The sequence below is a fragment of the Mesoplodon mirus genome, assembly GCF_964341445.2.
Source record: "Mesoplodon mirus genome assembly, chromosome: 15".
Taxonomy (NCBI): domain Eukaryota; kingdom Metazoa; phylum Chordata; class Mammalia; order Artiodactyla; family Ziphiidae; genus Mesoplodon; species Mesoplodon mirus.
The window spans coordinates 85,297,281-85,434,680 of record NC_138991.1 but is presented as its reverse complement, the minus strand read 5'-3'; the positions used below and the strand labels follow the sequence as shown (position 1 = coordinate 85,434,680).

Below are 137,400 nucleotides of genomic sequence, written 5' to 3'. Positions count from 1 at the left end.
CTGGGGGCCTGAGAAAGGAGGGGGAGGCCTGGCCAGCCCGGCCTGAGTCTCTGATGGGCGCCTATGGCCCCTCCTTGGGATCTATGGGGGACGCAGCCTTCTCAAGTTCCCGGCCCCCCGCCCTTTGCCAGCTGTGTGCAGCTGAGGCCTCGCCCGGAGAAAGCCAACGCTGGTGGTGGGGCGGGGGACCCAGGGCTGCACACGGGCTTCCCCACCAGGGCCTCGGGCCATTTGTGACCTATTGTGTCTGTCATCAGTAAAAGGGGTGACCTGTGAGCCAAGCCCAGGGCTGAGGCTTGGGTCCAGCAGAGCAAGGCCCTGAGCCTCAGTTTCCCCGCGATTGTACCTCCAGCTCCTTTCCCCCCCCGAGGGCACCTCACCACCTCCCTGAGGGGACAGGGCGAAGCCCTCGACCCTCTCCCCATGCTGGGATGCGGGGCTGAGGCTTGGGACACACCCAGTGCTGGGGAAGCGGGCTTTGCCTGCAGAGGCCAATGCAGAGAGCCGGACTTTTCCTGAGCCCCGCCCTCAGGCTCCCCACACCCCCAGTGCCCTTGCCCACCACCAGCCCACTTTGCAGACAGGGAGACTGAGGCCCCAAGGCGCCTGCTGCCCAGAGCCACCCTGCCCCAGTGCCCTGGGTCCTGCCCAGAGCCTGGAGGGAGGGGGCCGAGAGGGGACGGGCCGCCAGATGCCTGTACTCCCCCGTCGACAGGGGCTTAGACACCTGTCCAGCCCCCGCCCCGCTCCGCGCGGGCCGCCCCAGCATTTCTGCACATCTCCACGTGCAAGGGGCTTTCCCCGCTCAGTGAGTGGGGGGAGGGCGGTTTCTCCCCCGCCCCCCACATGGTTCCCGCCAGATTTCCTCCAGTCCAACCTCATAGACGGTCTCCGCACTGCCGAGGGCTGTCCTGGGAACAGGCTGGGGGCCGTGGCAGGTCACTCGAGTGCATTTTCTGGACTGGCTCAGGGCTGGAGATGCCCTGGTGTTTGGAGCCGGCAGCCTGGGATAGGGTACGGGAGAGTCTGGGAGACAGAGGACAGAGCCCTGCCAAGGGGCCAGGGCAGAGGTGCCCCAGGGGAAAGGGCCAGGGTGACGGGAGGGCACAGTGCTCCCAGTGGCCAAGGCCAGCCCTGAGACGGCCTCCCAGCGAGGGGACAGGTCACTTCTGAGCTAGAGGCAGAGCTGGGATGAGGGCTGGCCCAGGGTGGGGGTCAGGCGGCCATGGCCCACACCTGTCCCCACTGCTCCGTCCGGTGTCCCCTTCAGCCCCAAAGTCTGCGGCTCAGGCCAGCACCTCAGACCTCGTGGCCCCCTCTGACTCCCATCAGCCAAGGCCCAACAGGCCCTGTCCAGAGGGTGTCTGGCTAGGGAACTCTTAGCCCTCCCAAGCCCGGGCGTTCCTGCCAGGACTGTGCACACGTCAGGGCTCAGCTGTGGAGGAAGCAGGGCAGGAAGGTGGGAGCTCATCCTTGCGCTGGCCCAGCACCTGCCCCCGCCTGCCCACCCCACCAGCTCAGGGGGCCCCCCTCCTCCCTGGCTGCCTCCTTTAAGGGTCCGACAGGCCTTTTCAGGGCTGACTGATAGCAGGTCTGGATTTCCATGTCAATGGGCTGCCTGGTAAGCTGGTTAACAAGCCCCCAGCCCCATTGAGGAGTCTGCGGGGAGGTGTTAACACAAGCTCCATTCTCCGGGGCTCCGTGGCCCTGTGGTTGCCATGGCGCCCTGCGTGGCCTTTTGGGCCACGCTAATCCTTTCTCTGGGCCTTTCATCCTGGCCGTCCCACCCCCAGGCTGGTCGCTGGTGACTCGGCCATGCCCAACAAGGCTGGTTTCTCTGCCGGGGTCAGAGGAGGCCATAAATCCAGCCCCCTGGCCCCGTCCCTGTGTCCCTGGCATTGTCTCTAAGTCCCCAGCCCTCCCCCTCTGGGAACTCCAGTGGCGGGAAGGGAGTGTGTGCCAAGTGGTCAGCTCCTGTCTGGGGGAGTGGAGGGTCCCCAGGCCCATCCTTGGCCCTGTCCTCTGCTTGTCCAGCCTCTCCCCAGCATCCTCATCTCTGTGTTCCCTTCCCCTGGGTTCCCTCACCTTCAGCCTGGCCTCCGTGCTGTTCCTGCCTCAGGCCCTTTGCTCCGGCTGTTTGTTTTCTTGTCTGGAACGTCCTTCCGTAGATGTCTGCGATGCTCCCTCTGCCCGCTCACCTTCTCCGTGAGGCCACAGGCCCTGCCTCTCCCGATTCCCGCACCAGCTCTGTTTTTCCTGGAGCCTCGTCCCTTCCAACAGACCTTGAGCAGCACTGGGTCCTCCCCCTTCCAGAATGCCAGCCCCGTGAGGGCAGCAACCCAGCACCACGGACGTGCCTGGCTCATGGCAGGGGGTGGATGCTCTGCATGAAAGGATGGGGAGCTCTCAGCTCAGAGAGGGGGAGTCTGAGCCCCAGGGATGCACAGCTCAGGAGGTGGATGAGGTCCCAAGTCTGGGCTGGTCTGACGGCACACTGGAGGTCTTCATTGTCCCATCTACCTCCTGGATGCAGAATCTCTCCACAGAGACCTCCCTGCAGCATCCTCTGTCCCCAGCAGACAGAATCCTGGAGTCCTGCAATTCCAGGATTCAATTAGCCTGGCCGCCAGCCCCTTGCTTGTCTCCTCACGGCCCCTCTCCTGCCTAGCTTCTGCTTGCATGCATCCAGCGATGGGAAGCTCACCACCTGGACGGTGCAGCTGGGGAGAAGGTGCCTCTTTGCACAGGTATGCTTCCAGTTCTGGGTTCCAGCTCAGATGGCAGGGAAGCTCATCTTGGATGGACCTTGCCAGGGGCTCCTGTCTTGTGGCACATGGGTGACCGCTCCCTGGCTGGGCCGTGGCTGAGTGGCTATCAGCAAGGATTCAGGCCTGATAGGTCCTGAGCATCCGCTGAAATTGGCCCATGTCTCGTCACCCTTCCTTCCGCAGCCGGGCCCTGGGCCTGTCGCTCTCTGAACCTCACGACAATCACGTGAGGCAGGAAGGACTGGAAATGGCTCCATTTGACAGTTGAGAAAACTGAGTCTTAGGAGGAAAGGTCTGGAGCCTCCTGTGGGGAGGCAGAGCCGGCCTTCTGACCCCAGGGCCTCTCCCTAGGTCATGTGGCAAAAGGGGGCGACAGCCCAGTCTCAGCGTCTCTTGCTGAGGGACCTCACGGGACAAGACCGCTTCCTGATCCCCTGCGTACTGACTGAGTGTGAGATGCGTGCGACCCAGGCCTGGGCCCTACTCCCACTCCCACCCCTGCAGGGCTCTCGGCTCACAGGGGCCACAGAGCTGACTAGGGGGCTGCCTTCCCAGATTCCTGCCCTGCACCAGCCTGGCTGGGGGCAGCCGCAAAGGTGGAAGCCGTCCGTAGGAGGCCCAGGCGGCGCTGGGGCTGAGAGGACCGCTGTGCAAAGGCGGGGGTGAGGGTGTCAGCTGGGCAGGGCCCCCAGGAAGACGGGCAGTAGCGACAGAGGCCGAAGCTCGGAGCGTGTAGTTGGTCAAGGGGTTCAGTGAGGAAAGCCAGCTGCTGGAAGGCTTGGGGGCCTCGGGAGCCTCTGGCCCACGTGAGAGATGCCCCGTCTGACTCAGTTTCCTCACCTGTCGCAGGGACTGCAGAGGGGAAAACTCCCCCCCCTCCCCCAAAGGTGGGAGCGGGGGTCGGGGCCCCAAGAGAAGGAGGGGGGAGCACGGGCTGGGGAGCCTCTGTCTTCAGCGTGTAGGCGGGAGCCGGATTCCAGAACTCCCCAGGGAGACTGAGGAAGCTCCAGCTCTGCGGCAGCCATTGGCCGTGCTGCCGGGGCCGGGGCTGTCCCCACGCTGCACTTCCTGCCCCGCACTCCTCCCGGAGGCCCTCGGCGGACAGGTCGTGGGGGTCAGCACCTCTAGCCGTGCGGGAGACGTCTCAGCCCGGAGAGGACCAGAGGCTCACAGGCGAGAACCGGGACTGTCCGGGGGACACATGAGTGAACGAAGGTCCCAGCGGGGTGCAGGGCAGAGGGATAGCCCTGGAGAAGGCACGGGGCGCGGGCTTGGGCTGCACCTGGGGGCAAACTCCAGCTTCAGTGGCCTCTCCCCACCCCCCCGCCACATCCAGCCTTGGCGTGGAGGTGGCAGAGCCAGCAGCCCTCACCGGCAGCCCCCCTGGACGCTGGCGCTCACACAGGATGTCACAGGCCCCGGTGGGGGGCACGGGGGCACATGGGTCTTCTGCTGTGTGGGCGCCCGCAGCCTGGAGCAGTGCTGGTCGGCAAGCCGGAGCAGGCCCAGCCGCCTGGGAACCCGCCCAGCTTTGTGCCTGCAGGGGCCCGAGACCCCCACCCGCCAGCTCTGCTTTCCTCCATCCCCCCAACCCCAGGCCAAGCCCCCAGCTCAGGCCACCCAGCGGATCCTCGGCACCATCCAAAACTGGGGTGCCCTGGTTGAGAGGGTCCGCCTTCTCTGGCCTCAGTCTCCTGACTTGCAGCACGTACGTAAAGGCAGCCGCTGTGCAGGGCCCAGAGAAACCCCACGAGGGCTCAGGCAGAGGGGGTCTCCTTGGAGAGCCAGGCGGAACAGGGGAGGCCGCGGTCTCTGGAGTGAGGCGGATTGGGGGTCACATTGCTGCTCGCAGCTTAAAAACATTTCCTGAGCATAACCTCTGGCCTGGGCCCAGCGATTCCACAGTGACCAAGACAAGACCAGGCTCTGAAGTTCACGGTGCAGCAGGGCCGGCCTGACCAATGACCATGGTGACAGTGGCAATAGCAACATGGGCCTGTTCCTGCCCTCACCGTGTGCCAGGCCTTGTGGTCAGCTCACGGGATCCTCACAACACCCTTTGAAGCGGGCTTCCTCACTGCTCCCATTTTACAAGCTGAAGAAACTGAGGCACGGAGAAGTTGAGGGACTCGCCTGAGGTCACCCAGCTAATAATTAGCAGAGCCAAGATTTAAAGCCCATCAGCGTGACTCCAAGAGACAGGTAAGCTGGGTGACCTGGCGCAGACCACCTAGTCCCCCCTCAGCCTCAGTTTTCCCAAACTCCCTGGCTTGAGGTGAGGTCCCACCCATCAAACCCAGGGCAGGTCTGGCACAGTCAGAAGTAGGAAGTGGTGGGCAGGGCGTCCTGGACGCAGGCTCGGATGGCTCTCAGGCTGTGGGACCCCCTCCGCCCCGAGCCTCCCTTTCAGTACCTATCAGATGAGATCGTGACCCTGACCCCCCAGGAAGGACCAGGCGGCTGAGGAGTGCAAGCCCTTCATCAGGGGAGGTTTCCAGCGCTCCATCTGGCCATCTGTAGCTGGCAGCCCACCCCACTCCCCTGAGCCGCTGAACCCCAGATGGGCCCTGCACCTCCAACCAGAGCAGGCTAGGGCTGCAGAGCCAGCAGCGGGCATGGACTATGCCCTGGGGGACGGCACAGAGGTCGTGGGAAGGGGCGGCGAGGGAGGTCCCTGTGGACACACCTGGGAGGCCCAGCCTCCGGGGGGACATGGAAGATGGCATCAGAGCCGGCCTGGCCCCCCCGAAGCCAGACGGCCCCCCTGCCCGCCGTCCTTGCTGGCGCCCCTGGGGAGTGACCCTCCCCCTGGCTCCACAGAGGCGAGGATGGGACGAGGCAGAGGAACCGGCTGTGCGGGACACCTGAGCCCGTTGACCAGGCCTCCCAGGGGGCGGCCGCCAGGGGGCTGGGAGGCTGAGACGTGGCCCGTTCCCACCGCCTGCCCCCAGAGCGCCTGGGAGGAAGCAGGTCAGCAGGTGGTGGGCCAGCTGGGACCTAGGCCTGCCTCGACCCACTTCTGCGGGTCAGGAGAGACCAGGCCAGGCCCCTCCTGGCCTCAGTTTCTGTATCTGTGACCAGGGACATTGTCCTGTCCCTCCCAGGTCCCTGGGAGCAATACAGATGTGCAGGATCCTTACCCCGTGTTACACTTGGGAGGCTGAGACCGGAGCAGGGCGTCTCCAGGGGAGCCCCGTGGAGCTCCCAGCTCTGCTGCTGCAGGGCCAGCGCCCAGGGCCAAGGAAGCCACCCTCGGCATGGGGGCCCACAGACCCAGCTTCAGTCCCGGCTGGGTGAGCTCAGAGCCAAGCGTCCACTTGTTGTAAAAGGCACATTGGAAGATCAGCTGAGCCTGTGTCTCGGCATGGTGGTTACAGGTGGAAGGCGCCTTCCGCTGGTGGGGCAATCGCAGGGGGCAAGCTCTGGGCCTCGGTGGCCCAGGGCCTGGTGGCCACTCACCCAGCGCTCATGCCCAGAACTGAGGCTGAAAGAGAAACGTCCTGCTAGGGGGAGGCCCAGCAGAGCGCCGGCTGTTAAGGAGTTGTTGGCCCATCTGCATGTGCCCCTCTGTCCTTATGTGGGGCAGGTGCCCGGGCCCCCCAGAACCAGCCGGGGGCACAGGGGCAAGGCACCTGTCTGTCCACCGATCCTGTGTGGAGGTGGGGACCGCAGGCCACATTGCCGGTGGGCAGGCCTGGCACTGCCCACTCTCCAAGCCACCATCCCCGCTTCTGTCAGCTGGGATCTCTGTCCCTACTGACTCACACATGTCCAAGGGTGCCCTCCATGGCCCCAAGGCTGCCGTGAAGAAGTGCAGGGGCACTGGCGTGGCAGTGAGGGAAGATGCAGCCTCCCAGATCCTCGGCATTTAAGGGTATACGGGGTTGAATGGTAGCCCCTCAAAAAGATAGGTCCGACTGCTAACCCGCGGAACCTGTGAAGGTGACCTTACTTGGAGAAAGGGTCTTTGCAGATGTAATGAAGTGAAGGACATTGGGACGAGGTCATCCTGGATTTAGTGGGTCCTAAATCCAATGACAAGCATCGTTCAAAGAAGAGGAGAGAACACAGAAACACAGAGGGAAGACGGCCCGCGTGATGACAGAGGCAGAGACCGGAGCGAGGCAGCCACAAGCCGCGGGACGCCAAGGCCCGTGAGCATGCCCCGTAGCGGGAGAGAGGCCCGGAGCAGAGCCCGCTCTGAGCCTCCAGAGGGAACCAACCCTGCCACACCTTGACCTCGGACTTCTGGCCTCCAGAACTGGGAGACAATAAGTACTTGTTGTTTTAAGCCAAGTTCATGGTCATTTATTACAGCAGCCCTAGGACACTAATACAGGAGAAAGGGGGGTCTGAAAAGGCTTATCTCCCAGAACCTGGGTGGGCGCGGACAGTGGTAAGGGCCTGGGAGAAGGCCCGGCCGGGGGACTGCTTGGGCAAGCCCTCCCTGACACCTTCCATGGACATGAAGGGCTGCTCCACAGACCCCTGAACCCTGGCTTGGGTTTTCAGCTCAGGTGAGCTGGAGGGTGATCTGGGGTCAGCCGTCCAGGTACAAGTGTGACTGCCACCGTCCCAAGGGTCCTGAGCTGGGAGGTGGGCTCCCCAGGGTCCAGCTGCATCCTTCCAGAGCTTCTGTGTGCCCGTAAGCAAATTCTGCCCATCTCGGGGTCCCCAACCACTCCTTAGGGCACTAAAAACTCGGGGAGTATGTCTCCTGGGGTCCCCGGGCTCTCAGGGAAGCAGCGGTTCAGCCCAGGAGGTGGTGGGGGGACGCCGAGAGGGCCGAGTGTCCGCCTGCCCTGAGGTAGCGCACTCAGGCACCCAGGGCAGATGAAGGAGTCTCCCCACTCACCCTGGGGATAAGGCAGCTGGGTGACAGCCTGGAGGAAGAAATGGTAGAGGATTAGGATGAACTCTGTGGGAAGCTGACTCAGCCTCCAGAAGCCCCACTTCTCCAGGCAGCGCCTTCCTGGTGGGGGCCAACCTTCCATCCAAAGCCATCGCCACCGGCAGGACAGGAAGCACGTGGCACAGGCCACACCCTAGCCTCGGCCCCTGCCCGGCACTCTGGCCTGGCCTCGGCCTCCCACCTTGGCCTGGCCACCTCTCTGGGGAACACGGCTGAGGCCGGCCCAGCCCGTCTCCTCCTTCCCGAGTCTGCAGCTGTGCCGGAGGAAGGAGGCCACGCAGGCTGCCGGGGCCAGCTCTGGGTGCGTGTACACGCGGACACACGTGTCCCCCGTGCCTGGCCATACACTGGCCAGCTGGCACGTGCAAACCTGGAGCCTCCACGGCCCCCACCCCCGGCCAGTGCACATAGGCCCACCGCACGTGTGAAGGCACGCACACATCGGCTCACGTGTGTCTGGGACACTCAGAGGAGAACAGCTGGGCCTCTCCTCTCTCTGCCAAACTGTGCACCGTGACCCTGAAAAGCAGGTCCTCAGGACCACAGCTGGGGAAGGGTGACGGTGACGGAGATGGGGCGTGTTTGGGCCCCGCAGCTGAGGCATCCCACTCGTTTCGGCCCGACTCATTCCCACACTGGATTCCTCAAGGAGGAAACACGAGACCTTGCAGTTAGGACCTGAAGTTGTCAGCCTGTGGTCCCCTGCTTCCTCCTCACCACCAGCAGGGACTGACCTGTGACTGTGTCAGCCACGGATGAGCCTTGCAGTCTGAGCAGGGGGCTGGGGGAGGACATCGGGTGAGAAGAGGCTGAAGAAAGCCTTGGGAGAGGTAGGGAGGGCCTGGGGACGTGCCACGGCTGCTGTGCACATGTGTGCAGGTCGTGCACTGAGCAAGGATAAACGACTGAAATCCAGCTCATGCTCTGCTCACCAAGCTGCAGAGAAGAAGCACCTTTCCCCATTCAGTGGCCCTAAGGTTCTAAGGACCCAGTGTGTACACATCTCAGCCTGCATGGCCGGGTCCGTGTTCCCCCAAGACCCCGTGTTGACGCAGGGCTGTGTGTACATGTGTATATGTGCCGGCATGTGCTCCTACCCCGGAGGATGCCCAATCAGCCCCCAGGCCAGGCTCCCATGGGCAGGGCGGCACATCCCTGTCTGGCCCAGGATGCTGCAGTTCCCACGCTGTCACAATGGCCACACAACCAGGTACCCACCCCCCAGGGGACGGAACCTAATCTCAGCCTATTGAAGACCTGAAAGCCGTGGCCCCTGCCCTGAGCCAGCAGACAGCCCCGCCCGGGACACCTGATCCACCGCTGCCCTCGTCTCAAAGGGGGACACTGCCCCCCCCAGTGTCCCCCGCCCCACCGGGATAGACGGGGAGGAAAACTGGGTCGCTGGGATAGAGTGACAGCAATGGCAGGCAGGGACAGGGCGGGGGGGGGGTCCGCCACCCCCAGGCGCAGCCAGTCCCTGAGGATGCTCCAGGCCTGAAGAATATCTGCCCCAGGGCACCCAGCCCTGCCGGGGCAGGGGACTGGCCTCAGATCACCAAGGAGGGGTTCAAGTTCGGCAGCCAGCTGAGAAGAGAGAGAAGCCACCTGCCTAAGACTCCACATTGGGTTGGGGACAGAGCCAAGGCTGGGGACCCTCCCTTGTCCCACCTAGAGGGGTGCCCCTAGGCTATGCTGCAGGCCGGGCGTCTGGGGCCTGGGTCTGGGCATAGCTCAGGCCATACCCCCGCACCTCCTGGGCCAGGCCAGCCAGCAGTGCAGGTCTGGGTATGTCCACCTCCTATTGGGTTTCCTGGCAGGACAGAACTACCCAGGGGCAGCCAGGGAGAGTCAGGCCTGGCCAGGAGCTCCTTCTGGGAGCAGCGTCTCAAACCGTCTCTGACCAAGGTCTGTTCACCACTGCCACCCTGTCTGCGCTCTGAGTACTGGGCCCTCTTGGAGACCCGTGCAGGGGAGGGGGTCCTGGAGCCTCAGCCCCCCAGGACTGCAGGATTTCCTGGGGTGCAGGAGACACACAGGAAGGGAAGCCCACAGATGCTCACTCTAAGGGTGGCTGCAGGTGCGAGCTGACTGCTCTGTGACTCTCAGGGCCTCCGTCTCCCCACCTGTGAAAGGAGACTTAGCTCTTTCAGGCTCTTCTAGCTCCTGGTGCACCCAGCAAACCTGTCAGTTCACTGCCCAGGCCAGCTCTGTTGGCTTGGCGTTGTCACGTACTCTGTGGGTGCCAGGATGTGTGCTGGGGCTGGAGGGGACCCAGGATCGACAAGAAGGGAGTAAACCTGGAAGACTTCCCCGAGGAGGGGGCAGCGGAGCAGGGAGGTTGAGCGGGAGGTGGGGGGGGACACAGGCAGAGGTGCCGGCTGGGAAGGCGGGAGGAACGTGGGTTGGCTGAGCCCCGGGGTGTGTAGGGGGCAGGCAGAGATGCCGGGATGGGGGCAGGCCGGCCCTCCCGAGAGGGTAGTGAATGGGGAACCAAGGAGGGTGTCGGGCCAGAACGCCATTTCTAGGGTTCAGGGGCCATCCAAGACCACACTGCCAGCTCCGCACTCTGCTCCAGCTCCGGGCAAGGACTCAAGCATCTGGGGCTTGGAACTGGCCTGGAATTATGATCCACCTCCCACCCCAGGTGGCCAGGGAAACTGGGCCAGAGAGGTGTGTGGGCTCTGCAACATGGTCCACAGGGCGGGCTGGCTTCAGCCCTGACCCCGAACCTTGGTCCAACCGAGTCAGGTGCTTGAGAGGAGAAAGGGGCCACGGGGCCTTTGCAGGGCTGACATCACTGTCAAGCTAAGTGGCCCTCCAACAGACCCCAGAGGTTGCCCGTGGGCCACCTACGGGCTCGCTCCCTCCTGCAGCTTCCTCTGGCAGTGGGGAGAGTCCTGAGGTTCGCAGTGGTTGCTTGGCAAACATTCATGGTCACTGCAGCCGTGCCAAGCCGGGAGCCAGACCCTCCTCTCCGGGTGCACCAGGGAGGGGGTGTCGGACAGGAGGGCGCTCCAGGGCGCTGATCGGGCCCTGCTTTCCTGCTTGTCAGATGGCAGTGGTACACAGCACCACACCCGAGCGTGTTCTAGAACTGGGGTGGGGGCCCCGGGGCAGACCACCGCACCCCAGCACTGTGTGACGCAGGTCAGCTCACTTCCCTCTCTGAGCCTCAGCTTCCTCATTTGCAAAATGAGACCGGGAGACACGCCCTACTAAGCCTGTGACCCTGCGGCCCCTCCACTTTCCTGCCTGCCCCCCTCCGCCGGCTCCCACCCCTGCTGCAGCTGGCAGAGTGGACCAAGGTGCCCTCTCCTCAGGGCCTGGTTGGCAGCAAGCGGCACAGCCGAGGGGCTGTGGGAGGGGGTGGGAGCACTTGCATTTGAGGGCAGGGTCCCTGAGAACCCCCGGGCGGCCTGGAGGCAGGAGCCGGGGCCCCAGGAGCTTAACCTGGCAGACACATCAGCAGTTCCGCCTGCTGCTTCTGTCAATACGAGCCTTCCTGTTTTGGAGATTAAACCTCGGCTGAGCAAACAGCTTGCAAGGAGGCCCCTCCAGGCCAGCTCCCCATAGGGGAGGCTGGAGCCACCTGGAGGCTGTGAGGGGTGGCAAGGCTGGGAGGGAGCCCCCTTCCCCGCGCCAGGCCCTGCACCACAGCCCAGGCCGCCCCCCGCCCCCACTGACCCCTGCCCAGGCCTCCACCGGAAGCCCCCTGTGTGATCCTTCCGCTCCGGGGCGGGCGCACTGTCCCAGCGGCCTGCCTGCCGCACCCTCTGCCCTCGTATAACCTCCTGCAGGCAAAGGGGGAGCAAGCCGCTCCTTGAAGCCTCACTGCCCGGCACATGCCCACCTGGGGCGGACCCCGGGCCTGGCAGGAGAGCCAGCCCCGAGCGCCCCACGGAGGCCCGAGCCTGGAGGGAGACCTGTCATTTCACCGGTGATCGCTCCCCCTCAGCCTCTTGGCACTGTGGGTTGGAAAATTCTTTGTTTAGGGCCTGTCTGGCATGTAGTAGGACATTTAGTGTCATCCCTGGCTTCGACTGACGAGATCCCCTAGCACTGCCTGAGCCCCGAGGTGTGACAACCAGAAATGTCTCCAGGCATTGTCAACTGCCCCCGGCGGCCAAAATCACCCCGAGTTGAGAACCCAGGGGCAAGCCCTGCAGACAGTGTACAGACAGCTAAACTGGGGTTGCAGAGGGAGGGCAGAGCCATAGAGGCCTGGGCCTCCCTCTGATGCTGGCCTCAGCCCAGTCTTTGTCCAGTCCCCCCAGCCTCCCGCCTCCCTTCCCACCAGGGTCCACCCACCTCCGAGCAACCTGGCCCTGCCCTCTTCCGAAAATCCTCCCCAGACTCAGCTTTACTGTTGGCACAGGCTCCCAAGGAAGGGAGGAGGGAGCACAAAGGCCGACGTTGCCCCCAGACCCCTCCCGGCTTCCTCCCTCTCTGGCCGCAAGGACACAAGGCCTGGAGGGACGGACAGACAGATAGGGAGGCTCAGGGTTGACTCCTGGTGTCTGAGCTGAACCGCGATTGCTTCTCCTCCTTTGATAAAGCAACCTAGACCACACCCCTCTTGCTCACAAAACTTCTGAGGCTCCCCAGCCCCTCCCCAATGACTCCCCAGCCCCTCCCCAGCGACTCCCCAGCTCCTCCCCAGCCCGACCTCCTGAGCCTGGGTCCTGAGGCTCCTGCTCACCCCTCTCCAGCCTCATCTCCCACTACTGCTCTCCCCACACCCCCATGGAAACACTCCAGTCACCCCCGACTGCCTTCCCATCCACCTCTGCCTGCCCAAACCTTCAAGCTACAGGGGGACAGTCACCATCTTTTCCTGGAAGGCTCTCCTGAAGTCTTGTACCCCCAGCCCTGGCACAAGGTGGATTCTCCCTTGCCCAGGCCCCTGGCACACTTGGACTTGACCCATCTTCCAGCCCCTACCACCCTCTGCCTGTTTGGGGAACATCTGGGTGCTGGAAGAATCCTCCCCAGGAGACTGTGAGCCCCCTGGAACCAGGGGCTGTGTCTGAGTCACCTCCTACACTCCCCTGGAGCCAGAGCTGGGAATGGAGAAAGCGCCCAGGGATGCTACTGGATGGGTGGGTGAACGGACAGCTGGATGGACAGACAGACAGACGGGTGGATGGGTCCATGGTGGCGGCTTATCTCTCTGGGACTGTGACTGCCGCTCCTGGGCGCGTACCCCACCGCAAGCTTCCAGGGCAGCCCAGAATATCAAGGGATGCCACGTGCTCCCCCATGCCGGTGAGCAAGAGGGAGGACAACGCCATCCCGTGTTCCAGACGGAGGAGGGGCCTGAGGTCAGGGAGAGGCAGGCAAGTTCAGGATCACGCAGGAAGCAGGGCTCCCTGGGAGCCAAGACCCTGAGCCCAGCCACCCCATCCGGCCCAGAGCCCCTCCTCCCACTGTTCCTGGGGTCTGGTCCCATCCACTTGGGCACAGGGTCATGACTGGGGCAGGGGATCATGCCTGGAGCCTGGCAGGCACCAGCACAGCCACGGCTCACCCCTGCCCAGCACAAGCTAGCCATTCTTGGGAAGACAAAGGCCAGCTGGGGCAGAGGGGCTCTGGTGTCTCCCTGGTGGGAGTCTGGCCCCTGCAGGACGTCAGTAATGGGTTCTGGCGGTGGGGCTCTGCCACTGGGGGCTCCAAATCAGATTAGCTCCATCCAGCCCCACGGCCCAGATGGCCCCAGCATAGCCACCAGGAAGAAACACAGCTGCCAGCTCTAGGCCCGCCGCCCTCACTGTGTGCGCAAACCCTGGTCCCAGGGCTGAGACACCCTGACTTTCCCGTGGGGTCAAGGGCATCCTTTTTCCCCTTTCTGGACCCCTGTGTCCCACGTGTAGGACCAATGGTTTGAGTGGGACCTTTTGAGGCCTTCCTGAGGCGGCACAGTGGGAAATGCCCATTTCCCAGTGCAGGGCAGACACATAGCATGCGGTCATTTTCATGGGGGTCAGCTCTGCCCTGAGGCCCCATCCCCACTGCCAGCTCAGAGTTCAGTGGGCAGCCCTGCCAGGCCTCCTTTTACCCTGAGACCCATGTTCCCCTGAGCGGGAGGGGGCTGGAGGGGAACTGCTCCCTTGAATCTCTGTATGTCCTCATCCATCCATCCATCCATCCATCCATCCACACTCCCCGAAGCCTTGTTCAGCCATCCAGGCCAAGTCGGCCTGGCTGCTCTGACCACACCAGGCCCCAAGGTTCAGGCCAAAGGGCCAGGCCACCAGTGCTCATTGGTGCTTTACATCTGCAGAGTACCAGCCCCTAGCCAGCCCAGGGTTGGCAGGACGGGGCAGGTACCAGCTATATCCTTATTACAGATATCTCAGGATTGTGAAATCCTGAGACCTACAGAGAGAAGGGAACTGGCCCAAGACCACACAGAGCGTGGGCCGGGGGTGAGGGGCTCCAGGCAGAGCGAGCCGGCAGGCAGGCGGAACTGGGCCGGGGGCTCATTTGCAGCTGTAGGCTGTCTGTTCTCACGGGTGTACTGCCACCCAGACCATCAGTAATGCGGATCAGCTGCCGTCGCCTGCTGTGCCCCCTCCCTTCTGCACCGAGCTTCTAAGCCAAACCCTCTCCATTACCTCCCCTCCTGCCAGCACTGACTCTTCGTCCAGAAGCTTCTGGGCCACCGCGGGCATGCCACTCACTGCCCCTCAGGAAGCCTGTGGGCACCCTGGCATCTGGGGCTCCCACGCTGTCACTTTTCCTCACACGCCCTGACGGCAGCCTTGAGGACAGGCTTCTCATGTCTGTGTCAGATGGGGCTCCACCTGCCGGCCCCCACCTCGTGGAGGTGGGGACCGTGCCTTCCTTCCCTCTCTGGGCTCTGCTGCTGGGTTGGGAAAGGCTGTTCCCGGGACACCGAGCAGGACTGCCTTGGATGACCCCCTTCAAGTTAATGGGTCACCCATTACGTCTCCTGGATCTTCCCGGGAAAGAGACACTCAGGGGAGGCCAGCCCCAAGGCTCCAGGAGCTGGTGGGGAAGGGGCTTCTAGAACCCGCTGGGGCTGATTCCATTTGCAGGAGGCCCCAGGATGAGCCCCAGCCCAGAAAGGGGGCCTGAGCTCAGATGGGCACACAACACCTCCTCTGAGCTGACAGGGAGGCAAGGAGAGTCCCCTGGGGCCTCGCTGGTCATGTGGGCCTCCTGTCCTCGGCCACCTCTCCACTCAGCCTCGTTCGGCAGTTCTCAAGCCATTCTGCCACCCGGCTGCCCAGGAGCCCCACTCGGGGGCTGGTGGAGGGGCCGTGCCATGCTGAGCGGAGGTCAGCCGCCCAAGAGGCGCACACACCCATGTCCCTGAGCCAGAGGGCCAGTCCACCTGCTCGTCTGACTTACTGCCCATCGGCACCTTATAAGATGAACAACAATGGCATCCTCGTGTTATGGTGGCGAAACTGAGACTCAGAGGAGGAATGTCCCAGGTCCAAGGTCATAAAGCTGAGAAGTGGCCCCTCTGGGATTGGAAAGCAAGTAGTCTGGCTCCAGAAGGCCCCAGCCCCGGGGCTGTGTCCCATACCTGGGGAGGACCCTGACACAGCCTCTCCCCCATCCCCCTTCCCAAGGACCCTAAGGCCTCAAGGGGTTTCCTGGCAACCTGGTCAGCCCTCCCCATCCCTTCCCTGGGTCCCCATTTCCTGTCCTGGGCCCAGCACCTCCTTCTCTCACCACCCCCCAATCAGAGCTGTTTGGCCCAGGGGGTCCCTGGAGGGAGCCTTTGGGCCTAGGGTGAGGGCAGGGGAGGGGACTGCCTCAGGCTGGAGCTGAGCCTAGGGAAGGGGGTGGGGGTGGCTAGGCCACCCCCCCTACAGTTTTCAGACCTCAAGGAGTCACCACGAAATTCCATTCTCCTGACAGCAAAGAAATTGAATCACTCTTGCCAAAGCCCGTGGCCCCCACAAGAATGCTGCAAAGCTTTGTCCTGCTGTTCCCAGACAGGAACTCACACCCAGGTCCCCCCACTCTCACCAAGCTTGGCTGCAGAGAGGTGCAGAAAACCCCCTGCTGGCCTCTACACCGTGCCCCTGCCAGGCTGGGCCACTGCCCCTCTCTACAGTTGCTCCTCCTCCTCGCTCCCCGAGTAAAATGCAGCAGTGCTTCTTGAGCCTCAACTTTCTTTCTGTACAATGGGCACATCACGCCTGCTGTCTGGTGCGTCAAAGGCACAGCAGCCAGGACTATGTAGCACGAACCGGGGAGCATGAGTCGGAGGAAGCAGGGATGCTCTGGGGTGCGGAGCAGGGGGTCCTGCCCCTTGGGTAGGGGCCACGGAGGGGTTGGCTCACAGGACCTCATCAGGTGGGGGTATGGGGTGGCATGGCTTCACGCTGCTGTCCCTCCTACCTCTTGCAGGACACTCAGCACCTAGTGGGTGCCACTTAATGTGGGTGCCACTGACGGAATCCCAGGTAAAGGGCACAGTTCATGCAAAGATTTGGGGGCTTGATGGTTTGGGGGCTGTTAGAGAATGGGGAGGCATTGCAGGGAGTAGCAAGAAATGGAGCTGAGACCCATTTGGGAGGTACGTGGACACGAGGCTAGGACTTGAACTCAGGGGCCATGGGAAACCATCAAAGATTTTGACCTGTGAGTGTGTGTGTGTGTGTGTGTGTGTGTGAGGGGCGTGTGGGTCTGATTAAGCTGTGTGGTTTCTGAGTGGAGAACCAATAGAGCAGGTAGACTGGGGGCAGGGAGACCAGGGTGGAGGCTGCTCAAGAGGTCCAGCGGGGAGAAGAAGGTCGTGGAGGAGGCCCCCTCTCAAAATAGCCCAGAAATGGGATAGATAAGCATCGGTGGTGGGGCGAGGGAAATGGGGTACAGAGACCCTTCAGACAGGAGGCTGGAGCTGTGCTGGGACTCAGCTGACTGTTTGGGGGTGGCCACCCCGCCATGGGGTCCATTTCCCCCCTGCCCACCCCCACCTCTCCAGCTGACTAGAGGCTCCAAGGCTGGGCTCTGGCTGATGGGGGAGGGGTTTATGGCAGGAGGTGACTCTATGGGAGTCTTGTCACTTGGGCACGGCTAGCACCATCTGCTCAGGCATCTGCCTGCCTGAGGTGGCGCCTGCTAATTACCTTGGGGGTGGGTACAGGAAGAGGCCTGGGAACTCCCATCCTCCGCCGCGCCCCATCCCAGAGGGGCAAGGGGTAGGGCCCCAGGGCCCTGAGAACAAATGCGCCGGGCGACATTTACACAGTAAATCTTTATAGAGCACCTACTACGTTCCAGGCCCTGTTCTCCGCAGTTGACATTCAAGTGGAGGGAAAGGGACCACAAAGGGGTGCCATCGGGCAGAGGTAAGCGCTATGAAGAAAACGGGCCAGCGGGCAGAGTGAGCGCTAAGGGGGGACCAGTTATCCGCGGTGGTTGCCTAGGGCCTCCTTAGGGGGGGATGCGGAGGAGCTGAGGGCGGAGGGGAAGGAGGCAGCCGAGCGCAGAGCCGCCCCCAGCCGCGCTTCCGGAAGATGCTGCGGGCGGGAGACTCAGACTTGGATTTCGCCACGGGGAGCCCTTGGCCACTTCCTCGCCCCTCGTCCCTAACCCTCAACCCAGGCTGTCGGCGCACATTCCTGCCGCCCCTGCTCGTGCGGTGGGCTGGCCCAGCCCGTGGGAAGGGCCGGGGGTGGGAGCCGCCGTGTGCCGGGGAGGCGGGGCGGGGGCACAGCTGGGCCACATCTGGCCCGAGAGCAGAGGGACCAAATGGGACAGAAGGCGGCCTTTCATCCCGCGCGGGGAGGGGCGATCTCGATTTCTTCTCGGGGCTCCACGGGGCGCCTGAGGATTTCGGGGAACCAATCCTCTGCCCTCCGACGTTGGGCAGAGACGAGGACATTAGCTCGGGGGCTAGGGATGGAATTTGGTAAGGTGCTTTCTCGCTGGAACCTCGTGTCCCTACCTGTGGCTCAGGTGGCTAAGCACCTCCTCGATATTAATAAAGGGTACTCTGGACCGAGCGGTCAGGTCCACCCAGGCACCAGCCCTGTTACAAGGCCTGCGCCGTCCCTAGGGCAGGAAGCCGGGCTCGGGGAGGGGAAGTGTGGAGCGAGGAAGGAAGGACGTCCCCCGCGGGACGATTGAGCCCGAAGTCCCTGTCCCAGAATCCCCCTCACAGCGCCGAGAGCGCGCCCCTCCGCGTGTCAGACGCCGGGTATAGCTCCAGCCGGCGCTGGTCAGCCTGGGTTTCCCCTTCAGGGCCACTGGGGCGGGGCGGACCTACATCCCCACGCCGCCCCGCTGCCCGGGGGGGCGATCCGGGCGGGGCGGGGCGGGGCGGGGCGTGCACGTGCGGACCGGGGGCGGGAGCCCACGACGCCCGCTCGGCAGTTCCCAGACCCCCGCCGCGGCCCCACGTGGGCTCTGCAGAGCATCTGGGGCAACCTGGAGAGGCCCCGCCCCAGGGCCCGGGAGCCAGTGAGCTCGTGCTGAAGGCGGGGCCTCACGGAGGGCCCCGCCCTCTGGGGGGCGGAGCCATGCTGGGGAGGTTTAAGAGCGCAGGGCGCGGGCGGTGCACTGCTGGACCTGCCGCGGGACCCCAGATCCTCGGCGCCGGAGTGAGGGGCAGGGCGCACCGGGCAGGGCGCGTGGGGCTGGGCGCACCGCGCGGCCGCCACCCCACCATGCTCAAGCGCTGCGGCCGCCGCCTGCTGCTGGCGCTGGCGGGCGCGCTGCTCGCCTGCCTGTTGGTGCTCACGGCCGACCCGCCGCCGCCCCCGGTGCCCGCTGAGCGCGGTCGGCGCGCGCTGCGCAGCCTGGCGGGCCCCTCGGGGGCGGCCCCAGCTCCCGGGCTGGAGGCGGCGGCGGCACCCGGGGTGCTAGTCCGCGAGGTGCACAGTCTGTCCGAGTACTTCAGCCTGCTGACCCGCTCTCGTAGAGACGCGGGCCCACCTCCCGGCAGCGTCCCCCGCCCCGCAGACGGCCATCCGCGGCCCCCGGCTGAGCCACTCACGCCGCACGACGTCTTCATCGCGGTCAAGACCACCAAAAAGTTTCACCGTGCGCGCCTCGACTTGCTGCTGGAGACGTGGATCTCGCGCCACAAGGAGATGGTGAGCCCCCGCAGCCTGGGCAAGTGGGCAGGGGAGAAGGTGCCCTCTTGTCCAGCTGGTGGCAGCATCCGATGGGCGCCAGGCTGCATCTCTGTACAGCCACTGGGAATACCAGGGGGTAGTGATGCCAGTCCACCCCCTTCCAGCCCAGTTTTCCTGGTGGGGCCACTCTCCCCATACGGTTGTGGAATTGCGTGCTGGGGACCCATCCCCAGCCAACTTCCAGGGCCCTGGGTGGCCTGCACTGACCCTACACCAGCCACCAGTGCCTGGGGTTGGTGCCCTGTGATGCTTCTTGCCCCTCAAACACTGGAACTCATTAACGGGGCATTACTGTCCCCAAACCTCCCCAAGGCAAATTCTGCATGGGGCGTCACCCTGGGCTCATTCCCTCCCTGGGAAGAAGACTCTTTCCTTAGAGGTGGAGTGGGGGGTTAGGACCCCTGGGCACAGAGCCAGTCCCATCCCCATCCCAGTCTTTGCAATGGGACAAGTCACTGTAGAAAATATTCTGAAGTTGGGGGTGGGCGTTAGTGGGCCCTGGGGAGTCCGTCTCAAAAGAAAGAGAGCACTGGGTCTCAGAGTCTGTTCGGCGGTCCTCTCTCCACAGTGCAGAAACCTCTGGAGCCTGGAGCCTTGTGCTCAGTGCATCCCAGCTGAGCATCGACTTCCTCCACACACATAATAAAGACACACCCCACTTTGAAAATCTCCCTCCAGGCTGCAGCAGGACGGCTGGGTTGGGGCAGGACGAGGGCAGAATGTGAGCCCTGCGGGGGTGGGGGTGGATATCCCTGAGCTGGGAAACTCAAGGGACAAACTGGGTATCTGGGATGAGGGTGAAGGACCCTGGACCGGGCTGGGGGCTCAGAGAAGAGCCCACACTGCTTCCTCCCTGTTTCAGCCCTCGAGGTCTGGGGGCCTTCTGGCCTGGCTGAGCCCTGTTTGGGGGCAGGTCCATGGTGGGGTCCTGATGGGGCCTGGGGGGGCAGGGTCCTATCTGGTCCTAGCATGGGGAGGGGGCCCTGGGAACCCCATGGCAGCCTCCTGGGAACACAGCGTCCCTTTCCCAGGGGCTCAGCAGGCCGGCAGGAGGGGGCAGTGGGGGCTGCGGGTTTTGTTTGGCTGCTGGGCCGTTAGGATTCCCAGCGCCGGGCGGCTCTCACGCCGGCCGCTTGGGCAAGGTAACAAAGCCCCTTTCTCCAGTGGAGAAAGGCGTCCGGCCTCTTGTGTGCAGCTATGTGCTCCATGGGAACCGCCGCCGGCATGCTGGCCACTCAGGTTGCCTGGCGATGAGGGCCTGTGGGGTCCCCCACGTCCCTGAGTGACAGCCCTTGTGGGGCACCATCCCTGAGCCGGACACCATCCCCCAGGACTCTGCTCCCTGCTGTGTGACCTTTGGCAGGGTTCAGCCCCCTCTGGGCTGCCACCAGCTCTGAGCACCCCTCGTCTTGGACTTTGGGGGCTTTCTCCAGCAGAGGGAATAGCGTCAGGGGGGTCTCAGGTACCAGTCCCAGCCAAGCTAGGTGACCTTGGGCAAGACCAAGGGCCTCTCTGACCCTCAGTCTCCTCATCTCTGAAACAGGGAAAGCATTGCCCTTCCAGTAGGTTGTCGTAAAAGAGGACTGGTAAAGCCTAGAGATGTAGGGAACGAGCCCGGGGAGTACTAGAGTCGGGGCGGAGGCCATCCCTCCCCTGGACCCTTTGCTCCCCCCCCATTGAGGGGCCACTTGGGTTTCCTTCTCACCCCAGGGCCCCCACCCAGGAGAGGCCGAATCTGTCCCCAACAATGGGTTCATGTGTCACAGCAAGCAGGAACCCCTCTTACGGTGTCCTGTGGGGGAGGGGTCCTTGAAACTGTTTCAGCAGAGAGACCTCCTCTCCCAGCCCTGTGAGGGGTGATTCAGACCCAGTCTGATGGGGGAGACTCAAGGAAGTCAGGGCCGCAGCGGGGGAAACCCAGAGAGGCTGTGTGAGCTGAAAGTGGGCATCTGACCCGTGTTGGGGAGGGAGGGACTTCCTGGAGGAGGTGCCATGTGAGCTAGACTGAGAGAAGAAAATGCCCCGAAAGGGCAATTGGGCATCTTGAGCACAAACATGGGGGTGTGTGCAAGAAACTTCCAGCAATTGGAGTGACTTGGGTGGGGGTGGTCAGTAGAGACCACACTGTGACGGGCCTTGGAGTCCAGGATGAGGGGCTGAGCCTTTGGCCCGCACTTTCCTCCCCCATCCCTCCCGGAGTGGGCCAGGCTGCAGCGGCTGCCACCGCGGCAGCCACAATTGTTGGGGGGGGAGCTTGGCATCCTGTGTTTCTTTGAATCGCAGCTCCAGGAACAATGCCGCTTCCTGTGGGTGTCCCCCCCGCCCACCCACAGCCAGCCCTGCGGCCTTGCTGCCCTGCTCTTCCTCCTCCAGCCCTGTCGTTTTTGGGGAAGTGGGGAGGGGTCTGGGCGGGGCGGGGGAGGGATGTGTGTGTCTTGGTCCCTGGAAGGCATGGCTGGGGTGGACCAGCACCACCTCTGCCCCGGGGTGTGACTGCAGACTTGGGGGGGGCTGCCCCTCTCTGGGCCTCAGTTTCCCCACTTGTATACTCGGGTCGTAATGGTGCTCTCCTCCCAGGGCCATTAGGGAGATGAAAGAAGAGAAGGCGTCGGAGCACTCTGCTCTGGGCACCCGTGAGCTCTGGTTCCACCCATTGCACAGAGGGCGGAAACTGAGGCTCTGAGCAGTGGGTGAGGCCCGCGGCCGGGCAGCCTGTCCCCTCCCCTCCCCTCCTGATTGCTCTGATATGGGGAGACCGGAGGCCCGGCACCCGCACACCCCACACCCCACGCCTCCAAGCACTCCCCTCTGAACAAAGGTGACTTTAATCTCCGTAGCCTTGGGCTGGGTTTTTAGGGCACCACCAAGCGCGCGGGAGAACAGGCCTCCCTTGATCTCATTAAGAAAGCATTTTCCTTTTAATCCAGCGGCGGCAACGGCGCGTCTGCACGGGCCGGCCTCGTCCTCCCACGGCATTCCTGGGCTGAGATGATGGCGGGGCGGGGGCACTGGATGCGAGTCTGTGCGTGCGGGCTGCCCTGGGGTGTCTGCTCTGGAAGGGGGGTGCGTGCGTGGAGAGGGTGTAGAAGGAGCCTGCCACCCCCCTTAGCTCTCTCTAGGCCCCGCCAGCTTGTGACCTCACTGAGAGTGTGCTCGGGTCTGGGCTCAGGCTGGGCAAGGAGCTGGGGCTGCCAGTTGAGGGTGGGCACCGCAGGTGAGTCCTCCCAGGTCGCTGGGTTTGTGCTGTATGCCAGGCCTGCACACGCCGGCCCCTCCCTTCCACCCGTTTGTACACAGAAGGAAACCGAGGTCTGGTGGGCACGGAAGTGGGGGGTCTCCGGCTGCCTGTGCTCCCAGCACCCTCCACCGGGCCTGGGCTTTGCACTCAGCCACGCCTGGGTGTGCTGGGCGGCACGCGCTGGGCGGGCCAGGCAGAGGAAAAGGAACATTCCTCCCCGTGTGCCGACGGGCCCAGGCGGGCGCTGGCAGCTCCTGGCCCCTCCCCGTTGGTCCCCCCCACCCCCGTCTTCCGCGGAGCGATCCTGGCAGGGGTGGCCCTGTGCTGGCACAGGTGGAGCCCTGATGTGGCCTTGAGCAAGGCGAGCAGCAGGCGGGGCTGCTAGGCTGCGTGGATGCTGGGGGCACTGATTCCTGCGCTGGGGCACGAGAGGTTTCCCGCCTCAAAACCCTGCGGACCAAAAAAAAAAAAAAAAAAACACCCTGCGGACCGTGTCTCCTCAGGACCCTGGAGGCTGCTTTGGCTCAGAGAAGGTGACCGCTGCACTGGCTGGTCACGCAGCCCGGGGTGCGAGGGAGGCCCCGGTGTTGAGGGCCCAGCCCGGAGGACTGCAGGGCTGTGGCCACACCCCAGCCCGCCGGACCTTGTGCCCAGCCCGGCCCAGTTAACCAGGCCAGCTGTATGGTAATGGGCTTTGCGGCCACTCCCGCTTAACGCGGCCGAGTTCCCCTCACAGCGCGGCCCAGGACAAAGCTGGCGGACGATGCCTGGTGATTCATCCTCCCTCCGGGCCTTTTGTCCGCCAGTGCTTGGCGGCCGCCCAGCAGAGGCCTTTGTCCCCGACTGATTGAGACTTGGCTTCCCAAAGCGGACCTCCTCCGCCTGCCCCCCCCACCCTCCGCCCCTCCCGTAGGCTGGGCACTGTGTCAATAAGGGTGTGTGCCCCACCAGGTGTGCAGGACGGGCCGGAGCCGGTTACCTGGTGGGTGGGCGGGGCACTGCACCTGGCTCGTGCCGGTGCAGCTGCCGGCTGACCTTGGGCCCAGCTGTCGAGGTAGGGGGTGGGTGGTAGGGGGTGGGGTCTTCCTGGGCCCCCAGCCCACTTCCACTCAGGGTAGGCACTTGAGCCCCACTCTGCATATGGGGAAGTTGAGGCTCAAAGGTGGGGCATGGGTGTGACTGAAGGATCCCTGTGAAGCCGCAGGGTGCCCAGCCCTGGACCCCACGGTGGCTGGGGGCCGGGGCACAGAGTTGCCTGTTCAAGGCCGTATTTCTCCCTGCAGACGTATATTTTCACGGACGGGGAAGATGAAGCCCTGGCCAGGCGCACGGGTGAGCCCTGGACGTGGGGAGGCATGGGGAGGCAAGGGGGGGCTCCCGCCCAGAGGAAACTCTCCCCTCTGGAGAGGTCACCGAGGCCACGGGCCTGGGAGGGCAGTTTACTCAAGGGGTTTGCTCAACGCTCCGCCCCACCACTCGCCCCCCCCGCCCAATTCTCATGCAAATGAGGCCCTTTCAGCACCCGGGGCCCTTTGAGCTGGTGTGGCGGCAACAGGTGGCTGGTGCTGGGAAAAAGCCGCCTGAATGGGCAGGGGCGGGGCGGGGCGGGGCGGGGCCCCCAGGAGGGGGTTGGGCTGGGGGGTGAGATCGCAGGGCCTGGGTCCTGCTCGAGGGAGGGGTTGAGGGGGAGGCCGCTGTGGGCACGGCTTGAACCCAGGGCGCCCCGAGACAGACTGCCCCCCACCCTCTCTCGCTCTGCTCTCGCGGGGCCTGCTGTGTGACCCCGGGCCAGGCCGCCCTCGCTGAACCATCTTGGACCCACTCACAGCCCCTCCCCTTGTCCGCAGGCAACGTGGTCAATACTAACTGCTCAGCTGCCCACAGCCGCCAGGCGCTGTCCTGCAAGATGGCCGTGGAGTATGACCGCTTCATCGAGTCGGGGAGGAAGTGAGTGCCGGCCTTTGGCTGGGGCCCGGGGGCGTCCCCCCTCAGGCTCCGGCCCTGGCAGTGCCCCCCCCCCCACACGCCCCCCTGACGGCCCTGCCTCGCCCCAGGTGGTTCTGCCACGTGGATGACGACAACTACGTGAACGTGCGGGCCTTGCTGAGGCTGCTGGCCAGCTACCCGCACACGCAGGACATCTACCTCGGCAAGCCCAGCCTGGACAGGCCCATCCAGGCCACAGAGAGGGTCAGCCAGAGCAAGGTGGTGAGTGTCCCGCCTACACAGGTCTGCGCCGAGCGGGGCGGAGGCTGGAGGTGTCCCTGCGGCCAGGGGGGAGGGTCTGGGAGTCTCACCGTGTGCCCCTCCCGCAGCGTCCCGTCCACTTCTGGTTTGCCACCGGCGGGGCTGGCTTCTGCATCAGCCGAGGGCTGGCCCTGAAGATGAGCCCTTGGGCCAGGTGAGTGAGTGCCTTGGGGCACAGGCGAGGCTGCCCCAGATCCCAAGGTCCCCCCACTGGGAGCCTGGCTTGACTCATCTTCCCAGCACCAGTGTCCCCAACCTCACGTGTACTGGCAGGGTGAGTCGTCCCACCACTGCCCACGGCCACCAGGGTGGTCAGCACCCAGGTTGGGCAGGACCCCTTCCTGCGTCCGGTAACCCCCAACTCAGAGAATCATCTGGCTGGTATGGAGGAGGGGGCTGTCCTGGGGCTCAGGGAGGTGGGGAGCTGCCAGCGTGAGAGCCCATGAGGGACACAGGCCGGGCTGCGCCCTGCTCCACCGGGCATGTGCACCTCCTCCTTGGGCCCGGCCAGGTTGACGCTCTGCCTGGTGGGCTCCTGCCCAGCTCCCGCCTCGGCTCACTCCGGCCCTCCGGCCCTCCCACAGCGGAGGCCACTTCATGAGCACGGCCGAGCGGATCCGGCTGCCGGACGACTGCACCATCGGCTACATCGTGGAGGCTCTGCTGGGCGTGCCCCTCATCCGCAGCGGCCTCTTCCACTCCCACCTGGAGAACCTGCAGCAGGTCCCCACCTCCGAGCTCCATGAGCAGGTGAGCTGCCTAGCAGCCCAGGAAAGGATGGGGATGGAGGAGAGCAGCTGGGAGAGGAGGGAAGGGGCAGGGTGGGGTGGCATTGGCACCCCTCCCAGCGTCACTGTCCCTCCCCCTGCAGGTGACCTTGAGCTACGGCATGTTTGAAAACAAGCGGAATGCTGTCCACATTAAGGGCCCCTTCTCAGTGGAGGCCGACCCATCCAGGTGAGGAAACTGAGGCCCAGATGGGGGCGGGGCTCACCTAGGGTCCCTTGGGGTCTGCTGCAGCTAAGCAGCATGACGAAAGAGTACCCCCAGGAGCCTGCTTGGGTGGAAGAGGGCCCCCGGTGCTGTGAGCTCAGTACCCGCACCCCACACGGACGAGCCCCCCACTCTGTCCCCACAGGTTCCGCTCCATCCACTGCCACCTGTACCCGGACACACCCTGGTGTCCCCACACTGCCATCTTCTAGCAGCTACGGCTGAAACCCTGTCCCCGGGCACCCCTGGTATCCAAAGGGCCCGGGGACCCCTGTTGTGCCGCCCTGGCCTTGGCATTCGAGGCTCCCCCCAGGGCTGTGCGCGTGTGTGTACTGTGTGCCCATCCGTGTAGCAGACTGCTGGGCAGCTCTGCTCTGCCGAGGAGCAGGCAAGGCACCGCCTGTCTGTCTTTCCATGCTCCACCCCAGAAGGATTTGTAAGTCAGAGGTCACTCTGAGGGCAGGTTTATTATTATTCTGGGGTCTTTGGGCTGCATGGGGACCAGGGGCTGCTCTGCAGCGATGTGCAGGTGCCTTTACATTCCTGCTGAGCGCAGGCCCAGCGCTGCAGGCGCCTGCCCCCTGGGATCCCGGCTCCTCCTCAGAGCCCCCAGGACAACTCACCATGCTCAGTGTTGTGAGGAAGCTGGGTTTGGGGGGTGTGGCCCGAGTCCGCTCCTCCCACTGAGCTCTGGCCTGGGTACCCGGGTAGCAGCAGCACCATCCCGGGCAGGGGTCTCCCCCGCTCTCTTAGCCATCTTCCCTGTGTGACGGGGAGTCAGCTGAGGATCTTACCTCCTCTCCAAAGTAGAGAGAAAGTCGCCCATAGTGGGTGTGTCTGTAAATATTGTGACAGTATTTTTTACTGTGCTTGTTTTTCGAAAGGGGGTGGGTACAAAGTAGGGTGTTTTTGTCTGTGTTTTCGGGGGGTCGGGGAGGGTGCTATTTTATCTTTTCTGTGGATCAGAAAAAGCAGAAGCCAAACTTGGGGTAATCTTTGTTGTTAAAGCTGATGGAAATGTCTAACACTCTATGTATTTATATGTCGTGGTATCTGGCCTCTCCCTGCCCACCTTCTGCATAGAACCTGTCTCCTACCAGCCCAGCTCGGCGCACCTGACCAGTGAGGTGTGGTTTGTCTTCTGTTCTTCCTTCTGCAAAGACATAGCTAGGAAAGTGAATGATAAGGGAAAAGTTCTCAGGGAATTGAAGTGTGTTGCTATGGTGACGTCCTTTGCTGCGAATAAAGATGCTCTTTGGGGCAACCTGGGCATCCTGGTCTCGGCTGGAAGTTGGGCCTGAGCTGCAGGTTCATGGAAGCTGCACCAGGGGGGCTGGGGGCTTGTTTGCACTCGTGTGGGGGAGGTGTGTAGAGACCTCCAAGCCAACTATTGTGGGAAGGGAACTTGGGATCTAAATAGCAACTTCCAGGTACCTGAGAGGCGTGACCAGCCCAGGGCACCCTCGGACATAGGGGAGACCTCTGGATGTACAGTCTCACTCCGACAAGCAGCTCTAAGACTCTGTAGCCCTGGTCTGTGCTGGCCTGCCCCTGGACAGCTGCCAGAGGGTCCAGCCCTCCCTTCAGGAGGACAGGGGCTGGCTGTGGCTTGACCTGGGACCTCCTTACCCAGCTTCATCTCTGTCACAAGCCCACAGAGGCCACATTCTTGCCCCATTTTGCAGATGGGGAAACTGAGGCTTGGAGCAGGTTATGTGATGCCCAAGGTCAGGCAGCTGGGCTGGTGAAGAGCTCACACTCCGAGATCAGGCTGACCTTGGATCCTGGCCTCACCGCCCCCCCATGCTGTGGACCCTAGACGGGTCCCAGGAGCCTGTAGACCCTGGACGGGTCCCTGCCCTGTTTTCTACACAAAGCAGCTCCTCCGGCCCTTCCTCAAATCAAGGCTTTGTGATGGCAGGAGCGGGGAGGGGCTGCTCGGGCCTCAGCTGGGGAATCCCCTCCTCCCACCTTCCCAGGCAGCCTGGGGCAGCCCTCAGTTCCTCTTCCTCAAACTCAGCCTGGACACACACACCCCTCCCCCCCTCCCCCTCCCCGTACCTCCCCTCCCCCCCCCCCCCCGCACCTCCTGGCCTCCAGCTGCCCCAGCCCCACCCCCGTGGGGACTTGCTAGGACCTGGGGCTCCTTGTTCCCTATGACCTCCTCGCTCCCTTCTGCTCCACGCTTAGCCCTGTCAACACATCAGAAAGCAGACAGAGGGGTTTGAAAAGCACCTCACTTCCCACCCCTGAGCTGGGGGCAGAATGCCAGCCCCTCCCGGTCCAGTCACATACTCAGCGCCCCCAACAGGCCGGAGAGGACCCCTTCCTCACAGCCCTTGCTGGTGCCTGCCCTGTCCTGGGGAGCAGCTGGCCAGGGCCTGACCCCAGCTGGACCTTGCGTGGCCCTGAGTCAGCAGCATGGTTTCCAGAGCAGCTGCCCTGGGGGTGTGGCAGTGACTGGGACAGTGGGAGGGAGAGAGGGCCCCTCACCATCACACTGACCCCTGTCTGGGGGACGCCCCCGACTCCCCTCAGCACCCACTGTGCCAGGCTGGGTTGGGGTGTGGCCGGGGAGCGGGCGTCACAGCAGCACTGCTGCCAACTGTGGGCAGAGGCCGTGGGCCTCTTTCCTGCCAGCGTGAGTCACAGGAGCGGCTGCCCTGGCAGAGTGTGGAGCCCGGGCCCCAGCGCCCCTCCTCCAGCAGCTGGCATTGCCTCTGCACAGAGCTGGCGGGACCCCGGGGCAGAGATGTGACCGGGACAGGTGGAGTCTGCCTCAGAGTTGGGGCCATCGGTAGGTCACAGCTGGTCCAAGCTGTCCCCGCGTGGGTTGGGGGCACCGAGCAGGGGGACAGCAGAGCAGGAGCGCAGGATTGGGGGGCAAGCCCCGCCCCTCCTGGAGCCTTGACCTCCACCTGAGAAAGGGGGATAAATGTGAGCGCCGCTGAGTCCCCGGTGCTCTGGGCCTGCAGGGGTCGCAGAGGGGCACAGACGAGCAGCACCTTGCCCTTTCCTCTTACACAAGAAGCTGAGGGAGGAGGGAAGTTCTCCCTCCTCAGAAGGGGAAGCAGGTCCATGAGGCCTTACAGGAACCGGGCAGCCTGATGTCTTCCATCCGCCGCCCTCAGGGGTGTGCAGGGGGGGGCTCTCCCCCCGCCCCGAAGATGAGTCATGGAGCAGAAGAGGTGACCTCCCTTCTCCTGCAGGCACGACTGGGGGCAGCCATGCCCCACTCTCTGGTGGCATCAGCGCCCCTCAACCACATGCTGGGCTAGTGGCTGGTTGGAGAGGGTCCTGGCTGGCTTGAGGGGCTCCATATCCCCCACTCTGGCCCTCCCAAACTGCCCATCACTTGTGGGCTTTCAAAAATAAAAAGTAAAACCACAACCACTGGGGCTGCTGGGTGCTCCCCCCCCGCCCCCCAGCTTCCCTGCTGCCGGCGGGTGAGTGCCGGGGTAGCTGGCCAGAGCAGAGGCTGAGCCAGGTCTTGGAGGGGCTGAGAAGGGTGCCAGGGTGGGGCCCGGTGGGGCCCCTCCCTGCTCAGTTTAAACAAACTTCCCTTCAGCTAGGCCATCACAGCCAACTTCCCCCGAAGAGGCACATCTGAGCTGGAGTGGGAAGCAGAGTGGGGAGAGGAAGATGTTCCAGGTCTTGGCACAGCCTGGGCAAAGGTGCAGAGGTGGGACCTGTCAGGATGCCTGGGGGGCTGGGAGACAGGACGGCCTACAGACTTCGGTCTCCACGACCCTCCTCCACCTGTTCCAACTACCGTGGAGCTTTCCATAGGCTCCATCCATGGTTCGAGAGGCCTGACCTGCTGGAGGCTTCAGCCAGTCCTGCCCTCTCTGGGTCTGGGGTCAGAGCGGAAGGGGGGCGGGGAACCAGTGCCAGCCCCATCTGTCCGTCGGCCAGACCAACTGGCAGGTCCTGCCGCCACCCCAGGCCCAACCCTGCCAAATGTTCTTGGAGGTGACCCCTTCCCCAAGTCCTTTCTGAGCCTAGTGCTGGGCACACAGGAGGCACTTAAGTGGTCCAGCGCTAGGAGGGGCCCAGGGACTGGAGGGCTCCTCGTCTTGGCCCCTGGAGGTTGCTGAATTTGGGGGCTCAGAGCTGTGGCTGCTTCCGCCCGCATATGCCCCCTACTGCCCCTGCCCAGGCCTCTGGGGCCCACCCCCCCATGTATAACCCACCATAGTCCCTGGGCGCCGCCTGGTGGCCAGAGCTGGTGGTTCCGCTCCCAGCCCGATTCCACCTTTCCCGGGACCCCCACACGGATCTAGGGGTGCAGCCCCCGAGTGACAGGGAGGGGAGACCGTCTCTGCAGCCCCTTGCTTGCTCTTAAAAGTTCACATCATGAATCTGGTTATTACCAATAGTTGGTATATTACCAATATTTGGAATCTACTGGTTATTACCAGTATTTTGTTGGTGCGGTATGTGTGATGTCAAGAGGCAAGCCTGAGCCGGCTGCTGCAGGCCACCCCAGGCCACCCATGTCACTGTCTTGTCCCCTGGCTCTGATGCAGGGCTGGCCACATCTCCTCCTGGCTCATCCCAGTGAAATCCCCAGATCCTTGCCAAGTGAGCGCTCACTTCCCGTTTGAACGTGGTAGTCACAGCTGAGCCCCAGATCAGCAGCCGGCGGTCACTGAGAACTTGCTGGAATGCAGATTCCTGGGCCGCCCCAGCCCATCTAGGACTCCAGGTGGGTCTTCCAACAGGGTCCGTCCGGCCCTGCCCTTAGCCTCTCGTCCTCCGAGGACTCAGCGCCCCCTGCCGGGCATCTGCCGTCCTCGCGCCTCACTCCTGGAGGTGCTCCCGCGGCCACTTGCAGACCCTTCTCCCCGGCCCCCTGCCCCTCCCCCAACAGGATCACAACATCTGCTGCCCCTTCCCCCATGTGGGTATCCCACATGCTTTCTCCCACACTGCTCCTGGTGACTTGGTGTCAGTGACCCTTCCCACACCCTTGGCATCCCCTCAACCCGCCTCCCAACAACCTGCCCTGCCCCCGCCTTGGTCGCCCCTCCACAGTCACTCCTCACGCTTTGCCTACCCCATGGCATCCCACTCTGCCTCCACCTCCTATCTTTCCAGCTCACTCCCTCCGATTTCCTGACCCCCCTGGACCCCAGATCCCTCACCCCTCAAGGGCTTGTCCTCCCCTGGCTGAAATCCCAGGGTCTGGTCATGCCCTCGAAGTCGCCTTCACCTCCCTTGGCCTCTCTCGCTTCCACATCTTCTCTTGGCCAAGCCTGTAGTCTCTGACCTGTTGCATCCGGCCCTCTGCCTGCTCACCACCCACACCTGGGTGGCTGGAGGGACTGCCTTCCCACCTGGTGAGTCTCACCTGAGTTCCAGACCAAGAGCCTCAGGGGCCCTTGGGGAGGCCCACTGCCCCGCCCCTGGCTCTCCCACGGCACCCCTACTTCATAAGACCTTCTGCCACCCCAGCCCCAAGCTGCCCATATGCTCTCATCACCGGGCCAGCAGGAGGGACCGCAGTCCTGTTTATGGCCAGCCCCTCCACTGGGACCTAGGTCCCAGCCCCTCCTGGTGATTCAGGAACATCACTCCCTCAACGAACTCTTCATCTTCCCTGCTGCAGCCATTTCCTCTGCCTACGGGACCATTACCATCAGCCTTCACAGCATGCTGTTATTTCCCCATCTTAAACACACACACACACACACACACACACACACACACACACTTCTCTGGGCCACGCCCCCTCCAGCTATAGCACGATTTTTCTGCTTGGCAGCTAAACCTGAGAGACAATTCTTGCTGTCCCCAAATGGCATCGCAGAAGCACGGAGCCCCAGATGCCTCCACTCCTGGGTGCTTAGCATCGCCCCATCAGGGCTTATGTATCCTGGGCCCCCTTCCCCAGAAGCCAGTCAAAACAGAAACCAGGGCTTGCCTGGTGGCGCAGTGGTTGAGAGTCCTCCTGCCGATGCAGGGGACACGGGTTCCTGCCCTGGTCCGGGAGGATCCCACATGCCGCGGAGCGGCTGGGCCCGTGAGCCATGGCTGCTGAGCCTGCGCGTCCGGAGCCTGTGCTCCACAGCGGGAGAGGCCACAACAGTGAGAGGCCCGTTTACCGCAAAAAAAAAAAAAAACAAAAAACACAGAAACCACTGGACCAGGCTGCTGGTGTGTGCTGGAGGCAGAAGCTCCGCCCTGTGCCCCCGCCAACCCAGGCACCATGGTGCTGAGAGCCAGGAACCTCGGCGCCAGCAATGCCACGGGAGCCTGCTGTCTTCCACCGGGCCTCGCAGCTCCCTCGCCCACCTGTGCACCTGGCATGCGAGACAAACACTCTCCTGGGCAAACGTGCCTCCCCCAATTCCACGGGTCCTAAGGGTTCCCTGCGAGGTGGGCAGTATGTCTCCTGCCACCCAAGGTGATGTGCTGGGGTTATGTGGCCTCCGACGACACGGCGCCTTCCCCAGCCCGCTTCTCAAATGAGAACAAGAGGGCTTCCCTGGTGGCGCAGTGGTTGAGAGTCCGCCTGCCGATGCAGGGGACACGGGTTCGTGCCCCGGTCCGGGAAGATCCCACATGCCGCGGAGCGGCTGGGCCCGTGAGCCATGGCCGCTGAGCCTGCGCGTCCGGAGCCTGTGCTCCGCAACGGGAGAGGCCACAGCAGTGAGAGGCCCGCGTACCGGAAAAAAAAAAAAATGAGAACAAGAATGATCCTTCCTACCTCGGCGGGCGGGGATTGGGTTGCTGCTCAGACCACTGGTAAGGACTCCAGCGAGGCCAGTGGGCGGCGAGGCGCCCGGGGAAGCACCGGGAACCCCGCCTCAGGTTCCAGTGGGGACTCAGGAGATGCTCCTCCTGGAGACACACCATCCTCCCATTTGGCCTCTCTGACCCGCTCCAACAGCCCTGCCCAGGGCCAGGTCTGTCATCTCTCCTGCTGGCCGGAGCCTGGGCCCTCCTCACCGCAATCCGCGTCTCCTCAGGCCCCTCCAGCGCAAGCCCAGATTGCAAATGAGGCTTTCAAGCCTTCGAGACCACCGCTCCCAGCGTCAGCCGCTCTGCACACCTGACGCCCCGCCCCGCCCCCAGGCCCCGCCCCCCAGGCCCCGCCCCGTCAGGCACCCTCTCCCGCGAGACTCCGCCCACCAGGCTCTAGTGGCTCCCGGCACGTGGCCGCCCTGCCCACAGACTTGGGCGGGAGCCAAAACAACTCAGGAAAAGAGGCCTGTTGTTTAAAATTTGTTTATTTTAAAACATGAAACCCAAGCTGAATAGAAACCACAGAAATTACATTGACGAGATTTTTAGTATTTGCCAAGAAAAATAAAGCCCCCAGAGAAATAAAAATCAAACCCCAAACCCAGTTAAAAAAACAAAAACAAAAAAACCCAGAAACACAGCGACAGCACATACAGCCATGGCCCTACCTAAGTTGGAGAATACCAAGCGGTTCAGGCCTCAGTTCCCCGCTCAGGACGCTAAATCACCTTGTGGGTGGGATGCAAGGGCCAGGAGAGAAACCTGGGAGGGGGAGTCCTAACAAAATTACTTCGAGAGATATATTATATGTAACAAATATAAAGTGGTGCGGCACACAACCATTATGGTTATAAAAAAAAAAAAAAGCCCGCACAAGAGGCCCTGGTCCCCGCTCGTCCCCCCATTTGGGGCTGTCACCCACGAACCCCTCCCGGGCTGGGCGGGGGTCTTGGGGTAGGGAGGGAATGGAGCTTGGACTGGGATTGCATAGTGAGATGGGGTGGGCGTGGAGGGGCATATAGGATCAGGGCTTCCGATCAGGCCCTACCACACCAGGCCAGGGGAGCTGGGGGGAGCGCGGGCCTGCACAAGGAGCCCCATCGGCGAGCGGCCGGACTGGAGCCCCTCCTGCCCGCCTAGCCCGTCAGGGGCCTCGGGGCGTCTCCCTCCCATCCACGTGGAAGAGGACCACCGCCCAAGATGCTGCAGGGCCTGCGAGGGGCAAGAACCACAGGTGCAGGGGTGGGAGCGGATGCGGGTAAGTCACCGGGACGGGACTGGTTAGGAAACGGCCTGAAAACTTAAACAGCAAAAAGAAAACCAAGGGCGGGACGCGCTCCCCGTCCAGGACCAAGGCTTGGTCTTGCACCCCTTTTAACCTCCCCCGTTTTCCTTTCTTCCGCCTCGGAACTGGGCGGAGTCACAGATGGGCGGGCAGACACGCACAAGACGCACGCACGGAGGTGCTCCGAGCGGCGAGGGTGCGCGGCGTCCGGCCCTCACGCTATGTACATTCACATTTCGGCCTCGCGGGCCGGGCGGCCGTTTGTGCTTCCGAGCGGCGCCCCAGGCAGCACAGCCGGCGCCTCCCCTCTGATCCGAGGCCGAGTAGGAATGCTCCGCCCAGGCGGCGGAGCCCAGAGAAAAACTTGTCGGTTGGGCTGTGGCACCGCCGCGCGCGCGCCCGCGCGTGTGTGTGTGTGTGTGTGGTGCCTTTCAGTGAGGTTTGGCCGTGTGCAAGGGCTCAGATGCAAGGCTGCGGGCCCTCAGGCCCACCTGGGGCACCCCCGTGTGTGCCTGCTCACTCCCCCAACCCCGTCCAGGGCAGAAGCTGCCCCAGGAGCGGGGGAGACATGACCTAGTCCCAGGCCCACCCATGCTTTTGGTCCCAGATAACCAGCACAAAGAAGGGATCACAGAGGAAGGTGGCCTCTTCCAGGCCACCCTGGGGAAGGGGTGCCCTGCCGCTCTGGGAGAAAGAGCCCACCATGTCTGTAAACTGCCCGGCCGGCTGCTGTCTGCCCCGGCCTGGGCCCTCGTGTGGGTGCCAAGTGGCTCTCTGCTGCCCCTGGACTGACACAGGGCAGAGCCTGCACCTGGCCTCTCTTGCTTCAGGCTGGCTGGGCAGGGCTGGGACTGGCAGGGGACTTCCCAACTTGATCTGGGGGTAGCACCCCCATCTGCGGCAGGAAACACAGCAAACATTGTACACTAAGCCAAAAGCACCTTAGGGAAGCCTTGTTCCCACTTCACAGGTAGGGAGACTGAGGCCACAGGGACCTCAGTCCTACAGCCCAAGGGACATTCATTCCTGAGGACACAGTCCCCTGGTGCAGCGCCTGCCCAGGGAGGGGTCTCCGGGCCCTTGGGCTGCCTCGCAGTCTTCGACACCCCCAGCAGCACCACGAGGAGAAACGCCTTCCCCAGCCCGACTCCCAGCCGGCTACCCTGGGACTCAACTCTGGCCTGGACTCGGCATCACACTCGCGGGCTTCGGGTTGGCCAGGGGTGCTCGCTCTCGGAGGCTGGAGTGAGGTCAGTGGTTAGTCCCAAGAGGGGCGGCAGGGGCCGAGGGCACATTCACAGCCAGCTTGGGTCCAGCCCCCCAGCCGGCTCTGGGACGCTGTGCCTGTCCTGGATGGAAAAGGAACCGAAAAGGGGGTGCCACTCGGCCCGCCACCCCACCTGCCCTAGAGATGACAAATATGGTTAGTGCAAAAAATGAACCGGATGAAGCTGTCAAGTCTCTGGGGTGGGGGAGGGGTCTTGGCACCAAGAGGGCGGCCAGCACTCGATGAGCAGCCTGGGCTCCGCATGGCACCTGCTGTCTCCTGCCGCCGGGGAGGGCTGGGTGCCACAAGCGGGGTGGGTGCTGAGGGAGAGAGCGCTGCTAGGAGGGAAGCAGAGAAAGTGGGGACCTGATGTAGAGAGCCTGGGGTGGGGTGGGGGGCGAGGGAAGGAAGGAGTTACAGATGCTGCAGAGGCATGTGAAGGCGCCACAAGAGGGTCTCCACGCATGGGAGACAAGCAGGCGGGTGGGTCCACACGGCCGTCTCTCCAGATGCCCAGCACACGGGAGCACCGTGCTGCCTATGAACTAAGAGGTGAGGCACAGAAGCATCCAAGGAGCAGGAGAAGCGTCAGAGCTGTGGGAGGGATGGGTCGGGGCAGCTGCCAGCCGAGGAGACGGCAGGGGTCCGCAGGGGCAGCACCAGCACGACACGTCTGGCCCAGCGCAGGGCTCTGCAAATCCCCGAATCCTCGGAGGAAGAGGGGCATGGGGCTGGGGGCCAGGAGGGCCCGGGCGTCGCTAGCAGCAACCCCAGGTGTCCAGGTGTGTGACCCAAGGAGAGGGTGTGGGCCCAGAGCCCCTGCGTCACCACCAGCAGGAGCCTGCCGGGCATCTCCACGCCCCTGCAGGAAGGGGAGGAGAGGGGCGAGTGGCCACAGAGGCACCGGCAGCAGGCGCGGGGTGGGCGCGGAGGGTGCGGCAGGCAGCCGCGGGTGTAAGCAGCAAGGCCGGCCCGGGGAGGAGCAGGGCGGTTGGCACGTGGGGCGGGTGGCTGTCGGGCGGTCTAGTGCCCGCTGCTGCTGGAGTTGGGGCGAGGCTGGCTCGTGGCGAGGTACTTGGCTCTCATGCTGGAAGTGTACTGCGGGGAGACAAGGGGAGGGGGCAGGTGGTCAGCGGGCACTGGGCACAGCAGGGCAGGGCCTCCATGGGGTGAGCCGGAGCACCCCGGGGTGGGATGGGGCAGGACCACACAGTGGCACAGCTGACAGAGCCCTGGGAGAAGGGGCTCCGGGAGGGGCCAGCTGGTCCAGGGCCTGGACTCCTGAGCCCTGGCCGGGGCTGGGGGCAGTGACAGCCCCGGGGGTCAGAGGTCTGGCCGGCCACTCCCCAGGCTCCGGACAGGGACCAGCGTCCTCTCCCAGGGAGATGAGCAGAGCAGCCCCTGCTCCCGACTTGGGCATGTGGCATGAGGCCGGGCAGCGCTCTGCCCCGGTGAGAACCAGAGCTTGGAGGCTCCGCGCTGCACCCGGCATGCCGCCTCCTCCCGCTGCGGGATCCTGGCTGGGCGGCCAGAAGGAGTGTGTGGGCTCAGGCTGTGTCCAAGGCACAGACAGTCCCCAGCGGCCCAGAGTGGCAGGCACCACAGGTCACGGGAGTGAGAAGGCTCCACAGCAGCTCTGCCCCGTCGCCCCAGGGAAGGGGGACCCTGAAGCCACCCAGGCCCCTCAGGCTGGGGTGATGGTGCCACCCACTCAGATGGGAACCAAACTGGGGTTCCTTGTGGGTCACGGACGCAGGGACAAAGGCAGCTGGGGACGGGGACAGCCAGCACATCTCGGCCACCCTTGTCCAACCTGAAGCATGAAGGCCTCACTTGATACACATGCATGTGCACGTGTGCTCACAACGAACACACGTGGAAGAGACGTGTGCTAAAACCAAGCAGTGTGCAAGGGGCCACACGCCCATCTGGGGGACAAAAGCCAAGGCACGTGCCAAGGGTTGCCAGTGGGAAGGAGCCTGGCAGGCTGACCCCGCAGCCACATGCCCCCAGCAATCCCTGGGGGCTCCGAACCCGAGGCCACACACCACAGTGTGCAGATCAGGACAGGCGATCTCCCCTAGGCCCCGAGAGCCCTCCCAGGACTCCTGGAAGGGAGAAGGTTGTGAGCGCCCGTCAGCGGCCACAAAGGCGAGCTGGGAGGAGGATGAGCGGGCACTGGGAGCCATGTCATTCCAGGGACATGCAGCACGGGGTGGGGCACGGTGGGCAGCAGCCCAGACCGCTGACGAGCCCGAGCAGGCGTGCGGCGCCGTGTGAGGAGGGCCGCAGTGGCTCGCGTGCCCCTCTGCACGCACCTGCGTGCACTTCCGGACACGTGGGGCGGCCCTTCGAGGGCCGGGCCTGCTGGCCGCACCCCAGGGCGCCAGGCACAGGCGTGCACGCACACACGGGTTTGGGTGGCCGACTCGCTGGGAGGTGACAGATGGGCAGTGGCCAGCTGCAGCTGGGCCAGGGGTGAAGAGGGGGCTCTGTGCAGGGGCTCACTGCCCCTGACGTGAGGGTGACAGCCCAGGGCCAGGGTCCCTGTGGCTGGGCTAGGGGCCACAAAGCCCACCCACCTGCACTGCCCCAAGCTGGCCCCGTGGGCGCTGAGCCGAGACAGCGCTGGGACCTGTCTGATGAGCCAGCACCGGCGATCAGCTAGCAGTGAGCAGAGGGTGTGAGGCACGGAGGTGTGGGTGCACAGGCGGTGCAGGGCAGGGGACCCAGGTGGGTCAGTACCTGTCACTCTGAGGACACAGCCACCACAGCGTTCAGGCACTGTTCATGGGCTTAAACTGCCAGCCCGTGTGGCCGCCAGAGTCCAGGGCAGCCAGATAGCGCTAGGAGGGCCCGGGGTGGGAGGAGTGCAGGAAAAAGAGAGAGAGAGGGTGGCCTCAACGCCAGGGTGGGGGCCGGCCCACAGCAGGCCTTGGGTGCAGACCAGAGTGCCGACAGGAGGGTGCCCCGAGCATGACACGGCCTGAGAACCCGCACAGCCTGGGCCAGGGCCAGGTCCGAGGCCAGGGCACCCCAGGCCTGCTCTGTGCTGCAGGGCATGACGGGGCCGCCCCACGTGCAGGCGGGTATTTCTGAAGCAAGGTGGCTCTCAGCCTCTCTAGCCCTGTTCCTTGAGGCCCACCACCTCCAGGAAGCCCTCCAGGGGCCCCGGCCTCTCTACAAGCTCCTTTCCCACCCTGTCCCCTTTTCTGTGTCTCCTTCCCAAGACCAGAGGGGACACCAGGCACAGATGGAAGAGCCAGGAGACGAGACCTGGGTTGAGTCCAGGAAGTTGAAGAAGGAAAAGAAGAGGAAGCAGGGCTGGGGTGGGAAGAGATGCAAGGGCCCTCGCAGGGGCTTGTGAGCTCACCCAGCCCCGTCTACACAGGCCAGATGCCTGCCTGAGAGCCCTGGCTGGGATCCACCCTCAGCCCTGGCACTGAAGGCTCGGAGCCGCCTGCAGGGCCTGCACTGCCTGTGAAGGCCACAACGGACACAAGGCGGCGGGGCGGGGCCCCTACCCACCCTCCGGCCCCAAGACTTACTGAAGGCGGCGGGGACTCGCGCCCAATGAGAGGGGTGTTCTCACAGCGGGGATTCTGGAAATTGGCATTCTGGCTCCTGAGGTGAGAGTAAGAGGGGGCTGTGAGTGACCACTGGCCACGGCAGTCCCAGCCCTGGGCCAACAGGGCCCGTTCTGGAGCTAGGACGACTCCATGCATCTTCCCCACCACTCTGCATACTGCCCGCCAGCAAGGGCCTGGGGTCCCGGGAACCTGGCACACAGTGAAGGGCTCCGAGCAGGTCCGTGGTGGCCACCTGCCAGCCTCAGCCCGGCCCCGTTGGCTGCCTGCCCACCACGCGGCCAGGCCCAGGGCCCTTGGCAACGTCATTCCCTGCATGAAACGCAGACCCTCCATCTGACAGAGTGGCCTCCCTGTGGCCTCGACCCAGGCATGTGGGAGCAGCAGGCCAAGCCCACCCAGAGCCCGGACAGCCCCCGGGGAGGCCCCTCCGCCATCCAAGGCCCCACCTCTCCCCGCTGCAGCAGCTCAAGTCCCTGCTCGCTGCCGTGGGGCTGCATCCCCACTCCAAGCCCCGGCAGCCGTGCATGCCGGCCACACTGAGTCCCAGGCGGCCTATCCCAGGGCTCGGGTCTGCCGTCCCAACCTGGGCCACCCCACCCGCCCCCAGCATGACTCACTCACATGTACTCAGTGACCGGGGCGTTGCTGACAGTGTGAGCTGCGGCCGGGATGCTGGTCTCGCTGCCATAGCTGCTGCCGCAGCTGTACAAGCTGGGCATGTGGACGCGGTAGAGGCTGTCGTGTGCCGGCCTCGGCCCTGGGGCGGCCTCCTCGCCCCCATCCTCCTCAGGGCCCCTGCAGGGAGGGACCCAGCACAGCTTCAGGCCCTGGCGTGAGGCAGCCAGCCACAAGACCCACAGGGGCTCAGCTCTTGTGCAGACGTAGCTGGTTCCAATCCTGGTTCTGTCACCTACCCACAATGGGGCTGTGGGTAAGTCACCCGGGGACACCAAGGAACCTGCACCTCAGCCTGCACACACGGACATCGACTGTCTATTAAAAAAAAGGGACAGGACCCCTCCTAGGGGAGCACAGAGGGCCAGGTGCCTGGAAGGCAGGGTGCTCTTTGGGCTCTGCTGTTGCAGCCCGCCCCGGGAGGCCTGAGCCCAGCCCTCCAGACTCCGCTGCCCTCTGGCTCCCGCCCGCCACTCCGGCCAGGCCGCTGCAGGGCGAGGCGAGGGAGCTGCGGGCCAGGCCTCTGGTGCTCTGGTGTGTGGTGCCCCACGCGCTGCCTGGTCCGGACGGGACTTGGGACTGGGCTGCCTGGTGGTGAGGGTACAGGCCAGCCAGGCCTGGGCTCACGTCCCACCTCCCCACCACCGGCTGGGCGGCCTTGAGCAGAGGGTCCCTCCGCCGTGCCCCTCGTGGTGAGACAAGTGGGCTCGCAGCAGCAACTGGCCAAGTGCCAATCCCCAGCCAAGCCCAGGGCCGAGCGCTTGCATGCAGTGGTTCATCTAGTGCTCACGTCACGCTAAGAGGATGTACTCTTCCAACCCCCATCCTACAGGCAGGGAGACTGAGGCCCAGAGTGGTTAAGTGACTTGCCTATGGTCACCCAACAAGCAAAGGTTCAGCTGGGATCTGAATCCAGGCCATGAGGTTCCAGGGACGTGCTCTTAGCCGCTCCCCTGCGGCCGCCATCTCTACTACCGCCCGCATCACCACGGCCATGAGGACCGCTGCCATCACCGTTCTCACCCTCTTCAGCATCACAATCACCACACCTCCACCGCCACCGTGACTAGCATCACGTCACCATTACTGCCACCGCTAGCAGGAACACCACCCCAACAGAAAATAATAGAGTAGAAATCCAGACGAAAGGAAGGGGTCTGAGCTGGGCTACTTGCCAAACAAGCTGGGCCCCCAAGAAACAGCCACAGCCCAAATGGGAGACACACCACAGGGGCTCAAGGACGGCGGGCCTGGCATACCCACGTACCATTCAATCCAGTACTGACAGGGGAGACTGAGGCAGGGGCCACCAGGACCACTACCTCAAAGATAAAGACACAGTGGCCCATGGGAGGTAGCTGCCCTCCTGGTCACCCAGCTGAGGGGGCCACGGAGGCCAGGGCCACGTGGGGCGCTTCCTGCAGAAGCTCTGAGTTCCCCAGGCAGCTGGTCTCCCCCCTCAACGGCACTGCACACCTGCACCCAGGGGTGGGGGGATGGATGAGACATCCTGAGCCCAGCCAGTCAGAAGTGGGGAGGGCTGTGGGCACAGAGCCAGCAGCAGCAGGCAGGGGACCCCGGTTCTCCCTGTCTACTCCGGACTCGAGTGTCGCCCGGACCAGGAGCGCCTCTGGGCTGTTGCTACAGAGGCCCCGGGAGGGTCAAGAGGTGAGGAGGCCTTCCTCCTTGTCTCTTGGCTACGACATGGGGTGTCCAGAAGGCATGGCCCCAGGTGCTGGGTGGCCTGGGGCAGGTTCCAGGACCTCCCTGAGCCCCTCACCTCTTCTGCTGCCAGGTGTGTGGGACACTGCAGACGATGGAGCTGAACATGAGGGCTGTGACAAAGGAGAAGAGGGCCAGGTAGATGAGGCCCTCGACGCCGTCATAGCAGAAGCCTGTGAGGGCCTGCACGTAGTCCTGAGGGCAGGCGGGAATGGGGACGGGGACACGGACACCGAGAGAGAGAGAGACAGAGACAGAGAGACAGAGACAGAGAGAGAGGGGGAGACGGGGAAGCACAGGGTGAGATGGAGTGTGCACAGGGAGCCCCCAGCAGCCTGCACCGCCCCCAACTCGAGGCTGGGCAGAGGCCCTGTGACTGCTCCCCTCCCCCACCCCTCCCCTAGCCACCCCCCTCCCCCTCCTCTGCCCCTAGCTGCTCCCCACTGCTCCCTGCCGCTCCCCGCGCTGGGCCGGCTCCAGGAGATGGCTCTCACCAGGTGCAGGCTGCGGCAGTCCACCAAGGCGGTGAGGTGTTGCAGGTTCACCTCCGTGCCGTTCAGCACCTCCTGGACTCGGAGCAGGGGGTCCTGGAGGGCGTGGACCACGCAAGGTCGGCACAACGTTCCGGAAAGGGTCCTGAACCAGCCACAGGCCTCCCTCCGCCCCACACTCTGCCGTCGAGACCCCCTTGACCCCCACAGTCCCGGCAAAGGCCCTGAGGACCCTTGGCTTTGAGAAAGGGGGACCCCCAAGTCTGTGCCCTGGTCTCAGGGGGCTGTTGAAGATGTGAGGAGGACAGTGAGGAGAGTGGGACGCACAGCACCTGCCCAACGCGGCCACCAGGGCGGGGCCTTCGTTGTAACGGGAGAAACAGCAAACGCCCGCGTGTCCCCTGACACGGGCCTGGTTCTTTTAAAGATCACGTTTTAAGGAACAGTTTAAGACAATGGAAATTTTCAGAATATCTTAAGGGACAAAACGCTGTCCAAGATACTCTGTGCAGAGTGAGACTGGTCCTATAGTGTATGTGTGTGTGTGCATGTTTGTGAGTGCGTGTGCGCGCATGTGTGTGTGTATGTGCCTGCATTGTAAAACCTACCAAAAATCCTCGGGGATGTGAAGGGAAGGATGGCAGGTGGGAGAGAAGGCCAGACCCCCCAGCAGGGCCCCCCGGGAGGCAGCCTGAGCAGTGTCCGCACCCCACCTCCCTTTCGTGACGAGAAGAGGAATCCCACTGGCTCCACTGACCACACCCACACCCCCTCACCTTGGTGGCCGGGTGCTCCCGCGGGACGGTCTTCAGGAGCTCAGCCACCACGTCCTGCATCTCCACCAGAGCCTTGTGGCTGCCCGACAGCTTCTGCTCCACAGAGAGGCCGGCTGATTCCAGCGGGGGTGGGGGCAGCCATCTCTCCCTCCCCGAGGTCCCCACCCACACACGGCGCAGGCCAGCTCCAGTGCCTTTGGCTTCTGCTGGCCCAAGGGGCGTCCAGCCTGTGAGGCCACGAGCTCATGGGGTGGGATGGCTGTGCCCGGCAGTCTGCTCTGTGGGCCTGTGGGACACCTTTCCTTGGCCCCCCAGATGACCACACACCCCAGAGGCAACACAGTGAAAATACAGCGTCTTTAGAGCAGATAAACAGTGCTGAGGACCCCGGAGGGCCACACAGTTACGTGGAATGACAGGCAGTGGGCTACATGGCTTCCCTTCAAATTCCATCGTGACAACATCCATCCAGTTATTCCACAGAGCAGGCACAGGACCCCTGCTTCCATGGGGCATCCCTGGGCTCCTCCCACACCCGCCAGGCAATCGGCTTTGCCCTACAGGGATGGCTGGGGCAGCCTGAGAAATGAAAGGAGTCCCAGGGATTTGCGGGCATTAAGCAGGCCACCCCACAAGGCTTGTGCTGAGGCTGTCAGGGTGGTAACCCCGGGCGCAGGTAGCAATGTCAACGTGGCGTTCGCCCACCTGCCTCCCGACAGCTCCTGGGGCCCCAGGGGCCTGACGAGGTGTGAGAGTGGGCACCTGGGGGCGGGGGCCAGGGGACCAGATGCTCTGCGGGGCCGGAGCAGCCGAGCTCTCACCTGCTGGAAGGGGTTGGCGGCACGGGGCGAGCAGGCCAGGTAGTACTGAAGGATGTCTGTGGAGAGAGGTCAGGGCGGCTGAGCCACTCCAGCCGTCCGCGTGTGCCTGTGTGCGCCTGCATGTGATCTATATCTACACATGCGTGTCTGCATATACGTGTATATGGGTGTCTCCACACCTGCGTGTATGCTGAACATACGTGTGCTTGCTTGTATATATTTTTTACGTGTATGCACGTATCTGCACGCGTGCACATATACGTGTGCCCACACCTATCTGCAGGTATGGCTGTGTCTGCATGTCATGTATGTAGGTATATCTGTGAACACCTGTACGTTTGCACACACGGGTGTCTATGCGCACGTCTGCATATGTACGTGTGCACCTGTCTGTATCTGTGAGCGTGCAGGTGTGAGGGGGGACATGGTCTCCAGGGAGCCTGGGGCCAGGGCCGAGGCCCTTCTGCTCTGAGCCATGTCCCTGAAATGTGCACAATTCTCTCTTGGGGGGGCAGCCTCATATCTCCCCTCCCTGGGGAGCAGCAGACAGGGCACTGGGGGTGGGCAAGGAGTCAGAGGTCACCTGGGCAGGCATCTGCTCCCAGGCCAGTTGGGCAGAACAGTTCTTAGGCCAGAATGTCACCCCAAAGAGGGGACACGAAGCCGGAGCGTGCAGGTGGCCTGCTCATCCCCATTAAAACAGCTGTTGATTCAGTGTCTAACGTTCAGAGATGGGGATTCACTTATAATTCTGATTTTGAAAACCTAAGAGATTTCAAGCCCAGCCAGAGCTGGGGAAGAAGCCTTGGACCCCAACTGCCTAACACCTGCCCCCCGCCCTGTGCTCTCTGGTCCCTTCTTGGTGGCTCTCTGGGATCCAGTGCATGACGGTAGCCAGGAGTAAGGTCCATCACGGCCCAGGGCAGCCTCTCCGCGCCGCACCCATACTTGGCCGCCAAGATCTGGGCTCCTACGGAACTTATGTCGGAAACATAAGAAAGTCCCACACTTGACTTTCGCCACCTGTCAGCGGAGCCAGCGCAAGGCCCGACCCAGATGGCCCGTGGCCCCACAGGCAGGAGCTGGCACTCACGTGTGGCTGGGACACAACTACAGACTCACCCCCGCTCAGCACCGAGCGCTCCTCCACCATCCTGGTCACGTAGGTGTCAGGGTCCACGCAGAAGTCGCTGGAGCCCTGGGGTGGGTGCAGGCAAGGAGGATGGGATGACTGAGCTGGGCGTCCCCCCGCCCCAGACCCCTCAGCTCTCAGGGGTGGAGCCTGGTCCCCCAGGGTCTGCGTTTGGCTCAGGAAGGTGGTGTGAGTCTGCGGGCGGCGGGGACTGACGTGCTATGTGCCCGTGACGGGTCCCCAGGGGAAGAGGGGAGGGGCGATGAGTGTGGCGTCCCCCAACCCCAACCCCCGTGCTCGGCCAGCAGACGGGGATCACCTGTCCTCTCCATCACCTACCACAGACACGGCCAGCTCCAAGCCCAGTGCGCCCCAGCTGATGATCAGGGCCAGGACCCCCAGCAGGCAGACCCTTGGGGCAAAGAGAGTCAGTCAGCACCCTCCAGGCCGGGGTGAGGGCTGCACCCCACGCCAGGCTGGACCCGCAGACAGGAGGGTGGGACAGGGCTGACTCGGGACATGGCGCTGCAGGTACCCCACCCCCTCCCCCTGCCCCGAGGGCCCACAGACTCACCCGACCAGGATCCCCTTGGAGCTGCGGATGAGGCCGACCAGTACCAGGAGGCAGATAGCCACGTCGAGCAGCAGCAGGCCCAAGTAGCCCAGCCACCTGGGGGCACAGCGTACACATGGGCCGGGCACAGGGGGCCCAATCCCAGGGCAGCAGAAAGGGGGAGCTGGGGCAGAGCCAGGCAAACAGCCCAGAGGAGCGTCCACAGGCAGTTCTGGGATATGGAGACTGCCCTCATTCTTGTAACGTATGTCCCCATGGGGGACTCCTGCTAGTGACCACCAGTGGACCCAGCCCCTCGCCCCCAAAGACCTCAGGCGCTGGGAGCTGGGCGCCGACTGCCCCACAGAGACTAGTGGTAGCCGAGCGGGGTAGGCAGGAAAGAGGGCCGCACCTGTACCAGTCATAGAGGTCCACTTGCTCGGCCAGCGCCTCCAGAGACACGGCTGGGTTCCTCCAAAATGGGATGGCAGCCGTGTAGCCCAGCAGCGTTCCGAGCAGGCCCTGCAGCCGCTGGACCGCCCGCAGGGGCTCTGGCCGGGCGGCCAGCTGCCGCTCCAGGCTCTGCAGGCTGGGCTCCGCCGAGCGGTTCAGGGCAGCTGCGGTGTCCCACACCTGCGCCAGGTTCGGGGTGGTGTGAGCTGGGGCACCGGCCGGCTCCCACACACGCCCACGCCTCGCTCCCAAACACTGGGGCACACGCGCACACACGCGGTTTAGGAGCAGGAAAAGAAGCCCGTCCCATGCGGCCACTCACGCGGTCCTGGACCCCCGCCACCGTGCGGTTGGCATGGCGGAGCGAGTAGGTGGCCCGATGGATGCCGTCACTGGTCTCCCCGTTGCCGTAGAACCCCACGGCGATACCGGCGCTGGGACAGGGCGGGGCCGCATGAAGGCACAGGCCCGGGAGCCCCGGCAGCCCCGGCCCGCTCCACCCCCAGTTGCCCCGCCCCGGCCCCGGCCGGTCGACCCGGCCCCTCTCCTCTCGGCCCAGTCGCCCCTCCGTCCTGCCGCCCCGCCCACTCTGGCCACGCCCCGCGCTGGCCACGCCCCTACCCGGCCCGCCCCGCGCGCTCACCTGCAGACCAGAGTGGCGATGATGACGCACCAGGCGGTGCAGCAGCAGTCGGCGTCCAGGTGCTCCTCGCTCTTGCGCCGCCGGCAGCACAGCCAGAAGGAGTAGACGAGCAGGAAGAGGAGGTCCAGGGCGAGGCAGGCCAGCGCGGCCGCCCCCAGCAGCAGCAGCGCCTGAGGGAGGTTGGGAAGTGGTGCTGGAGGTGGGGCCCCTGCCCTGGCTCTGCCCCCAGCTGCAGTACCAGCGAGTCCCACCTGCGCCTGGGCCAAGGAACCAGCACGCTCTCCCACTGAGCCCTCCCCCAGCCCTGGGGATAGAGGCTCCCAGCACCTGGGTGATGTGCCTGTGGTCACCCAGACTCGGGACCCCAGACTCACGTGTTCATTCCTAGACACCAAGACTCTTAAGCCCCACTTGGAGGGCCCGGGTGGGCAAGACCATGGGATCCCCTCTCCTAACCCTGCCCAGGCCCCGTGTGCTCCCTCCTGGCCCCAGAGCCCAAGGCACGTATCTTTGAACAGGGGTTCCGGCCCAGGCGCTGTGAGGAGGTGCTAGCGGGGGCCCCTGGGCAGGGCCAGCACAGTTGCTAACTGGCCACGTGGCCAGGGAAGGCCCTCACTCTCCGAGCCTCAGTTTCCTCTTTTGTAAACGGGTTGATGCTGCCTTCCCCCAAGAGGCAGGCACAGAGTCTCGGGGAAGGCCACCCACGCCTGCTGCAGGGCCCTGGGTGTGGGGCCGGTAGCACCGTCACCATCCTCACCCTGCGTGCCGAGACTGCTCTGGATCTGACCGCCTCCGTGAGCCCCTGAGCCTCGGGCAGCCCAAAGGGCCAGCCCTCTCCAACCACATCCCAGAGGCACCAGGGGACGAGGAAGTGCCCCCCGGCACCCTTCTGTCACTGAGGCCAGCGTCCCCCACGGAAAGCAACTGACTGGATCCAGCGGTGACACGCGCTGTGGGCTCAGTCCTGGGCTGGGGCCTCAGGTGGACAGAGTAACAGGGACACAGCCCAGAGCCTTCATCTGTCACAACAGGCACCAGCCCGGCCTGGCCTGGGCACCACGCTCTTCAGTTTGCCTGGCCCAGTGCTTCACCACCATTTCACCAATTAAAAAACCAGCTTCAGAGGAGGTAAGGAGGAAGAACTCATGTGCCCACATCACAGCCTTTCTGCCCACACGTGCTTTGCTGGGTTGAGAGTGGTAGCTGACACAGGGCTGCAGGGCAGCAGGCTGGCCCGGACCATGTACACCTCATGGGGGGGTGGTCCAAGTAAGTACCACAGAGAGGTGCCCACCCCACGGTGGTGTGACCATGGACACCCCTTAGCTGCCCCTGCTGGCACTACTACACAAGCAGGCCTCAGGGGGACCTGGAAACACGCTCTTTGCGTCTTGACATCCAGCGATGTGGCCGTGAGCCTAGGGAGCCACCGGGGGGTGGAATGCCCCAGGCCTGCCTGCCCCCTGCGGGGCCCCCTTGGGACCAGAGGCTCAGCCACAGAGGCACTGAGACCGTTGGATCACAGCCCTGGTGCCCAGCGGCTGTCTCCCAGGAGACAGCTGCCAGGCAGCAGATGCAGGATGGCACCCCCTGCCCTCCCAGCAGCCAGCCTGCCCAGCCCTCCATCCCTGGCTGACTCCCACACCCAAGGCGGGGCTCTCCCACCTTCCCCCTGACCGGGGCCTGCACCTCCAGCCATGATCCAAAGCCACGCGGGTGCCCTGGGAGCACATGTTATGTTTGGAGGCTGCGCCTCTGCCCTCCGGTGTGAGGCCCAGGGTGGGGCACCCTCTTGGGAAAGGCCGGGGCACCGCCACGAAGCTGCAGCACAGGCAGGAGGGTCTGACAGGACCTGGCCACCCTGGCCCACCAGCTGGGTGGGGGAAGGGAGCGGGCCCAGGGTGCTCGCGTCACAGAGGGGACTCCGAGGCCAGTGGCGGGGGGGCGGGGGAGGGAGGTGGTCCAAGTTCACACAGGGACACCAGCCAGGCCACAGCAGGGGGTCTCCGGTGGAAATTAAGGGCCGTCAGAGGGACAGGCGCCAGTCATGGGGGAGTGGACTCACCTTAAGGGACCTAGTGTCAGCCACAAGCCCCGCCCCACCCCACAGCAAACATCAGGGTGCGAGGAACAGCATGGCCTCCTGGGCTGTCTTCACACGCACAAGCTAGAGACTAAGCACAGCGGCCGCAGGCCCTGCCGCTCCCTTCCGCACAGGTCAGAGGCAAAGGGCAGATGAGCCCCTGCCGCCCCTACCTGCAGGCTGCTCCCCTAAATCCTCAGTCAGACCACGCCACACGCCTGCCTAAACATCTCCACCAGCAACGAGCCCTGATTCACCAGCCTGGCCCCCGAGGCTCTGCAAGCCGGTCCGCCAGCCCCAGCTCGGCCCCTCCTGCCCCAGCCGGAGCCCACCTACCACGGTCCTCAGGCCGGCAGGCCCACCCCCCACCTCGCGCCACCTCCTCTCCCGCCTGATCCCCTCACCCGCCCCACGTGCGGAACACAGCTCGCTTGGAGCTGATGCTGAAATCAGTGCACCTACACACACTCCCTCAAGGAAACCCCTCTTGGGGTGAGGAAGCCAGGGAATTGGGCCCAGGGCAGGCGGCACCCCCGCTGGGGCCCCGAGTCCACCCAGCCTGGCAGCGCGTGAGGCCAGGGCTCACACAGTCATCGGGGCTTGTCAAAGAGCTCGCGGGCCTAGACCACCGCCCGGGGGGCGCCAGGACCCCCACTCCAGTTTGCCAAATGAGAAAACTAAGGTAAGATAAGCGTCACTGGCCAAGCAGGATCCTAGCACCTGGGGCAAGGCCGGGGTGGGGCACAGCTGAGCTCACCGCTTTTCTGGGAAACGTGTCAGGTGCCAGGGCCTGGTAGGCACCCAACAGGCATAGCCCCCGTCCTCGGGGCTGCCTGGCTGCTGCAGGAGGCAGGGGCTGGGGCCTGCTGGATGTGAGCCAGGCCATGAAAAACAGAAAAAGCAGAACAGGCAGGAGTAGCAGGGCAAGTCTGCAAGGGCACATCCTCATCCAGCAGGTCAGGGAAGTGCACTCTGGGCAGAGGCCACCACAGCTGACAGTGCCCAGAAGGCGCTGTGCCAGGCCTGGGCACCCGGGAGGCGCATTTGGATCTCCTACAGCTTTGATTTGGTTTGTTTTTTGTTGTTAGGTTCTTATTTTTTCTTTTCTCCTTTTTTGGTTATCTTTTTTTTTTTTTCTAAACCACGAACCGTACTACCTTTATAATTAAAACACAAACCCAGAAACCTGTCAGTAGCTCTTCTCAGCCAGCCGTGGGAGGCCCCTGGCCTGCTCCCAGCTCTGCCACGTGAGAGCCAGTGCATCTCCCGCAGGCCCTGCTTCCTCTTCTGGGAATGTGACATTTCCCAGTCCCTCCCAGCTGTCACGTGGGAGAAGGGCCGGCTTATGGTGATGCTGCGGTCCCTGCTGGTGCCCAGTCCCCCAGGAGCAGAGGTCGAGGGGAGGGACACCCCGGGTGTCGCCACCAGGAGGCAGAACCGCCTGCTGCTGGACAGAGGTGTGGGGGAGTGGCTCCTGCCCAGCCCAGACGGGCGGCTGGTCTCGAGGGGAACCAGAGGGCTGGGGTTCGAATGCTGCTTTGCCTGGTTCTAGAATGTGACCGTGAGTCAGTGGCCCTGTGCCTCAGTTTTCCCGCGTATAGAACAGGGACAGTGGCGTCACTCCCTTACCTAGCGGGGCTGCTATGAGATGAAATGAGCTAATACCCATAAAGACTTAGAACAGTGCCTCCGTGGGGAGCCCTCAGGGTGCTGCTCCCAGGCCAGCTCTACCCACGCAGCCGGGGGGGCTGGGGACAGGGAGCCGGTGTCCCAGCTGCTGGAGGGGAGTCCAGGCTGCTCACGGACAAAGTGAGCGTGTGCACTTTCACGCCCACCCACGCGCGTTCATGCCCACACGTGTGCACTCACACACACATCCTGACACACACGCACGTGACGCTGCCGCCCCTGAGCTCCCGGCAGCAGTGCCAACAGCAGCCTGTGGCTGGAAGCTCTGTGGTCTTGGGGGGCAGGCGGGGGGGGTCCCCAAGCACCTGGGCATAGGGCCCCTGCCAGCGGCGGGGAGCGGCGAGAGGCGTCAGCCAGCCGAGGGCAGCCTAACGCACAGGCACAGCCACCCACCTGGGGGCCCTAAAAGTCACAGCCCTGGGGGAGAAGCCTCCTGTCCCACCCCTGCCTCACGGGCTGAACAAGTGACAGGCGGGGCAAGGCAGGCCCAGCGTCGGGGAGCCCCAGGTCCAGGGCCTTGAGGGTGAGAGTGTGTCCCGGGGCTCCGGGAGGGGTACCTGAGGGCAGGGGAGTGACTTCCAGAGGCTTCCCTGAAGGCAAGGACAGGCAGAGACCCAGGTGCTGTATGTCACCTCTTTAGCCCAACACACAGGAAGCCAGGCGTCCGGGCAGCTGGGGTTCCGCCCCCTGCCCTCCTGTTCTGTCTGCCCAGCTCCAGAAAGCCCTTCCTGACTGTGAGGACAGGGCCCCGTTTCCACCATTTAAGCGCTGGGTCTGTCTGCCCACACCTCCCCTAGGGGGTGCTGGAAAGGCCTCGCTAAGCTCATCAATTTAGCTGGGGTGGTGCCCCCTCTGGCCCTGAGGCCTGGCCCACAGTGGACACTCAGAAACACGGGGCCCCTGCCCCCTACCCCAAGCTCTGACAGGCTGGGGCAGTTTTCTCTCTGACAGGACGTCTTCCTCCGGGACGAGGCCAACCTTAAACCTGGACCCCACCGGGCTGCTTGTGGGCCCCTGGCACAGCCCCAGAAGGCAGGCTGTGGGGCCTCCACCAGGACAGCCTCACTCAGCCCTGTGGAGAGGTCACAGCACCCTCTTCCTGGATGACACAGGGTCCCAGCCCACTGCTGCAGACCAGCAGGGCCCACGTGGGTGCAGGAGCCAGCCCTGGGGCGAACGGCAGCGGGCAGCTGCTTCCTCCCGCCCAGGGGCCCAGGGGGCCTGGCCTGACCTCTGCCCTCGTCCAGAGAACAGCCTTCCCCTGGCATTCCCGTGGTGGCCCCGCCTTCCCTTTCAACAGCTTGGCGTCCCCTCTGAATGGGAAATGTTTGATCAGCATCTGGGCTCTGACCAAATGGAATTTTCCGTCTGTGATGGAAGTGATGTCAGCACTCAGTCAGGCGAGACAAGGCGCTGGGGCCCGTATCCCAACCGCGGGCCACAGCGCTGGCCGCCCGCCACCTGAGCGCGCCTCAAGCACTGCACTGTGAGGACTTGGCGTGGACACACGTGCACTGGGCTGGGGGGGCCCTGTCCACCCACCCCTCCCGGCCCTCCGGCTGCTGTTTCTCAGCCCTAGACCACCCCACCGTTCCCAAGGCCCTGCAGCCCCTGCCGTGGAATGTATCCACCGAGGAGGCCCCTGCCCGGCCCTGTGTCCAGGCGCTCCCCCCAGGCCCTAAGGCCCCGAAAGTCCCCACCGGCTCTGGAAACACCTGATGAACCAGAGCTCAGGGTCTGAAGCCTCACTCCATCCCAGTTCAGGCCCAGGCCCACATCTGAGGCCTATCAGGGGACCCAACAAGTCCCTGGCCTCCAGCAGGTCCTCCCAGCCCCGGCGAGGGGACAAGGGACAGGGGCCCGAGGGCAGAGGTGGTCCCTGTGAGGCTCAGCGGGCTCCCTGGGCAGGTGGGTGGTCCCAACAGGGTGAGCGGACCCCCAGCTCAGCCTCAGACTTGCTGGCAGTCGGGCTACAAGGGGGCTATCCAGCCGGCCCTGTAAGGGGAGGGCCATGGTGTGTCGCCAAATCTTACTAATAAAAGCCCGTGCAGCAGAGGCTGAGCCCCATCGCAGCCGGGAGGCCACGGCGTGAGAGAGCACAAGGCTGCAGGCCTGTCCCCGCCACGACCTGCTGCTGCACACCCCCCCACCCGCTCTGCTCGTGGGCACAGCCCAGATGTGGGTTGTCAGCGCATGGGTACGTGCACCACACAGCGCTGGCTCAGGCTGCACCAGGAGGCCCCAGGCCACCAGGGCGGCAGGGCCACGCGTGACCCTGGGGCAGCACCTCCACGTGTCACCTGCACAGGCAGCTCAGCTAGGCGTCCTGGCAGCACGTGGCATGGAAGCCTGCGAGGGAGCACGCCACACGCGGGGAGCACATCAGCAGCACGGACACACTGCCTGCTGAACACGCACCCCGGCCGTGCCACTAGCAACTGACCCCGAGAGCTGGCCTGTCCACTCAGCCCCTCTGCAGGCCACCACGAGCCCGCAGCCAGGCTGGGGAGACACCGCCCCACGGGGAGACCCTCACGGAGGTTCTGATGGGAAGTATGGGCCTATGGCTGCCCCAAGCACAGCACCAGAGGCCGCTTCCCCGCCACCCTGCCGTCCCAGTGGCAGGGCCTCCTTGTGGGAAATCACGTGCACCCAGGCGCCGGCGCTGGCAGGGAGACTTGGGACCAGCAGTCCAGGGGTGACTCGGGTAGGCTCCGGGACATCAGGCTCTTCCTTCAGGTCATGTGCTAGTGGGGTGGGGCCGGAATCCCAGCCCGGGGGCGTGACCGCAGGCTGAGGTCCCACCGCTGCCGGCGGATGAGAGGGACTCGAGGGACTCGGGAGGGCTGTGTGCCTGCCAGAGCGGGAGCCCCTGGAGAAGGGCTGCCCCCCCGCCGCTCGGGCCCTGCCTCCCTCCCCCTGTACCAACTCTCTGGGAGAGGTGGCCTGGCCAGCTGGTAAAGAGCAAGGCTCCAAGAGGAGGCAAGTCCAAATTCCACCAGGGACCTGGGACTTCACCAGCCCGCACTCCTGTGTCCTCACGTTGGTCACACCGGCCTCTCTGGAGTAGCAGGCCGGACTCACCACGCACAGGGCCTCCGGCCCGGAGCTGGCCCCAGACTGAGGACCATTAGCACACATGGTGTCCATACTCAGTGCCAGGCCTGGCCCTGGGAATGGGGGGCATGGGACCCGCAGACACAGCTCCTGGTGGGCTGGCATCTCCCAAGACCCCAGCAGTGCAGGCGTGGAAGCACAGACTGTGGGAACCAGGGAGATCGGGGGAGGGGTGCAGAAGCTTCAGGGGGTGCCCTAAACTGCCATTACAGGGTCAGCGGGTGCCAGCAGGGCACGGTGAGGTGTGGGGTGAGCACTCCCAGAGAGGGACAGTGTGAGTGAGGGCCCAGCACCAGGTCCAGGCTGCAGACCTACGTCCTGGGGGGCCCTGGCAGCTGTGACCAAGGCAGGGGTCAGGCCTGAGCCTGCAGCCCCTGACAGCGGAGCGGCAGCTCCAGTAGATAGGGGTGGAGTGGGAAGGGGGAGCCATGGACCCCTCCAGTGCCTCTGGGGCTTGTCCACCCCAGCCCTGGGGCTGCCAAAGGCCCTTCTCCAGAGGAAGAGACCAGGTCAGGGCATCCAGGAGGCTGGCAGCGTCCCACACCCCAAGGCACCCTCTAGGAACCCAGAGATGTCCTGGCTGGAGCCCTGGGCCTGGGAGAGGAAAGGGGAGGGGCACCAGGCTGAGCTGCTGCTACAGCTCCTACGTCTGGGGTCTCCCGCTGGGAAGGACGCACCCCACATGGCACTGCCCCCTCCCCTAGCGCTGGCCCTCTGCCTCAGCACCCACTGGAGCCAAGCTACACACACGGCCTTGTTGGTCCCCAGACCACCCAGGGCAGGGGTGGCCCCCATCCCCCAGGCCAGGGGTGGCCCCCATCCCCCAGGCCAGGGGTGGCCCCCATCCCCCAGGCCAGGGGTGGCCCCCATCCCCCAGGCCAGGGGTGGCCCCCATCCCCCAGGCCAGGGGTGGCACCCATCCTCCAGGCCAGGGGCCTGGGGCCAGAAGGGACACCCAGGGCCCCCACACTTGAGTAATGGAGACAGGGTGTGAGCCAGCACAGGCCTCCTGAGGAAAGTTCCAGAAGAGGCCCCCTCAACCCCTGGGCCAGGCTGGCTGGGTGCTGAGGGCCGTGGAGCTGAGCCGGGTGTGCAGCCCGCTGCTCCCCAGCCCGAACACACTTGGCTGTGGCTCCCAGATGCCGGCCAGAAATTAGAAACAGATTTTCCACTGAGCCAGGCTTGGGTTTCACGAATTCCATGATGGTGAGCTCGTGGCCATGCCTGGAGAAAGCACAGCCAGCGGCCAGCACGCAGCAGCCCGGGAAGGGTCCAGCTCTCTGTCTAAGTCCCCTCACCCTGAGGTCCTAGGTCCAGGCCACCAGGCTGCACACAGACACACTCCAGCTGCACCTCCCATCCTCACGGGCACACACCACCCTGCCCCGCCAGGAATCACCGGGACACAGGCCCAGCGAGGCGGGACTTGGGTGAAGCCCCAGAGAGAAGCTCTGGTCGGTCACCCCCCAGGCCCAGCACTCCCTGCTGCCCTCCAGGCCTGTGGGCCACGTGGAAGGACACCGAGGCCCCCTCTCCTGCCGCCCACGCCCCGCCTGCTGGCGGAGGGAACAGACACCAGAGAACACGGCGCCGGCGCGGCCTTCGAAGCCGCGAGCGTGTCTATTTCGGTCCCGGCGCCCTAACACGTCCCCCAGCCTGACACCCAGAAAACTCTGCTCTTCACCAGCCCGTCTGCAAGCGCCTCTCCACCCGCCACCCCTGGGGGCGCACGCGACAGGCCTCAGATGTAGCCAGGAGCTACCAGACGGGCAGTCACATCCATCACCCAGACCAGAGCCCAGCCCAGGGCTCGTCTCCACCCGGGGGCACAGCCCAACCCGACTCGGGGGTCAGCAGTCTGGAGGGCCCCTCACAACGGTCACGAACCCAGCCCAGGGCGCACGGGGCCAGAGCGGGGGAGCAGGGGAGCCGGGCAGAGTGGCACCACGCCTGGCACTCTTCTCAGAGGCAGAAGCAAGGGGCCACTCAGGCTTTGGGCAGCCCGGCCTCACCCCATGCCCTCGGCCAACACAGGACACGCCTGGCCCTAGAGGGTGCTGTGGACAAAACCAAGCGCCCTTGGCACACCTACCGTCCAGAGCCCACCTGCCCCTCTGAGGGGACCCAGCCTCAGCCAGCCACCTCCCAGGAGGGGGAGGGGCGCACCAAGCGGGGGCTGCAGCCTGCGTGTGTGCACAAGCCCAGCGGCACATGAAGAGCCCAGGCCCTGAGTGGGGGGCAGTGTGAAGGGAGGTGGCGCCCCCCCGGCAGCCTGCCCAGCCCACGTGCAGACCCTGGCACCCCTCAGCTCCGCCAGGCCCAGCCCAGGAAGTCACTTAACCCTCCCCTGGCCCTGCTCCCTGAGGGCACACCGGGCGCCTGCCCTGACTCTGGACAAGAACCAGAGCAGCCTCAGGGCCAGCTGGCACCAGGCGCAGGCCCTGTCCTGCCCGACACTGGGCTGGAGGCCTGGAGGCCCACTGCAGCCTCCAGCAGCCCCGTCCGTGGCATGCGCTGCCTCAGCAGGTGTCCGCGGCGCACGGGCCCCTCGGGAGTCCAGCAGGGCAGGTGCAGACCCAGTTCTGGGGCATCTGCATCCCCTCTGCAGCAGGGACCCCCGGGCAGGCCTGGGACCTTAGCCACAGGTGTCCTCTGCAAAGTACCGCCCACCTCTGGCAGTGTGCGGCTCCCTGCTCTGGGCGACGGTGCCTGGTGTGTGCCATGAGAGCCTCGCCACGCTGAGCTGCAGCAACCCGACCGTGGGTCTGGGTCCTCACCCTCCCCAAGATCCTGGGAAGCCCCTGAGAGCCGCCTGGGGGCCATGTGTGTGTCCCGGCCCAGCACAGGGCTTAGGGTGGGCTCCCCGCAGATCCCAGGAGGCAGCAATGGGCGCAGCCAAGCACTCCTGGGTCCTGCTGCACCCGCCCTCTGTCACGTGCCCCAGTTCCTCGGGGGCCACATGGGGCACTTTCTCTCTCTGTGATCCAGTCCCTGGGCTGGATCAGATTCGGTTCTTCCTCTCCAGCCAAGGACTCAGCAGAGCTACCTTGGCCAGTGGGGGTCTGGTCCCAACACCCTCTGAGCCTTCCTGGACTAGCACCTGCTGGGGGGACCAGACTCGGAAAGCGCACAGGGGCTGTGGCCGCAGGCAGGGCAGCGCTGGGCTGGAGCTGAAGCCTGTCCGTGTCTCCCAGCCCACTGATGCTGGCTGGGCAGGGGCCTCAGTTTAACTTCTGTAGTGTTGCTGTTTGGCTTCCCAGAAACAAACAGCGTACTAAACAAACGCCATGAGCCTCTTCGGTAGAGCAGCTGTAGCTTGGGGGTCAGAGCCACAGAGCACCCAGCCCAGAGCCTGACCAAGAGTCCCTGGTCAGAGCCAAAACAGGCGCCCTCCCAGCTGTTTTGTCCCCCAGGCAGGGCAGTACAGTGCTGGGGACAGAGCTGGTCATCGCATCTTCAGACCCGAGAAAACCAGGAGACCCAGAAAGGCCCAAAGATGGGGCCTGGCCGCGCAGAGCCCACACCAGCACCAGGCAAGAGTTTGGCCCCAACCCCTACCCCTCAGCAGGTGTAGACCTGGTGGCAGAGGCAGCCAGCAGCCTCACCTCCCAGCCAAAGGGCCACGTGACAGTCGGTTCTCCCCAGCGCCGGGGCACTGGCTAAGAGCGAAACAGACAAAGTTGATTTTGCCTGGCAGGGGCTTCCCTGCCCCCCCACCAATGCATAGGCCCTGCACCCTCACAGCTGCTGTCCACGCAGGGCGTGCTCTAGAAGCTTCCACGCAGCCCCTCAATGTGCTCTGTTACATTTGGCACGTTTCTGTCACTTGCAGCCTCAGAATCCTGACTGGTGTCGTGGGATGCTGGGCAAGCACCAAGAACCATGGACCAAGGATATGGTCCAAAAGACATGATGTTTAAAAGCAGGTGACAAATTCTAGTCTTAGATGGCACCCCTCCCCAGGTACAAGCGCATGGACAGATTCCAGCTAGAGGGACTTTTTTTCCTGTCTCCACACTCTTTCCTATTTTCCAAGTGTTCCACGAATGTGTCTTACTTTCATAAACAAGAAGAGAGGCGATAAATGCTGTTTTTAACCAGAGTGAATTTCCTCCTGATTGTGGAGATGGTGCCAACGGAGCCAGCCTCACTCACAGGCACACGCTGACCCTGCTTGAGTCACAGCATTACACCAGGGTGCTGTGGTCTCTGCTAGGAGACTAGTGGCTCCTGTGGGTCCTGCCTAAGTGGCCTTCCAGGCTAGCCTCACACAACCCCGGGCACAGACCACTCACCAGCTCTGAAGCAGCATGTTCAGATCAGAGGGACTCCCTTATTTTGGGCTGAGGGCCAGGCTTCTCTCTGCCTCAGGGCCTTTGCACAGGCAGTTCCCACCGCCTAGAACGCTCTTCCCCAAGGTCTCTGCACAACCACCTAGGTCTTATCTTTAGGGTCTCGATGGGAACATCCAAGCACTCAGGGCTTTAATGGGAAACGGGCCCCACACACTGGGCCGATGTGGAAGGTGAGCTGGTGTGCCCACTGCATGCCAAGCTCCAGGCAGGTCCTCGCCTTCTGGTCGTTCACAGGCTGGCTCACTGCCTCCATGGCAGGCAAAGCAGCGCCTCCTACAAGAAGCCTTCCCTGACTGTTGGACTTCCACAGGCCTAGTCCTGCCTGACCTGATCACGGCACCACCATACCAGGCTGCACTGTTCTCCGGCTCACAGCTTCCAGTCTCCCCTTAACTGGTGGAGACAGTGAGTGACAACGAGAGGGACTGAGGGCGGAGAGTGCGTGTGACCTCTGCCTCCGGACACCAGAGGTGTGGGAGGCTTGGGAGGGGGGAGTCGGAAAGGGCTGGTAGGAGTTAAGGGGGCAGATCCCCACCAGGTGAAGCCCAGAGAGGTGGATGGACCCACCCAAGGTCACACAGGTGGGAAGCTACAGAACTCGAGCCCAGGCTGGGCACCCCGCAGCCAGGCGCCCACAGCCGGTCTGCAGAGAGGGCTCTGAGACTCTCCCCCCACCCCCCGCCTGCAGCCATGACAGCCCTGACCTTCACCATGGAGGACAGATTGGCCTCAAGCCACATCAGGTCACAGGCTATGCAACCACCAGGGAGTCTCCTGCCTCCTCTGGGCCTGCGACCCCTCCACTGTAAGACGAACGTCCCGCCCATCAGCTGCCCCAGGTTTGGGGAGCTCCTGGCATGCTGGCAATAGCCCAGTCCCAGGGGAGCCGGACCGGCAGCCAAGCAGGCAGGTGCGGGGGTGGGGCGGCACCGAGCAGACCCCAGAAGCCGCCTGCCCCTTCCAGCACCTGCCAGCCCGCAGATCCCATCAGGCCCCACAGGACGCGCAGCAGCACCCTCCTGCAGTCTGTCCATTCAGCAAACAGCACGAGCCCCCAGGAGACAGAAGTCACGGCCAGGGAGCCCCTCCTCTCCAGGGTGGGGTCCTCAGGAATACGGAGCCAAGAGAAATCACAAGCCTTTAGGATGCAAAACCCGATCCTTGCTCTTGCAGAGGCTCCAAGCCCCTAGCCTAGGGCCAGCCAGGGCTCTGAGAGCCCGCAGAACAGTCTCAATCAGCACCTAACCCCCCAGTCACATCCCCTGCAGGGGGCCAGCCGTTGGGGACTCAGGAAGCCCCTGTCCCCCAAGGCTGACTCTGGCTCCTAGCAGGGGCAGGGGCAAGGGGCCTGAAGCAGGATTCCGGCCCTACCACCCACTCGCTATGTGATTCTCAGCCAATCTTCTCTTTAAGCCTCAGTTTGCTAATCTGTACAATGGAGACGACTGTCCTCATCTTCCAGATTTGTGTGAAAAAAGGCTAGCGATAGCCCCAAACAGGGTCTGGCCCACGGGGTTCCCAGTGGGTTTCACCGGGCTCCCAGCAGTGGATGGTGTGGGCAGGAAACAGCGAAGGTCAACAGCTGGTCTCCCCAGGCCATACCACCCCTCTACTCCGGCGTCAGGCCCCCCCTTTCCCCGGGGCGGCCTGAAAAGCAGAAGCCCCTCCCCAGCTGGCCCAGCCCACATGTGGGGAGAAGACTGCCAGGCCCCTGCAGCCCAGGTGGGTGCCAGACACAGACAGGCTCCCAGGCCAAGAGGGGTGCCCCAAGTCAGGAGGATACGGGGCCCACCACCCACCATCGGGATGAGGGCGGCCATCCCCCCACAGCTAGGAATGCTCCCCCAGGGGAGGCAGGAAGAGGCCCTAGGCCAGGGCCCACGCCAAATCATCGCCCACCCACCCAGAAAGGGAGCTCTTTAGGCTGCACACCCAACACAGAGCAGGAGCACGGGGCCCTCACTTCCCTACCAGCCCTGCGAAGAAGGCGCACCAGCCCAGATTCAGGAATGAGACAGTGAAGGCTCAGAGAGGTCAAGTGCTTGCCCAAAAGCACTAACACAGGAGGGCAGGAGCAGGGCGACTCCCAGGTCCTCCCGGGTCCGGCTAGCTCCACAGCCCTGAGCCAGCAGCGAGGTGGCGGGGGACGGAGCCAGGCTGCTTTCCACACCGTGAATTATTCAGCAGCTAATTCTGCTCAGCGGGGAGAGGAGGAGAGAGTGAGTCAGAACCTCCCCCGCGGCGGAAACCAGGGCCCTCTCAGGAGCAAAGGGCCCTGCGGGAGGCCGGGCTGAGCGCAGAGGGGCCTGGAGGCCGCAGGCATCGGCCCATCGCTCACTTCCCACCGCATGTCCGGGCGCCTCGGAGGGCAGGAGGGATGGCAGTCAGTTCAACCGTGGTGGGCAGCATGGGCAGGTGGCAGCCCACGGGCCAGCAGGAAAGCTCCACGTGGGTCACAGACACCCCGGGTACCCCTGGAGCTTCAGAACTGACAAGTGGCAGAGAACTTGCTAAAGTAAGGTACATTGTCCTGTTCTGTGGAAGCAGGGCCCTGGGGACAGGTGTGGCAGAGCCGCCCCAGGTGAAGTTCCTGGGGTGCACAGAGGAGTGGTGTTGCCCTCACACTGGTCAGCCCCCCAGGGCTGGGCTTCTAGAACACGGGCGTCCAGTTTTATAAGAATCCTGCTGTCCCTGGGTGTGCATGGGCTAATCCCTAGCCCCCTTTCTAGTCTGCTTAGAGACAGATGAGCAGGGCTGGGGGACCGGGCACCATGTGAGCACTGAGGCTGGGGCGGCAGGCTCCCCTGCAGAGCTGGGGTGCTTCCGGTTCTCCACCTCTGGACAAGGGAGACCAAAGAGGAAAGAGCTCTGAACTGGAGAGGGGTGACACAGTCCACGGATACCGGACTCCCAGGCCATCTTACGAGCAAAGTCGTTCCCACCCCACCCTGGGGCTCTGCATTCATCACCAAAGAGGAACTCAGAGGCGTTCTGGGTGACCAGGCACCCCAGTCACTGGGTGTGTGGAATCTGGATCCCCAGGCAGGAAGGAAATGTCCACAGCCAGGTCCCTTGCCCTGCACTCAAACAGCAGTGGCTCAGTGGCAGGGGTGGCGCTTGGGCTTGGCATGACCCCAGACCTAGGGCTCCACTGGTACAGCCTGGTTACTCGGGGAGAGGGCTGCGAAGGGTCCGTGCCACTCCCCAGCTCTGCCCAGGCGCAGCCCCTTTTCCAGCTTTCCAGACTGAGGCCAATCTGGCGTCCCTGTGGCCAGGCCTCCCTCCCTCAGGGCTACAGGCAGCCAGGTCTCTGGGCAGGCACTGTGTGTACATCCCACAGCTTGGCCGCCCAGCACGGGGTCATTACCAGCCAGGGAGGGCTGGCACCTACCCAGACCACTCACCCACCAAACGCTTGGCAGTGAGTGGGATTCCCCAGCTGGGGGTGAGGGGTAAGGAATCCCCACCTGGCTTCACCCAATGTTCTCAGGCATTGGCTGTGGTCTCAGGGCCCTGGGTCCTCTGGGTAGGGAGCTCTGCCTGGAAACACCCCCAAGCCATCCCTGGTCAGGAGCCTTAGCAGGCACTGACAGCTGGCAGAGGGGTCTCCGTGGAGGGCAAGGAGGTGGCTCCTCCCAACCCCAGAAAGGAGGCTCTTAGTGGCTCCAGAAGAGAAGGCTAGAATCTGCAGGGCTGTGGACCCTCTATGGGGAATTGGGCCGGGGGGGGTGTCCTTAGACTCTCAAGCAGGGGAGACCTGTGACCCAGGAGGAGGCTCTCCAGAAGAACGGGTGCTGTGACCCACGAGAAGGAGTGGGCCATAATCCTCCATGGAGGGTGGGGAGCCTTTAGGCCCTCAAGGAGGAGGGAACCATGACCCTCAGGGAGGAAGGCTCAGGACCCACGGAGGAGGAGGAGGCCGTGACCGTCGGTGGGGGATAGGGAGTCTTTAGACCTTGAAGAAAGAAGGGGCCGTGACCCTGGGAAGGGAGATCGTGACCCGCAGGGAGGGGGGCCGTGACCCTCGTAATGGAGGGGCCGTGACCCGAGATCTGACCCCCGACCCAGGGGGCCCGCGTCACCTGCTGGTAGTCGGTGTCCTCGGGCCGGAACTGGCTGCTGGTGGTCTCCCAGTGCAGGTCAAAGTGGGGCAGCCGGTGCAGGAGGCTCACCCACCAGGGCGCCGCGTAGCTGACCCCGGCCATGGCGGGCCGGCGGCTGGAGCGCGCGGCCGCCGCGGGGCTCCCTGGCTGGCCTGGGGCGCAGGGATCAGGGGCCCGCCGACCCCGGCCTGGCCTCCCGCATCGCCCGCGCGCTCCTGGGTCCGGCCCGGCCCGGCTCGGCCCGGCTCGGCCCGGCTCGGCTGCACTCGGCTCCGGTCGGCCGCCCGCGCCCGCCGCCTCTTTGTTCGCCGCCGCTGCCGCCGCCGCCGCCGCCTCCGCGCGCCCCCGCCCACCGCCCGCCGCCCGGCCCCCGCGCCGCCATTGGCCTGTCGCCCGCCGGCCCCGCCTCCCGCACCCCCGGCCCGGGCGCCCCGCCCCTCCCTGCTCCCGCCCCGCCATTGGCACGCTGGACGAGGCTCCGCCCACTAGGGTCCCTGCCCCAGGCCGAGGGGCGCCTGGCGGGGAAGGTGCTGAGGACCCGCAATCCCGGCAACGGGCTCTCCGTCCGCTGCACGTGGAGCTGCGCTTCACCCGGGCGCTCGCTCGTTGGTTGGACCTTTGCACGTTCACTGAGCTTCTGCAGGGACTGCCTGGAGGGGCTGGGCTGGCTCCTCAGCAAGCAGCCGTGGCTCACACGCAGACTGCGGCGCCGGGCAAGGGACCCAGTGGCCTGTCTGTAAAATACGGATGATTTGGAGGCAAAGCCTGGCTTGGTGACCTAGAGCTGTGTGATCTTGGGCAAGTCACTTAACCTCTCTGTGCATCAATATCCTCGACTGTAAATAGGGAATACAATGACTGTAAAATGCTCAGAGCATCAGAGTGTGACCCAGTCCCAGTAAGTGGCCGGTGTGAGGGGTGGGCATAAACTCAGTTCCCTTTGGGGAAGGTTGGGTCTTTTATCAAGACCTAGAAGAAAGACAGTGCCCTGTCCTGGCATCCTTGAGCCTAGAAATTCAGGCAGCTGCCAGGGAGGGCTGAATATGGACCTGGAAGCCACACAGCCACACTTCCTAATGGGGCGTCTTCATGTGTGTGACTGAGATGGGGACCCCATGAACAGACAGAGGAGGCTGGAAACGCTCTAGGTGCTTGGCCCAGCACACCCCTCTCTGTGTACCCCAGGGGCAATGGGTGCATCCTCTTGGCTCTGGCTCGTCACCACCTGGGGGCATCATTTCTGGACCTCCTGCATTCTGAGAAACAGGTCTCCACACCCGGGACTCTGCCGTCTGCCATGCTTGGGCTCGACCAGCTCTGTGGCTGGGCTGGGTTCCTGCAGGCAAGGACAGCTCTGGGCAGTGGCTTCCCAAGAGGCCCGTCGGTCTGCTCACCTGACTGCCCTGACTTGCCCGTTTTCCTGTGATAAGTCTGGGAAGCCCCAGTGGGCCTCCTGCAGACAGGCAAGCACGGGACAGGTGGGGAAAGAGGCCTTTGCAAGGCTATGGTTTCCACTCTGCGATGGGTCACAGACACCACCTGGCTGGGGACTAACAGCCCTGAGCTCCTTTCCACGTTCCAAGAAGCTTCACAAAATTGTGCGTTTTCCTCTGGTAGGGCCAGAAAACCAGACCCAAACATTATATGAAATGGTAACTTGGGTGTACGGGGTTGAATTATGTCCCCACATAAAATATGTACAAGTCCCAACTCTTGGTGCCTGTGACTGCGATCTTATTTTGAAATAGGGTCATCGCAGGTGTGATCAAGGTACGATGAAGTCATAGGAGATTATGGAGGGCCCTAATCCAATGGATTCTCTCCTTACAAGAGAGAAATTTGAACATGCGTTGCAGAGATACAGAGACACGAAGAAAACACCATATGAAGGCAGAGGCAGAGATGGGAGTGATGTGTCAAGAAGCCAAGGAACCCCAAGGATTGCCACCAGGAGCTGGGAAAGAGGCCTGGAGCAGACCCTCCCTCACAGCCTCAGAAGGAACCAACACTGCTGACACCTTGATCTCAGACTTCAGTCTCCAGAATTGAGAGACGAGACACTTCTGTTGATTAAGCTGCCCAGTGTGTGGTCCTGTTATAGCAGCCACAGGAAACTCATACATCAGGCTGTTCAGAGCTTCCGGTTGGCAGGCATTCTGTGTCTCTGATTGCACAAAATGGCAAAGGAGCTTGTCACTGATTAATATTTGCAATGTGTTTGGTGGGTGAGACATTTTCCCACAGGGATCCATGGAGAAAGAATAATAAAGGAGGTCCAGGGTGGAGAAAAGGAGGGACCCACAACATGCAGTTCTGGAAAAGCACCGCCAAAGCCTCTACTGGTGGAGCCTGAGCCTGAAACCTACTGCTGCTTGAGGTCCAGTGTTGGTGAGAAAATCCCCGTGGAACTGAAAAGCCCCTGGAGAATTGTGCTTTCCTGTGGGTCAATAGGATCCAGGGGGGCCCTGGGGTCTGACGCTTGCAGCGTGCGATCTCTGCATCTTTACTCCTGTCCTTGATCTGCAAAACAGGGTTCCTGCGGCCAGGCACCAGGAGGTCGAGGGTTAGAGAATGCCAGGTGGCAGGGGTGGGGCACAAGGAAGGCCTGCCGCCACCCCACGCCCCCCTCCTTTTGCCTGGCACTCACTGGCTGGAGCTGCAGTGGTTCTTCCTGCCTGTCCTGGGTCCCCTGCAGCTGGAAACTGACTTTAGCCCCACTCTACAGATGGGGCAGCCGAAGCCCGGGTCCCACTGTTGCTCAGGGGGTACAAGAATCACCACCCAGTCAGGGAACCAGGATTCAGCCTCATGCTGTTGCCCGCAGACTACATGACCTGAAATAGGGCTCCAGTGGCTGGAGAAGTCGGAGAGGACTTGGTCTGCAGTGCTGGCCACTGACCAGCACGCCAAGGGACATGCCTTCAATGACCTTGCAGTGTGACTCGGGGAGGTGGCCGATGGAGAAACGGCTAATCTTCCCCCAGCTAAGGAAGCAGCCCAGGCAGCGATAAGGAGCCACAGCCTCTCATCGCCTCCACCATGGGGACCCGGAGCCGGGGAGCCCAGAAGGCCCAGCAGGGCCAGGCCTGCGTGGGCAGGAAGGCCCAGCTGAGTCACCCTCAGTGCCCACACCCACGCTCTCCTCCGGCCTCAGCCAGGTTCCCACATCACAGAGCGGGTGATGAGGGTGTTTTCGAGGCTCAGAAGTGAAGAAACTTGCCCCCAATGGACACATTCAAGCAGCAGGCAGATGGGCCTTGGTTTCCTTTATTTGAAATGGGACTAAAAATAGTCCCACCTCCTGGGGAGGTCATGCGGTCCAGGCCATGTGCGGAAAGCCAGGCCGTATGCCCAGCTCCCGGGATGCTCCATCTTTGGACACTGTTCTTTTCTTGCTCTCACCCAGGTCTTCTCAGCTCCAAAGCCCAGGTCTTTTCCTTTCTTTTCTTTTTAAATTAACTATCTCCTACTCCAAGTCACAGGGCCTCTGAGCCCCAGCCTTTTCATGGCTAAAATGGGTAGAGTCCTGCTTAGCTCATAGCAACGCGAGCGTTATGTAAACTGACATGACACCGCAGCACTCTTCACAACAGCCAAAAGGTGAGAACACCCCAAATGTCCATCAGCTGGTGAACGGGTCAACAGAATGCAGCACCGTCACTCGGTGGAATATTATTCAGCCATAGAGAGCAATGAAGCACCGACACCTGGTACAACATGGATGGACCTTGAAAACACAACACTCAGTGAAAGGAGCCAGACACGAAACCCCACAAATGATCCATTGAAATATCCAGAGTAGGCAGACCCATAGAGACAGGAAATGGATTAGTTGTTGCCAGGGTCTGGGAGAGGGGAAAGAGGAGGGGCTGCTTAATGGGTGAGGGGTTTCTTTTGGGGGGGGATGAAAAGTTTTGGAAGTACGTAGTGAAGGTTGTACCACATTGTGAACAAAGTTAATGCCGCTGAATTGTCCACGTTGAAATGGTTATGCGCATTGTGTCACAGGTACAAACGATTACATGTGCAAGGGCCTCACTCAGTATCTCCCTGACCACCTTCCTTCTTCTTTCTTCCCTCCCTCCCCTCCCTCCCTCCCCTCTCCTCCCTCCCCTCCTCCCTCCCCTCCCCTCCCCTCCCTCCCCTCCCCTCCCTCTCCTCCCCTCCTCCCTTCCCTCCCTCCCTCCCCTCCTCCCTCCCCTCCCCTCCTCCCTCCCCTCCCCTCCCCTCCTCCCTCCCCTCCCCTCCTCCCTCCCCTCCCCTCCCCTCCCCTCCCTTCCCTCCCTCCCCTCCCTCCTGTGAAGTACAGTCTGTGAGCGAAGGACAGGGATGAAAAAGTCTGCAAGGAGTGAGCACTGAGGACTGAGCTGCTTGGAAGCATCTGGTAGAAGCATCTGGAACAAAGGAGGAGGCAAGCCAGGCCAGGACCTCCCCAGGGTCTGTTCTCCAGGCCAGGAAGGTGGCTGGGTTGAGGCTCTTGAATGGTTTGTCCCAAGACCTGTAGGCGCTGGGAGAAAGGCCAGGCAGGGGATGGGTGCCAGACCGTGGGTCGGAAGCCAGAACAATGGAATCCCCTGCGTTTGGACCCTGGCCAGCGAGATTCACATTTTCCATGGAGACAGAGCTCTCGTGAGAACCGGCAGGGAGAAGGCAGAGCCGGATGCTGGCTTTCCCCAGCTCCCGCTGAGACGCACAGCCAGCCTAGCGCCCGGTCCCCACAGACACCTGGCCACAGGAAAGCCACAGGAGCGCTGCTTTCAAGCTGGCCGTGGTGGAACTGCCCCATGGCTCTGGAGGCTGGGAGAGATGCCAGCCAGTGTGGTCCCTGAGCAGGCCATGGGAGCCAGCCTAACAGACCCAGCCAGAATGGCGTGCACACCTCTGGCTTGCCTAGCATCACCTATCCAGCTGCCTCGCTTATCCAGAGAGCGCCCCCCAACCCTGGGAACCAGGAAATCAGTAGGGATGGCCTCTGGCCTGCCAAGGATGCTGTGCCGAGTACCAGCACGCACCCGTGGTCTCTCTCAGAGCTTCCTTACCCTTACTTCACACTCAGTACTGACAAGGCTGGTCCCTGCATCCCAAGCCCAAGGCAGATCCAAAGCAGCGCCCCAGAGGAGGTAGCCCCAAAGTTACATGAAGGGAGACTGGCACCGGATGAAAAGGAGTCGCAGAGACACCCTCCCCGGGTGGGTTCCTCATCCCTGCCCACCTGCCCTGCCCAACCTGGCATCTGTGATGAGTATTGTGCCAAGCTGTGGGACCTGGGCTCATCTCAGGTTTTGCCACCAACCATGAGCCCTGTGGGGACCTATGTCGCCCTCAGGGTCCTCAGTGCTCTCCAAGCCCGGCTTCCCCATCTTACAGCAGGGGAAGCTCAGGCTCCAAACCACAGCCTTGACTTGTGAAGAGAGCAGGAGCTGTGTTCAGGAGGCCGTCTTACTCCAGGGGAGAGGGTGACTGTGCGTGCACACCGACATTTGCACAAACACCTTTCGTGCCCAGAGTCTCACTTAATTCTTGCGCAAGGCGGGCAACCACAGTCCCTGTTTTAAGAGAAGGAAACAGAGGCTCAGAGAACTGGGTGCAGAGACAAGATGGAAACCCCTGTCTTTTCTTATTTCTGGTTTAACTCTCTCCCCAGTGCAACCCGCTAAGTGATGTATTTTTAAAAGGCTGATGTGTTGGTTATCTACTGCTGCATAATGAACCGCCTCAAACCTTGGTGGTTTCAAGCAACCACCACTGTTGTCTGTTGGCAGCTCCGGGGGTCAGCAGCTTGGGCCCAGCTGGGTGGTTCTTACTCTGTCACCCAGAGTCACACATGCACCTGCAGCCATGTGGCAGCTCCACCGGGGCTGGGTGGTCTCAGCCGGCCTCATTCATGGCCGGTGGTTGGTGCTGACTCAACGGACCACGTGGCTCCAGCCAGCTACCTCGGGCTTCTTTAGCCGGCATCTCAGAGAGGCCAAGCCAGAGGCTTGTGTCCCCTTTAATAATGCTCCGTCGGCCAAAGCCAGTCACAGCCGAGCCCAGGGATAAGGGGCAGTCAGGACAGAGCGGGGTGTGGCCGGGGCCGTGGCTGCAACCACCTTGATTCAGTGGACTCCCCAAAGCGGGAAAGGTTTCTTCAAGCTGTGGTGCTCTGGGGGCTGTTCTTTGGTCAGCCAGTAAGTTCCCTTCCACCCTGGTGGGCTCGGGGAAGGGCTGGGTGTGGGCAGCTGGGAGAGGAGGGTCCTGGAGGCTGAGGTGCGTATGGGCTCCTCCTGGCAGCCTCACGAACCTCCACTCCATCTCCGGGAGCTGTGGGTCTCTGGCCCTCCGTGGGCTGGGGTCTGTGTCGGTGACCAAGGCTAGCTGGGAAGGGTAGACCAAGCATTGCACTACTCCTGTGCTTGGGGAGAGGGGACGCCTTTCCGGGACTTTGGAAGCAGCCCAGTAGGGCCAGGAGGAATTGGAGTCCCCCCATCCCACCCCCTGCCTGGGGCCGTGGGAGGGACAGACGCACACTTCCCTCTCCGGAGCACACCCCCCACCCCCGCCAGCTGCTCCCATGTTTGGGCTGCCTGGTGACATTGTTTCCCCTCCAAGAGACCCTTCTACCAGGCAGCTTTCCAAGCCTCGGTCTCCGCGTCTGCAAAAGGAGGACAGTCCTACCTCCCTGCCCGGTGGTCCCAGGGTCACGCTGGAAAGGGGGTGCTCACAGCTGTAGCCCAGCTTCCTTCCTCCACTGTCACCTGTCCCCCAGTGACCAGCTCAAGTCACTCACCCCACAGCCGGGAAGTCTTTGCCTTGCCTGCTAGAGGCCGGCCACTGGCTCCCATGTGGGGGACACTGGGTCCCCAGATTCAAAGCCGGGCCTGGACAGACCTCGTTCTTGCACGCGGGGAGGCCTGTTGCACACTCAGGGGGGCGTCCGGGGAGTCAGGGTGAGCCAGGGTTGTCTCTCCTGGGGAGCCCGGAGGCCTCCCGCTCCCCAGAGAGATGTGATCCCTGCCTGGGCTCCGAAAAGGAAGCCCCTCGTCCAGGCCACCAGGAGCTCGGACTGGAAGGGCTGTGCCCTTGGTCCTGAGCTTCTCCCCCGCGCCTGCGTCTCTGTGAAGGACTCTGACCGTGCCGTGCTCCTGCTGGCCTCTCCCTGGCTCCCAGGGCCTCAGGACCAAGTCCAAGGGCACCCACATCTGTCCCTGCTGCCCCACTCTGCCCCATCTCTCCCGGAGGTACAGGGTGGGCGGCGGTCAGGTGAGAAGCAAGGCAGAGGCTTCCGGAAGCAAAGCCATGGTGACGACCCATCACAGCTGGGCCCTAACACATGCTCCACGCGTGTTTCCAGAACAGACACCATCGTGGTCTTAGCAACGCTGGCCGGCATAGGCCCGCCCAGGCCACCCGGAGACACGGCCATAGTCACTCCCTTTTTACAGATGGCTAACAGGCTCACCCCAGGTCACCAGCCAGGATGGTTTGGACCCTCAGCCCGGATTCTTCTGCCTGTGGGCCCAGGGACCGTTTCCTCCGCAGACGTCCCAGCTGGGTCTGCAGAGTGGGCATGGGGCTTGTGGGGAGCAGGTGGTCCCAGGCTCGCCCCCTCGTCTGCCCAAGGCTGAGGCCCAGCTCTGGGGGCGCACTCTGCTATGCAGCCGCCTCCACCTTCCTCCCCACTGAGAATCCCAGAGGAGGGATGGCTGCGCCCCGCCTGCCGGGCCTGCTCCCCCTCCGGGGGCCTGGGCTGCCCTGAGCGCTCTCCTCTCTGGGTGGGTGGCGGGGAGGGGGCTGGCTTCACTGGGCTCCGCTGGGCCCTGGGTGGGGGGGTTCCTCACCAGCCCTTGGGCCATTGTGCTGCCCTCCCGGCTGCCAGCCAGCCTTCCACCTTCTGAAATGCAAATCCGACTCCGCCATTCTCCTGCCAGCAGCCCTTCCCTGTTCCCACGGCTCCTGGGGTGAAGGCCAAACTCCTCGGCAGAATGTGCAATAGTCCCCCGCCCCCGCCCACCCCGGCCTCCGCTTCCCTCCTGAACTCCGTGGTCCCCGGGCCCCAGCTGCCCCGGTGCCGTTTCCGGCTCTGGTGGGGGAGGTGACGGCTGCTGTTTCCCTCGCAGGAAGAGCTGCCTCCCCACGGGCTCAGCCTCAGCCCCTCATTCCTTTTTCTGGGCGTGTGGGGGGAACAGCCTGTTCCTGACCCTGTGGCCACCGCCCCCCACACACCATGCCCCTGGGCCTCTCCCGCGTGGGCCCTCGCCACCCTGGTGAGGGGTGCTCGGCTAGACTTCTGCCCACTTGGGGCCCAGCACCTGGGCAGGTGGGTATTGGGCAGGGAAGGAATTTCCTCCAGTCCCACAGAGCTCAGCCTAGCTGAGAGACAGACTCGCAAGCAGATGAAATACCCCTTGATGCTGTGCACAAAGTGCCTTCCTCCCTCAGTGCCGGGCACGAGGCAAACGTGCAGGAAATCTTAAAGCACACGAAATGAGCTCGCGTTGTGAGAACACAGAGAAAGGAGGGGCTGACTGCAAAGAGCCTCTCAGCAGCGGGGGCCGTGGGGGCTGGCTCGGTGGAAAGGACATTCCTGGCTGGGAAGCAGCTCATGCAAGGGGCCAGCTGGAGGTGGGGAAGGGCCTCGTGTTTCTTGAAAGGCCGGGGGATGGGGGCCGAGCTGGGGCATGGAGGGAATCCAGGGTGCCCCGTGGAATCTAAATGAATCTGTTGAGCAAGGGGAGAAGGTGTGTGTTTACGGAGGTGGGGAGGAGGACCCAAGGGCCTGACGCTGGAGGGAGACGAGGAACAGGAAGGAGAGTGCTGGCCATCCCACGGGATCTATCCTTCTCTTCTTCCCTAGTAACAGGCCCTCTCACTTTTATTGAGCATACTGCCATCTAGAATAAAAGACAACATTTCCAGGCTCCCTTGTAGCTGGATGTGCAACTATGTTCTGACCAATAGGATATGAGTGACGTCCTCAAGTGAGGGGATGGCCCTTCCTTCCTTCCTTCCTGCTTGCTGGAATGCATATGTTGTGGCTGGAGCTTAAGCAGCCACTTTGGACCATGAAGCCTTGTGTTCAGGAGAGGGGAGCAACAATAAGAGCACAGGTCTTTGAAAATCATGCAGCTACCATATCTCACCTGTACTGCTTTCCTTGGGGCTTTGGAAACTTCTAACTTGTTTGCGTTACTGTTATTTGGGGTGTTATACTCCAGCCCGACCTAAGTCTAACAAATGGAAGGATGGCTCGGATTCTGAAGAATCCACTGAGACAGAATGCACAGAGCTTGGCTGCTAATTTGATGGGGGGACAGGGGAGTGAGAAGGAGAGTCAAGACTCCCTCTGAGATCCTATCTTGGGAGGCCGGTAGAATCCTTCACTCAACATGCATTAAGCACTTCTTTGTGTGCTGGGTACTGTGTTTGCTGTGCGAATATACAGGTGAATCCCATGATCACCGTCTTCACGAATCTCTCGGTCCAGTGGGGGACGGAGGATACAACGGAAGAGCACCGATGGAGGGAGGTAAGCACCTCAGCCAAGAGCGCTGGGCCCCTCATTTATCCATTCTGCACGGTTATTGAGCACCTACTGTGTACCACACACTGTGTTAGGCCTTGGGAACAGCAGTAAGCATCACAAACTCAGTGCGGAGTTTATCTTAGAGAGTCTGATAGGGGAGTCAGACAACAATCAAATAATCTTGGCTTTACACAGAGAAGCAGAACTCTGCTTAGTGAATCCCTGCCGCGAGCGATTATGCCAGGGGCCGCAGGAGGCCCTGAGGGGATTCGTGATGCACCAGCCACATCCGGGTTGGGCATCTCCAGGGAGCAAGGTCTGCTGGCTCTCGTAGGGCAAGGCACCGTCCCCAGCACATCCGCCACGTTCCTGCCCCCTAACCCCAGGCAGCAGTGGACAGCAGATGGGGCCTGGCCAGGGTGAGTCTGAGCCGACTGGTTATGGGGGCGCAGCTATTCAGGGGAGGCTGAGGTGGTGGTTTGGGCTGTTGTGGGCAGGGATGGACATGGAGAGGAGTGGACAGACGTGAGCCGTACTTAGGAGGTTAAGTCAATAGGATTTTTTGTTGAAGGATTGGAGATGGTGGCAAGGGGGTCACGGATGACACTCCGCACCCAGGTGTCCGGCCTGTGCACATGATGATGGGGTGGATGAGGAGGGCTGTGGGTGAGCCTGCTTGGGAGGGGAGAATTGTGTCATTTAAAACACTTTTTTAAATTGGGGTAAAATACCTATAACAAAAAATTCTCATTTTAACCGTTTTAAAGTGTCCAGTTCAGGGGCATCAAGTACAGTCACACTGTCGTGCTACCATCACCACCGTCCATTTCCAGAACTCTTTCATCTTCCCAAACTGAGGCTCTGCCCCCGTTACGCACTAACCCCCCTCCCCCTCCCCCAGCCCCGGGCCCCCACCCTCTACTTTCTGTCTCTATGGACCTGGCTCCTCCAGGGCCCTCCTAGGAGTGGAGTCACACAGTATCTGTCCTTCTGTGTCTGGCTTATTTCACTGAGCATCCTGCCCTCAAGGTCTGTCCACGTTGCAGCAGGCGTCAGGATCTCCTTCCTTTCTGAGGCTGAGTGATATTCCACTGAATGGATGGACCACATTGTGTTTGTCTATTCATCCATCAATGGACATGGGCTGCTTCCACCTTTTGGCTGCTGTGAATAATGCTATGATCTGTTTGAGTCCGTGTTTTCAACTCTTTGGGGGTGTAGGCCCAGATGTGGAATTGCTGGATCATATGGTAAGTCTATATTTAATTTTTCGAGGAATCGCCATACCGTTTTCCACTGTGGCTACGCCATCTTAAATTCAGACCGTCAGGACATGGGATTCCAGTTTCTCCATATCCTCACCAACAAACACCACTGATTTTTTTGTTTGTTTATTTTTATAGTAGCCATCCTAATGGGTGTGAGGCCGGTGAGTGTAGTCCTGGACAAGGTGAGGTGAGATGTCGAGACATCCAGAAGGAGATGGTAAGGAGGCGGCTGGAGAGCCAGGCATGGAGCGCAGAAGACAGTTGGGCGAGTGAGCTACATGCGGATTCTGCAGCCATCCGCAGGGTGGGAATGACCGAGGCCAGGGGTGTGACGCTGCTGTGAACTCAAGAAACCAAAGGATGTCTCATTTTACATGATTTTTAAATACGTACGACCAAATTAATGAATCACGAACAAGTTGGCATTTGATAGTTTCATCCACACCTATGAAAAGTGTGGGAACTTTCAAGTTGGTCTTTTTTTGTGGTCTCCTTTTTGGAAAGATGGAAGAGCCTCATATAGCTTATGGTGGCTTGAGTTGAGAGGGGGTGTGTGTGTGCACGTGCGTGTGTGCGCATGCCTGTGCGTGTATGCATGTTTGTATGTTTGCATCGTGTGCGTGTTGTGACTGCGCACAGGGGGCACGGCGTGTTCAGGAGTTGGGCTTCGTCCTGGGGTCCGTGGGGCACCCGGTGGGGTCACCCAGCCTCGCTGCAGGTGTCGGGGTCTCTGAGCAGGAGCCGCTGGGGCCTGGTGACCGTGGAGGGCGAGGAGGATGGAGGGACAGGGGGATGACGCCTGGTTCCAGCTCTGACAACTGAGAGGCTGTGATCCCCTGGGGTGGGACCGCTGGCCGGGGGCAGGTCAGGGGGCAAAGGTAACTCAGAGCTGGGCTAGGCCTAGTTTGAGGCACCTGAGGCACATGTGTGCAGACGTCCACGTCGACATTTCGGGTCTGGGTGGGGTCTGCTTGGGGTCAGAGCCTTGGGGACGCCCACGTCTAAGAGACAGCAGGGGAAGGGCTGGTACAGGCCGGGAGAAAAACCTTGTCAACGGGGAGGGGGTGGGGAAGGGGCCACTGCGTCCCCAGCTGCAGAGAGAGTGGTCGTCACAGAGCTGAGCGGGGTTGTGGGGGGGGCCCTATGAGACCGGCTGACAGTGGATGAGGCTGCTATTAGCAGGGACAGTGGCTCTCCGCCGCTTCCACGAGCTGCACCCACGGCCCACCTACCCCCGGGGTTCCTGGCTTTCACTCCCTCAAAGCCGGGCCAGAGGGGAGGGCTGGGGGGCTGCCTGAATGGCCGCCCCGGGAGCTCTGGCACACATGGGGCCCTCTGCTTTGAATCCCAGGCTGTTCTGGGCTTAATTAACGAATAGCTCAGGGCCCCCCCCCGCCGCCCTGTTCAGGAAGGACACGGCACCATGGAAACGGCCCCCAGCTCCCCCAGGCAGGCCCTGTCTAGCGGGGCCGCCTCCTGGGTTGTTGCTGCCCGGTGGGGCTCCCAGGATAACGGAAGGCGCTGGCCAAAGGCCTTTGGCTGGCGTCCAAGCAAAGAAACACGGACCCGTTCCTCATCCCCACGTTCATTCTCTGAACCCAACAGCAGCTAAGAGAAACCAGGGATTTGCATTCTGACATTTTCTCCCCTTAGCCTGCGATTTTGAGGAACCTCATGTTTAGAATCATCTGCGCGGAGGCCTGGGGGTCACTCTCGGCTACCAGCCTTTAAGGAGGCTCACGTGCAGACCAAGCTGGGCTCCACCTTTGAAGTGAAGAGCTGCCAAGAGCAAGGAAGGCCAGTGGCAGGAGTGGGGAGAGGGATCCCATGTGTTTGTGCACAAGTACGTGTCCCACGTTTACACCTTCCTGCCGGCTCTCCTCCTGCTGGGTGAAGACTGTGCTCCATTCTCCTCTCACCAGCTCCCGCTGAGACCCCCACCCCACCCCCCTTGAGGCTGCCTCTCTGCTGCCAGACCCCAGCCTCACGGGAGAGCAGGTGGCAGCAAGCTTGTGGCCTGGCTAAGGGTTTGATGGACCCTGCTGTCCTCTGTCACAACCTCTCCAAGGGCCAACCAGCACCTCTGAAAGCGCCAAGTCTTCCAAGTGACCCATTTGCCTGTAAGACACACGGTGATCCGCTCGGGCCAGTGCTGGAGCCAACAGACCAGTCCCTGTAAGGGCTTCAGACAAATTCGAGGGCCCAGCAAGCAGCCGCATGCAAACAAAGCCACGGGTGCACCTCGTGCTGCAATTTTCCAACAAAATATTGGAAAACAATTCTTCTTCCAGAAGTCAACTTTTTTGGGGCTCATTCACATCTGTTTGATTCCTCAGTAAATTATTCCTTCCCTGTTCCTAAAACAAAAAATAGAATTGGGGGAAATCCTCCCTCATTTTCATTTCTTGATGCTCAAGTCCTCACTGATGAACAAGGAAGAGAAATTCAAAGACGGATGCATGAGTTCCCGCACGGCAGGGAGCTGGCTGTGGGACCCTTCCCTCCGGCTGGCTGTACGCTCCCAGGGCTGTGCTGTGACCAAAGCAAAAGCCAGGAGCCCAGAAGCACGGGGTTTGTGCAGCATGAGCTACGGCAATGGCACACCCAGAGGTCATGAAAAGTCACGGGTTTATAGGGCAATCAAGACAAAGACCCTGCAAAACAGCTTTTATTTACAATTACAAAGGCCAGTGATGAGTAGCACAGAGGGAAAACCTTATGCCTTCCAAGAGACTTGTGTACAAATTACGCGTAGGTCAGAGTGCTCCTAAATACAGAGGTCGAAGACCAGCGTGTCCACCACTTCCCCCTGGAGCCACCTGATGGCTTCACATTTCAACTCCCAGGTGTGGGTTCTCTTGCTTCAAAGGATGCTTACCCAGCGTGATCAGCTGCTAACAGGCCCTTGGGAGCTCGGGGAGGTCCTCACCTGGAGCAGCAGCCGGCCGGCCCCAGGCAGGTTTGAGTGTCCACTCTCCAGTCCTCAGAATTTCTGAACCACATGAGAGAAAACACTGCTTCCCAAACCACAGGGAGGGGTGTTGAATTGGCTTAGATGGCTTCTCGTGGAATTTAAATTCTATTCAGCTCTTGAAGGTGAACGGGGCTTTCTGCAGAGGGTATTTATTACTTAAAAACGAAGCAAAGCTCTGCAGCTCTCACGCTGGTTGCTCTGAGCTAGGTGGCCCTCCTTTTCCTAATGCCTTCGGTCTTTTTACTGGGACGAGGGTTCTGGTCTGTCTGCAGGGCGGACGGGCCCGTCCAGTGGGGCAGCACAGAGGCAGGCAAGCAGAAGGCAGGCCCTCTAGGCCCCAGGCCCCTGTCCCGCCCAGCCCTGTGCTGCTCCTGCAGCCCTAGAACCCCAGCCCCGAGCCGTGGGCCCTGCAAGCACACTGGGCACCCGGCATTCTCCAGGGAACAGATCCACAGTGTCAGAGGGTCATAGCCTTGAGTTAAGTCATTTACTGAGGTGGCTTCAAGACTGCTTACTTTTACTAGATCAACATTGCTGGGCCCAAGGAGCACAGGCAGACAAATGTACATATCTGCAATTCTCAGGAGCATTTTCTTGGAAAACTCAGGTCCCGGGGCTGACCTTGCCCATCCCAGCTCTGCCGACGGCCAGCCCGCTGCACACACGGCCTTTTCCTCCAGGACCAGGCGAGGACGTCCTGACACTGACCCATCTGTCATAGGTCCCCAGTGCCTTGGGCTCCTCAGAGCAAGGAGTAATGCAGAAATGCCCATTTTTGAATGGGGTGGGGGGGAGAATGACCCCCTGGGGACCTGCAGGCCGCGGGCATCGCCTTCATCACCCTCTGGGTACCTGACTGGTGGACTGGCTCCTACAGGCCTTTAGCTGAGCTGGCACCCAGAGGAGGAACAGACCCAGTGGATGAAACAAGGCAAAGGTCAGCAGCGAGTTCACTCGAGTTAGCCATCAGTCCAGCGGCGGAAACAGAAGAAAAAACGGACTTGGCAGCTCACGGGCCGAGTAAAGAAAACATGACGCAAGCCTGGCCCCCTGGCTGAACTTTTTTCAACCGACTGTATGACCGGCACCTAAGTGGTGAAAGGGGCTGGCGGGTCCCCCGCCTGACTCCGAGTGGGCGGGTCTGGGAGATCCGTCCACCTCTCTCACGGGACAGGGCAGCACAGATCCTCCTGGCCACACGCCTCGCCTGTGCTGGAGCCGGGAGCCTCTGACCTCTGTAAGGAGGGCCCAGGAGTTTCTGAAAGAAGGACAAGTCTGAGCCGGAGCCCCTGAGGTGCAACACGAGAAGGGCTGCCGTGCCGTCGGGGCGCCGGGGAGGTGGAGGGGTGGCCCGGGATTAAGCTCTCCCCGGTGCGCAGGGCCCTCCGTTCGGGCTGAGAGCAAGGGTTCTGAGGCGCGCTGCCTGTCTTGGAGGCGGTGGCCGTGCGGCGTCAGCGCCAATGAAGAAGCCCTCGCCTGCACGGCCGCAGGTGGCCAGAGGTCCCCCGAGAGGACGTGTCTCGGCCGGGCCCCCTGCTGCCCTCCAGCCTGGGCAGGTGTGTCTGTCCGGCATGAAGACCACCGGGGGGGGGGCCTGCAGCCGAGGGTGCGGAACGTAGGCGACCCCTTCCCAGAGATAAAATAAAGAGAGGCATTAGGGGTTCCCTGAACAAACAAGCAGACTGGCAAAACGAAAGAGAAAAACCGGGGACGGAGGTGAGGTGTCAAGTAGGTACGGTTCTCCTCCTCCTCACAAGATAAATTCCTTTCCTGTCTGAGTGCTTCTGTCCTCTGAACCTAACCTTGCCCGGACAGGGCATCGCCACGTGCCGGGCGACCGCAGGGGCCTAGGGCGGGGAGGCGATTTTCTTCGTGGGCAGAGGCGGAGCTAAGACGATCTCGTCGGAGTCGTCGGAGTTCACGTCCTCCGCGGGCGGAGTCGCGGCGCGCTGCGGCCCCGAAGGACAGGGCTCCGCTGAAACAGAGAAGGGACGGCGGTCACAGCCACGCTCAGGGACGGCGGGGCGGACACGCGAGGAACGGCGGCGCAGGCCTGACGGACGCCACCCTCGTTAGAGCCTACTCGCACCCTCTGCGCCCAGCTCCCGAGCGTCGGCCAGTTTCCCCAAAGCAAAACAGACACGAAAGGTGAAGGCTGGCGGCACGGGGGAGGCTCAAGTCGGCGGCGGCGGGGATTCTCTGCACGTTGCCCTCACGGCAGCGTCCGGGAGTCTGCGGCCCGGGTGGCCGGCTGTGACTCGTGGGCAGATGCAGCCGGTGGCCCCCGGCTTCCTGGGGAGGACACGCCCCCCGCAGGAGGAGGGGGCGGGCCAGGCCAGGCCAACACCCAGGGACCACCCGCGAGCTCTAGCGCCTTTCTTCACGCACATCTAAACTCTTCACATCCCATAATCGTAATCGACCCTAGGTTGGGATGCGCCTGCCGACCACCCTGCAGACCCCCTCCGCCCTCAGTGGCCATCTGGATGGGATGTGAGGAAGGGTCAGGTTCCCCTGGGGCCTGGGGCCGGTGCTCCCAGCCCCAGAAGACGGCCTCTGCTCCGACTGCTTCACAAAGTAAAGTGCCAATAAAAAAGGAACCAATCCCTGACTTGAGATAAAAGAGGGAAGGAAATCACCACCCCGCGTGCTGCAGATACTGTAACTGTGTCAGCTTTTTTTCTGTCACTGTCAAGAAAACTATGAGAGTGGAAAAACTTATAAAATTAAAAACATCAGTTTTCAAGGTTAGCTTCAGTTTTTCTTTCCCTTTAAAAACACTTTCACAATAGATCAAACAAGGGCTCCATGTGCAGTTTTCACAGAGACCGTTTCCTCGTGTAAACAAGGGCCCGAACGAGGCCGGCGGTGGCACTTTTCAGGCAGGAGGATGAGCTGCCACTTTGAAAGGACACGCATTTAACAAGAGGAGAAAAGGGCGGCATACACAGACACTGTAGCCCTGATCGAAGAATCTAAAGGTCGCCAAACGTAGGGTCTGGTGAAATCAGACTGAAACTGGTTTTTGGAGAATAATATGCAGGCTTTGGGGAGCTTTACAGACGGAGATTTTGGAGAGAACCTCAAAGTTCAAAGTTCGCTCTGACAAAGCCAGACAAGATGACCAAACGGGACAGAGTGCGATTTCTCACACGTGGCGGTTTCCAGGTCAGGCAAGCCCCAGAAGGGCCCCCGCGACCCGACACTCACCAGAGCAGGGCGGCGGGGCTGCCGGCGCCCCTGGCCCCCATGGCCTCGGCGCTCCGTCCCCGGGAGCCGGAGCCTCCGCGGTCTCCCCGCTGCTCCCCTCGCTGTCTTCCTGCCCTGAAACGACAGGCACGCGGGAGGCTCCCATCCTCACAGGCTCGTCGCACCCACCCGTCTTCCGAGGCTCACACTTCTGTTCAGAAAAACTGGGCTTTCTGCAGTTCTCCCTCCTTCTGAAGCACCACGGCCTGCCTGCGCCTGCCCTCCGACTGCACCACTGCGACCTCAGAACTCAGCCTGCGCGCCACGCTCGCAAACGAGACTCAAGACTACGCTCTGGGGCTTCCCTGGTGGCGCAGTGGTTGAGAGTCCGCCTGCCGATGCAGGGGACACAGGTTCGTGCCCCGGTCCGGGAAGATCCCACATGCCATGGAGCGGCTGGGCCCATGAGCCATGGCTGCTGAGCCTGCACATCCGGAGCCTGTGCTCTGCAACGGGAGAGGCCACAGCAGTGAGAGGCCCGCGTACCGCAAAAAAAAAAAAAAAAAAAAAAAGACTACGCTCTGTCTAGTGACAGTCCCCGACCTCACACGGCCACCTCTGTGCCACCTCTGGCGTACAGAGACGCTCCAAGCAAGTGTCCCGGTTACAGTCTGAGGGAGGGAGGACCTGAAGTACAGGCAGAATCATACATTTGGGGACTGAAAGCGACTTGCACGTGGCCTCGCCCGACCCTCCGGCTCTCGCACAGGAGGAGTGAGCCCGGGGAGGACCCCGTGTCTGCAGGGGGGCAGAGCTGGCACCGGGCCTCGCCGTGGGCTGTGCGCCCCTGCCAGTCCAGGGATTTCTCCACTGACTGTTATTGGATCTTCATGAAGCAGAAAAGGAAATACAAGCAAAGTTTTACTTAAAACAGGAAAAACATTGGCCCAAAGGAGAGACACCGCCTTGCTCTAGTTAGAGCTGAGATTAAAAATCAAAACCACGAAGCTCCTACTGCGTGGCCTGCAGTCACCGACCCCAGAACCGGCCAGCCTGTCGGGCTCCGGGGAGTCGCTTGGGGCCGGCTCTTTCCCCTACGACCCAAGGGACAGGGGACGGAGCTGTGACAGGAAGGTGTGGCCAAGGCGTTACCCAGCTCGCAGGTGGCCGCGGGACGAGCCCCCCTACACGACTTTACACGTCCCAACTTCCGGGACGGTGGCAGCTCTTTTGGCTGAAACCTCGGAGGAAGCTGCCCCTCGCGTGAAATCCAAAATGAAATGCAATTACCAGGAGAGGCTGCAGGCAAGGGCAGAGAGGAGGGTGCGCTGTGTGGGGCCCAAGCAGGTCTGTCGGGAAACGCTGCAGTGGCAGCTCGTGGACCAGCAGCACTGGGAGAGAGAGAGAGACTAGCTGATTCTGACTCCAGGGAAGGCCAGCGTCGTGTGAGGCCGACGGGCCCAGGCCCTGAGACAGGCGGGCTGTGAGGGGCCTTGGGCGTGTCCCCTGCACCCCCGGCCGTGGAAGGCTGCACCAGGGACGGGCCCCAACCCGAGCTCGGCCCCTGGCCCGCCGGAAGCCCCACTCTTTGCCCGAGGTGACTCATACAGGGTTCTGAGCCGTTGCAGCCGGGACAGTCCCGACCAAGCCCCAGCGGAACTGGCAGGCACGGCACCACTGACAAGAGTGTGTTGCTGCAGAAAGGCTTCTGACGACACCCACGTCCCCCTGAACACGGGTCACGCCACGGTGTCCTTCAGGAAGGGGCAAGGCATCAGCACAGGCCCACAGGCGGTCTGCAAACCGAGGGCTCCCCGAACCGCACGGTATCTAGCCCCTCCCATTTGTTTTCTCCCAGCAGGAGGAAACGGTCCTAGAAAGGCTTCTTTCTGAGGACCGGAGCCTGTGGCCCACCTCACCTGGGTGGGTGGGTATAGCTTATGCTCTGGCAACACACCCTGTGCCTTTCTGGCTGGGCAGCCCCCGCAGGTGTCCGGCACTGCCCTGAGATACAGAACAGAGGTAGGCCTGCCAGGTGGACTTACCTGTGCCTGGCCCGTGCCAGGTGTGCCCGGAAGGCAGACTGGATGATGGTGACGGCCTCCTCTTGCCACGGGTCCCCCTCGGCCTGGACGACGGGGCTCGGGACGCGGGGCTCGGGCGAGTCCTGGGGCAGCGACGGTGGGGAAGAGAACCGCGTGAACCCCCGCCACCTCCTACGTGTGGACCCTCGGCGCCAGGTTAAGAGCGCAATTCCGATTCGGGTGGCTGCCCTCGTTACTATTTCGTCAGCAGTTTCCTGACTGGAGGTTACTTGGCCTCTAGAGATTCTTAGAATCGTGTCTGGTGGTTTTCACAGGGGAGGGACTCCTATCTTTGCTGTAGTTTAAGCCTCTGTCTTGACCCCAAGATGGACACGGTACTCGATGTCCCAGCACCTCAACGCCATTTGGCTGCTGAAGCTCAACCCTGGGGGGGCCACGGGTGCCAGGGGCTGGAGGGTGAGGCGGGACGCGAGGACCCAAAGGCATCTGCGCTTGTCCCGCCGACGAAGCGTGGGAAGAAATGGAGAGAGAATGTTAAGGACTTGGGCCCGTGTGCAGCCCCTGAGGGTTACCTGGGTGGGAGGGCTTGGCACGGCAGGGGGGTCCGGGCTGCACACTCTGCTAGACAGTGGCCTCACCCGTGCCAGATGTGCCCGGAAAGCCGCCTGCAGCACGGCAGCCTAGTGGGGGCGGCGGGGGGGGGGAGGGGAGATGGGTGTCGGTTTCCCTGGAAGACGGCGGGCACGGGCCGGGGCGCCCCAGAGGGAGAAGCTCCAATGGCCAAGGAGAGGGCTCCCTTTCTGCTGCAGAATCTCGGCAGCGCCTGAAGGAGCCTCTCACCCTCACTCGCCACAACCTCCTACAGCGAGAAACGTGCCACTGCTCTGGGGGGGAAAGGCCCTGTTCAACGCTATTACATTTAGCTGCAAGTGTGATTCCATATTTTACACGTAGTTATGTTTTCATGCTGAGATCGTTTATTCCGTGTTGGAATAGTTATTCCACTTCACACGCTTTCCACGTACATCTTCTAAAGTCAAGTAGGGTGGAGCATGATCTCAAACTATGACAAAGGAGTTACGTATCCTTCGACCTTAATCTTAAATCATTTTCTTTAGAGATGCACATGGATGCTCTGTAAGTTCTGAGATCAACGTTTCGGACTTTAGGGGCGGCTCTTTTATTTCAGGGGTCCTGCCTCTAGTGCTGAGGGTGGGCTTGCGGCTCCATGACATTGAGGAGAACAACGCGCTAGCGCACCGAGTCCCACTGCTGAACCTGCGTTTAGAGGTTCAGACGCTTCCATGATCAAGTCACCAAAAGAAAACATCTTTGTCTTCCCTGACAGCAAAGTGATGGAAATGCCACAAACAGGGGGTTAGGAGACAGCAAAGAGGGGAGAGAACATCAGTTACCAAGGACAAAATAACTCACTAAAAGCAAAGGAGTATTTAGACAAACCCGGAAGGTTCCCACCACGCGGCTCACAGGAAAGCTACCGCACCCGCTGGAGGGGTGAGGGTGCTGACCGAGCAGGGCAGAAAGGGGAGCAGGCATCCTGCACGCCATGCTGCCCACACGACAGCCCGCACGGTGGGTCTGTCATCACCCTGGAGGCTGAGGGAGGAGGGGAAAGGGCGGAACACCATCGGCAGCACACAGGCCGCCGCCTGCTTCATAAATGTGCTCTACGGTCCTTCCAGGGACCCTCGTCCCCTCAGTCGCTCACAAACGTTTACTGAATGCCAACCGCATGCCAGGCACCCCTCTAGGAACCAGGGACCTAGCAGCAGAAACACGGGATGGTCCCTGCGTCCGCGAAACTTACATTCTAATGGGAGAGGCAAGCAGTTGCAGAAAGGGTGAAGTGTCAGGTAGGGATAGGAGCTATGAAGAAGAGTAAAGCAGGGCGCGGGGCTGGGGAGTGCCGGTGGCGCAGCGTCCAGGGAAGGTCGCGTTTCAGCAGAGACCTGAGTAAAGCCGGGAGCAGGACATGCGAGTGTCTGGAGGAGGAGCCTTCTAGGCAGAGGGCGCAGCAGGTGCAAAGGCCCTGTGGCAGGAGCAGCCTGGATATTTTCAAGGATGCCAGAGACGCCTCCAGACTGCTTTGGGTTTTGTTCCAAGTGTGAGAGGAGTCATTACGGAGTGATGTGGTTTAACAGTTAAAAACATTATCCAGGTGGCTGCATAGGGAATAGGCCGTGGGAAGGCAGAGTAGAAGCTGGGGCCGGTGGGGAGGCCGGGCGAGGGTCCCAGCGGCTTAGATGTGCACCGTCTACCACATACCCTACTGTTCTCCTCTGCTCTGACCCGCATTCCATCACACCCCTGCTCTCCTTTTCCCGGGCAAGCCACACCCTTTCCCTTACCCAGGGCTTTGTTGGCATGAATTCTCCTGCCCAGGATGCCCTTCCTCTCACTCCCCAGTTCAGTGAGTCCCTCTCCTTCTCAAGGCCCGTCCCCACTGCAGGGACGTTCCTGGCCTTGGTGAGCAGGAACCCCACGGCGCCGTGGACATGCCCCTAAACCCCCCTTCCATCCTGGACTGGCCTGACTTAATGTCTCTCTGTGTCCTGAGGGCCCACAGCTTGCTTGACACGGAACTGATGATCAATAAAAGCGTGCTGAGATAATGATGAATGACTGAATGAATTATGAAAGTGTGAAACTATCCAAGTATTTATTGGATGCTGACATCACTTAGGAATTTTAACTCAGTGCTGGGGCCTGGCCTGGCTTCGTGAAAACACGGACTCAATGACGCTTCTTGAGATCTCCGCACAGTCACTTGAACCAAAGTAAAGATACGTATTTTGAAATTAGTGAAATAAAACTGACTTACCTCGTCCAGAACGGCCTTCTTTTTCTGAAATAAGGAGATCAGTTATGAATTAACACGAGGATGAGTTTTCTGTGATACCGTACTCGTCCCTTGGTCCCTCCCCTGCCACAGCCAACAGCGATGGAACAGCAGAGTCGGGTACCCTCCCCTCGCCGACAGCCCCCTGCCCGCCACCCATACCCAAGGGGCTCTGCGAGAGGCTGATGGAGCTGATGCAGACCCGCCTGCAACAGCGAAGGAGGAAGCAAGTGGCCGTGACCGTGACCGGGAGGCGAATCACAGCTGAAGCCCAGGCAGCCACGAGGGTGTCTGCGGTTCCTGGCCGGCTGCGCGGCGAAGTGATTCGCAGGGACCACTGAGACGGGGTTGTGTCTTAGGCTCCAAGTGAGGAAGCCCCTCCCCCAGCCAGAGCTGTCCTATAACATGCAGTGTTCTCTGTGGATGTCCTCAGAGCAGCTGGACACTGCCCACTGGTGATGTTACAAAGGGGACCCCCGTGCAGGGTCTGGGTCACTGACTCCCAAGTCTGACCAGTCATCAAAATCACGGGACGGCGGGGAAATTTCTCCAGTGCTGTCATGGTACTATGGTTAAGTAGCACATCCTCATTCCTAGAAGATACGCACTGAAGTCTCATAACATCTAAAACTTACTTTCAAACGGTTCTGGAAAAAACAGTACATGCAGAAAAGAAAGGTGGCTAAACGTGCACTGTTGTTGAACCGAGGTGGTGGGCAAGAATTAGTACATCGCTGAATATACTAAATTCTTTCAACTTTCTATGTTTTGTAAATTTTCATAATCAGAGTTGGGAAGAAGCCATGATTAAAAAAACCCTCCACCGGTGGCTTTCTGGAGCTAAGATCTTACACTATTCGGGCAGGTGGGGAGCTCCAGTTTTTGTTTGTTTGTTCAGCTGGGGGAACAAGGGTCATGCTGCGTTCTATCAAACTGGGGGAGGGGCTCTTTTAGAGCCTTTCGTCGTCAAAGGGCACCGTCCTTTAACAGCTGCCGTCTCCACGAGCCCCATCTCCGCGAGCCCCCCAGGAGCTGATGACAGGAGCCCCACTCCTCCCCCAAGAGAGACCGCGGGACATCGCGGCTCCCGGTCTGTCGTGCGCAGCCTGCGGCCCCTGCTGCCCTACTCACCCCACCCCCGGGTCTGAGACCCCACGCGCAGCCCTGCTGTCCCGCCACCCACGCCGCTGTCCTCTGAGGAGCAGCCCCGAGGCAGGCTCTCCCTGTTCCTGACAAGACGGCCATCCCGGAAGCCCCAGCGAAGGGCTGCCGTGGGGCCCGGACCACCAGGGAGACCCCTAAGCTCAGTCCCGTGCTTGCAGGGGCGCTGCACCCACAGCCCACGTCCCTGGGACCCATCGGGAGGTGACAGAGGCTTCCAGACCAGCCACTGCCCAGCCCGCGGCAGCCACCCCCCAGCGCGCCCACACGGGCTCCAGGCGCGGCCTTCCTCCCGCCCTCGCCGCCTGAGACCCCGGGTCTCTGGAGGCTATCTTCTGCGTCCCTGCATTTTCCTATGTGTCTAGGGCGTCTGGCACGGAGCCCACCCGGCAGAGGGACGGAGGAAGGGCTGGCAAGTGAGGATGTGGGCAGCAGAGGGCTGGCGGGCGAGAGAACTCTCACCCGCTGCTGGTGCCCCTTCCACTGGCGCTGCAGGAGCCGGGCGGCGGCGTCTCTTCTCCCCTGGGAGCAGCCGGAGCGGGGCCGGGAGGAGAACCCCTCGCTCGTGTCCAGCTCCGAGTCCATCTGGGAGGGACCGGGGGGTCGGGGCGCTTCCTGGGTCTGCAGGATGGGGGCAAAGAAGCCGGCCATCAGGCCAGGAGGCAGGATGTTAGGATGCGGGCAAAGCTTCTCAGACTAGACTCGAATTTAGAGGAAAAAAAGCAGTGTCCACTCCGCTCAGCATGCCAGACGACAGAAAAAGTCTCTGGAGAACTAACACATTTGCTAGTAAATAGGGTGAAAGTCGGTTTTCGTTAACCCCGTAAACTCTGGGGGTAGCGCTCTCCCGCGAGGAGGGGAAGTAATGTGACCCATGGTGTCATCAATAACCACGACGCACCTTCTGAGCTCAGTCACGTCAGTGCGTCAGTGCATCAATTATCTGCTTCCCGGGAGGTCCTTTTACCAGCTTCCTTTTCGTCTAATACTGGATTACAAAAATGGGACTTCTGAGATAAAAGGCAATAGATTCCTAGCTTGGTTTTTTGGTTTTCTGTTTGTTTGCTTGTTTGTTTGGCCGGACCCTGCGGCACGTGGAACTTCCCGGACCAGGGATCGAACCTGTGCCCCCTGCAGTGGGAGTGCAGAGTCTTAACCACTGGACCGCCGGGGAAGACCCCTAGCTTGGGGGTCTTAAGGTAGAAGCAGAACCAGATGAATTGCACAGACAAAGCCTTTACTGCCAATTCCGGTGGACGTGGAAAATATTTTTTCTCCCTAAGGGAAAGCTTCAGGAATAAGCAGAAATATCCACATTCACGTGTGTCGGATGCCCCCCAGGGGTCAGGGCTGCCTGAGGCAGACAAGGTACGGGTCGGTCAGCACCGTGAGCACCCCACTGGGAAAGGAGCGTTGAGGAGACAAACGGCACAGCTCTGGCCCGCCACACGCCAGGCGGTCAGCTGCCCGGCGCCGCAGCCACCTGGGGCCGACAGCGCGGGCGTTTGGGTAGGGAGGGGTCTCCTGAAAAGGGCCCATCGGGCAGGGTGGTCAATTTCCTGGATAGGAGGACAGTGACTCTGCAGGACTCAGAACATTATCTAAAGCACTGGAAAAGCCGCCAAGGAGATGGACCTATACGGATAACAGAGAAAGTCTACTTTCCTGAACAACGGAAGGGACTGAGATGGACTCACACGTCCACCCCACGTGTGGCCAGCCGGACATGCGGGGTCAAGGGCACCGCACAACCCACGGGGCTCCAGCCAACACGCACCAGGAGAGCCACCTTTCCTTTGCCGAATCAGTCGGTGGCCTGGGGTTTGTCTCAACTTGTAACTGGAGAGAGACGCTCGTCAGCTTCTCCACTTTCCCTTTTAGGGCTTTTCTCTTTCCCTTTTGGGCTGGGGTGAAAGTACATGTAGCGTCAGATGCTGAAAGATGAGGCCTTAAAACAGGACTCCAGCTAAATGAGAAAGCCTTGTCAGAGGGAGGCCCGTCTAGATTTAAAACAAAAACAAAAACCCAAACACTTTTCCGCTCTCAGCAGACAAGTCAATCCCGCACCTGGTACGCCCTCCCTCTCCTAGAGGCCAGTCCCCGTCAGGCTATTGGCTACCGAAACAGCAAGTCGCTTTCTGAAGCAACAGAACTTCTCGGCTAAAACGTGTGCCGGGTAAAGCCTGGCCATCCTGGTGGATTGGGCGTGTTACTCAGATCTGTAGCAAGGGTCGCAGAAGAGGGTGGCACGGCTGCCCATCTCAGTGTGCACCCACGCTGGACGCCCCGGCCAGGCTGGTCTTCCCTGTCACACACTCACACGACAGGCTCCTCTTGGGGCAAACTGCAGCCACAGGATTTTAATACCTCAGTTATTAGTTTTTTGTGTTAACAGATATAATTGCCATCTGGGGAATCCATTAATTGGAAAAAAAAGGATTAGCGAGGAGACACACTCTCGCCACTAGAAGTCCTATAGCATAGGCAGCACTGGGCCGACGGGGGCCAGAGGGCTCCCCTGGTTCAAGAAGGTGCTCAGGGAGGTGCCAGGGGAGTCCCCTGCCATCGTGTCCATAGAAATGGAGGGAGCGAGGGGACAGGGAGGAGCCTAGACTCACCACCTGCCTACCTGCCCACAGGCCCTGGGAGGGAGCTGCGGCTCCCCAGTCCCCCAACCCCCGGCCTAGGGGTAGGGGCAGGGGCCGTGCCAGCCCCGGTGAGCGCCTTCCCGGCCGGCCCCTGTGTCAGTGCCAGACTCTGCAACTTACATTGAACTGCCCGGCTCGTCACTGAGAGTTCGGGCCTTCCCAAACTCCTTCTCACCTTCTAACGGCAACCCTTGTTGGATATTTAAACTTTTTACATATCTGAAGTTTGGGGAAGATCTTCACTCACCAGCTTAACTATCTGAGACGCGAACACTAGTTTGAAAAGTCAATTAACTGACAGTCAATTAGTCCAGAACTCCAGGATTCAATACACCCAATTTATAGAAATCGATTGTGATGGTAGAAGGAAAGTGGACTGTCAACATTGGATTCAGGTGAAACTCCGGGCACGGAGACAGTCAGAACCATAACGCATCAGCTCAGGGTCCTGCCATGCCGGACAGGAGGTAAAAACACAGACAACCCTACCTCAGGACTCATTTCCTCGGGATCCTCCTCCTCTCCTTTCTTACTTTCTTCCAGTTCTTGAAACTTCCTGGTAAGTGCTTGAATTTCCTCCCTAAAGTGGGAAGGGAAGAAAGTGACACCTTACTTGCCATGACGCTGTGTAAGATGTCTGTATGTGACAGGAGGGGTGGCGGCCTGCAGAGCTGGCAAGGATGCCCCGCCGGGAATGAGGTGGGTGCCCCGCCACCACCTGACTGCCCAGGAGCCGGCACTGCCCAGGGCAACCCCTCCGGACCCCACTCCTGACACATGGGAGGAACGGAAAAAATACCGACTGCGTGAACGATGCATGGCTATCTTTTGGGGTTTTTAACAAGCAAGGCGAATGGAAGGAAAAACGACTCATGTGCTTGCTACAGATTTTAAAGGCAAGGTAAAAATAATTCTTCACTGTATATCCGCCCGTTCTGATTTACTTTAATTCTAGGCTTCTGGCAAAGTCTAGTCACATTTATTCTGAAAATAAAATTTGGTATTCATTTCAGTAATCCGTGTCTTACTAATTATTCCGAGTGCTAAATATTTCTGCGCAGATTTCTAACCTACTTTTTTGGGCATTTCTTACTGAGATAACATTCATATAACCCCAAATTCACTGTTTAAAATATGCGATTCAGTGGTTCTCAGTGTAGTCACCACGCTGTGCAACGATCCTCACTATCTAACCCCGGAACGGTTCTGTCACCCCAAACACGAGCCCCTCACCTGCCACTCCCTCCTCTCCCTTCCCCCCCAGCAACCCCTAATCCACTGTCTTCTCTATTAATCGGCCCATTCCGGATATTTCCGAATTGCACAGTGTGCGGGCTTTTCTGTCTGCCTCTTTAGGGAGCATTGTGTTTCTGAGGCTCATCCACGTCGTGGCAGGTGTCAGACCTCATCCCTTTGTACGGATGTACTTCCGTTTTTTTTTTTTTGTTTTTTTTTTTTTTTGTTTTGTTTTTTTTTTGCGGTATGCGGGCCTCTCACTGTTGTGGCCTCCCCCGTTGCGGAGCACAGGCTCCGGATGCGCAGGCCCAGCGGCCATGGCTCACGGGCCCAGCCGCTCCGCGGCATATGGGATCCTCCCAGACCGGGGCACGAACCCGTATCCCCTGCATCGGCAGGCGGACTCTCAACCACTGCGCCACCAGGGAGGCCCTGTACTTCCGTTTTTACTCTCTTCACCAGCTGATGGACATTTGCCACGTGTCCACTTTTTATCTACGGCGGACAGAGGTCAATGAAGGAGGGTGGGAGGTGTTGTCTGGATCCAGGGTGTGGAACCAGGGCGCGTTCTGAGGCTGCCCGCAGCGGACGTGCTGGAGGAGGGTGCGGGCCGGGGAGCTGGCCGTGATGCCAGAGCGGCAAACACCAGCCCAACCGTGAGCAGCCTTTCCCCAGAGGTCGGATATTTACTCTGAAGGAAACAGCAAACCACGGGAGGACCTCAGGAGAGGAGCGATGTGATCGGGCTGGAGCTTTACGGGCCGCTCTTGATGGGCTGAGAGCGGATGGGCCGGGGTGGGCGGGGCTGGGGAAGAAGGCAGGGCCTGGGGCTGCGTGTCTTCTGACTTTGTCCACTCACCTCAAAGCCTCCTCTCTTTCTCTTCCGTCCTTCTCACCCTCCTTCATGTTTTCCAGCTCCTTCTCCAAGTCGGCCTTTGTCTGCAGTAGCTGCTTCACCTCCAGACTGAACAAGGAACCAGAGATATTTCAGCGTCATTAAAACAAAGGCTCGCAGTGACCTGGGTCACCAGAGCAAGAAGAGCTTTCAGAAAAAGTAACGGTCCAACCTCCTTACTTATGCGTGGGTGAGGATGAAGAAAGGCCCTTCTCTGTAACTGCAGGGATCTGCGAGCAGAGCCGCGGGCGCTCGGTTATTTACTGAGCACCTTCCGTGCGCGCCGCCAACGGACGGAGCAGGGCTACCGGATGAGGCACAGGCCCTGTTCTCACGGCGTCACCGTCCCGCGGGGAGAGGCATTAACCCAGCGGTCACACAGTTGGGTGCCTAATCTGCTCCTGAGATGAGAGCTCCCAGGACCCGCAGTGGACCAGACGGTGATGCAGCCTGAGCTGAGGCCTCGAGGACAAGAGGCTACCCAGGCACCTCCACCCAAGCTTGCCTGTGCCCCACAGGTGATGCCTCGCTAAGGACGTGGCTTTAAAACGTTCCACTGCTCCCCGTGGTGGTGACCTCACGTGAATGAGATGCATCACCAGGAGTGTCACACGGTAAGGGCTCACTGAGTGGAAGTTATTATCGTGCCATGCGACGGCTTAAGAGATAATCAGAGATGCTATTTACCGTGCAAAATGACTGGCCTAATTTTTATAAAGAACCTAGCACATGGATGCACTACTAGGCTTCGACTGGAGGTGAAAAAGCAGGTGGAGTGGGAAGGGATTTGCCTTCTGCTGTGAACAGAAGGCAGCAGAGACAGGTCCTTCTCAGACCTAGACGTGCACATGAATCACCGGTGGGGGGGGTCTCATTAGATGCAGAGTCAGGTTCAGGAGATCTGGGCCAGGCCAAGGTAACCAGCCCCGGGTGGGCAGGGCCTGAGGGTCTGCATCTCTAACCAGCCCCCAGCTGACGCTGAGGCCGTTGGCTTCCTAGGCCACACTCTGAGTAGCAAGGTCTCAGAAACACCATCTCGGAAGATGCATGGGTTTAGCCTGCTCGCGACAGAACTGCAACTGGAGAAGCCACACGTAAACAACGGGTGGAGGAGACAGGAGCGTTTTAAGGGAGCTACAGAGCGAGACACTAGAGAACAAAGGGTAAATGAGCAGAACCCTGAGGCTTCGCCTTCCACACTCTTATGGTCACACTGAATACTCCACACGCCACAGCACCTGTGTCTTGTTTGATGCACAGATTAGATGTTGTAAACATAGTACTGAATCTTTAAACCCTTCTGCAAGAGATCTGATGGATGGCCTATTATTTTACACGAATCAATCACAGTCAATTCTTCTCTAAAAAAGAATCTGGAAAGCCCTCTGGAATTCCGTGTAAAGAGATTAAATGGGACCCCCGTGCTTTTCGTGACATAATACGGCCAATCAGTGTCTCCTTTTCCCCACTAAAGCTGCCTTCATTTCACAACTAAAACATCACAAGTTTTAGAATTGTATAAACGTTATCTGTGTGATGACTGCTATGAGCTGAGCCTTCCCCAAATCCCCAGAACAGCTCAAGTCCAGCAACTACACAAGTCACGGGAGCAGGACCTCTCCCGGAGGTGGCCGGGCGCCAGCCGTGCGGGACAACGTACTCTCGCTCCTGCAGCTGGGTGTGCAGGGCATTCCGCTCGCCCTTCAGGCTCTTCACAACCCCCCGCAGTCGCTCGCTCTCCTCCTGGCGGTTGGGGCGCGGCTGCCGGTGCATCGTGGAGCTGGACACCGATTGAGCCGGCGGGGTAGACCTGACCACCTCTGAAGTGCGGGATTTGGGACTTTCCATCAAACTTATTTTCTGGAGGCAACACAGGTATCTGTTAGACGTTATTTCTTACTTTACTTTCCTAGGAAAGAGACAATGGCCAAGGGGAAACTCATCCCAAGCAAGGGAATGGGAAGAGCTCTGCATGTGATCTGAGAAACCTGGGACGCTGACCGGGGACAATTCTGCTCCACCAGAGTCCTGGGGGTGATGGCAGGGCACCCCCCCGCCCCGAACTCTCTTCCTCTGGAGCAGGGAGCACGCAGACCCAGCCAGGATGGGGCAGGTGCGGTAATAAACAGACAGCAGAGGGCACGGAAAGTGAAATCGTAAACTGCTTTTCTTCGTGCTCCTTTACCCTATTATTTCCCTAAGACATCTGGAATTGTCAGCCTCTATGCTTTCACGCATCAAAGACGATCCAGCTCTGCCAGCTGGAGATGCTGAGAACCTTCAGGTTCCCGCTGATACCAGCATCTCTCCAAGTAGCAGAGCGCCGCCCCATGGGCTTCTGGACCACCTCTGGCTGCCCTTTCCTAACAAGCTTTATTCTTGAATTACCCACAATTTACAGACACTTCTTAAGTTTTCTGCTTTGTAAATACGTGAAATTATTATTTTTTTTATTGTTCCCCTCTAGGTTTACTCTGCTCAGCCAAATAACTGACAGCTCTAACTTGATGCTGTACCAGTACTCAAAAGGTAGGGACACTTCTGACCCATTTCAACAGAATCAGATTGACTACATTTGCAAATTCACATGGGGGATATGAGGAAACGTTAACTTCCTAACTTTCCTGGTTGTCAAAGTGCGGATGCACAGTTTTCTGTGAATTCAAATACTATACGAGTGGTGAGAAACACAGTCTGGTAAGTGACTGGCAGTAAAAAGCCCCCATGTGCACGGCAGGCTGGGTGTCTGAAAGGCTCTGAGATCCTACGCACCCAGCGACGGGTGCCCACGAGAGCCTGAGACGTTTCGATGTGTCGTGTGACCACGCTTTGCCGTCTGTGACACAAGGGACAGGCATGACACGCTCTTAGGTCTCGTCCGGACCCATAAGAGTCTCCTTTTGCCAGCGTGTCCGCATGCCGTCTGCAGACAGACGGCCACTGTTTACATGTTCAGCGCAACCCGACTCCCTGCGTACGTCCCAGGAGCGGCGCTACGTCTGTCCCGGGTTCTAAGACCCGCTGATCTCGCACAGGCAGGTCCTGAGCAGGGGAGGTGCCGTGGCGGGACTCCACTCACTTTTTCCAGCTCTGCGATCCGCCGAAGCAGCCGGGGCTTGCTCCACTCCACAGAGCCTGATGGAACAGCGGGGTGTGACGGGCGCCCTTCGTACAGCTGTCCTGACGGGCCCCTTCAGCCCGGACCTCCCGTCTGGAGCACGGCCCAACGGCGTCCCCTCCACAGGCTGGCCCCAACGGCCGGCGGCCCCACGCCCAGCAGACCTGCGGTGCCGAGGGCGTCTCCACGGCTCACCGCGGCTTTACCGACACAAACGGTCGGGAGAGGGCTCAGTGTGGCCTTCTCTCCCAATTCCACCCCATCGGGCTCTGGCCTCACCAGCCTGCCAAGACAGCCCTTCTCCAGGTCACCAGCAAGTCCACTCCGCCACATCCCAGGCCCCGGCCTCGGTCCTGGCCACCAGCGTGTTCCCCAGCACCCACATGCTCCTGGCGGCCCCTCAAGTGGCTCAGCTGGTCCTCCCTCGCCCCACTCACTCGCTGGGTGACCGGACTCTCGCCGGGTCATCTGGTCCCCGATGGCCTCCAGGACCAGTCCTCCTGCGAGGGCCCCGCCCAACCCCCGACGCACTGACCTCCACCGGCCACCTACCCACCTCCCCTGGCACGCTCGCTCCATGTCCCCCACCCCCGCCTGTCCTTTCAGTAGCCCCGACCCCCGTGTCCCTCACAGGCTGCACCCGCTCCCCACGTGCACCGGAGCCCGGCCACCTCTCGCCACTGCTGTGCCACCTGGGCCAGGCCACCAGCAGCCCCTGCAAGGCCCTTTCCTACACGGCATCCACTCAGCACAGGAGCGGGGGTGGTCCTCGAGAGGCGAGGCAGACCCTCCTGGCCCTGCTCCAGCCCTCTGTCCCCTGAGTGGCCTGCAGGGCCCTGTCCTCCCCCGCCCTCCCCTCTGTGTCCATGGCCAGCACGTACGCAGGCTGGGCCCCCGGCCTCAGATGCGCCAGGACACTCGGGGGCTCTGCGCCTGCTGGTGCCCCCCCGGCCCCCCTTCTCCCCCCCCGCCGCGGCCTCCTGACCAGCGCTCTTACCACTTGGCTGGCACGTGACCTGCTGGCTTCTTGTCTTAGCAAGAGCGCCTTCACTGCCCTAGCTGTGTGTCTAGAACAGCGCCTGGCACTCAGCAGGCTCCTGCAGCTTTGGAACACACCTTGGAGCAGCGCTGCCCTGGGGTGTGCGGGGGAAGCAGGGCCACGAATCTCCTGCGGCCGCAGCCGCCCGCATCGTGGGGCCCCTCCTGGCGTCCCCACCCCCACCTCCCCCCTTGGCGGCTCTGGGGAGCGGGTACCCTTTATCTTGGAGGCAGTGGGGGAGTCGCTCAGCACGTGGTCCAGGTCTTCCTTCAGGCTCTGGTTCTCCTCCGTGAGCTCCTGGACGCTCCGGGATAAGCTCAGGAGGGCGCTGCTCATTTTTTTCTGCCTTTTAAGGACGATTTTCTTCTCCACTGGAGGCCTAGAAGGAACGAGACCAAGCGGCTAAGGTTTGGTGCCTGAACTGGTTTAGTACGCGTCCTAAGTGAGGGGTGCGCGCTCAGCAGCCTGGGCGCTCAGCGTGGTTTCTGCTGATGAACGTTTGCGATTAAACAGGGAACACTAACTCTGAAGCCCAGACAAGCAGACTGCTATCCGTTCTTCTCATCAGCGAGCCTGTGTAACAAAATAGTGTGTTCAGTCATTAGCAATGGACGTTAAACAGGATCTCTAAAGAACTTGTGGAAATGTATTTTCTTTGTTGCTCCATAAGTCCTTAGATAATAGGTTTTTTTTCTTTTTTTTTTTAAAGAAGATGTTGGGGGTAGGAGTTTTATTAATTATTATTATTTTTATTTTTTATTTTTGCTGTTTGGGTCTTCGTTCCTGTGCGAGGGCTTTCTCTAGTTGTGGCAAGCGGGGGCCCCTCTTCATCGCGGTGCGCGGGCCTCTCACTATCGCGGCTTCTCTTGTTGCAGGGCACAGGCTCCAGACGTGCAGGCTCAGTAGTTGTGGTGCGTGGGCCTAGTTGCTCCGCGGCACGTAGGATCCTCCCAGACCAGGGCTTGAGCCCATGTCCCCTGCATTAGCAGGCAGATTCTCAACCACTGTGCCACCAGGGAAGTTCTGACCAGCCCTCATTTTAAACTACTAGGAGGAAAGGAAAAAAGGGAAGACCATGCCTGGCACATCGTAAATGCTCAATAAATGTCAGTAATTCACTGCAGAGGCTGGTGACACAACCAAATCTAAGATGAGGGATCCCTCCTTTCCTAATTTGTTGAAAGCCTGAGATCACCTGGGAAAGGGACAAGGGAAAATCCACGAGATAAGGAAACTTTGATGTCTCTCCTAATAAATTTATTCGGCAAGATGAACTTGTGCTTGGTACTAAATGTCTTCCGAAAAGGAAGATCTGCTTTGAGAAATAGTGTCTTCTAAGTCTAAGCTGGCAGCTGTGAAGCAGGACGAACAACGAAAGCCCAGAGCACCGACTGTGATGACAGCGGCAGCACGTGGCAACTGTGAGGGCACGTCTGTAACATCCCAAAGGGAAGCACGCCAGCTCTAAACACGAGTAACATGGGCGCAGGCGCCAGAGGCAGGGCAGTGTCTGCAGGCTCCACGTAAGGCCTACCCCGCTCCGACAGCAGTTTAACATGAAAACAACATAGGAAACATGGCTCCCAAGGAGAGGCTCATACTTCTTTCCTGTCGTTTCAGAGCTTGCCAGGAGAGTCTGGAGACGATGAATCTGTGAACACCAAATTAAAATGCATTTAAGACAAAATGAAAAAACTGCAATGATTCCTGATTTCTGCCCAGCGGCAGGAAGTGAGCACTAAGTTGCTGATTTGTGTTCAAGTTAAGATGAACTAGAAGAGGGCCCCTCAGTGCAGCTGGCCCCCCACCCTCCGACCCCGACCCCCGCCCCAGGCAGGAGGGCCCGCACCTCCTGGTAATACGTCTCCATGGCGATCCTCATCTCCTCCAAGTTAGTGGTCTTCATATCAGTCTGCAGTTTGCTAAAAACCCAAGTGCAGAGTTGACATGGCAGTGCCAGCATTCCCGGGCAGAGCAAGAGGAAGCTTGTTTCCCGGAACATGGGAGAAGGATGGGCTTTGGAAGAGAACCGGGCTGGGAAGTGAAGCCTGAGCCAGCCCTCAGCTGGCCGTGGCCTTGCCCAAGGCCGAGGAGAGAATTCTCACACCTACAGGGCCCTCCTTGTTGGACCTGCCCCTTTCCAGGGGATATCCCCGGCGGATATTCTTTGCTAACAAGGGCCAGTCTTTAAAAACCGCAGTAATTGTGAAGAAAGACCTCAGGGTTAGACTGGACAAGTCATCTTTGGGGAAGGTGGGGGGAGTGGTTCTTTAAAGGAAAGAGAATCATTTTTTTCAAGTTGTATTGTCTGTATAATTCTCCTTGTTCTCAACACTCAACAGACTTTAGGGAAAAGGCTCTAACAGAGAAATGAAAGTAAAGTTACAGAGTTCAGGATTCTGAGACACAGAAGAAATCTGCAAATGATAAAAATTTTAAAGTTGACGATTCCAGCAAGAAACAAAGGAGGGGGGTTCTATTGTATAAAGAGGATACAACAGAAAGTGAAAACTCAGATTTCCTTAAGTAAACTCAAACACAGCGAGGAAAGGCTCTCCTCTGTGATAAAACAGCAGGAAAGGAGTCCGCGTTGCTGCCCTAAAAACAGCACTGGCGGGGGGGGGGGCTTCCCTGGTGGCACAGTGGTTGAGAGTCCGCCTGCCCATGCAGGGGACACGGGTTCGTGCCCCAGTCCGAGAGGATCCCACATGCCACGGAGTGGCTGGGCCCGTGAGCCATGGCCGCTGAGCCTGCGCGTCCGGAGCCTGTGCTCCGCAACGGGAGAGGCCACAGCAGTGAGAGGCCCGCGTACCGCAAAAAAAAAAACCAAAAAAAGTAAAGAAACCCAGCACCAGGATAGTGTGTGACAGCGAGAGAAGCAGGTAGGGGAGATGCCCAAGTGTTAAGGGCTCGTATCAAGGTCTATACAATTCATACTGGAGATGAAAAGTGACCACAGAAGACTGAGGAGAGAAAGCACTTCTTCAGTGGAACAGGAGCAGGAAAAGAGGAAAGGGGAACACTGTTCCTTAGGGACAGGTGGAAGAGGCGCGGCTGTTCACGCTCCTGTTTTGGTGAAAGGCGATGCTGGACGCAGATGTGGGGGCAGGGTGGGAACGGAAGCTGGAGCCAAGGGCACAGCGAGTGTGGACGCGGAGCCGAAGGCAGGCCAGGTGCGCGCCCAGCAGGCCCCTCCCGAGCCTGGGCCACCGCCCCACCGACCCCGGCCGGCCCCCCAGGGCTCCGTACTCGATAGTGTGGTCCTTCTCCTTGCACTGCTGCTCCAGCTTGAGAATCCTCTGCTTCAGCCCACGGATCACCTGCCAAGGCAACACGACGCGTCAAGCCGACATCTCTGCGGCCGTGGCCTCGCCCTCCCCCTCCCGCCAGCGGCTCAGCAGGCCCCGTTCCCCGGCCTGCTGACCCGGCAGCACCTGCACAGCCTCCTGCCAGAGCGCCCTCATACTTCGCTGTCCTCCCCATCAGTGCTGGCGTCTCTTCTAGACTCAGCTGGAGAGACAGGGCCAGGCTGTCCTGCCCGCTCAGAGCAGAGGGGCCGGTGAGTGGGGCCACGGGGGATGTACCCGCTCAAAAGGTGCCACCATCCCCTCCATCCCATTCCACAGCCACCCTCTGGAGGAAGGACAGGACGCTGCACGGTTACCTTCGAGGAAGCCACCTCAGTCCCTGGATGCAAAACTCACCAAGCCTAGCCCGCCCAGGACACTCCAGTCCCCAGCACGCCCCTGGGAGGGAGCGGGCCTGGAGGAGGCCGGGCAGCCGGACAGAGGCCTTGAGACGCCCTTCCATCTCGATGCCTCCTGCTCCCTGTTCATGGGGCACTTTGGGAGATAACACCCTGTATTCCCGAAAGAACATCCCTTCCTTTCTTTTTGAAGAGTCAAACAACTTTTTAACTGGATTTTACGGTGATTTTTAATTATACTAGTAATACATGAATACATTTTCTTGAAAAAAATTATAGATGACACTATACCCTTTGAGCTGACCCGTCAACTAAATACTGTTATCAACTTCCTGTGTATTCTCTAGGCCTTATTACACGCGCACACACGTGTGCACAGCCCCTGAAAGTCTGGCATTTCGCTGTTGTTGACACAAATGGTGCCCCCCACACGTCACTCTGCAGCTTGTTCTTTTCACTCAATAGGCCGTCTTGGGGATCTGTCCCCGCTAGTTATTACAGATCAATGTTATTCTAGTTACCCGTTCCTCTACTGATAGATGCTTAATTTGTAACCCACTTTTGCTATTACAGAAACCCCAGGCCACTCCTCCTTGGGTACACGGGCAAGTGTTTCTTGAGGGCAGATGATGTCAAGCAGAAATGTTCAGTCACAGGACACAGCCACTTTGAAGGGTGATTTGGCAAAGGGTAGTGGAGTGAAAACTGCATGTACCCTATGATCTAGAATTTTTACTTTTAATCAACTTTAATTAAAAAAAAGGGGGGGGGACTTCCCTGGTGGTCCGGTGGTTGAGACTCCGCGCTTCCACTGCAGGGGGTGCAGGATTGATCCCTGGTCAGAGAACTAGGATCCCGCATGCCGCGAGACAGGGCCCAAATAAATAAATAAATATTTAAAACAAAAACCCCCCAAAAAACAAAAAAACCCCAGGGAGCTCCCTGGTGGTCCAGTGGTTAGGACTCGCTGTGGCCTGGGTTCAATCCCTGGTCGGGGAACTAAGATCCTGGAAGCTGTGCGACGTGGCCAAAAAAACAAAAACAAAAAAGCAAACACAAAAATAACTCCACACAGCAACAGAACAAAAATACAAAGAGCCTTTTCTCTATAAAAACATCCATTACTTACAGAATTCAACATCCTCACCCAAATTAACCATGTAGACATTTCTGAACATAGCTGTGCTGTTTTATATTTTTTGAAAATTTCTTTCCGGGGAATTCCCTGGCGGTCAAGTGGTTGGGATTCTGCACTTCCACTGCAGGGGGCACAGGTTTGATCCCTGGTTGGGGAACTAAGATCCTGCAATCCACGCAGCGAGGCCAAAAAAAAAAAAAAAAAAAAAAATTTTTCCTGAAGATGTTTTGTTATAGTGGTATTCTAATTAGAGTGGCTCCTCCTCAATTTCCCCCCAAATTGGGCAGCTGTAAATATCTTGTGCCAACAGCCTTTAGTACTGGATTTTTTTCTCAAGAGCATTGTTAGACACATGGTGGGTGCAGTGTTACAGACCGTGGCTCCCGCACAGTCACGCCACCCCGGCCTTCAGGGCCGACGGCCACTCACTATGAACCCAACTTGGGCAAATCCCTTAACCTCAGTTTCCTGATTTTAAAAATGGGGATTGAAGTCCCTATTACAAAAAAATCAAACAAGATTTTGTACATGCAAACTGTACAACTATACAGTGTTTAAGAGTGGCTGTTATTTAAAAACTATTTCTTGTGAAAAACACGTTGATTCGTTCTCAAGCACTTAAGTATTTACTTTGTGCTCTTTCAGGCACAGAACTAGGCTGTGATCATTTACTCAGAACAGACTGCCTTTATTCTTTAAACATTAGTACAGGTTCTTCGCATATTCTGGATAAAAACAGTTTTATTGATCAATCATGTCTTCCCCCCTCACCCATTATATACTGATCCATTTTCCATTATAGTCTTATGGGTTTTTATTATAAATTTTATGTTATCAAACCCATTATTAATTTCATCATTGGTGTGATTTTAGTGTTCAATAATCTCAAAATTGGATCCTTTCCAGTTTTCTTTTAGCGTATCAGATTTTTTTTAAAAATGTACTTCCTTGACTCATGTGAGGTTTATTGTGATGCATTTTTCTCCAACTGCTATAGTTTATTGCCATAGCATTAATCATAATGGCTCCATTTTCCGTAATTTTGTTTCGTTCAATCTGTTATGTATTATTACATAACATACAAGAAGGGTTTGTATGTGTTTTAAGGTCTAATTCTATTTCTGCTTTGTTTCTCTGTCTTAAATCAGTATCACCTGTTAAGCCTGATGTGTGTTTTTTAGGTGTGATGGGGTAAGTCCCCCATTGTGACTACCTTTTTCTACAGTGTATTTCCGGCCTTGGTGCTAAGCCTGCTCAGCCTCCCTCCCACTCCCGCTAAGAGTCCCCCCAGCATCTTCTTGTAATCCCTATGGCTCCGTGGAGTAGGGTTTCAGGAAGTCCAGAGCCCTTCCCCTAATCTGCTCCTCCTCTGGTATGAGTGCTGTAGAGAAAAGGCATCTCTCTAAAGGCTGTTTTGAAGGTAAGATTCCAGTGGACAGGTTACCTGTTTTGCTGGAGATTATACTCACCCAGCCAGTATCAGGCCTTTTCTCTGCCAGCGTCCGAACATAATCCGGGCCCTGTGGTAAGTAGATTGAGGAATGAAGACAAGACGTGGTCTAGCCCACCCCCACCCCCCCACCGTTGGCCTGCTGAGAGGAGCCAGCGACGCCCCACACCTGCCTCGGGGCACCGCCGTGCAGGGCCAGGAACTTACTCGGAACGGATCCAAAAGCTGCTCTATCTGCCGGTCCTTTCTGCCGTTTTCCTCTTCTAAGCGCCGAAGCTTTGTTCTCATCAGATTCACGTTGCTTTTTTGCATGTGTAATGACTGAAGGAAAGAAGGACCACACACACACACACATCCCGGTGAAACACTGAGTTGGAGAGGTGTTTCACAAGCTGCCTGGTTCCCAATCAGGGTGTCGCGTGTGCAGTGGGTGAGGGAGGTCTGGACGTCACAGTGAAGGCTGGGCCGGGGAGTAAATACCCCATTAGGTGCAGGGCTACCCAGGCAACTAGGAACTCTGCCCCACACAATGCCAGCAGCACCCCTGCCACAGACAAATGCTGCTCCGCCAGTCGATACTGCCAGCAGCACTTCTGGAAGGTGCCCATGTGACACGCTCGCCTCCACGTCCGTGTGACAAAGCCCATGTTCTTCACACACCACATACCATCGTAGTCTTATGTCCATTTAAAATTCTTATCCTCAACTAAGGCTCAGCTGGTCGGAGCAGTGGTTCCCAAATGTATAACTGTGGATGAACTTTTCACCAGTCTGTGGTGAACTTAGAGGGAAGACTGTCAGTTTTTCATAAAACTAAGTTTGTTCAGTTTTTACCACTCTCCTGTATTTTTTTTTTTTTTCTTTTCTTTTTGCGGTATGCGGGCCTCTCACTGTTGTGGCCTCTCCCGTTGCGGAGCACAGGCTCCGGATGCGCAGGCCCAGCGGCCGTGGCTCACGGGCCCAGCCGCTCCGCGGCATATGGGATCCTCCCGGACCGGGGCACGAGCCCGTATCCCCTGCATCGGCAGGCGGACTCTCAACCACTGCGCCACCAGGGAGGCCCCACTCTCCTGTATTTTGAAATTATGCCCTTCCTATTATTTCGGACATATATAGTTCTTTTATGAAATGGTGATGGTAGGGTATTTTTAAAGTTTGTTTTCAACGTCCTCACTTGAAAAAGCTTTTCCCACGTTACCAAGGGCTTTCCCGCTTAAAGTCAACAGAGAACAGAGGGAAACACTACCTTCTTCAGCTCAATGATCTCGTCATACATGTCCTCCTTCTCTCTGTAGACAGGGGTCCCAGGAACATAACCTGCAGGGAGACACACAACCCTCTGAAAAGACTGTCTGCAAAGTAGAAGGAATTCTTGGCCATACCTTAAGGGAAACCTGGAGGTTAATGAAATTATCCTTTTTTTTTTTTACTTCTTTCCCCAGAAGTAAGGAAACCGAAACTGGTATTGATATAGAAAGAAGAAGCAAGGGAAAACTAAAAGATGTGAACACGGGGCTTAATTATAGTAAAAGGATTAACGGAGGGGGTCAAAAGGAGAAGTGCTGTCTTTAGATTTTAAACAGCAAACAGATAAAAAGACAAACAAAAACAAACGTGGTCATGTCATCGTGCAGATGACAGCACTCAGTCCGATGTCTAACGGTAGGTACAGTGTACACTGCTCTCTGCTTCCATGTGATCCCTAACGGGTCAGGACTCAAACACACCAGGCTGAAACAGTGCTGCCAGCTAGCAGTGTGGCAAGGTGACCACCCCTGGCACCAGGACAAGGTTCCTCTGTGCTTCCCACGGGGCCAGGGCCGACAAGCAAAGCAGTAAAGCTGAGAGAGGAAGCACGTGGGTAAGACCAGATAGGAAGACAGAAACATGAAAACCAACCGATTCTTTTTGGTGAGATCTGGGGGTTTTATTATCCTTGCAGTTTTCATTTCTGAGATTGTTTATACAACAAATTTAAATACAACTCTAAGTTTAGGGAGATAGGCACCACTGAAGCCCGGGACGATGTCTCTGTCCACATCGGGAAAGCCGCTTTCTAGGAGGGCAGGATGGACTTTCAGGGGTCACTGTCCTCAGGACACTCTGACTGAGGGAGCCCCAGATCTCACTTTGTCAGAGCACACCCACCAATCCCCATGCCCTTCCGCTCTGCTTTTCCTCAGTCGTGGCTGTGTCACCATCAACGTGCTCACAGTGGCTGGCAGAACGCCTGAGATTTGACCTCTGCATTCTTTCAGCTCCGGTCAAATAGTCAGGGGTGTTGGTGGCGGTGGGGGGGGGCGCGGTTGGTCCATGCACACTCCAAGGTGAGGTCTGATTTCAGGGCTGGGGTCAGACTTCCTGGTTTCAACGTGCATGGATTTAATATGACAGGTACAAGCAGAGACAACATAAGGCACTGCCTCTAATTATCAGTCTTCAGGGTTGAAGAAAGCTTAGGGAGACCAGTGGTGTGTGAGAAACGTCCAGCCACCGGCCCTCAAAATAAACAAAGCCCTGATGTGTGGCGTTTGCCCACTCCCGCGGTGTGCGTATCCCCGGCACACCCAATCTCAAGCTGCCGGTGTGACATGGGACAGCTCACATAACTCCTCAAGCCAGCAGGAGCAGCTCCAACACACGACTGCCCGCAGTGCCCAGACAAGCCAGGACCCAGGCGGCAAACGTCAGGAACCACACCACATGCTGCGTAAGAGACATGAGGCGCGATGTCTTTGAGAAGATCAAAACCAGTGCGGCTCAAACGAGTCGTATTAAACGCCCTATGCCAAGTCACCACCCGAGATTTCTAAGACGCTCCCCTTGAGCAGGAAGGGTTTCTCCCGGGCGACCACATACCTTGCTTTGTGCTTCCCAGACACAGCTTCTGGGGGGTTAAGGACATTCGGCTCCCGAGAGGCACGCTGCCCACTGTCCTCAGAGACCTCCAGGAGGCCACTTTCCTCGGCTTAGAGTGATAAGGTGACTCTAAAAAGCCAATGTGTGGTTTTAGAGGTGCAAAGTATCAATGCCCGCTCAACATATGTGCTTCAGAGAGACAAAAATGATAAAGCAAAAGATTCACAAGGGCATGACCACCCCAGAGGAACACATTCTGACAAAAATTAAAACTATAGTTATGATTTGTAGGTATACTTACGTTTGTTTTTTACTTTTTATTATAGGGAAATAACGGGACATTTATTTTAAAATATGAATCTAAAATTCTACCAATATTACAGTCCTTAATTTCCCATTCAATTTTTTCGGATGCGTATGTGTTTTTATACAGCTGCAGTCAGAGTGCACACACAATTTTGTATCCTTTATACTTAACACTGTAAGTATTTTTTCACGTTGCTGTCAATACATAGCGTGCAAGTAACAATATTTGGAACTTGATATGCAAAACGGCTAGAAGAAATGAGAAAAAAATTATATTTTTCCAGGGCATTTTTGATTTTGTCATCAAAACAACGGAAAGGTTTTAAAATTATATTTTAATCTGGAATCTTACCTCTAATTATGTGAAATAGAGATTATGCAAACTTATGCAAAACCAAGCTATTCATAAAACATGCTTATATTTCTTAAATACCAAAGAAATTTATATCTGTAGAAGGTCCTGGGATTCTAAATCTAATACATTTAATTTTTAAAATTTCTAAGATTTTTCCATGGCTTCAGAATTTATGGAAAATTTCCCATTATTGTTTAGGGTGAAGGAGTAAAGACACATTGGACCCTGAGGCATTTCCACTCATCCAGGACCACTGTGCTCCACTTCCAGGATACGTGGAAGGCCTTCCAAACTTTACACATGCATCTAAGTGCTCATTTATGAAGGTAAATTAGTGATCGGAAAACACCCACTAACGACATTTCCCTCCTAAATGTATGGGATTTATCGATAAGTAGTAAGGATTCCCAAACATGTACACCTATGGATAGAGCTGCGAAGGAAGAAGAAAAAAAGGCAGCAGGCGGTGGAAACCTGTCGGCGTGGAAGGACCGGAAACTGGCCGCCTCAGAGCACTGTGAGGCCCGAAAATCTCAGAGCGTGGGTAGCTGCAAACCCACGTGGCCCCGGACTGGGCAGTGAAGAGAACCACTTATGAAGTGAACGGGACAGGTTTGATTCCTTCTGTCACGGCCCGGAAATCAGACAGGCGCACACCTATTAAGGGAGTGTTAGGAGGGCAGGCTGGGGGTGTCCCAGGGAGGGGACACAGAGCGTCCTGTCGCAGTGTCCATGTTGGATGAGCAAGGTACCTGGGGTCAGCACTGGTGCGGGGACAGGCGTCAGGCATGGCCGGGGGAGAGCACGGTGGGGGGCGGGCAGGGCCAGAGCCACTGAGCCACAGAGCACACCTCTTAGCGGGTTTTAATGCTTTGGGGGTTCTGGCCATCCTAAATTACGTGAAACACAATTCTGACATTTATAGACATCGAGATAAAAGTAATTTGATTACTAGCATTTTCAACACTTGAAATGCTTGACGTCCAGCAAGAATAATGAGAGATGTCTCACATTTGCCTTAGGTGCTTTCTAGACAAGAAGGACTGAAACAAAATGGTCTGAAAAGAGAAGGTTTAAAACACAAACACCCATACTTTCACTTTATATCAATTCTCAATTTTCTCCACGGAAGGAGAGCCAGGACCTGCAAAATCCAGATCGCTAGATGGTTTGTTTCTAATGCTTGTATCTGTTTGTAATATAAAACATGCTTTCTTCTCTTTGCAGGAATTTATCTTTCTGATTATATTGTTCCTGAGCTAATATGAGAGTTCACTTGTATCCTCTGAGTGTGTCATATATAAGACAGTATGTTTCAAATACTTATGTATATAAGAAATGTAAGCATACACATACTGTACATACGCACATAGATATAAGTCAGCCAAGGCCACAGGCTCGTGGGCAGCGAAAGGAAGCCAGTCTAGGATTTGGTTTGTCACAGAGGCCTCGGGAAACATGAAATTCAGCATAGCACCCAGATGACCAGCTCTGTGTCTCGGGGAATAAACCCTGCGTTTTCTTCCCCTTGGCAGCGCTGGGAAGTGTGTGGCGACTTGAGAACGAGAACACGAAAGGCCGAGAGGCACGGTGCGTGTTGGGGGGGAGGAGGGGGGCTCAATGGGACAGTGACAGCTCAGGACCTCAGCCCGCGCTGGGCCTCCTCCCGCTGGGATGCCTGCGGGGGGCGGTGACCCCGGGAGTGAGCGCCTGAGGTCCCAACACGAAACGGGGCCAAGTGGCAGAAGGGTCGTGCCTCAGTGACCCTACGGGTTCAGAGGAGAAAGCGGTCCTGATCTTCCTCGCAGGACACTGGGGAAGGAGGGCTTCCAACCACCCTTTTCTGAGTTAAACTGTGGAAACTTGAGGGATGGGGGCCTGGTCATACTTACTCGGCGATGTAGGGGGAGGTCTGTGGAAACTCTTCCTTTTTGCTTTCTGAAAGGAAGAAGAAACGATGGAAAGCAGGTTGAGCCTTCTTGACCAGCCCAAGCGGTCCCAACCCGGAAGCGCCAGTGCGTTCAGAATGGGCGGGGCCGGTAGATTCACTGGCCAAAGCGGAGTGCAAGCAAAGGAGGGAACAGGACACAGGGAGGTGTCCCCGACACAGGAGCAGCAGCCCAGCCTGCGTCCAGCAGAGACGGAGGTGCGCGCACTCAGATCCGCCCTGAAGGTACCACCAGCGGTCCCCACGCCCCCCTGGAGCACGGGGCTGTGACTGTCCGCAGGGGGGACTCAGCAAGATGAAACCTGAGAGTGAGGCCGAGGGGAAGGTGCAGCAGGAGTGGCCCGCCTGGAACCCGGGGGCCCCTTCCATGCCTTTTTCCCCGATCTGCTTCACACCGGACAGAGAACCCCACTTACTTCCCTGCCAGCGGGAACACTGAAGTGCTCCGTGCAGGCTGACTTTCCCCCAGGAGATTGGTCCGGATCCCTCCTCCTCCCGGGAGCATCTTGGGCCCATGCCCCCAGTGGCGTGGAGGGAACACTCTTAGCTCTGCGGAGGTCCTGCGCCTCAGATGACAGGCCCAGGATGCTGCCCCTGGAGTCCCCGGAGCTGCGGTGGGGCGTGCTGGGGCCGCCTTCCCCCAGGGCTACGTGCTGCGGTTAGGCTAGAATTTTTTTTTTTTGCGGTACGCGGGCCTCTCCCTGTTGTGGCCTCTCCCGTCGAGGAGCACAGGCTCCGGACGCGCAGGCTCAGCGGCCATGGCTCACGGGCCCAGCCGCTCTGCGGCATGTTGGAACTTCCCGGACCGGGGCAGGAACCCGTGTCCCCTGCATCGGCAGGCGGACTCTCAACCACTGCGCCCCCAGGGAAGCCCTGGGCTAGAATTTATCTGCTGGGAGGCGAGCCCCTGCCAAGGTCTCCTTTCTCACACCTCAGCCTCCGACTGCATCACGGAGCTCTGCTTCCGCCCCCGCACCCCCGTTACGTGTCAGGACTGGGGGGCTGGGGGCGGGGGGAGTGCAGGCCCAAACCAGATGCAGGATAGGAACTTGTCATCAGCCTCAGAAGTACTCAGCTCACGACTCACTTCTGGGTAAAAGTTTTAAAATTATAATCTAAGTTATTCAAATCCACCAGAGGGCTTGGAGCTTTTCAAACTCGGAGCAGCATTTGGAATTTGTGACGGGGCGCTAAACACAGCATCTGTGGGAGGCTGCGTGGGGAAACCGGGGCAGGCACGCCTCCCCTCCCCCGAGAGCTCACCGTCTCTGAGTCAGAGTCGAAGGTTATTGCAGACAGGCTGTCATCCCCCTGGAGGAAGAGATGCAAACAGTGGAAGCTTCAGGCGCCAGCTTGGCTCCACAGTCACCCTGACAGAGTGGGAGCAGCCGGGCCCACCCATCCAACTCAGAGCTTCGGTCCACAACACCCACAGCAGGAGGAGCCAGTCTGTCCCGTCGCATCCGAAGCAACGGGTGGGGACACAGAACAAAACTCTGCCGGTGTGGATTGATTGCAAACAGGTATAAGGGCCTTTTCTGGGTAACAGAAGTGTTCTAAAACTCGATTGTGGTGGATTGCACAGCTCTGTAAATTTACTAAAAATAATTGAATTGTATACTTAAAATGGATGCATTTTATGGTATGTAAAGTATACTTCGATAAAGTGTTTTAAAAATCTCTGTAAAGATTTGCAAGAACAAGTAACAATGAGTAGCTCTGGAAAGGAAACATAGGTGCCTGGGGAACAGGAGAGGGAAGACACTTTATCATATACTCTTTTATATATTTTTAATTTTGTACCATGTATTATCAGTTTAAGAAATGAGAATAAACAAAACAAAAACTTACAAAAAACAAAACAAAACTCTACCGGCCCCACCCCTCTTGGTGGTCACAAACCACCGAGGTGGGATAGGGAGGGTGGGAGGGAGGGAGACGCAAGACGGAAGAGATATGGGGACATATGTATATGTATAACTGATTCACTTAGTTATACAGCAGAAACTAACACACCATTGTAAAGCAATTATACTCCAGTAAAGATGTTTAAAAAAAAAACCAAACAAACCAAAACTCTGCTGGCAGGGCTGCTCCAGGCCCGTCAGTCTAGCGATACCATCTCCACAGAATTGACAAATGCTTCTTTTTTTTTTTTTAATTTAATTGAAGTATAGTTGGTTTACAATACTGTGTTAGTTTCAGCTGTACAGCAGTGATTCAGTTACATATATACATATTTCAGATTCTTTTCATTATAGGCTATTACAAGATACTGAATATAGTTCCCTGAGCTACACAGTAAATCCTTGTTGTTTATTTTATATACAGTAATGTGTATCTGTTAATCCCATACTCCTAATTTATCCCTCCCCCAATGAACGGTTCTTGATAAAAGTATTTCATCTTTGTATCAAAGCACAAGGAACCTGTGACTGCGTCCTGGTGAGAACAAATCAAAGTCATTCACGTATCCATCAGTACACGAGTTATCTGGGCGTATAGAGGTTCCTACCTCCTGATTCCAGTGATCTGCCCTGGCCCAGGGAGTAAAATAAAATCTGTACTAACATCAGCTCTAGCATGTCAAGGAGAAAAGGGAACGTTCCCAAGAGAATGATGTGTCTGTGTTAACACACTTACTCAGGTTTAAACCCTACAAAGAGAGAAAGCAGAACAATTTCTAAAATCCCTTCGCCATACTGTACGGTTGACCTAAAATGCTGATACTGAAGTTAGGACTGAATGCCCCTATTATGAGCCAATAATGCCGTATCTGGGTGGCGGTGTAATTACGTTTCAGCGAGCTGTCCGGAGTGTAGCTGAGTCCATGCAGTGCTGTAGCGGGACTGGACTGCATTCTGGAAAGCACGTGTATCGTCTGCAAGGTTAACTATCAGTACATTAGCAACAGCTCTGCTGGCCGCTTGAACTTGTATTAAAAACGTACGGCCGCACAATCACACGGACGGGGGGCAGCTGTAACGGGGGGCACCCTTCCGGTGCGCACCTCGTAAACAAGGAGAGTCCAGCGTAAGGCTGCAGAGGGACTGGATTCGGGGGGCGAGGGGGAGGTAGTGCGTTCCAAACAAACAGACTCTTTAAAAAATCAGCCACTGAATTAGTTTTCTGATGTCATTAAACAGGTGACATTTTAAGGTATAAATAGCAAACGATACTTATAAAGTTTTCATTGAACCAAGCACCTATGTTTCCTTTCCAAGTATATGGAAATGATGTGCAAGACTGAGGCAGGGAAGGCAGGGAACTGGTATACATACGATGTAGGAGATCAGGGAAGCCAGTCAAAGCTCAGTCTTAGTCCCCTGGCATCACAAAGGACAGCCCGCCAACCATGAAGGTGCGTCGTTAACAACTGCATAGAAAAGTAGCAATACTTTCTTTTGTGAATACTTGTCACTATTCTTTGTTCTGAATAAAGTCTTGAAAACTTTTTAAGGACCTGCAGTTTCTACGAGGGAATGAGGTTACGTGTGTGGTGAACACAGCGAAGTGGTCTCTGTCTTCATAGGTGGGCTCACCCACACCATCGCTTCCCCCCCAGTCAGTCCCCCTCAAACTCTGCTACCCTCCATGCTGCCAGTCAGAAGGAACTAAACAAGCAAAATATAAGTATCTGAAATCATAGAACAGCCCAAGATCCACCCCTTCAGTCAGCAGCATGAAAGAGACCATACACAGTGTTTAAAAAAGAAACAAAAGAGCACGTTAACGGCCGAGTCATTCTTCCTTCTCCAAGTATGATCTGAGCTGCCACGCATTCCTACATGAGATCGCATTCAAGCACCGTGAGTCAGGAATCGCAGGGCGGTGATGCTGGTCACGCCCCTCACCCCTCTGCATCTCAGCTTCCTCGTCGACAGGGAGGACACATTCTACCAGGATTTTTAAAGCATTAAATATATACCAATTAAAACACTGGGGAAAAAAGACATAGTGTCCAGAAAGAGATGCAGGAACATACGGGGATTTAGTATATGGTAAAAGCGGCAAAGGAATGCATTCACCCAGGAGGCATCTTCCAGAACGGTGGGGTGAGGAGTGTGGAAGGCCCTCTCCTCAACGGACAACCCTTTAACAGAAGAAGCCACGAAACAATCAATCTTTTGCAGTTTCTGGAAACTGACCTGAAAGCACACAGCTATGGAGAAAAATTCATCCAAACAATCTACTAAGTCCAGGGAAGAACGTCAAGCGTCAGGGGCACCCCGCAGCTCCCCGTCTCCATCTGATAGAAAGGATTCCAGAGAGCTCTCCTCCAGGCAGGTGCAGTCAGCACAACAGGGGTGGTGGTGGATCCCCTGCCCCCAGCTCCCAGAAGTAGGGTGTAAGCTCTACCCCAGAGGCGGCAGGCTAAGACTTGCCCTGTGCTTGTAGGGCAGAGGGTCCATGCAGGGAGGGGCAGGCCCAGAAGGAGTGTCACTCCGGGGAAACACTGCGCTGTCCCTGCTGTGCAGTGGCCCAGAGGTCCTCCCCAAAGGGAGAGGCAGGACGACAGCTGTGCCGAGGGGACTGACTGTATTTGTACCAGAGAGTGGAGAACTGCACGCCTCCCTGATGCCATTGCCAAGTTGAAGACAAAGTGGGGAGCGATCCCGAGGCCCCCAACTCCACGGTCGCGCAGCAGAGAGCACACTGGCAGAGCAACCAGAAGGTGAAGAGGCCAGAGCGCCCTCCTGAGGTCACAGGCAGCCCCGAGGCTCAGGGAGGCTGCTGGCAAGCACTGGAGTGCTCCTGTCAGAGCAGGCTTGGGCCGCCGCAGACAGTCCCCACGCTGCACCCACATCGACCAAAGGGCGCGAGCCCTGGTGGTGCTGGGGCTCTGGCGCCACTGCTGAGCAAACCCTGGCTGAATGATAAACTACCCTGACCCAAGAGCAGACCCCAGGAGGCCAGGCTGCAAAGTACAATGACAGGCATCCCCGGAAGTCCAGAGAACCACACGCGTGTCCAAGGTTGCCCTCTCAGGAGAGACGGGAGAGGGAAAACCCATATGCGCTAGTTCCCCGTTGCACGTGGGCAAAAATGTAAACCCCTGAACTGTGACACACACACACACACCCCACTCAATGGTCAAGGGCAAAAATCTGACCGGCCCAGGGGGTGAAACCCAACCTCTGACCAACAAGTGGCTTCTGCTGACCCAAGGGTAACCCCTAGGTAGTTGGACTAAATGATTTAAACTAGAAAAAATCTGAGCAGGGAAACAGAGGCTGCACGGTGCAGGGAAATCGACTTCACACAGTTAGCTCAGCCAAGTCACTCGGCACATAAACCAACGACTGAGCAAACCACGTCAACCCCGTGGGGAGGAGTTGCTGTAATATATTATCTAAATGTCTAGTTTTCAACAAAAAATGATGAGACACACAGAGAAACAGGAAAGTGTGACCAATAAACAGGGGGAAAGAGCAGGCGATAGAAACTACTTCTGAAGGGCCCAGATGATGGACCTGGTGGACAAAGGCTTCTGAGCAGGGAGAGCCATAGAGCGGGGAACAGAGAATCTTACAAGTAGTAAACACCCTGTAAATGCTCTTATTATCTTGCTCTAGAAACTGTGAGCCCTTTTAGTAGTGTTGGCCCTTAAATCACCAGGGACCACGCCCAGGCTCCACTTCACCCCTGTGGCTCTGCCCTGGCCAGCGGGGCCTGCTCACGGCCACGGCACAGTGGGCTCCCTGGCACCGTGGTAAGTGCTCTGTGAAGTTCACAAGCAAGCCCAGAGGCGGCTGTGTTCCAAGGGACTCGGGGGATTGGACAGACTGGACAGTGCCTGTTCACAGGAGGTTCTTGCCTGGTTGAGAACAGACGTAAGCTCAGCAGAGAAACTGCCAGTTAGCCTGGGCCAAAGGCGGCGGGTCTCCTAAATGCCCGGAGAGCCCTGCCCCAGCCTCTTCCACAGACTGGGTTCCTGGAGCCCAAGGCACTGGGGCTCAGCTTGTCTTTGTGTCCTCAGAGGCCGGCATGTATAAGGGGCTTAACAAACGCTTCTATGTGCAAGAATGTTTACAGCAGCATTGTTTCTAACAGCACAAACGTGAAAACAAGAGAGTAAAAGTGGGCTGCCCTTGTGATGCAGTGGTTATGAATCTGCCTGCCAATGCACAGGACACGGGTTCGAGCCCTGGTCCAGGAAGATCCCACATGCCACGGAGCAACTAAGCCCGTGCGCCAAAACTACGAAGCCTGTGCTCTAGAGCCTGAGCTCAGCCACAAGAGAAGCCACCGGAATGACAGGCCCTCGCACCGCAAGGAAGAGTAGCCCCCGCTCGCCGCAACTAGAGAAAGCCCGCGCGCAGCAATGAAGACCCAACGCAGCCAAAAATAAATGTAAATGAAATAAATAAATTAAAAAAGAAAAAAGAGTAAAAGCAAGGAAATGGAGAGTTAAAATAGGGGTATCCTATTAGGTTAGCATTTTAATTTTTATTTTTAAAAAATATTATCTTGGGCCTCCCTGGTGGCGCAGTGGTTGAGAGTCCGCCTGCCGATGCAGGGGATACGGGTTCGTGCCCCCGTCTGGGAGGATCCCATATGCCGCGGAGTGGCTGGGCCCGTGAGCCATGGCCGCTGAGCCTGTGCATCCGGAGCCTGTGCTCCGCGACGGGAGAGGCCACAACAGTGAGAGGCCCGCGTACCGCAAAAAAAAAAAAAAAAAAAAAAAAAAAAAAAGAGAGAAGGTCCTGATAAATAAAAAATATTATCTTTCCATTTTTGCATGAGTAATAATTGTCGAGATTATTTATTTATTTATTTATTTAGGCCACGCCACATGGCAGGCGAGATCTTAGTTACCCCACCAGGGATCAAATCCGTGCCCGCTGCAGTGGAAGCACGGAGTCTTAACCACTGGACCGCCAGGGAATTCCCACGTTAGAGTTTCAAAAAAATTTTTTTTAATTGAAGTATAGTTGATTTACAGCATTGTGTTAGTTCCAGGTGTACAGTAAATTGATTCAGTTATATTAGACATATATTTTTTGAAATTCTTTTCCATTATAGGTTATTTACAAGATATTGAATATAGTTCCCTGTGCAATATGGTAAATCCTTGCTGTTTACATTCCATATATAAGTGAGATGATACAATATTTGTCTTTGATGTATTTCTTTTTTCTTTTTAATTGAAGTAGAGTTGACTTACAATGTTGTGTTAGTTTCAGGTGTACAGCAAAGTGATTCAGTTATATGTATATATATATAAAGTTAGAATTTTAAAAATCATGTTTTTGAAAATGTGTGGATATGGGAAGATGCTAGGAATAAATGAAATGGCAAAGGTTACAAAACAATATCAATATGATCTCAAGTTTTAAAAAGCATATGAAAACAAAGTGATGCATTGAAAAAAGGTCAGAAGGAAATACACCAAACATTAGCTGTGGTTTTCTGTAGGCAGTTAGATTATGGGTAATTGATTTTCTCTCCTGGGCATGAATAACCCAGTAATAACCCATACTGTGATTATAATCACAATATGAGAAGTTGAAGGAGCAGTAACTGGGGTCACGGTAGACGGGCAGGCCTTCCAGATGAGGCAGGGCTTGGTGCCTTGAGGGACACGTAGGAAACTTCAGCAGCTCCAGTGGTAGCAGCATTGAGCCCCTGCTTGGGGTGAGCTCTGTGCAGCCATGCAGGGTACCGCCACCTCTGAGAGAAGGAGGCAAAGTGAGCCAAGTTCCCTTTGTCTGGAGCCCTCCAAAGGCTTCCCACTGAGGCCCGAATAAATTCAAACTCCGTGCATGGCCTGAAAGGCTCTCCATGGTCAGGCCCATGGCTCCCTTCCATCCACACCCATGCCCTTGAGGAGATCCCAGCAAGCTTTCTTCCAGGCCCTGGAACCACTGCACTTTCTCACCCCAGGACCTTTGCACCTGCTGGTCCCACTGCTCTCTGATCTTTACCAGACTGCCTCCTTCTCATCAGTGACATCAGGACACTCCGACTTCTCAGAGTGGCTGTTCCTGGCACCCAGTCTAAAGCAGCCTCCCCAGTCCACCTCCGTCACATGGGCTGTTGTATTTTCTGCAGCGCACTTTCCGCTTTCTGACTTGATGGACATGATCTGTTTTTTACCTTGTTCTCCCCCACCCCACCCCACGCCACTGGAATGCAGTTCATTCATCCACAATAGTGTCTCCAGCAGATGGCTGGCGCGCCAGAAACACCAGGTAAACCAAGTCCCCCGCCCTGGAGGCACGGGGTGGGCGGACACTTACGCAGTGAGCTCTGTCACCCGGCGGGCCGCGGTCGCTGGCTTGGCACAGGCCCGGCTTCGCAGGCACCGAGCAGCGAGGGCGCAGTGTCCGGGAGGGCTTTCCGGAAGTGACGGCCAGTGCAAGGACGAGCGGGGGGCTAGAGGCGGCTGGAGGCTGGGCGAGGGGCGGCGACGCCCGGCCAGCCGCACGCGGGCCGGGGCCGGAGGCCCGCTCTTATGCGGTACCAATAATGGCAGCTGTCGCCGGCGATCGCCGGCCCTGCGCCCCCTTCCTCCAGCCCGCGCCCCGGCGAGGAGAGGCAGCCAGGGGACCTCCCCGCCCTCCGCGCTTACCGTCTCCGAGGCAGGCTCCCCAGTGCTCAGGGACATGGCGGCGGCGCTGCCCGATCGCCCCTAGGCGCTGCAGGTACGGCCGTCCGGTTCTGGGGCTCCGCCGACCGCCTGGCTGCCAGCAGCCTCCGGGCCTGCCCGCGAGCCCGCCGCGACCCCGCTGCCATGGCAACCGCGCGGGCCCCCGAGCCCCGGATGTGGCCGGCGCCCCGCGAGGCGGGCCGACCGTAAGCGTGTTCGGGGAGCCCCGGCGGGTCGACAGGCTACGCGCCCAGAGTGTGGGGCGGAGAGCGGGGCGGAGCTGGAACAGTCCAGCCGCCTCCGAGGCTGCAATGCGAGCCTGTTCACTAGTCAGCAGAGCCGGATATTAATATTTATTAGGTTAACGTTGAAAGGGACAAGGGGCTTCTGCGATGTCCACAGTCTGCCAGCTCTTCAGAAAACCATCTTCCTGATCTCGGTACCTTAGGCTCAAGGGTTCTGATGTAGCCACAGGACAATAAAAAATAAGAGTTCGCACTCACTGTATTCAGTGTGCATCATGAAGATCTTTAGGCGAGTTGGGCTGCAAAGTTTATCTAAATTATTAGCAAGTATAACCTGCCCTTTCTTTTCATACAGACCTCCAAGGGCATCTACTCTGTCCCCCTGCCCTGCTTTATTTTTCCAGCCCCCTGGCCTTTATGATCTACAAGAACTTCCCATGTCTAGCATGTAAGCTCTCTGGAGCAGGGCTGTGTTTTGTTCACGGCTGTATCTCTGTCCTTTGGAACAGGGTCTGGCACATAGCAGGTGCTCAATCAATAGGTATTTGGTGCCCGGCAAGTCATAACTTCTCTGTGCCTGTGTCCTCAAATATAAATTGGAGAAAAGCGTGTGGTGAGGATCAAATCAGTCAGTATCTCTAAACTGCTTAGTGCAGTTGCCGGTTCCAGAGTGAGCACAGTGTGACAGTGTTAGTACACTGTTATGAGGTGAACAAGTGAATGAGTCTCCACACAGGGTAGCGTGGTGTAGCAGGAGGAATGCCTGGCGGGTTATTACTGTTCGAATCCTAACACCACCAATTATTATGAGTCCATGGCCCTCGTTTCTTCAGTCTCCTCATCTGTACAACAAAGCGGGTGAGCCACACGGTGGTCGGACGCTGTCTCCCCACAAGCTGGTTAGTGCTCAGGAGCCCAGGTTTAGTAGTTTCACCATCGTCTCCTTGTCTGCAAAGTAGAAACAGTTTCAGGGCTTTTGTTGGCACTGAAGGAGAAAACACAGCTAAAATTCAGCATGGTGCCTGGCACATGGTTAGCACCTCAAAAAAACAAGCTACCAGATAACGCTTTGCCGCTGGTCCAATTACTTGAATGGTATTTTAAATGGCAAAATTTTATTTGTTCTGAAGTTATCCCCTTCACTCATTGGCGCTCCTCTGCTCTGTGAAGCCCTGTTTCCGGAGTGGTGTCAGGTACAGTCTGTACCCCAAGTTCTGGTTCCCTCTTTACACCTGCCCTGATGGATCCTAAAAGAAACCACACGCTCTCCTCTGAGCTGCCACCAGAGTTGTTTATAAAAGGTGAATCTTACCAGGCCTCTCACCTTCTTAACTTCCATCTGCTTCCTCGGGGTATTGTTCACGTGGCAGACAAGTGCTTTCACGATCTAAACTACCTATGCGCCAGTACCTCTTGCTCCTCTCCCTCTCCTGGGGCTCCGCAAACCCCCTGCCCTTCCTGCATCTGTTTCACTTACTTTCTCTTAGTTACAGACGGTTCCAGAATTTCCATGCTTCCACTTACAGTGTTTTGACTTTACAGTGGTGCAAAAGCAATTCATATTCAGTAGAAACCGTACTTCAAATTTGGAATTTTGATCTTCTCCCATGCTGCCGATATGCGGTAGGTAGGATCCTTTCTCGTGATGCTGGGCTGCAGCGGCGAGCTGCAGCTCCCAGTCAACCACGCAATCACAAGGGTAAAAAACCATCCACGTACAGCCATTCTGTACCCAGACAACCATCCTGTTTTTCACTTTCAGTACAGTATTCCATCAATTACATGACATATTCAACACTTTATTATAAAATAGGCTTTGAGGTAGATGATTTTGCCCAACTGTAGGCTAATGGAATTGTTCTGAGCAAGTTTTAGGTAGGTTACGCTAAGCTATGATGTTGGGTGGGTTAGGGGCATTAAATGCATTTTGGACTTACAAACGGGATGAAACCCCATTCCAAGCGGAGGAAGATCTGTCTACTTCGCGGCTGGCGCTTTGCTTCGCTTGCCCGCGCAGACACGTGGTCCTTTGGCCGGCGAGGCCACGCCCCTTCATACATAGCCACGCCCCTTCCGCCGAAAAGCCCTGCCTTCCGGGCGCAAAGCCTGCCGGATCCTCGAGCGCGTATTTGTGAGCGTCCCGGTCGGGGTGGGTGATGGGTCAGGTGGACGCGTTCGGCGGTGGCCTGTCCTTCTCAGCCTGAGCTCGTTCCCCGAGCCTGGGCCCTCTGGGCTCTCAGAGTCGCCTCTAGGGCGATTTCACGGTTCCCCACGCCCGCCGTCCCCGTCTTCGCCCCCTCCAAGCCCGGCGGGTCGCACTGTACGGGGCGGGGCCTGCAGCGGTGACGGACGCGAAGCGGGTGAGGCGCGCGCCAGGGAAGGGGTCGCGGTCGCTGTGGCAGGCCCCGCGGGGTCGGGGTTCGGGGCCCGGTTCCAGGGCCGGATAGCAGCCTGGGGGCCGCGTGCGTGGCCCGGGCTGGGCCCCGGCACCACCGCGGCCGCCGGCCTGGCGTCCTCAGCGGGATCCACAGGGAGGGCACCTTGCGCAAGGACTTAGCCTGGCCAGGAATGGACAGACAGGCGCCCCAGCCCAGGCAGGCCTGCTCCTGACCCGGCAGACAGAGTCACTGGCCACCCCACCCCCCTGCAAGAGCCCACCCTGAGCACAGGACCGACGGGCTCCCTGGACCCTTCCCAGGCCGGACACGCAGGTCCAGTTGCCGCCCCGGGAGGAACCGGCAGTGGGCAGGGCGCCTTCCCCCCCGCACACTGCTGCTGCAGGGTTTTTACACTGACCCTGGGAGGGACAGACACACACCTCCAGTCTGGACTGAGCCGCTCTGCCTGCTACACGTGGCCGGCCCCAGAGCGTGCACACGCCCCTCGCTCTGGCCCGCCTGCAGCCTCGGTCAGCTTCATGCTCCCTTCGTTCTCCCTTCCCACCAGAGTCCCAGGTTGGCCGACTTTGAGCTGCTTAGGCCTCATGCTGTACTTTAGATTCCCTTCCACGTTCACCGCTAGAATTGAGGGCTCTGCTTGCTCTTGACAACCTCCGGTCCCACCTGAGCTGAGGCTTTACATCCATCCCGGCAACTTGGAGTTTCCGTCTGAAGATTGTGGTCAGCTGGCCTGAGGTGAAAGTTCTGGGGCCTGGGCAGGTATGGGGACTGCCTGTGGCTAGGGCAGGTGGGGTCTGGCCCTGACATTGCCTTTGCAGGAACCCCAGCCTCGTCATGGACCCAGAGTGCTCCCGGCTCCTCCCTGCTCTCTGTGCCGTCTTGGCAGACCCCAGGCAGCCTGTGGCAGATGACACTTGTTTGGAGAAGCTGCTGGACTGGTTTACAACAATAACCGAAGCAGGTAAGGGTGAGGGTGCTGCTGTTGACATTCCCCAGAGGTCAGAGGGTGCCGGGCTCCCCTGTCCTCGGGAAGGACTGTCTATCCGGTGTCCTTCCTTCATATCTTAAAGATTCCCTCTGGCTTTGGGGACACGGCAAGCTGAACCTAAGGGGATGATCAGGAGAGCTTGAGCTGCAGACCTCCTGTTATTCAGGCCACGCTAGGTGGCTGCCGAGGCCACGGGACAAACTTATCTTGTTTGCATTGCATTTTTTTTGTTTTAAGAAATCGGTTTTTTTTTCTGATTATGTAAGCAATACATATTCTTTAAATAAAACTTGAACAGCATAGAGGAGTAAAGAGGAAGATTAAACCACTCCAAACATTTTTTTCCTTCCAGCCTTTTTTCTTAACACATCATAATTCTGTACTTTTCTTATAAAAATGAGGTCACACCGTAAATACAACATATCTTGCTTTTTCTCTCTTACTGTCCTAGTGGGTGTTTTCCCCACTGACACGTTGATTTTATTGACTATGTCAGTTTGCTCTGTGAATGGACGTTAATTTTACAATTAGTCCACTGTTGTTAGATGTCTGTGTTTCTAATGTGTCATTATTATAAATAACGGCATAATGGCTTCTTTTGTACGTAAATCTGCTCGTGTAAATGTTTGACTGATAATTGTTTTAGTGTGGATTAAGTGTCATAAATTTCTGCTATTTGTTTCTTTGGTTTACCCTGTTCTTTTACCCTCTTTTTTTTTTTTTTTTGCGGTACGCAGGCCTCTCACTATTGTGGCCTCTTCCATTGTGGAGCACAGGCTCCGGACATGCAGGCTCAGCGGCCACGGCTCATGGGCCCAGCTGCTCCACGGCACATGGGATCTTCCCGGACCGGGGCACGAACCCGTTTCCCCTGCATTGGCAGGCGGACTCTCAACCACTGTGCCACCAGGGAAGCCCTTTACCCTCTTTTGAGTTGAATATCTAGGTCTGTTTTGTTTTCTCATAGATGCATTTAAGGCTACACATGTTTCTGTGAAGGAATCACTTTAGCTGCACCCTGCAAGTCTTACTATGCGGTGCTTTTGTTGTGATTTACTTCCAAATATTTCATACTTTTCATTATAATATCTCTTCATCCACAAATTATCAATATTTAAAAGGGTATCTTTAGATTCATGACATGGGTTTTTTTTTCAGTCTTTTTATTACTGATTTCTAATTTATTTCATTGGAGTTAGAAAGTATTTGTATGTTGATTCTTTTATATCTGTTGAGGCTTTTATCGTGGCGTAGTACACAGACCATTTTTGCACATATTCTATAGATTTCTCTATAGGATATTATTTTTTGGTATTTATGGAGTCCTCAATTGTGGCCTAGTAGTTAAATTTAAAAAAAATTTTTTAAAAATCTTTTTAATTGAAGTATAGCTGATTTACAGTGTTGTGTTAGTTTCTGGTGTACAGCAAAGCGATTTGTTTTTTTTTTTTGTATATATATACACACACACTTTTTCATAGTCTTTTCCATTATAGTTTATTACAAGGTATTGACTCTAGCTCCCTGTGCTATACAGTAGAACCTTATTGTTTATTTTATATATAGTAGTTTGTACTAATCCCAAACTCCTAATTTATACCCCCCTTTCCCCTTTAGTAACCATAAGTTTGTTTTCTATGTCTGTAAGTCTGTTTCTGTTTTGTAAATAAGTTAATTTGTATCATTTTTTTTTAGATTCCACATATAAGTGATATCATATGATATCTGTCTTTCTCTGTCTGACTTACTTCACTTAGTATGATAACCTCTAGGTTCATGCATGTTGCTGCAAATGGCATTATTTCATTCTTTTTTATGGCTGGGTGATAGTCCATTCTACACACACACACACACACACACACACACACACATCTTTATCCATATCTGTCGCTGGACACTTAGGTTGCTTCCATGTCTTGGCTGTTGTGAATAGTGCTGCGATGAATTTTGGGGTGCACGTGTCTTTTCGAATTATGGTTTTCTCCAGATATATGCCCAGGAATGGGATTGCTGGATTATATGGTAACTCTATTAAATATTATTTTTAAATAGCTTTATTTGAGATACAGTTTACATACCATGAAATTGATCTATTTAAAGTGTGTAATTCAGTGGTTTTTAGTAAATTCACACAGTTTTGCCACCATCCAAAGTTAATTTTGCAACATTTTCATCCCCTTAGAAGAAACCTGGTATCCATTAGCAGTTAACCTCTATTCCCTCCTCCCCCAGCCTGTATGTATTTTCCTCAGTGTTGTACATGATGAAAAGAATATAGTCTCCATACTTGTCCTTTAAAGTTTACATTGTTAAAACCTGTGATGTTCTTGCTAATTTGTTTGCTTAATTGTTTTTGAGAGATATGTGAAAATCTTAAACTAAGATGGTGGATTCAACAATTTCTCTTTGAAATTCTGTCTTTTTTCCCCCTTTGTATATTTTGAAGTTAGGTTAGGTATGTACAGTCTTAGACTGTTATATCTTCCAGGATTTGGCTGTTTGAGCAATGAGTTTCTTTCTAAACCTCTGACAGAGCTTTTTGCTTTAAAGTCAGTTTTGTTTGATATTACTCTTGCTGCAGCAGCTTTTTAAAAATTAGGATTTGCCAACTGTATCTTTTCAGCCTTTACAAATGTGGCCTTCTGTGTTGTCACGCTTCATTGTTTCTTACAGTGTGATGCTAGCCTTTGGTTCTTGATCTAGTCTGCACAGCTCTTTATTCTAATGGACAGTTTAGTTTGTTGAGTTTACTGTTACATTTGAACCTGTTTTTACTATATTCTTTTGCATTTAAAACATTTTTTCCATGCCTGTCGTTGTGCCTTTTGCCTCCTTTTCTGCACCGCCCCCCCCATTGGATTAATAAAGCTTTTGTTTTTTCAGTCTTTCTGGTTTTGAAGTGAAGTTTTGAAGCATTCCACTTACGTTTTTAGGGGTTACTCTTACATGCAAACTGGATTTTAAAAGTTGAAAGTCAGTTAGAAGTTCTGTCTTCTGCGCCAACCACACACGGAGCCTCGGGCACTTTCACTCCAGCTCAGTCCAGTCTTCCGTGGTTTGTTGTCTGGTATTTTGATTCTGTTTTGTTTTAAACTCCTTCAAAAGTTACTTAATGTTTAAAGTCAGTGCTTTTTGAGGTTTGCCCACACGTTTTTGGTTTCTTTGATTCCTGCTTCTCTCTCCTTCAGCCTGTTTTTTCCTCCTTACTGTGCCATTCATTGTCCTTTCACGAGGGCCTCGCAGTGGAAGCCCCCCAAGTGCTGCCCCAGATTTCCTTCCCCTTCCCCTCCCCCACCCTATCCGTGCTTTGGAATGACAGAGCAGTTACGTATAGACGTTTTAGATGCCACGTCTGGAAAAGAATGCCTGTTCCATTGTGCTTCTTGCTTTCGTATTCTCAGTTTAAGAGAAAAGTACCCATTGGAGAGGTGAAAATTGTCTTCTGCTTTAAGTTGCATTTCTTTTTCATAATCAGCAAGGCAGGACATCTTTTGTGGTTTGCTGGCCATTTGTATATTCTGTCCAGGTCCCTTGCCTGTGGTTAAGGTATTGGCTTTCTATATTGTCTCCCCTCATTGAATTAAAGTTATGGATCCTTTGTGGCGGTTGTTGCAACTATTTCCTCCCGGTTGGGCTGCTAAGTCTAATAGCCTGAGAGAAAGGGAGTCTGGGGGTTGCCAGAAGAATGGTCCCTTAGGGAGGCATGCACTGTGCCCCTGGTAACATGCTTCCCGGCTGGGCCTGTCTCCAGGGTCCAGTCTCTTGTTACTACAGGAAAATCCCTGCCTGGTAGAGCTGCTGTTCCACGTGGTGAAATCCCAGGACCTAAGTTCCAGAATCCTCTCCTTCTCACTCCGCCTCGCAGGGATATTTGCAGCCCAGGAAAACTGCTTCCAGTATCTTCAGGTGAGCCTGGGTCCTCCCACCTGAGTGACCCACCTTCTCCTGCAGGTACACAAAGCAGTGGTGGCTGCCATGACCCCTACGTCTCCGAAGCTTGTTTTGCCCCCGTATCTTGACGTGTGCCGCAAGGTTTTTATTCCTGAGTAGAATTCTCCTTTGAAACACTCACCAGGAGTGATGTTGGGGTGAATGGTGAACATTTTAGAATACGGCAGAGCTGGGGCCGGCTCTCTGCTCCGACGCTGCCCTTCCTGGGGGTCCCTCAGTTCAGCAGTGCAGGCTCCGGGGGCCTAGCCCACCCCAGCTCGCCGTGGGACAGGCTTCCCAGGATGGTCCACACTGAAGCGTGTTTTAGGAAGTGACTTCATGTATGATAATCCACCCATACCTCTGGTGCTTCGCGGTTGGTAAAACACCTCAGTTTACAAAATCACATTCATGTTATCCTGGGCGCCCTGGCCAGTAAGCAGGTCAGGAGTCTTCATCTTTTTCGTGGATTAGGAGACAGTGAGGGCTCAATATAAGAATCCCACAGAACTGGCAGAGCTCACACTAGACCCTGAAGAGTCGCACTGTTCGAATGCTCTGTTACACCATCTGCTTCTCTGAAAGTAAATCTTCAGTCCCAGTCCCACGGCCTTCCCCAACTTCACTGATTTCCTGAGTACTTCCCAGTTCCCATCTCTACTTCTCCACGGCCGCCTCTTCCTTCCCAAGGTTGACCATGGCTTTAGAGGCTTAGAAGGCCACTGACTTCAGTCTGGTGGTTAGCCCCCTGTACATGGGGACGAGGGACACGGGCACGTTCGGGCTCTGAGTCGCAGTGGAAGGTTGCTCTCTGTCCTGGGCCCGTTGCACTGGCTTGGGCTCCCGTTCCCTTTTCACCTGGCCCTTCATAGACTCCCAGGGGGTCTGGCAGCCCTAAGGCCCTTCAGCAGCCAGATGCTCATCAGTAGATGGTGTCTGGGCAGGGGACATGTGGACAAACTACTTGAGGCAGGGGCCTGAGCCTTTTTACCTTCCCATTGGCTACGAGCTTCCCCCAGGGAGAGGCTGTAGCTCTGAGGGCGCATTTCGGTGACGCGAGATCCCACAGAGGGCCTGCCCTGTGAGCTGCCGCCTCCAGCAACACCCCTCAAGGCCTCGAGGCCACTGCAGAGTTAGAGTCATCCCTTGAGTGACTGGAAGCGTGTCTCCGAGGCCCTGTGGTCCCTTACCCTGGAGTCTGAGGTGACTTGAGGGTGGGGACCAGCATTTTATTGTCAAGATAGACAAGGCTCAGAGCTAGTAGCTTCACCAGTGAGGGGCTCCGTTGGTAAGAGGCAGCCCCCGAGTTTCCCACCCATTATGTTGGCACCGTGTAGTGAACAAGAATCTTGTGCACGTGGCAGCAGATCAGGACAGTGCGTTATTGTCCCGTGGCCGTCCACGAGCAGGTGGGGACTGAGCGGGGAGCTAGCCACTGCCTGCGGACAGGGTGGTTGGTCAGCTTCGTAGGGGCAGTGGTCTTGCAGCTGGGTTGTAAGGGGTTTGAGCAGGTGTATTGCAGCGGGGCTAGGCCTGACTCACGGGGCATGCTGGGTGATCCAGGGTAGGGGACACCTGGAGGAGGGCAGCTGTCCTGGAGGACCCCGAGTGCCAAGCACAAGAGCCCAGTAGGCTGTGGAGACCTTTGGGGGTCCTTGAGCGCAGTATGTCGTCGTCAAGAGGGGGACCTTTGGCGTTGCAGTTGGTGGGCTATTTGGGGGAAGGGTTTCTGAAGTGAACTGTGACAGGGTTGATGCGCCTTTATGTAGAACCCAGTTCTCCCTTCCGAAGTTCTCTCCCCTGGAAGGCAGAGTTCGCAGTGCTGTGGCCGCCATCGGCTGGCTCTGATGGCCACCTGCCACCTCTCACGGGCTCTTTGTGTCGGCAGCTCACGAGAAATTCCCCCAAAGAAGTACCTCGACCAGCTGTGAACGATAGAAAAGCCATCTCTGATGTGTGGTTCCCTGGGAACTTGCTCAGGTCACCACTTCCTTCTCTGCTTTCCAGCAGGGGGAGCTGCTGCCCATGCTCTTTGGGGAGGTGGGCCCCCTGGGAGGAGCGGCCTGGACGGCCCCCACTGTGCGCAGCGGCTGGATTCAGGGCCTGCACACCCTGGCACAGCATCCTAGTGCCCTGCGCTTCCTTGCCGCCTGTGGTGAGTGCCCCCGTCTGCCCTGCCTTCTGCCTCTGCCCTGGCCGTGCCTGATGCTGTGCGACTCCTGGGAAATCACTGCACCTTGCCGGCTCTCTTCCTCTGAACGTGAAAGTGGCTGTGGTATCGCAGGGCTGTTGTGAGGAACATTCGGGGTACCCAAGGGTTGGAGGCCCCTCAAGGGTGTACAGTGTCCTGTGGCTTGTAGGTGAGACCCAGCGGTTGGGGTGGCTTGGAAACTGATGAGAAGAATCCCAAGTGGCCACAGGGTTCTAAAGCCCCTCGCCCTGTGAACCCTCCACTCTGATTCCTTTGCCTCTGGGTAGCGGGGAGGCTGGCCTCTGACAGTGCCTCCGCATTGGGTGGTTTCTGAGTTCTGCCCGTGAGGGTCTGAAGTCCAGTGGTTGAAGCTGCTCAGCGGTTTCAGTGTCTCTGCTGTCACCATGGACTCTGTCCAGTTGAACCCTGTTTCTCTCCCCACCCGTTGTCCCTCCCCCCACCAGGTGCTGTTGACACCATCTTCTCCCTGCAGGGAGATCCCAGCCTGTTTGTGGCCTCGGCAGCTGGGCAGCTCCTGGTGCACATCCTGGACTTGGCAATGCGAGGCCCAGCCGAGGGTCGCTGTAGTCCGCAGGCTTGTGACTGGCCAGCATGTGCCCAGAAGATTGTGGGTCACATCGAAGACTCCCTGTGCTCCACAGCCACCCCGCAGGTCACACAGGCCCTGAGTGTCCTGACCACCGTGTTTGGGCACTGCCACGGCCTTTGGACGCAAGGCCTTTGGGTGCGGCTGAGCCCCCTTGTGGCCCGCCTACTCGAGAAAGACCCTGTCCCAGCCTCACACTCGCTCGTGGATCTCCTTCTCAGCGTGGCCCGGTCAGGCCCTCGGGGTGCAGCTGGTGGGGTGGGCAGGAGGGGGGGCTCGTTTTCTTTGGGAAGTCTTGGGGCAGCCATCACACCTGGGCCACATCTCCCTGGCTGCCCGAGAACGCTGCTTCGAGTAGAGGGGACACCAGAGGGGGTCTGAAAACCCGCACACCTGGGAAGGGCCTTCCGTCTCAGCCGGCACACCCAGCCCAGGCCACGGCGGCCCCCCGGGCACGGTGTGGGCTGGACGGGGGAATGACGTTCTCTTCCTGGGCTCCTCCTCTGCAGTTCTGCGCCGAGCTCTGACCATGGCCTGTGGGAGACTTTGGCCCAGACTCTGAGCCGCTTGAGTCCCACACATGCAGGGCCTCTGGCTTTGGGGATCCTGAAACTGCAGGACTGGTAAGGATTGGGGTTCATGTTGTGTGAGGCGGGCCCAGAGGTCAGGGAACTTCAGGGGAGCTCCTGGAACCAGAGATCAGTCAGAGGCAGCTGGCCGGGGCGTGGCTGGGCAGTCCGTGGGTTATCACCAAGGTGTTGGCATAGGCTCCGGCTTCTACATTTTTTAGTGGTGGAATAGGTTTTTCACAGGCTCCCCAAAGATAAAAGAGACTCTTGGAGCAGCCGTGCTCAGAGCAGGGCTGGATTCATACTCAGGACCTGCTCAGCTGCCTTCTCCACCTCCCCAGTGGCCTCACCGTGTGGATCCTGGGCCGTCCCGTGTGCATGCCACTGCGGGGGGGGGTACTAGGGGCTGTGGGACGGTGGAGGGGGACCCAGTAGACAGGAGTGACAGGACAGATTCCCAGAGGGAGAGAGATGTGCGCCCTACCAGGAAGGGAGTGTGGGGTCCGGAGAGGTGGGAAGGAAGAGAAATCATTCCAGGGTTTCGGGCGGACTAGAGCTGGTCTTGTTGGCCCAGGTCTGGGGTGAAAGTGGGCACAGGGCGCTGGGGACACGATGCAAGCCTGACTCTGGGCTCCAGGGTCTCCGGATGTTCAGAGAGAGGGAGTGGTCCGAAGGGAGAGGGAAGGATTGGGCGGCTGGCTTGGGGGGCGAGCTCTGTCCCAGCTTCTGGGCCCGAGCACATGGGCGAGACCACGTTCCAGAAGTAGGAGAGGATATCTCGGCACTGGGAGTACTAGCAGGAGGTGGGGCATCCCATCCCTCTGGCCCTGAGCAGGCACCGCCCATCGGGGTGGGTGTGGCCAGGCCTTCCCCAGGCTCTTCCTGGGGCCTGGGTGGCGCGCTCGAGCAGCTCCTTGGAGTCCCGTGCCAGTGGTGTGAGTGCTGGTCACAGTGCTTACAGGGAGGCTGTTTCTCAAGGGGGTGTCCAGATCCCGAGCACTGACCCCTTTGGCCCGGACTCGCTGGGGATATTAGGAGGGTAGCCAGCTTGCCTGAGGGTGGGGCAGCCCTCACCGTGTCCTCTGCCCTCAGTCCGCAGGCACTGAGCACCCAGGCCTTCGGCCTCCTCCTCCAGCCCCTGGCCTGTGTCCTGGAAGCTGCTGCTCAATACCCTGGACCCCCAGGTAGGCTGCTTGGGAAGGGTGGGCAGGTGCAGGAAGGCAGGACCCTGGGGTCCTGAGAATGTCCTTGGGGCCAGGGTAGGCTGATGGGCAGCGGGGTACCTGGCTTGCCACCCCACCTAAGAGTGAAGGTGGCTGCGGTGTAGGCTGCCGTCCCAGGTGTGACCGCTGCTCACGTCCCCACCTGGGAGTTCATAGGGCAGCATTGCCCCCTGTGGGCATCAGCTGGAGTGGCCCCCAGAGCAGCTGACCTTGGCAGTTGGTGGTGGTGACCGGGGGCCTGGGCCACGTGGATGGTTCCTGACCCAGAGCAGGCACACAGGCTTGGCACTCGTCCTCCCAGAAGGTCAGGTCTGTGATGGCAGAGTGAGTTTCCTCGCTGCAACTCGTCTTGCTTCAACCGCACGATGGGGTGAGGATTAGAGAAGGGGGCCCAGCTGTGCCTCGGAGCCCCACGTCGAGTGTAGAGATGGGCCTCTGACTGGCGGAAACCGGCCCAGGCATGGGCTGCAGGGAGAGTGGGACTGCTCGAGAGCCCTGCAGCCAGGTTCAGACCTCAGCTCCGGCCGGCTGGACCCTACCCTGGACGAGCCACCTGCTCGGAACCTCCGGGCCTGGTCTCTGGTATGAAGCAGTGGCCAGTGGCAAGGCCTTCAGTGGCCACACAGGAGGTGCCCGCTAACCGGGAGCTGTTTCTGGTCGCCCTCTAGGCTTGCTGGAGGGGGCCGCAGGCGACTCGATGACGGTGGACACGCTTCTCTCCTCCAAGTCGGCCTGTGTGGGTCTCCTGAGCTGCTCTCTGGCCCACCTGGGGCTGCTGCAGCCGCTGGTAGGTACGGCCCGGCCCAGGTCTACACTGGCAGTGGGACTTGTGGCCTGCATTGACCCTCCCTCCTCCCCCAGCCCCAGCGCCCCTCGCCCTGGCCGCAGGCGCCCCTGCTTGAGGCTGTGGTGACAATACTGCGGCTCTGCAGTGGCTCAGCGGCCCCCACCTCCGATGTGGGCGGCCGTCTCTGTGCGATCCTGGTGGGCTGTGGCCGGGTCCAGCGAGCTGCTCTGGATTTCTTGGGGGCGCTGTCTCAGGGGACCGGTAAGTGAGAATGCTTTCTCCTGCACAGCTTGGGTGTTGGGCGAGCCCCACAGCTACTCAGAGATGTCCCAAGACTGCTGTCTTCTGCATGTCTCCTCTGGGGCAGGGGCTGGGATTCAGCTGACCCATGGGTTCTGTCCCCTGTTTTCCTTGGGTTGCCGCACCTGTGGGCTGGGGAGGCCCCAGGCTAGGAGGTGGGGTGCTTCAGCCACATCCACGTCTGCCTCAGGCCCTCAGGAGTTGGTGACGCAGGTGCTTTCCGTCCTCCTGGAGTACCTCGTGAGCCCTGAGTCCAGCTCCACGGTACATGCACGGGGTGCAGAGTGGAGGGAAGGGGCGGGGAGGCAGAGGCCGGGCACCCCTGCAGGCCTTTCGGGGGCCAGAATTGCCTCTTTTTTTTTTTTTTTTTTAATAATTAATTTTAAAATTTTGGCTGTTGCTGCACGCGGGCTTTCTCTAGTTGTGGCGAGCAGGGGCTACTCTTCGTTGCGGTGTGCGGGCTTCTCATTGCAGTGGCTTCTATTGTTGCGGAGCATATGGGCTCTAGGTGCAGCGGGCTTCAGCAGTTCTGGCTTGTGGGCTCAGTAGTTGTGGCTCACGGGCTCTAGAGCGCAGGCTCACTAGTTGTGGCACACGGGCTTAGCTGCTCTGCGGCATGTGGGATCTTCCTGGACCAGGGCTCGAACCCGTGCCCCCTGCATTGGCAGGCGGATTCTTAACCACTGCGCCACCAGGGAAGTCCGCAGAATTGCTTCTTAAAGTGAGTTTCAAGGGGCAGGCAGCTGCACAGGGTTCGGCCCAGGGCCTGGCATTGGTGGAGATTGAGTGAGTGGTCACTGGGCCGTGGAAAGCAGGGAGAGGATGCAGTCTTACAAGGAATTCTCCATGAGAGATGTAAACTAGAACCAGGTGGGCCTTAACGCTTGGAGTCCCAGCTCTCATTGAGGTTTCCTGCAAATCTCCCTGTTTTTGTAGCCCCAGGGTTGAGTCATGCTCTGGGGGTGCAGGATTAGCATGTGTACTGAGCAGGCAGTGGGGAGACTGGATGATAAGCCTGGCAGATTCCGGGGCTTTCAGGAAAAGGTGCCGTGGGTAGTTCCTCCTGTTTTGGTGCAGAAGTTTCATTTCCCCGGTAGCGGGGCTTCCTGACAAGAGCCGCCCCCTTCTCTTCTCTCTCTCTAGTCTTGGATGCCAGTCTGCCGCTTCCAGAGGCTTCTGCCTCATAAAAATGAAGTCCAGTGTTCCCTCTCCCCATGTACCCCGTCCCCATCTTACACCCCAGGGTGGGGGCGGGGGCAGGGGCACTGGAAGGTGGACGGGGGCAGGTGGGCCAGCTCACCCCTCCTGGCTCTGCAGCCCCACTCTTCCCGCTCCAGGTTCTGAAGAAGGCCTTCCAGGCCACGCTGAGGTGGCTCCTGAGCTCACCCAAGACCCCCGGCTGCTGCGACTTGGACCCCCACACCCAGCTGTTCCTCAGAGGTGATCCCAGCCCCTCCCAGGGGTGAACTGAGGGAGGAGCAGGGATGGAGGCGACTGGGGGCTGGGTGGGAAGGCAGGGTGGACATGGCCCGGGCCCCTCTGAACCGTTCCTCCTGCCCCAGAGCTGCTTCCTGTGCTACAGAAGCGCCTGTGCAGCCCCTGCTGGGAGGTGAGGGACTCAGGCCTCGAGTTCCTGACCCAAATGACCAGACACTGGGGAGGTGAGTGCAGGGTGCGGGGCTGGGGGCTGGGGGTCCCTGTGGGAGGGCTGGCCTGGCCTTGGCACACCGTTGTCCCAGGTAGTTGGGAACTCGGACTACCTAGGCTGCCTTTGGGGAGCGAGGAGAGGCTGTGGACTCAGCTTTTGGTCACAGCTGGTTGTGGCTTCTTGGACCCCCAGGGTGGGCCGGCTTCAGACAAGTGCTACTTGCTTCAGAGGTGCCCGAGCTCACCAAGCAGCTTCTGCGAGACCCTGAGAGTTACGTCCGCGCGAGCGCAGTGACCGCCACAGGGCAGCTGTCTACCTGGGGCCTGTGTGCCAGCCCTGAGTGCCCAGGGGCTCAGCAGGTAGGCAGTGGGTCCTGTGGCCATGGGCCCACCTGGCGGCTGTCCTCATGCCAGGGTGGAGTGGGTCTGCCGCCTAGGGGTGGCATTCGGGGTCAGGCGTGTCCCCTGAATCTCCGGCTCTGCTTCCTGGAAGCCCTGTCTCTTGGACACGGCCACCCCCATTTGACGGTGGGCAGATGGGGGGCTGAAGGGCACATCGCCTGAAGGAAGCCGAGCGTGGCAGGGGGTCCTCATGGGGGTTCTCCCTGCTGCATCCCGAGCCCGTCAGCAGGAACTCGACTCCCTGGCCCCTCCGCCCTCTTCCCACTCTGTCCTCCAGAAGAGCCAGCTCGCGGAGCTTCTACACGTCCTCTCCACAGACTCGGAGGGCTTCCCCCGGAGGGCCGTCATGCAGGTCTTCACTGAGTGGCTGAGGGATGACCATGGTGACGTAGCTGAAGACGTGGAGTGGTTTGTGGCCAGAGTGCTCCACGCGGCGAGCAGGGACTTGGACTGGGAGGTGAGGGCCCAGGGCCTCGAGTTGGCACTGGTGTTCCTGGAGCAGTTGCTGGGTCAGCGCGGCTCCCACTGTCCCTATGCCGTGGCCCTGCCTGAGACAGCCCCACCTGGCATGCTGGCCCAGGCCCTGCAGCTGCTCTGCCGTGTGCAGCTCTTTGAGTTTGCCTTCCGTGCCTTGTTTGACTGTGACCGAGCTGTGGCCCAGAAGTCCTGTGATCTTCTCCTATTCCTGAGGGCCAAGGCTGCTCCCTGTGGCAGCCCGCAGGAGGCGGGGGACAGTCCCAACGTGGCCTCTGTGGAGGCCACCCTGCAGAGCTGGCAGGCAGGTGAGCAGGGTCAGCCCCTGGGGTACCTGGAGCCCAGGGCCGTCGTAGCTGTGCTGAGGTCTATAGACCTGGAGGGCCTTCGGGACACTCTGGCTGAGAGCAGTGACCATGTGGAGAAGAGCCCCCAGTCCCTCCTGCAGGACGTGCTGGCTGCCGTGGGCGTCCTTGGGGAGAACGAGGCAGACTGCTACTGACCAGCCTAGTGGCAACCTCCCCAGGACCCTGCTGCTGCACCACGTCCCTTCCTTGGGCCCTGCCATCCTGAGGGCTCTAGTCTGGCCTGGCTGCACAAGGGGCCCTCTAGGGAAGCCAGGACCAGGTGAGTCCAGCAAGCGCAAAGAGCCCCACATTTTGATGTATTGCTGAAGAAGTGGCTTATTTTCTACTCAGAATAAATGTGATTTGACGGTGCCACTGGGTGAGCACAGTGTTCTAAGACTGCCCAGGGGTAGGCCCCAGGCCTGGTGGGGGCTTGGAGAAACATTGGGTGGGGGGGGACCCTCTGCACAGTGGCCACGTGCTTCCTTGGCATGGAGGGGTGGTTCCTCTGCTTGGATCCCACCATGCCCCAGGGACACACAAGGTCAGAGAGCAAACAGCTCAGGCTGGAGGGTGTCTGGCCTTGGCCCCTGGCCCCTGACGATAGTGACCCCAGGTCTAACCAAGCCAGGTTTCCAGTCTCTGAACCCCCAGAGTCAGCTTGACCTTGTAGCAGTTCAGAGCTCACCGTTCCAACTCACCAGGCGTGTGGAGTCGCCCGCGGTAACGTCGGGGGGGTTGAGCTCTGGGCTGGTCCTCAGGGGACCAAACATGGTACACCAGTCCGAGCCCTGCCATTTCCCAGCCATGTGACCCTGGGTTGACCTGTTCCCCCATCTGTAAAAGGGGGATTTTACTCTTTGCCTCCCAGAGGTAAATGTCTCAGTGTTCCAAAGCACCCAGCACAGTCAAAGAAGAAATCTCAAGAGAAAAATATTTTTAACTGAATGAAAATGAGATTACAACTTACCAAAATTTGTGGGGTGCAGCAGAAGCAGTGCTCAGAGGGACATTTATAGCATTGAACGCGCATATGAGAAAAGAAGAAACATCTAAAATCGATAAACTAAGCTTCCACCTTAGGAAACTAGAACAAGAGCAAATTCAACCCAAAGTAAGCACAAGAAAAGAAATAATGAAAACTAGAGCAGAAATCAATGAAGTTGAAAACAGGAAATCAGTAGAGGAAATCAAGTAGACCAAAAACTGGTTTTTGAAGAGATCACTAAAGGCAATAGGCCCCTAGCCAGGCTAAGAAAAAAAGAGAAGACACAAATTACTAGTACCAGAAATAAAAGGGGACATCACTGCAGATCCCATGATAATTGAAAGGATAATAAAGGAACACGGAGCAACTCTGTGCCCACAGATTTGATACCCTACGTGAGATGGACCAATTCTTTGAAAGACAGTCTGCCAAACTGATAGAAGAAACAGATGATCTGAGTAGGCCTGTATCTGTTAAAGAAATTGAATCCGTAATTAACAACCTTCCTAAACAGCATGAGGCCCAGATGGTTTCACTAGTGAATTCTACAAAACATTTAAGGAAGAAATTATACCAGTCCTCTACAGTTTTCCAGAAGATAGAGCAGAGGGAATACTTCCTGACTCATTCTATGAGGCCAGCATTACCCTAATACCGAAACCAGACAAATATCCAAGAAAACTAGGGACCAGTATCATCATAGGTAAGAGAAGTCCTTAAAAAAATATTACCAGATTGCATCCAACAATGTATAAAAAGAATTATACACCAAGTTCAAGTGGGGTTTATTTCATGTATGCAAGGCTGGTTCAACATTTGAAAATCAATGTGATCCATCACATCAACAGGTTAAAGCAGAAAAATCACAATCATATCAGTAGCTGCAGGAAAGGCATTTGGCAAAACCTCTTACTACCCTCAGTTTTTAGATTGGGCTGAGAGGTGAAGACCCCACAGCCTCTGGAAAGGCCCATGTCCTTTGCTGTGTCATAGAAACTTCCTGCAGGGATAGTTGTGTATGGACAGCAGGAGACCTGTTCCTGGGAGATCCTGTTCCCTGTGGAAAGCAGCTGGTGTTTTCTTGGGCAGAATTTGCATTCTTTTTTTTTTTTTTTTTTTTTTTTGCTGTACGCGGGCCTCTCACTGCTGTGGCCTCTCCCGTTGCGGAGCACAGGCTCCGGACACACAGGCTCCGCGGCCATGGCTCGCGGGCCCAGCCGCTCCGCGGCATGTGGGATCCTCCGGGATCGGGGCACGAACCCGTGTCCCCTGCATCGGCAGGCGGACTCTCAACCACTGCGCCACCAGGGAAGCCCCAGAATTTGCATTCTTGGTGCAGGCTTAGCAGGTCTGTCTGCTCACTCCTTCACTAAGGCACACGCCCATCAGACGGACCTACCTGGTCAAACCCTGGCTTCACCACTTACAGGCTGCTCTATCCTTGGGCAGGTCATTTAATTCCGCTCAGCCTGGCCTTGTCTATAAAATGGGGATGGACCTCCCCAAGCTGTTGAGAACTGACGGAGACATGGTGAATAAAATGCCTGACATTGTGACTTTCACAAAGAAGATAGTCAACAAGAAGGTGTTAGCTTCTTCCTTTAGTCCCTCCTCTCCCTTAACCGCTGTCCCCAAGGTTGTGTGGATCAGCCTTTTCTCTTCCTGCTCTGCCCACCTCCTCTGAGTGATTTAATTCGGTTCCCTGGCTTCACACACAACCCTCACGCTGAAGGTTAGGACTCCTGTCAGACTTCTCTGAGCCCTGGACCTGCACGTCCAGTGCCAGTGAGTCAGCTGCACTGGGATAGGACCAGGACCCTGCACGTGTGGCAACACTAAGCTGCATCCACTGCCTCTCTCTCGTGGATTCCTGCAGCCATTTCTCAAAGGGCCTCCTTCCAGCAGCCTCCCCTTCCTCTAATCTTACCCTCTTTGCTGAAGCAACCTGGTCATTCTCACTCCCCTGCCTAGACCCTACCGTGGCGCCCCATTGTCAGCAGGCTGGCACACAAGACCCTTCAGGCTGGGCACCTGACATCTCCAGCACAGTCTCTTGCAAAGCCCTACCTTAGTCTATACCCTGGAAAATCGCCAGCGTGTGACTATGTAAATCGCTTGGCAGTGCTTAGATTTCTGGGCCCTCTATCTGAGTTTCTGAAGCAGGAGGTCCACAGTGGGGCCTGTGAAGCTGCATTTTTTTAAAAAGTTTATTTTTGACTGCATTGGGTCTTCATTGCTGCATGAGGGCTTTCTCTAGTTGTGGTGAGTGGGGGCTACTCTTGTGGTGCGTGGGCTTCTCATTGCGGTGGCTTGTTACGGAGCATGGGTTCTAGGTTCATAGGCTTCAGTAGTTGTGGCACGTAGGCTCAGTGGTTGTGGCTTGCAGGCTCAGTAGTTGGGGTGCACAGGCTTAGCTGCTCCACAGCATGTGGGATCTTCCTGGACCAGGGATTGAACCCGTGTCCCCTGCATTGGCAGGCAGATTCTTAACCACTGTGCCACCAGGGAAGTCCCGAATCTTCATTTTTAACAAGCGTAACAGGAGAGCCTGGTGATAAAAGTATGTGTTTTGGTTTGTCTAAAAATGTCTTCACTGTCATACTTGAATATATTTATATTGAGCATAAATTCTAAGTTAGTGGCTGTTTCCTTCCAACACACTGAAATACACTGAGTGCGTTCCACCATCCCCTGGCTTCCATTGTTGCAGCCAAGAGGTCGCTGTCAGTCTAACTGCTATTCTTGGAGGGAGCCTATCTTTTCAGTGGATGTTTTTAAGTGGATGTTCCCATTGTCTTTGGTTTTTCTGTAATTTTACTACCATGGATAGTTGAGAATTTTAAAATTTATTCTTCTTGGGATTCACTGGGATTCTTGAATCTGGCTTGGTGTTTTTCATCAGTTCTGGCGAATTCTCAGCCACTATGCTTTCAAAGTGCTTTTCTCTGATCCAAATTCTCTCTCTCTAGCACCCCCCCTTTCTCTTTCTCTCCTCCCAGAACTGAGATCTATACATCTGAGATCTCATGTTTTCTCCACATCTTTTAATCTCTCCACTATTTTCCATCTTTTGATTTTTGTATGTTATATTCTGTTTGTGCTTTTAAACATGTGTTAACCCTTTAGCTTCCTGTTCTGTGCTGATATTTTCAAGCTTACCTTGGACTTCTTCCAACCTAATAAGCTCAGTTGTTTTATAACCCATGTCTATATTAGTTATAGTAACACTAGCTGCTTAGCAAACAAACCTTAAAATTTCATGGCTTAAACTAATGCAGGTTTATTCACTAACCACGGAGTAGTGCACGGTAGGTGTTTCTCCATTGGGCAGCTTTCCTCCAGGTGGTGAAATGGGGACCCAGGTCCCTTCATTCTGGTGCCTTCTCATCATCAACCCATGGTTCCTAAGATTCCCCTAGAGTTTGGGTCCAGGCCAGGCATCCAGAAATGAGAGAAGAGCATGGAGGTTCAGGTAGAGGTTTTTATGGGTGAGGCCCAGAAGTTGCACAGTTGTTATCACCTGCATTCTTTGGCCCAGACTTCAGTCATTTGGCCACATGCCTGACTAGGAAGCCCTCAGCAATGCAGTAGGGCCAAGTGCATGGGACCAGCCCGCCACGGTTTGCCACAGTGCGCCCAGTTCCAGGACACAAAGCCCACACGTGTCTGCTCGTGGCTTGTTGTTTTCACGTGTTCTTGGTCATCTTTAAATGTGTGGTGATCACTGGCTTCAAAAACTTATATGTGGGGATTCTTGGAAGCCTAGGGTGAAGGGGCCCCCATCATTCCAAATTCACTGCTTGGAGTTCTCTGCTCAACCAGCTTACACATCCCTGGGTCTCAAATCAGTGAAAGGGCAGATCTGTAGCTCTGACTTCTCAGGAACTTTGTTGCGTTTTGATTTTGCTTCTCTTAGCACCAAGTCAGTCTTATCTACGGTTCCCTGAGATTTGGAGCAGGCTGGAGGGGGCAGGTTTAATTCTGAGTCATTAGTACCCTGAGAGCATAACTCTTCAGATTTTCAGTTTATTATTTTTGCTTTTTGAAGTATAGTTGGTATACAATATTATGTTAGTTTCAGATGTACAACATGATTCAATATTTTTATATGTTATACTCTATTTAAAGTTACTATAAAATATTGGCTATATTCTCTGTGCTGTATAATATATCCTTGTAGATTATTTATTTTATATAGTAGTTTATACCTCTTAATCCCCTACCCCTATTTTGCCCCTCCCTCCTTCCCTCTCCCCACTGGTAACCACTGGTTTATTCTCTATATCTATGAGTCTTTTTGTTTTGTTATATCCATTTGTTAATATATTTCAGATTCCACATATAAGTGATAACATAATATTTGTCTTTGACTTATTTAACTAAGCTTAAAACCTTTCAGGTCTATCCATGTTGCTGCAAATGGACAAATACTCTTTTTTATGGCTGAGTAATATTCCACTGTGTGTGTGTGTGTGTGTGTGTGTGTGTGTACTTATCCATTCATCTATTGATGGACACTTGGGTTGCTATCACATCTTAGTTATTGTAAATAGTGCTGCTATGAACATTGGGGTACATGTATCTTTTCAAATTAGTGTTTTCATTTTTTCTAGATAATATACTCAGGAGTGGAATTGCCAGATCACAGGGTAGTTTTATTTTTAGTTTTTTAAGAAACCTCCATAATGTTCTCCATAGTGGCTGCACCAATTTACATTCCCACCAACAGTACACAAGGTTTCCCTTTTTTCCACATCCTTGCCAACATTTATCATTTGTAGATTTTTTGATGGTAGCCGTTTTGACAGGTGTGAGGTGGTATTTCATTGTGGTTGTGATTTGCATTTCTTTGATGATTAGCAGTGTTGAGCATCTTTTCATGTGCCTGTTGGCCATCTATATATCTTCTTTGGAAAAAAATGTCTCTTCAGGACTTCCACCCATTTTTTAATTGGGTTATTTGTTTTTTTGGATGTTGAGTTGCATGAGTTGCTTATACATTTTGGATATTAACCCCTTATCAGTTATATCATTTGCAAATATTTTCTCCTGTTCAGTAGGTTGTCTTTTTGCTTCGTCAGTGGTTTCCTTTGCTGTGCAAAAGCTTGTAAGTTTATTAAGTCTCATTTGGTTATTTTTGCTTTTGTTTCCTTTGCTTTAGGAGATAGATTAAAAAAACAAAACAAAACTGGGCTTCCCTGGTGACGCAGTGGTTGAGAGTCTGCCTGCTGATGCAGGGGACACGGGTTTGTGCCCCGGTCTGGGAAGATCCCACATGCCGTGGAGTGGCTGGACCCGTGAGCCATGGCCACTGAGCCTGCGCGTCCGGAGCCTGTGCTCCACAACGGGAGAGGCCCGCGTACCGCAAAAAAAAACAAAAAAACCTGCTATGATTTATGTCAAAGAGTGTTCTGCCTATGTTTTCTTCAAGGAGTTTTATGGTTTGTGGTCTTACATTTAGTTTTTTTTTTTTTTTTTTTTTTGTGGTAGGCGGGCCTCTCACTGTCGTGGCCTCTCCCGTTGCGGAGCACAGGCTCTGGACGCGCAGGCTCAGCTGCCATGGCTCACGGGCCCAGCCGCTCCGCGGCATGTGGGATCTTCCCGGACCGGGGCACGAACCCGTGTCCCCTGCATCGGCAGACGGACTCTCAACCACTGCGCCACCAGGGAAGCCCTACATTTAGGTTTTTAATGCATCTTCAGTTTATGTATATGATGTGAGAAAATGTAATAATTTAATTGTTTTACATGTAGCTGTCCAGCTTTCCCAGCACTGCTTGTTGAAGAGACTATCTTTTTCCACTGTATATTCTTGCCTCCTTTGTTGTAGATTAATTGACCATAAATGCATGGCTTCTCTCTTCTGTTGTAGATTAATTGACCATTTCTGGACTCTATTCTGTTTCATTGATATACATGTCTGTTTTTGTGTCAGTACCATACTGTTTTAATTACTGTAGCTTTGTAGTATAGTCTGAAGTCAGGGAGTATACCTCCAGCTTTGTTCTTTTTTCTCAAGATTATGTTGGCTATTCAGGGTCTTTTGTGCTTCCATATTAATTTTAGGATTATTTGGTCTATTTCTGTTAGAAATGTAATGTGTATTTTGATAGGATTGCATTAAATCTGTAGACTGCTTTGGGTAATATGGACATTTTAACAATAATAATTATTCTAATCCATGAACATGGGATATCTTTCCATTTCTTTGTATTCTCTTCAGGTTCCTTCATTAGTGTTTCATAGTTTTCAGAGTATAGGTCTTTCGCCTCCTTGGTTAAGTTTTTTTCTAGGTATTTTATTCTTTTTGGTGTGATTTTTAAACGGGATTGTTTTGTTGCTTTCTCTTTCTGAGAGTTCATTATTAGTATATAGAAAAGCAGCAGATTTCTGTATATTAATCTTGTATCCCGCAACTTTACTGAATTAATTTATTCTAACAGTTTTGTTTTTTTTTTTCGGTATGCGGGCCTCTCACTGCTGTGGCCTCTCCCGTTGTGGAGCACAGGCTCCGGACGCACAGGCTCAGCGGCCATGGCTCACAGGCCCAGCTGCTCCGCGGCATGTGGGATCTTCCCAGACTGGGGCACGAACCCATGTCCCCTGCATCGGCAGGCAGACTCTCAACCACTGCGCCACCAGGGAAGCCCTCTAACAGTTTTTTGATGGAGACTTTAGGGTTCTCTCTATATAGTATTATGCCATTTGCAAATAGTGACAGTTTTATTCTTCCCTTCCAGTTTGGATGCCTCTTATTACTTTTTCTTTTCTGATTGGTTCGGCTAGGACTCCTAATACTATGTTAAATAGAAATGGCAAGAGTGGGCATCCTTGTCTTGTTCCTGATTTTAGAGGAAAAGCTTTCAGCTTTTCTCTGTTGAGTATGATGTTAACTGTGGTTTTGTCATAAATGCCCTTTATTACGTTGAGATATGTTCCCTCTATACCAACTTTTATGATAGTTTGATTAATTGGTGTTGAATTTTGTTAAGTGCTTTTTCTGCATCTATTGAAATGATTATGTGAATTTTCTCCTTCCTTTTGTTAATGTGGTGTATCACATTGGTTGATTTGCAGGTATTGAACCATCCTTGAACCCCTGGAATAAATCCTACTTGATCATGGTGTATGATCCTTTTTATATATATATTGTTGAATTTGGTTTGCTAATATTTTGTTGAGGATTTTTGCATCTATACTCATCAGAGACCATCCCTCTCTCCC

General features: G+C 58.3%; 4 protein-coding genes across 16 annotated transcripts; 2 read left to right on the top strand and 2 right to left on the bottom strand.

The window, feature by feature from the left end:
- The first annotated feature begins 18,241 nt into the window (after positions 1-18,241).
- LFNG (LFNG O-fucosylpeptide 3-beta-N-acetylglucosaminyltransferase) lies at positions 18,242-26,547 on the top strand. Of its 3 annotated transcripts, none has more exons than XR_014295985.1 (8): positions 18,242-18,761; positions 23,325-23,373; positions 23,889-23,988; positions 24,096-24,249; positions 24,357-24,442; positions 24,800-25,038; positions 25,160-25,245; positions 25,427-25,476. XR_014295985.1 is itself a non-coding variant. In XM_082643489.1 (8 exons), exons 1-8 carry the CDS (start codon positions 18,333-18,335, stop codon positions 25,491-25,493), a joined length of 1,137 nt encoding a protein of 378 aa, XP_082499615.1. In that variant the 5' UTR covers positions 18,242-18,332; the 3' UTR covers positions 25,494-26,547. The 3 variants fall into 3 exon arrangements, 2 of the variants coding, with proteins under 2 accessions (XP_082499615.1, XP_082499616.1); XM_082643489.1 differs by having other exon boundaries at positions 24,873-25,038; positions 25,427-26,547; XM_082643490.1 differs by lacking the exons at positions 25,160-25,245; positions 25,427-25,476 and having other exon boundaries at positions 24,562-24,890.
- A 5,951-nt stretch (positions 26,548-32,498) lies between these two features.
- Positions 32,499-61,088, bottom strand: TTYH3 (tweety family member 3). 4 transcript variants are annotated; one of them, XM_082645303.1, is made up of 15 exons: positions 60,766-61,088; positions 45,440-45,609; positions 45,119-45,230; positions 44,756-44,976; positions 44,365-44,460; positions 44,130-44,202; positions 43,781-43,856; positions 42,659-42,714; positions 41,838-41,930; positions 41,065-41,157; positions 40,629-40,765; positions 38,795-38,968; positions 38,132-38,207; positions 37,329-37,429; positions 32,499-34,665 (listed from the first exon to the last, which is right to left on the bottom strand). In XM_082645303.1, the coding sequence occupies exons 1-14, from the start codon at positions 60,886-60,888 to the stop codon at positions 37,361-37,363; spliced, it is 1,569 nt and encodes a 522-aa protein (XP_082501429.1). In that variant the 5' UTR covers positions 60,889-61,088; the 3' UTR covers positions 32,499-34,665; positions 37,329-37,360. The 4 variants fall into 4 exon arrangements, with proteins under 4 accessions (XP_082501429.1, XP_082501430.1, XP_082501427.1 ...); XM_082645302.1 differs by lacking the exon at positions 32,499-34,665 and adding an exon at positions 35,595-35,681; XM_082645304.1 differs by lacking the exon at positions 37,329-37,429.
- A 13,124-nt stretch (positions 61,089-74,212) lies between these two features.
- Positions 74,213-113,211, bottom strand: IQCE (IQ motif containing E). The gene is made up of 21 exons (XM_082644435.1): positions 113,062-113,211; positions 105,750-105,797; positions 104,431-104,476; positions 101,878-102,006; positions 100,265-100,335; positions 99,226-99,339; positions 99,038-99,088; positions 95,974-96,044; positions 94,574-94,646; positions 94,326-94,375; positions 92,940-93,103; positions 91,647-91,702; positions 90,228-90,427; positions 88,532-88,636; positions 86,926-87,016; positions 84,251-84,409; positions 82,610-82,633; positions 79,768-79,889; positions 79,013-79,113; positions 77,744-77,857; positions 74,213-76,508 (listed from the first exon to the last, which is right to left on the bottom strand). The coding sequence occupies exons 1-21, from the start codon at positions 113,095-113,097 to the stop codon at positions 76,381-76,383; spliced, it is 1,953 nt and encodes a 650-aa protein (XP_082500561.1). The 5' UTR covers positions 113,098-113,211; the 3' UTR covers positions 74,213-76,380.
- Positions 113,212-115,436: 2,225 nt separating this feature from the next.
- On the top strand, positions 115,437-129,557 carry BRAT1 (BRCA1 associated ATM activator 1). 8 transcript variants are annotated; one of them, XM_082644429.1, is made up of 15 exons: positions 115,437-115,455; positions 116,271-116,458; positions 116,542-116,684; positions 120,463-120,617; positions 122,649-122,796; positions 123,297-123,669; positions 123,949-124,062; positions 125,101-125,192; positions 125,900-126,018; positions 126,093-126,279; positions 126,509-126,582; positions 127,656-127,758; positions 127,881-127,979; positions 128,159-128,325; positions 128,645-129,557. In XM_082644429.1, exons 3-15 carry the CDS (start codon positions 116,558-116,560, stop codon positions 129,341-129,343), a joined length of 2,457 nt encoding a protein of 818 aa, XP_082500555.1. In that variant the 5' UTR covers positions 115,437-115,455; positions 116,271-116,458; positions 116,542-116,557; the 3' UTR covers positions 129,344-129,557. The 8 variants fall into 8 exon arrangements, with proteins under 8 accessions (XP_082500555.1, XP_082500557.1, XP_082500558.1 ...); XM_082644431.1 differs by lacking the exon at positions 115,437-115,455 and adding an exon at positions 115,462-115,684 and having other exon boundaries at positions 116,322-116,458; XM_082644432.1 differs by lacking the exon at positions 115,437-115,455 and adding an exon at positions 115,462-115,684 and having other exon boundaries at positions 122,652-122,796.
- Positions 129,558-137,400: the final 7,843 nt, after the last annotated feature.

Coding starts and splice junctions, on each gene's coding strand:
- IQCE (XM_082644435.1), bottom strand. CDS start 113,097: ATGTCCCTGAGCACTGGGGAGCCTGCCTCGGAGACG. Junction 100,336..101,877: donor TCTGGGAAGCACAAAGCAAG/GTATGTGGTCGC, acceptor GTCTCCCTGCAG/GTTATGTTCCTGGGACCCCT. Junction 99,089..99,225: donor AGCTTTTGGATCCGTTCCGA/GTAAGTTCCTGG, acceptor TACTTACCACAG/GGCCCGGATTATGTTCGGAC.
- TTYH3 (XM_082645301.1), bottom strand. CDS start 60,888: ATGGCCGGGGTCAGCTACGCGGCGCCCTGGTGGGTGAGCCTCCTGCAC. Junction 45,231..45,439: donor ATCGCCACTCTGGTCTGCAG/GTGAGCGCGCGG, acceptor GCCCTGTCCCAG/CGCCGGTATCGCCGTGGGGT. Junction 38,969..40,628: donor CACACCTGGCAGCAGAAGAG/GTGAGGGGCTCA, acceptor CCCTCCCTGCAG/GGGCCCTGAGGAGGATGGGG.
- BRAT1 (XM_082644429.1), top strand. CDS start 116,558: ATGGACCCAGAGTGCTCCCGGCTCCTCCCTGCTCTCTGTGCCGTCTTG. Junction 122,797..123,296: donor GCGCTTCCTTGCCGCCTGTG/GTGAGTGCCCCC, acceptor TCCCCCCACCAG/GTGCTGTTGACACCATCTTC. Junction 126,583..127,655: donor GCCCTGAGTCCAGCTCCACG/GTACATGCACGG, acceptor TTCCCGCTCCAG/GTTCTGAAGAAGGCCTTCCA.
- LFNG (XM_082643489.1), top strand. CDS start 18,333: ATGCTCAAGCGCTGCGGCCGCCGCCTGCTGCTGGCGCTGGCGGGCGCG. Junction 18,762..23,324: donor TCTCGCGCCACAAGGAGATG/GTGAGCCCCCGC, acceptor TTCTCCCTGCAG/ACGTATATTTTCACGGACGG. Junction 23,374..23,888: donor AGCCCTGGCCAGGCGCACGG/GTGAGCCCTGGA, acceptor CCTTGTCCGCAG/GCAACGTGGTCAATACTAAC.